The sequence below is a fragment of the Euleptes europaea genome, chromosome 6, assembly GCF_029931775.1.
Source record: "Euleptes europaea isolate rEulEur1 chromosome 6, rEulEur1.hap1, whole genome shotgun sequence".
Lineage (NCBI taxonomy): Eukaryota > Metazoa > Chordata > Lepidosauria > Squamata > Sphaerodactylidae > Euleptes > Euleptes europaea.
This window is the reverse complement of record NC_079317.1, coordinates 43,007,018-43,151,196: the sequence shown is the minus strand read 5'-3', so window position 1 is coordinate 43,151,196 and position 144,179 is coordinate 43,007,018.

The window sequence follows — 144,179 nt, the reverse complement described above, 5'->3', positions numbered from 1 at the left end:
CTTATTCCGCTGGCAAGGCAAACCCAAAGGTCTCTTGGCCCATGACTCCCAACCCTGAATGAGCCTGGCCCTGTGGATCCAGGACCAGCCCAGGAATTGGAGCTTTATTATTTTTTCTTTATTTGTTTGTATAAATTTCATTTTACTGTTTGTTTCTAAGCATCTTTGAGTTCCTGGTAGGCAGAAAAGCACGATAGAATACTAAAATAAATAAACCCTAGATTATGCAAAGTCATAAAGCAAGTAGGTGGAGACAAGACCTGGGTAGCAGGAGAGATGTTGACAGAAACCAAATGATTCCAAGACCAAGGATTAATATAGCTGTAGAGACAAGGAATTGTCCATAGAGGAGCTACAAATACAGGTTCTAGGTATCAACACAGTGTATTACTACATGAGGACTTTGAACCTTCTCATAGTATTTCAACTTTGAATCTTTCATAATTGTTGATGTAGAAGAGAGGTGTTTTTAATATGAATGAGCTTTTTGACCACTGTAGATTTTACCCTGAGATTACAACCAAAGAAAGCAGCACTGTCATGATACAGGGAGCAAAGAAACCAATATCTAGGAGGAAGGGACCTTCTGGCTCTGGTTTCTCATAGGCAAAATGGCACAATTAGTCAATACCATTGGTCTCCCTGGTCCCCAAATAGAATCATAGAGTTGGAAGGGACCACCAGGGTAATCTGCACAATGCACAGAATTCACAACTACCTCCCCCCCACACCTCCAGTGACCCATATTCCATGCCCAGAAGATGGCCAAGATGCCCTCCCTCTCATGATCTACTTAAGGTCATAGAATCAGCATTGCTGACAAATGGCCATCTAACCTCTTCTTAAAAACCTCCAGGAAAGGATAGCTTACCACCTCCCGAGGAAGCCTGTTCCACTGAGGAACTGCTCTGTTAGAAAATTCTTCCTAATGTCTAGATGGAGAATATCTAGACATAGACATAGCTGACAGGCTTCTCATTCATTTTAATAGCCAGATTGGCCTCCCTATGTTGTTCATGTATGGTTGTAGATAGCTTTCAGTGAGGTCTACTGAGACTAGAGTTGCCAACCTCAAGGTACTATCTGGAGATTTCCTGCTATTGCAACTGATCTCCAGCCAATAGAGATCAGTTCACCTGGAAAAATGGGTACTTTGGACTCTATGGCAATTGGACTCTATGGCATTGAAGTCCCTCTCCTCCCCAAACCCTGCCCTCCCCAGGCTCCACCCCAAAAATCTCCAGGTATTTCCCAACCCAGAGCTGGCAACCCTAACTGAGACCTACTGAGGTCTATTCAGTGGGGCTAACTCCCGGGGAAGTATTCCTATGATTGCACTTTCTGTCTTACTTGCTCCTTCCAGCCAGTGTGGTGTAGTGGTTAAGAGGGGTGGTTTGGACTGGTGGACTCTAATCTGGAGAACTGGGTTTGATTCCCCACTCCTCCACATGAAGCCAGCTGCGTGACCTTGGGCTAGTCATAGCTCTCTTAGAGCTCTCTCAGCCTCACCTACCTCACAAGATGTCTGTTGTGGGGAGGGGAAGGGAAGGTGATTGTAAGCTGGATTGATTCTTCCTTAAGTGGTAGAGAAAGTTGGCATATAAAAACCAACTCTTATTATTCTTCCCAGTCTTCCCTTCTCAGTCTGCCAGCTTTAATATATGCCTTCATGCCATCCTGACAGATGATCCCCACATCTTTGTTTCTGGCTACTTTCAATCAGATTGATAAAACCAGACCATGGCCTGCAGTTGACTCTGCCTCTGCACTGACACCACAGTAGTTCTGTTGCAGCACTCCACCCACCCATCCTTGGGCCTAAAACCCACCAGGTGTCTCCATATGTTCTGCTGCCTAATGCTCTGTACTGAAACAATACTAAGGCTCAGTCCTGGCTATACTCTCTGTCTCTCGGTATGATACCCAAACTGCCAGGTGGTCCTTTACCATGTAGGAAAAACATACTGTGAGGAAAAAATGCTTGGAATGAAAAGCCTTCTGACTGTAGCAAACAAAAAAAATGGCACAAAAGATTCAGTTGCCAGTTAATATTTTGTCTGTATGTTGAAGGAACTGGTGACAATTCCTTTAGGGAAACCTTGCTGAAATTTCCTTCCTTCCTTCCTTCCTTCCTTCCTTCCTTCCTTCCTTCCTTCCTTCCTTCCTTCCTTCCTTCCTTCCTTCCTTCCTTCCTTCCTTCCTTCCTTCCCAGCAATTATACTTAGCCATTCTCCAGAAGACTCAAGACAAATATATTATAGTTAGCATGTCCTTTTTAGTGGTTCTTTGCTTTATCAAACATATGCCATCCACAGTACATCCTCTGGTGCTCTAGTTATTGTTGTATTTAGATGATATTTACTGAGAATATTTTCAAAAACCTCTTTTTTCTTCTAAAAAAAACCCTCAGTATTTTATTGAACTTAATGTAAAGGGGCAAAATACCTCAATATGAAACAATAACGCACAATGTTTTCAAGAACACAGAATACATTGCTCCCATTTACCTTTATGTTTTATTAACTCTTCCGCTTTACAATAAATGTTGGTCATTTCCTTTGAAGCCTGTGTGGGCACAGATTATTCCAGAAGCTTGCTTCACATAGATAAAATCCACACACTATTCTTCAACCTGCTCCTATGAATAAAAGAGCAAGGAACCATTGACAGAACAGGATGTGATCCCCCACCCTTTTGGCCTTTTTCCAGTTGTGGTTAGAAAGAAGTAAAACCTTCCTCCATCTTCTTCCTGCCAAACATGTTTAGTAGAAGAAAGCAAATTGGGGAAGGGTGAGATCCATAACCACAGATCTCTAGACTGAGCTATAATTTTTTTATGGATACCATTTGTCACTTTAAACCATGCTTGCACCCCACAAAATTGGTATTTTAAAAAAGACCCAATTTTTTTTGGTAAATCCGAAAAAGCCAAATTCAGTCAAATGCCCCTCCGCAGTGGAACAGGCTTCCTCGGGAGGTGGTAAGCGCTCCTTCCCTGGAGGTTTTTAAGAAGAGGTTAGATTGCCATCTGTCAACAATGCTGTTTCTGTGACCTTAGGCAGATGATGAGAGGGAGGGCATCTTGGCCATCTTCTGGTCACTAGGTGTGGGGGGAGGTAGTTGTGAATTTCCTGCATTGTGCAGGGGGTTGGACTTGATGACCCTGGTGGTCCCTTCCAACTCTATGATTCTATGATTCTATGAATGCACAGGCAGATGATAAAAATACCCAAAATATCATTTTTAGTAAATACTGGTGATTAATTTTGAAAGCACATGGGCAGAGCAATCCACAAGGGGGAGGGAATAGGAGCTGGTGTGATCTTTGCATCGGCATTGGTGCTACTTGCACCGGCTAAACTGGCACTAATGCAGGTGCAAGGCCATTTACACTGGCTCCGGGGATCATCATGGCAGCGCAAGGCTTGGGCGCTGGCACAGCCTCACCGGCAGCATTTCCCCAGTGCAAGGGCTTGCACTGGCACCAAAGGGGCATTCCTGGGGTGTCCCCAGGAACTCCTCTTTTGCAGGCACCAATTTGTGCCTGCAAAATTGCTGGTGCAGCCCCTTGAAACCCAATTGAGCATGGGCTTTTCTACAAAATAGCCTTTTTATCTTGCTGTGCCCAGCAGCAAGCCACTGAGGAGGTGGCGCGGGCATGGCTGCATCATCCTTGGATGCTGCCTAACCAACAACCCCACTCAGGATTGTGCTGTAAGTTTAAAGTTAATTTAACCAAACAGAGTCCTCTATATTCTAGCATGTGCTTAGAGCAGAAATGGAAGTTCAGTCTGTGGGAATAGTACACTTCTGTTTCAGAGTAAAGCTACAAGCCAACAAGTGTGATCCATGTACATGAACAACACAGATTGAAGTAGTGAGATCTTCATGAGTTTTAGTGGTTCTGGAACTATGGATTCAGGTTAGTGGACTGTAGCCAGAATAAACAAACAGAATCCATTCAGCTATACCAAAATGAATTAAAGAAATGCTGCAGTTAGCTTGCTGGTCTCCCAGGAAATGAATGATAATGCTAACTGAATAATTACAAATGGGAATTTGTGAACATTTTTATTAACCTTCGATTAGTTTTAAAATGAGAAAATAAAATAAAGAGAAACTCTTACTCCCTAAGGTTAGTAATGAACAAAACGCACTGTGACCGCAATGAAATGGCTGCTCACTTACTATGCATAGATGACTGTTTTATATTAGTGCAACACATCCTCAGATATTAATGTACAATATCTCACTTTATGTCCCAAAACAATTTGACTAATTCTGATGAGCACAGACTTCCCAAACCGGACTGACTTCCTTACTAGTTTCAATGGGAAGATGCAGTGTCATGGGCAAATGAACAAATGAAGGGAGAATATAGAATTTCCCCATTTGAAATCCATATAGATTTCATATGTAAGGAGAAAACAGGTTTTTTCAGAAGCCTGACTAGGGCTGTTGAAAAAAAAATTCGGTAAAATTCGGATCTGGCAAAATTCGGCCTGTTTTGATTCGGGAAATGCCGAAGCCCGAACTCCCCCGATTCGGATCCGTGGAATTCGGTGCAAAGTTCCGAGTTCGGGGAAAAATTCGGCCGAATAAAGCCATTGAAAACACATTCATGCCTTTCCACGGCTCGGGGGGGGGGGGCATTTTTGGAGGTAGAGGTTCCAAAATTTCAGCGTAGCTTGAGGGGACTGTGTGCAATGATGTAATGAAATGTCACAATGTGATTTTATGTGAAGTTTTAAGTCCTTTTAAAGTTAAGAAGGTCTTTCAGAGGTAAGAAGAGAGTCAACTTAACCGTATTCTTAACAAGAAGAGAATGCTGGGAAAAGTTATATTTAAAGAAATATCATAAAGCCATAAACTGACTGTTTAGTACATGGCCAGGTCAGCAAATGACCTAACAGGTAATCCTTACAAGGTGAGAGCAACAACGCTGCTGCTCCAAGTTACAAAAGTGCTGATGCACTGGAACAATCTCAAAATCAGATCCAACCAAGTACTGTCAATGGTAGGTAGGATAATGATCTTGAAAGGTATATAAGGAGGAACTTCCTAGCTAGGAGTTAGAGTTCCTAACAGGTTGATACCCATTGGCCTGAATGGATCTCTCCATCCCTTACCTGGGATGTAAAAGCTTTGAACCTTGATTCTTGCATGGATTGAGGCTCTCAGACTTTCCATATGGGTTAAGACTTTTTTGCCTAAAGAGGTCTCTCTAAGTATTCAGTCCTTGTGTGGACTGGGTACTTACAGATTTCTCCAACATTTACAAATCTTCCTGTGAGACTGGAGAACTCCCTAAAAGGGGGATTTTTTTCAATATAGCCAGCCCTTGCTAGGACTGGATATCTGAACTGAATGCCTGCAGACTTCTCCATCTTATGAATGAGGTGGAGACTCTTAGAATCCATCAACCTTTGTGTGGAGTCTAAGAGTTTAGATCTTTCCATATTTGAAATGGAAACACTGAGAACTCATTGATTGTAGCAGGGATTGATGAGTTCTCACCAAGATCTATCTAGCCTTGTATAGGCCTCCCAGGTTTGACTGACATGGAGATTGTAAAACCTTATAGCTTCCTTCACACAGGTCTCTTCAACTCTTCAAAGTGTTGAAGACAATAGGAGCTTATTCTCTGAGCACGCGTCAGAGGTTTCTCTAGCTAACAGAGAGAATTCTGAACATTCTCTGAGCATGAGTCAGAGGTTTCTCTAGCTGATGGGGAAACCTCTGCACTCAGTTCTTACACAGAACTCTGACATTCACATGGCTTTAAGCTTTGCATAACTTTCTAGTTCTGACACAGCTAAAGATGGCATGCACATACATATAGATCTCCCTGATCTTAACATAGATCAGAGGCCTTTCATAGGCTAAAAACACTTAGAGATTTCTCCAGGGTTTCATGAACTTAGTCCTGGCATGGACTGAAAATATGCTTTAAGGGCTCATGACTTCATCTCTGACATGACCTCATGGAACCAGAGATTTCTCTAGCCTTTGCATATACCAAAGACATTTTAATACTAAAACAACACATAGAGAACCCATAAAGGTCTATTTATCCTTAACATGAATTAGAAAGTTTTCAGATCTCTCTAGGCCCTGCCGTGCTGGGGAGGTTCACAAATGACATGACTAGGTGAAGTATATCTTATGTTTTATGATGTTCTAGGTACTTTGAATTAAGATGCTTTTAACTAAATCAGATCTTATTCATTGCACTAACCATTTTTTACAAGATTTCTGTAACTGCTTTATTTCCTGAATGAAATATTATTACTGGTTTAAGGTTTGAACTCTCACATAGAGGAATAGAGATTGCTTAAGATTGCTTGCATACATGAACATGTTTAAGACTCATAATGTCTGAACTTATAGCATTTTAGAATTTTGTAACCATTTACATGCATATATATTATGTAAAATAAACTGTATATACATTCACATCCTTTTTATAATTTATTGGAGCATTTCAAGAGAAAACTTACTTTGGTAAGAAGCATTGAGTCCTGCTTAGTAGGTGTCTAACTGAATAAGATAACATACTTCTTCTCAGGAAGGGGTCCATTCTAAGAGCATAGGCACTAAAAAGCATTGACCCACTTCAGTAGAGCTGCACATTGATGAGGGGAGTGGATTCCAAAGTTCAAAATGGACCTTCTGCATTATGAGTTGGAGCCAGTCAACTTTTTTGATGAAAAGGGAAGGGAGGTTACAGTTGACCAAATGGGTGTGTGCCATGAAAAAAAAATGTTATAATTTCAGATCTGGGCTTAGGGTGTGTGTGTACTGTGATTGCTTATTTTCAGGAAGGACATTACCAGTTTGGGATTCAAATTCATGGGAGTCTGAAATTCAGGACCATAATTTTCAATGGAGAATGGATATGAGGATCTGTAGCAGCTGTTTAGAAAGATAATGACACCAAATTTACATGGATCCAATTACAAGGGAGAAATGCCATTGCTTGGGAAATCAGTAAAATCTAAGAAAAACACGAGTACATGCTGTTGCCAGCTAGTAGCACCCAAAGATGAAAAACAACATGGATTGTTTCAGGAGGGGTTTTACGTTACCTAAGAATTTCTGATTTTTTTTACAATTCTGGAAAATCACACTAATGGCCCAAACCAGCAATATCTATGTATACATTTGGTTCGAGAATTTTGTTACGTTCAACCCTAGCTGACCATTCAAAAAAAGCTATGTCACAAACTGCTTGCGATCCTTCTTTGATTAAATTCATTTTTTTGTTGTGGGAGACAAAAAAATAACCCATCTGCTATCTGGTATAGATCTCTATGTAAATATTTCTTTATATGCAATGGCAGCCATTGTAAAGCCTGTGTTATAATGTTAATTTCGAATCAATATAACACAGGGGGAGGTTGATAGTTCAAAGCAGCAGTTTATTGAGCTCAATATACATACCGGAAGAAACTGCCCTAATGCGCAGGACAGTCTTCATACAGAACAAAGGATTGCTACCCCAGTTATAACTTCTGGTTAGGGATGTTCCAATTATGTCGACTTACTAAACATTGGTTGTCTGCCTTTCTTTAATTAACATAGTATATAGAGATTGGTAGAAGCTGTCTCTAAGCAAGCACTTGGTCTTGTGATTCACATTCCTAACAGTGAAGGTAAGACATTGTTTTTCTCTACAGGGGAAAGCCTGTACCAGGCAATGTGTTCTGCTGGCCTCTTATAGTTATGGATGCCAACGTTTCCAAAGTTTCCATGTGTGGGTAGAATATATCTGCCTGATGCTATGCTCTATTCTTGAGCATAGCACCTCATGAACCTATGAATGTTTATACATATGAAAGAATATATGTTTTCCTATAAATGAAGTTTATAGGCACTTCACCATGAAAATTGCAGGGGGGGGATCCATCTCTGGCAATAAATGCCATTTGAAAGTGGCGATATGTTTTTAAATTAAATATGTTTTTAAATTTATGAAATTTGTCCTGTATTGCTTTAATGCTGTTAATTTTTAGTTTTTTTAGCATTTGTTCTTTTGAACTCTGTATTTATTTATTTATTTTGTTTTCTGCCAAGAGTGGTTTGGTTTAAAAGTTAATCTTGAATGCACTATCCATCTTTCACTTTGAAAATAAGCATTTGCTTATGAAACAGAAAGTCACCTTTCATTGGAAATGGCTGTAATCTGCTAATCCCAGGATTTGAGACAAAGATTAAACAAGCAGAGCTTGTTTGCACACAATATTTCTTTTTGCAAAGGATCTGATTATTATTCAATACCATATTTTCTCTCTTTAAAGAATTTTGAATCATTTTTTACCAGACTACCCAAATTGCTCTTCAGCTGCTTCAAGTCTCAGTCAAAACTGCCTGAGACTGTGACAATGTTACATTCTCATCCCAGAATCACTGTTAGGGCATGTCACTATCAGACAACCTGACTTGAATGGAAAGCAATATGCACGGAAAACAGTTCTGAGTAAAGTGGTACCATGTTCTCCAAAGGGTTTCTGTACTAAAAATCATCTGCCCCATGTGGGCTGAAGGAAATGAAGGGGGGAGACTCTCTGGCAGCTGAAAAAAACAGAGAAACTTTGGAATCCAGCTATCTGAGAGAATAAACTATAATGACTTGTAAATGTTTTATTCATTTGTTTGCTTTTTTGTTTACAAAAATTATACTCCACCTTTCTGCCTTAACCAGGGCCACTTAGGTGGCTAACAGATTAAGAATGTACAAAATAAAAACACACCTAAAAACCATTAAAATAAAATAAAAACACATCACTAAATTAATACCAAGGGAAAATTCCCATACAAAAACTTAATAACAATAATTAAAACATACGAGGGATCACTGAGAGAATGCTAGACAAAGCAAAGTCTTCTCCCACCATCAGAAGATAGCAACAGAAAGGGCAGGTGAGTCTCTCTGGGGAGGGAGTTCTGAAATTTTAGTGCTGTAAGGACCTCTCCAGGGTTGCCAACTGCTTAATCTCAGAAGGCAGACAAACCTGAAGCAGGGCCTTCGAAGATGACAATATAGGTTGGGTAGGCTTGTAAAAGATTGTGTGGTCCTTCAGGTATGCCGGTCTCAAGTCATACACAAGTCAGCTCCCAAAGCCCTTTCAGCCTGGAAACACCTCTTTTTGCATGCGCTGAGTTACACCTGCAAAAAGGCAGGTGTAGCCCCGTGGCATTCTGTGGAGAGTTCCATGGGATTTATTTGGGAGGGGGCATTTTTGACTTGCTGCGCTTGGCAGTAAGCCACTCAGGAGGCAGAGTGGCTGCACCGTTCCTGGGCCCAGGATAAGACACACACACACACAGTTAGGATCGCACTCTTAAAGACTAACAAGGTCCTAACTGAGGAGGGAAGCATGAAGCTGGCAGTAGCAGCTATTAAATGTGGGTTGCAAGCAAGGCAGTAACTGGCAACCAGCATTTCAGAAACCCGACCCTGGCTTCAATTTGGCCAGTGTTACTACTGGCCTTGTTTATCCTACCCTGCAAATTAAAGGGAAAGAGGGCTGTAAACTATACTACTGTATAAAGTATTATCTGTGGATGTATGTAATGTCCTAGTATATAATTTCTGAATCATTTAATATGCCATGTTAATACCTATGCTTTTTTCCAGCTTTGCCCCAAATTTTACTTGGTTTTAATTTCCACATCTTAATCCTATTCCTTGGCTCCATCATCAACCAAAAGGGAGACTGCAGCCAAGAAATCAGAAGGAGATTGAAACTGGGAAGGGCAGCCATGAAGGAGCTAGAAAAGATTCTTATGTGTAAGGATGTCTCACTGGCAACCAAGATCAGGTTAATTCATGCCATCGTATTCCTTATTACTATGTATGTATGGGTGTGAGAGCTGGGCATTGAAGAAAGCTGATAGGAAGAAAGTAGATTCTTTTGAAATGTGGTGTTGGAGAAGAGTGTTATGGATACCTCTGCTTGGGCTGCCTCGGCCGGGGAGCTCTTGGCCCGCAGCTGGCCCACCTTGCAGGGGTGTCAGCCTTCAGTGCATGCCCCCACATACACAAAGACACCTTTCCAGCTTTGATTGCAGACTTGACCATCCAGGATGGCTCGAACCGAGCAAAAGGAAACCTCCCTGTTCCTCCTTTCGGTCGTTACTGCTTGCAATGGGTTTGTTTGGGAGAGAGGCTATGGCTCAGTGGTAGAGCCTCTGCTTGGCATGCAGAAGGTCCCAGGTTCAATCCCTGGCATCTCCAGTTAAAGGGACCAGATAAGCAGGTGATGGAAAAGACCTCTGCCTGAGACCCTGGAGAGCTGCTGCCGGTCTGAGTAGACAATACTGACTTTGATGGACCAAGGGTCTGATTCAGTAGAAGGCAGCTTCATGTGTTCATGTGTTCATACCCTGGACCGCCAAAAAAAAAAAACAAATCAGTGGGTTTTAGATCAAATCAAGCCTGAACTGACCCTAGAAGCTAAAATGACTAAACTGAGGCTGTCGTACTTTGGACATATTATGAGAAGACAAGAATCACTGGAAAAGACAATCATGCTAGGAAAAGTTGAAGGCAGCAGGAAAAGAGGAAGACCCAACAAGAGATGGATTCAATCTGTAAAGGAAGCCACGGCCCTCAGTTTGCAAGATCTGAGCAAGGCTGTTAAGGATAGGACACTTTGGAGGACATTGATTCATAGGGTTGCCATGAGTCGGAGACGACTTGATGGAATTTAACACCCACCCACAGAATCCTATTACACTGTTTATTGGATGTCCCATCCTATTAACTATATTGGCTTAAACTGTGTAATCCATCTTGAGTATCAGTGAGAAAGGCATTCTATAAAAAAATTGTTAAATGTGTTTCATCCTCTGTCCTTCTAAATGCCACTCAAATAACTAAGGGGTTAGATGATGTTGCTCAGCACCCAAAGGTGTCTCCTCTACCACAACTCCAGCAAATTATGGACTGTTTTAGGAATGGCCCATCATCTCTAGATGTCCTTAAGGTGAATGCCAGTTAGCCTTCCCAGTTTTCTAGCAACCTGCAGTATTCCTGCCATCCCTGGTTGAGGCTTATTTATTACATCACAACCAAAGAACACCACAAATCAGGCAAAAAAGATCTTCAAGAGGTTATGGAGGAGATGCAAAAAAAAAAATCCTACTCAGCCTCAAATGGCAACTGTCTAATCCCTTAAAAACATAAGAACAATCCTGCTGGATCAGATCAGATCCATCCAGTCCAGCATGCTGTTTCACACAAAAGCCAACCAGCTACTATGGAGGGTAGGGTTGCCAACCTTCAGGTATTAGCTGGAAATCTCCTGCTCTATCTCCAGCCGATAGAGGTCAGTTCACCTGGAGAAAATGGCTGCTTTGGCAATTGGATTCTATGGCATTGAAGTCCCTCCCCTCCCCAAACCCCACCCTCTTCAGGCTCCAGGTATTTCTTGACCCAAAACTGGCAACCCTAATGGAGGGCTATCAACGTGACACAGAGGTCAAGGCCTGATGTTGTCTGATAGTACTGGTATTTGGAGATTTCTTTCTCTGAGTATGAAAGTTCTCTTTAGCCACTATGGGACAGCCACAGTCCAGTTTAACTAATGATGACTCATACTACATTTGACCTAGAAGAGCTGGCATGAAAGCATCTCTGGTTCCAGAAGAGTCATGAATGCATTTGTTTGAAAATGTGAAAAAGATTCATCCCCATCAATGAATGAGCTATAAGTGTTTTGTGGTGATGACACACGAAAGAAAAGTTATAGCAGCTTATTGCAGCAATATCAGTATGCTTTCTGAGAAGCCATACTATGTTCAATGGGACTTACTCCCAAAAAGCGGTGCATAGAATTGTAGCTTGTGTTATATTTGTTTGGAACTGGAATGGCTTATATTATGGTTTATTGGCTTGCTCATCCTTCAGAGTTAGGGTTGCCAGATGCCCTGCTCGCAGAGGAATGTTCCTTCCTTCAAAACATGACATCTCATTAGGAAATAATGGGTATCCATTATTCAGACACCAAAGCTCTGTGGATATACACAGTACTGGCCTGACAACAATGGAAATTTTGATCTGCAATGCTGTGGTGTAGTGTCTTCCAATTTATATACTAATTTTATATTTTAGAATTGTGTGTAAAATACATGCTTCACAAATGCCTCAGTGTCTCAGCCAGCACCCTGATTCTTTTATGCATGACTGCCATTATGAGTTTGGCTCTTCATGTGTTTTAAGTATCCACGTGGCCTCATACAATGCAAAAATATCCATGGCTTTAATTATTATCTCTTTATACTCATAGTAATTATCCACATTTCCCCCCTTATATTCTTCACTTTGTATACCTTGTCCTGAATTGAGTAAGCTTCTCAGAATACTTAGAGCATCCTGCAGCAACTTTGACTTGGTGACAGCCATTCCCTGCTCAATGGGGAATGATGCTTGTTTGTCTGCAAAGAAGAAAAATCCTGCTGTACTTATTACTAGGAATGCTTAAGACCGCAGCTTTTTAGCTCATGTTCTGCTTCCCAGTAGCAAGTAGGGAACTAATATTTGGCTGAGCATTTTGAATGTTTGCCAGAAGCTTGAGCCTGTTCATTGGGTTTGGTATGTCACTCTGAAGTACAGTGCAATGCAATCATCAGTATTTCATGCAAAACTGCTGGGAGTTTGAGCCCCCCCCCCCCACACACACACACACACAGACCTGTCATTGCTATTCACCTCTTGGAAGCCGATTTTATCAATTTAAAAGTGAGCAAATCAGTCACTCAGCCAGTGATTATAAGCACTATATTTTTAAGGCTTACTGTTTGGTGTTAATTTAAGCCTAGCTTTCATAGAATCATAGAGCTGGAAGGGGCCATACAGGCCATCTAGTCTGACCCCCTGCTTAATGCAGGATCAGCCTAGAGCATCCCTAACAAGTGTTTGTCCAGTCTCTGCTTAAAGACCGCCAGTGAGGGGGAGCTCACCACCTCCCTAGGTAGCTGATTCCACTGTCAAACAACTTTTACTATAAAAACGTTTTCCTAATATCCAGCCACTACCTTTCCAACTGCAATTTAAACCCATTATTGTGAGGCCTATCCTCTGCTGCAAACAGGAACAGTTCCCTGCCCCCCCCCTCAGCCTCCTCTTCTCCATACTAAACATTCCCATGTCCCTCAGTCTTTCCTCAAAGGGCTTGGTTTCCAGGCCCCTGATCATCCTTGTCACTCTCCTCTGTACCTGCTCAATTCTGTCCACATGCTTTTTGAAATGAGGCCTCCAGAACTGCACACAATTCTCCAGGTGCAACCTGACCACTGTAGTGTACAGTGGAACAATGTACACGCGTGCCTATTTTTCCACAGTCTTATTGGAATCATACTGTCCCACCCCCACTACCCTGGCACTGCTGCAATACTTATACCTGACCTGGCCATCCATGACCCTGGGGAAGAAGTGATTTCACTTCCTGCAGTTGCAAAAATGGCTTTCAAGGCAGAAGAAAGTGGAACTGATGCACCACAGCCACTGCACAGCTGCAGAGTTATTTGGCAACTGCCTGAACTGTCAATAGTGTAAAAACCAGGCACATCATTGCAAAACTACATGAGGGACACCATTTTATACCATAACTGACTGCTACACATATCTGCATGCTTCTAGCTACCATTCTGATCATTCCAGACATTATATTGTCAATCCCTAAACACTATATTACAACTGCATTTTCTCCAGTTCCTTGGACCTTCAAAGGGATAGTCCAGTGTGAATCTACTGAACTGGGATCCATTGAGTGGTTTCATACTTCCTCCTTCCCTCCCCTAGCTTGAGCAAAGATTTTGAATTCTTATTTGTGTGTTAAATATCTGTCCAAAACCTGGGGCTTCCCATTCATTATAGGTGTTAACTAGCTCAGAATAGTGAGTGGTCTCTGTATTTTTCTTGATTAGAATTCAATTCTACATACTCAGTTTTCACCCTGTACTTTCCATATTTCAGGACCTCTTGACACTGCAGTTTGTTCTTTTATCACAATTCCTAAATGAAATGACTGCACAGTGAGGATCCATTTACTGTGCCTGAAGAAGGATGTGGGACTAAAAAACTGTTCGTGTTTAAGGTGCCACAAGACTCCCGTTTTCTTTATCTGTGCTCAGCCTTCTTGCTGAAAAGTTCTACAATCTAGGGAGGACATTAGAGGCCAAGTGTCTGCAAGGACAATGAAATGTGTAGGAAATACAAATGTCCGGTGATGATTTTCAGGACGTTACAGTTCATGTGATTCCCAGGCAAAAGATGTGGCTTTTCACAGTGCATAAAGCTGGTGCTGAGAAAAACAACAACAGTGAATGCTGGGATAGCCAAACAGAACAGACCCTGACGGGAATACTTATGAAAGTTCTTATTGAAAAACTCTGTTTCTCACCAGCAGCTGTTCAGAATCTCATCATGTATTCTGGGCACAGCATTCCTTCTTGGCCCATCAACCTGCTGCACCTGCTCCCTTCATCTTACTTCACCTGAACAGATCGTGACAGGAGTAACAAAGCAGTGTGTTCAGGAGCCCTGCAGTCAGCTCAGCGTTGCTCTCTCACAATCCACAGCTGCCCCCATACAGATCCGAGCCCTCAGTCAAGAAATACACAATCTCTGTGTAGTATCTCGCCTAGTAGTTACCCTCCTCACTGCCGTCCTTCAGCATACCCATTGACAAGCACCATTTGTCTAGTTTAGTACAGGAGACAATAGTTCCATTGTGTTTGTTTGCCTTCAAAATTGACCTGCTGTTAAAGAATATTCCTTCAACATCCTCATGATTATAATTTAGATTTTATATGAGGTTGACACAGGGGCTTGCTGTCAACGACTGGTGCTTAAGAATCTAACCTTCCATATTTCCTTACTGACAAATTCAAGAGAGAAATTGATGGAGCCTTCAAATATATCAATCCTTTATTTTTAATCTTGCACTTCCTCCTGAGAGCTCAAGGTATCATACATTGGTGTCCCCTACTCACTTATCCTCATAACATCCCTGAGAATTCCATTAGCCTGAGAGATAGTGCCTGTCCCTATAAGTTTCATGTCTGGTCAGGATTGGAACCCAGGTTTCTTCAGTTGTAGTCTGACACTCTGATCACTATAGCACACTTGATTATGCCACAGTAAAGAATTTCACATGACTCTTTTTATTTTTAAACTGTCATACATTTCTATTTTATAAAGTGTACAAGCGGCAAATGGCTGAAAAAGGAGGGGATGAAATAAGAACATAATATGATATCTAGATGAGGGAATAATAGGAAGAGAAACAACAAACTTAGGAAGTTGGACTGAGAAGTATATTCTTTAGTGATTTTTTTCATGGATAGATTATAATGATTCTTTAAATTTTAATTATTTTAAGATCTGGTAAAAATGTGGCATATAGAATAAAATGGAGGGTGGTGGCGGTGGCGGTGGTGATGGCAGTGGCGGTGGCAGCAGCAGCAGTAGAAGAAGAGATGGTTTTTAAATGCCGACTTTCTCTATCACCGGCTTACAATCACTTTCCCTTCCCCTCCCTACAACAGACACCCTGTGAGGTAGGTGGGGCTGAGAGAGCTGTAAGAGAGCTGTGACTAGCCCAACGTTACCCAGCTGGCCTTATGTGGAGGAGTGGGGAAACCAACCTGGTTCACCAGATTAGCCTCCGCAACTCATGTGGAGGAATGGGGAATCAAACCCAGTTCTCCAGATTAGAGTCCACTGCTCCAAACCACCGCTCTTTACCACTACACCACGCTGGGTCTCCAATGGAAGAAACTTTGGGTCCCCACTGGGGAGATACTTGGGGTAGAAATTAAGTAAAATAAATTAAGTAAAATATAATTTTAAAATAAATAGACGTATAAAGAGATAGATAAAGATAGATAAAGGAGTGCAACCCTGTTAATTCTCCCAGCATAGGTTGTTTTTTGTTTTAATTATTTTACATATACATTTTAAAAGCTGTTTTAATATTTTTAATGTTCTAATGCCTTAACTTTCACTGCTTTGGAAACTCTATTTGGATGGAAAGGTGGCATAGAAATGTGTTAAATAAAATAAAATAGATTTAAATAAGCTGACTTCCAAAGAGCAGCAGGATCAGATGTTTTATATAAACAGTTAACCATTGATTAAATATTTTAATTATCACATTTTTGCATATTTTAAATACACATTCTGTCTCCAATGCTGAGTCATACAATGTACCTATTTTAGTGGTGCAATCTAGAAAAAAAATGGATGTGCTTAGGTTGAGATGAAATGAATGGCACATCAAATCCCATTGCCTTCAATGGGCATCAAACAAAACCTCACCCCCCCCCGGATTCTATCCATAATGTGGACCATCCAACTCATTTGGAGATTTTCTGTACTCAGGAGCAATCTGGACTGTAAACAAATGGCATCCATATATTAAGTAAGACTTTGGATCCTAAATAAATGAAAACCCACGTTTAAGAAATCCACAATCTGCTCAAGATAAACTATTCTTTGGGATAGATTTCAGAAAATCCTTGATGAAAAATCTGTGTTTGCTGTGTGGAATTCATAAAACCATTGCTTAATCTATCATAAACATAGATATTTTTCATTAGCACCCGAAGCTTACACTCAAGCCACAAGAAGGGGCGAAAGTGGTGAGAAGGCAGCATGGCTGCATTGTCCCCGGCCATGGTGCAGCTACCCCCCCCCCCGATTGTGCTGTTAGTCATTATATTGACGTATCAATCATAGGCCAAGGTCTGCTCCTCACTGGGAGGGGGGAGTTTTCTAATAAAGGTACTTTTCTTTAGCATTTATTCATTTAAAGAAACAAAAAGGAAATGCTCGTCTAGAAAAAAAATCCTTTATGGTTTAGCTAGGGATAAAGCATTTGTCATCTGATGTGCAGTGTGTTGTGGATTAATGTCTAGGTATAATAGAAGCCAGCTTTCTAGGGAGGCGAAGCTGTGGTATTATTTGACTCCTCAGAATGTCAAAGAACAAGTTACTGTTGTTTTGGAGGAAACACTGAAAATAATAAGGTAATACAATTAATAATGAGCTAAAGAAAAGGAGCTGAAGCTAAGGATTCTGTCTGAAACTTTTAGCAGTTAAGGTCATACCTGCTTTGCCCACGCCCTGCCTCGTTGTTCTATTATTTTAAAAATAATTTTGGAAAGTCCCAAATTATGTTTATGAGAAAGGCATTCTGCCTGATTTACAGAGGAACCTACAGAGTAGAATGAAGAAATGGAGAAGATCATGAAATAGGGAAGTGGAATTTGTAGTTCTTCCCAGAGGGAAATAGCTCCTAGGAAAGGGGTGATCCCTATCAAGAGTTGTAGAAAGAAAATATGAATCTGTGTGTATACTCCTGCCTCCACAGACTTTAGCAATTGTGTGCCAAATAAACTTGTGCCTGTTTATCTAAGGAGTGACAGCCAAGTGATCTCTCTCAACAGTTACAAACACCTGTTGGTAGAACAAAAATGCTACATATTTGCATCAAACTATCTATTGCATTCTTCTATTATACAAAGTTTCTCTCATTCCCTCATTCCTGTTGCCTTTTCACCTGCCAAGTTTAAAACTGAAACCTCCCTGACAGTCTGACATGACCATTTCCCCGTAAGAGTGAAATAAAACAGTTTATGTGTTGAAAATTCATATCAGCTTCTCATGTGCCATATTTGGACATATACCAACAAAAGTGTGTTCAGTTCCTCAGTGTCCTAGACAGGGTCAGAATACATCTATATACATTTTAACATCTGGGGGACAGGCAGAAAACAAAAGAACAAGAAAAAAGGAGCTGCTTGGCAAAGTGAAAAGGGGAGGGGCAAGCATTGCAGGCTGTTACTTCCAACCCATACTAGACTTTTTATACAGGGCTACTGTTTTGCTAAGAATGGTATAAAACATGGTCCCTGATGAGATTATTTACAATAGACATGTAAGTAGGGCTGTCGATTTGGTTCGTCCCGAACCGAAAAACCACCGAATTTGCCCCAATTCGGCGGTTTCCAGTTCAGGATGAACCAAACTCAAAAAAAAGGCGGGAAAAGGACACACCGAATTCGGCGAGTTCGGGGTGATCGCTGAATAAATTCAGCAGGTTCAGCGTTCCCGAACCTGCCTTTTCCCGCCTTTAAAGACCCCCCCACACACGCGCCTTTACGGGGCTTCCCTGAAGGTGCGCTGGGGGCCCTTTAAACAGATCTGCACCTCCCAGCTGGAAGGCGCAGATCTGTTTAAAGAGCCCCCCGCGCGCCTTCATGGAAGCCCCATGAAGGCCTGCGGGGGGGGGGGGCAAATTTCCCCCCGAACTCTGGATCTCACGCCGAATTTCGCGGATCCGAAGAGGGGGAGTTTGGCACGTCCTGAATTTAAAAGGGCCGAATTTTGCCGAAGCCGAACTTTGCCGAATTTTTTTTCAACAGCCCTACATGTAAGATAGGGATAGGGAAGAGGCATCATAGTGGGGAGAAGGGGATAGGAAAGAGTGTGGTTTTGGGAAGAAGATTATATTACTAGAGAGGAACAGTAATGCCTTTGCTAAGGAAATTGTTCTTATGGTGGGACTTGAAGGGAAAAGGGGAGATGAACAGAAAGGTCATCTGTGCATGAATGCACAGCAGTTGGAATAAAAAGAGGAGAAGAAGGAGGCTATCATTATAATGTTGAACACAAAATTAGTGCTTCTCAAAAGCCAGAAAGATCTGTTCATAGGGAACCTAATTAGGTATGTGCTGTTTTATTTCTCATGCATGTTTGACAGCTCAGAAATGGTAACTATCCTTTCACGTGTAAGCATTCACAAAGGAAGGTAATGATGAGCCAGTCCAGTCCCCACCAGGATATCCTTAACTCAAGTCCTTCATCGCTCAGCACAACACGTCAATAAAACCTCTAGGCTGCCATCCATGGCATAAGCTGTACATATCTAAGTCTCATTTTAGTCAATCATCCTTAAGCATGCATTAACTAAGCGCTCATTCAGCCTTAGAATCAGTACAAAGGAAATCATGAGTGGCAAATGTAATGGTTACATTGCATGAAGAGGGCATTTTGCAATATGGTTGTGCTTTTGGAAGGAATGTTTCTTTTGAGTATTTAAAAACCTGAGCAAAACAAAGTATTTTTTCAAACATTTTTTCATCTTAATGCCTCTCTTCTGCATGACCAAACAGATACAGAATTCTCTACTGATTTCCAGATTACTTTATTTTGCAATTTGGGTGGACTTGGAGAAACAGGCTGTAGAATCAGAGGCAGCTGGTTGAAACAGGTGTTACAGAAAATTATAATCCTACTTTGATTAATCCTGTTGCCTTTTTTTTTACAACCATCCTCTAGTTATGCATGACAGGTATCCAAATAATCAAATGTATAGACTTCATAGTGACAATCCAAGCTATTGTCAGGAGAAACATCAGGAATGATTACAACATGTGAGCCAAAATAATTTGCTGGTGATGGAGATGGGCTTTGCTAATGTCTTTTGAAGTGCAAGCAGTTTCTGTGGAGGAAAAAAAAGGTATATTTATAAGTACAATGTGTATAGCAAATATACCAGACATCACCAGACATCTCAGGTTATGCAGTTGGCACCCACAGACGTTTCTGTGCCTGAATCTCAAGATTACATTAAGAGCAAGCATGGTGAAATCAGAAAATAAGTTTTCAAAAACTGTTCCAAGCCAGTGTGATCAAAGCTGTTCCATTTGCAATGCAATTAGTGGCACAAGGAAGAAAGCCAGAGGTTCAGCTCTTGGAAAAACACTTAAAGGTTACAGGGAGTGAGCTGTCCATAGCAGCAAACTGTGTATATATATGTGTGTGTGTGTAAACCTACATTTCAAATAATTAACAATTTTGATGTTTGTCTTTGAGGCTTCTTACATGAAATATTATAAAGGGAAATGTTTCTTTCCACAGAAATCCAAAGGCAGCAAGCTTAGCAATCCCCTTCCCCCATCAAATGTTGTCTTGGCTGCTATGGGAAATCTCTGACAGTGGAAAGGTTTCTGTCAGCAAACTGGAACTTCCTCACCTCCACTTTACTCCAAATGCACCCTGAAATCCTGCTTTTGGGGCACAACATGCTGGAGAGTCAGTGGTAGGAGGGGGAATCAGCACCCAAAAAATTGCTCCATCTGTTAGTGGCAATGTTGAAGTGCATGGACATTTTGCAAGAAAAAAAACTTTGAGAAAACAAGCAAGTAGTATGGAAATAAAAAATCTCAGGTTTCATTTGCACAAACCTGCAGTAAAATTCAAACAAGCAGTAGGGATGGCATTTTAACATCACTGTTTTTACATATCATATTCACATTTCAGCATTTATTCTCAATTTGTTTGGTTATAAGATCCATTCATACACCTCTTTCTGTAACTTAACCAAAAGACTCCATCTCCCTTTTTTCTTGCTCTAGGAAAAAGATCCCAGTGGGAACAGCATTAGCCACTGATGTTTGGAAAGGTTTTCTGTGTGGTTCAGGAGTTCCATACAAACAACTTTGTTTGGGTAATGCACATGAAAGGTTTGGACAGTGGTCACTTCTGCCTGATTCTAAAAGCACCCAAAGTAAATCCACAGACCTAAAACCCCATAAAGGGTCGCCATAAGTCTGCTGTGACTTGACGGCACTTTACACACACACACAGTGTCAATGAAATCTTATGTTGGGTAGAAGTATCAGTAAAAGAGCTTAACTCCCCCCCCCCCAATATTTAAAAGTAAGCATGGCAGACTCTACCGATTATAAATAGCTAAAGCCTCAAAAACACGGACTTATTCTTCAGTGTCTGGTGGTTTGGCTTTTTGGTCTGCAAGCAGAAATATTAAATATTATTTCATTGTACAGAAAGTAAAGGAATGCAAATGCTCCCAGTTCAACAAACACTCCTTACTGCTAGACTGCTGGAGAGCCAGCATGGTGTAGTGGTTAAGAGTGGTGGTTTGGAGTGGCGGACTCTGATCTGGAGAACCAGGTTTGATTCCCCACTCCTCCACTTCAGCAGCAGAGACTAATCTAGTGAACTGGATTTGTTTCCCCACTCTTACACATGAAGCCAGCTGGGTGACCTTGGGCTAGTCACACTCTCTCATCCTTGTCTACCTCACAGGGTGTCTGTTGTGGGGAGGGGAAGGGAAGGTGATTGTAAGCTGGTTTGATTCTTCCTTAAGGGGTAGAGAAAGTCACCATATCAAAACCAACTCTTCTTCTTCTTCACTGGCCACTAGAGTTTGGGGAAAGTAAAAGTGTCTCAAGACAGGCCAATTTACAATCACAGTACTTCACCTTAAAGACAAAGTTACTTCTTCATGACTATGAGTTTAGGCTGTCTTTTTGCCACAGAAAAGCTTTAACAACAACAAAAAATCCTCCTGAAGATTTTTGCTGCATAAAAACCAAAGGTCATTATGTTTTCTCTAAAACCCCATTATTATTGCATTGCCTCCATGTAAAAAAAAATGCAGCTTAAGGACATGAAGAAATCTTATTTGATTTTTTTAAAGCCTCAAGACTAATTTTCCCACATTCTGTCAGGTCCCAAGTAAGCCCTGGGAATCTGATCCCACAAGGCCATTGTCCCTGTGCCTCTATGGCCCTTTAAAAAAAAAATGCCTGGTATCTGCTGTTTGGCTGGGAAAGGGAGGACAGAGCCTAATCTCCTTCCTGTTTCCCAAAGCCAACAATATTTTTGATTTAAAAAAACCCTCCATGCATCCTGCCTCAGGATTCTTAGATGGGGGGGGGGTGAATCACATGCACAGAACAACCCATAGGGTTGCCAGCTCCAGATTGGGAAATACCTGGAGATTTTTGGGGTGGAGCCTGAGGTGGTTTGGGGAGGGGAGGGACTTCAATGCCATAGAGTCCAATTACCAAGGCAGCCATTTTCTCCAGGTGAACTGATCTCTATTGGCTGGAATTCAGTTGTAATAGCAGATCTCCAGCTAGTACCTGGTGGCTGGCAACCCTCCCATTAAAAAACATGATTCATTGAGTTAAGGACACATGCACAGAAGCTTAATCTGTATGTATATAAAGACAAATCATATGAGGCTACGATACTTGGATCAGAAATATCTCCATTTTGGTGCAATTTCTTGTGTGCTTTTTAAAACCGTAACTTTCCCTTCAACTCACAGTCTGTTGTATTGCACCCTAGTTACACATTTAAATCTCTGCTCCACTAGACTCCAGGATGGATGTTGAACAAAAATCTGCTTCAGTGCTCCTTGAGAGCACCCACTCTTGCCAATTTTGCATTAATTGCATTAATTTATTTGCTTTAAAATGGTGCAGCATAGGAATTTGGACAGTATCTCCAGCTATTATCCAGATGGGCATCCATTATGAAGTTAAGTAAATCATGGAAAATAAGCTTTGTATTGTCCATGGGAAGTTTCAACCTCTCTGAGCACTAAATATAACCTCAATCATTGTCCACGCTTTACATGTTCTTTCAAAAATGTAGATTACAATTGTCCTGAACACACATATATGTAAGTAAAACAAGAGTGTTTCACCCTATACTTATTCAGAAAATAGGCAACTCGAAGGATGTTTTTTGTACTTGATGAACAAACACAAATATACTATAAAATGTTTAGAAAGCCTAGAGCTCCATCTTCTTGCTATTACCCATGCTCCAGCTTTCCTACAAATCAAACCATGGGTTGCTACAATGATTTTCAACTAGATTTTCATTCTGCTTTTAGCAGAAGTTTCCATACTGACTGGTATAAAGGAGAGCTTCTATTTATACTCCAGACCCCCTATGAGATGTATTGCAAAGGACATATTCTAGGGTGTGGAGTCCGTGTGCGGAATTTTGGGGGCTCACCATTTCCCACTGGAGAAAATGTGTGCCCAGCAACACACCCATCATTCACCTATGGCTGTGCATTGCTATGGAAGATCATTAGAGGTGGTGATTCCATGGGGATGCTGACTTGTCCTTCATTATTCTTCTCACATCGATATACTTCCAAAAATGGTCCAGGTTCCCCATAAGAATGTCTAACAACTATTCGTATTCCACATTCAATAGTACGGAACAGTTAGTGTGCAACAGCATTTAATGTTTGCATCATTTTCACAGTTAACAAATAATAATATGTTTATATGTGAGATATAACATACACTAGTGTTTTGTTAGTGGCAGCAGTTAATAGATAAAAGCAATTGCGATTACTATTTGACATTCAACAATTGAAAGTTTATGAACTGGGAACTTTGATCTTAGCCAACTGAAGAAGCCCTTAGCTGAATAAATGTTCTTCCATTTTGGCAGGTAACTAAAAGCCTGGGTTTGTCCAAAGGCACAAACCCTTGGCCCTTGGCTCTTAGCATGTGGCTTGAGGTCCTGAGTTAGCCATTCTGGCAGAACCAGCACCCACCTAGGATTTACATGAAGCTCATTATCTGTCTTACATTTGACTCAGAGCAAGTTAGGTTGTTTATTTTTTGTTTAAATTTTATTGTTTGTGCATTTTATTGTGGAAGCTGTTTTGAGTCCCCAGAAGCAGAGAAGCAGGCTAAAAAACAGTGACATAAAGAAGAATGTGATTTAAAAATTGAATTTTGAAGGAAACATTTCATGTTGAAGATAGTGGATGGGATCCAGACAGAATTTTCCAATGGCAGAATGGAAATTTCTTGCCTCCCTCCTCTCACCCCAGACCGCTTATCTCCAGGAAATGCTTTTCTTCTGAAATAGGGTACCATGAGGAACTACATGAGGGGGCATCAATTAAAACTGCCAATTTAGTGGGGATCCAATGTATTGCTCAGAATTTGAAGAAATACTAGTAACTTTGGTGGTTCTAATGGGGATGTATTCACAGTACAGCCATTTATGTATGAATGAAATATGAGGCAGCAGCTGGAGATGGCAACCAACAGCTGGCTTCCATGAAGCCTCTCCAGGTTCCTTCCATGCTGGGGAAAGCTGCAGGCTCATTCCTTTTCAGCTCTTTAGTTTCTGCTGAGGTTTCATTCCTTAGTCAAGCAGGCATTTTATATTTGGAAGGTAGCTGTCCCACCTGTGGTAGTGCCACATCACTTTCTATATTTAGAAATACAGTACATATGGATATATCCATATATATATATATATATATATATATATATATATATATATATATATATATATATATATATATATATATATCTCCAAATATGGATATATTTACTTCCAGCTGGACCAATTATGCTGTGGAGCCTCCATCCAGCCCCTCCTTTACATTTTCTTTTTAAAAAATTTCACCCACATGAAAATGATTTACAGGAAACAACTTTGTTGGGGGTATGACTGTACCCGTCTTTGCTCCATGACTTTGCTGCCAACTTCAAGTCAATTTACTTGGATTTACTTTTGTCAGTTTTATCTAAATGTCTTACTACTTATTGGGAATCACAAAGGCCATGAGAAACTCTATTCGGATTGTTAAATGTTCCAAATGAATGAAATCTACTTTGCTTTACGTGGTCTCTCAAATGGCCAGTAACTGGGAACTGAAGACCACATGAAGTTATGTTGGTTATTTGAGAAGCTGGGTGGAGCTGAGACAACTTGCTGAAGCTTCTAGCTGATGGATGGATCCAGAGACTATTTCAACTGTTCCCTTATCAATATTTGGTCTTTAAGATTTTGTTCTACCTTGGTTTTCTGTTCCAAAATAACATAAGGAGAGCCATACTAGATCAGACCAAAGGCCCATCAAGTCCAGCGTTTTGTTCACATTGTAGCCAACCAGTTGAGTCTATGAAGCCCGCAAGCAGTATAACTGCAACGGCATTCTCCTGCTTGTGCTCTCCAGCAACTGATACAAAGAGGCAATTATGTCTCTGGTACTGGAGGGAGTAGATAACCATCATGACTAGTAGCCATTGATAGACCCATCTTCCATGAATTTGTCCACTCCCCTTTTAAAGACTTCCAAGTTGGAGGCCATTACCTCATCCTGTAGCAGCAAGTTCCACAATTAAATATGTGCTGTGTGGAGAACTTCCTTTTGTCTGACCTGAATCTCCTACCCATCAGCTTCAGTGGATGACCATAGGTAATAGTATTATGGGAGATTATCCCTGTCTACTCTCTCCATACCATGCATGATTTTATAGACCTATTGTATCTCCCCTTAGTCATCTTTTTTCTAAGCTGAACAGCCTTAAACATTTTAGCCGTTCTCCACAGGGTAGCCACTCTAGCCCACTGATTATTTTAGTTGTTCTTTTCTGTATCTGTTCAAGCTCTACAATATCCTTGTTCAGGTGTGGTGACCACCTGCAGTTCCTAGTTATAAAGAGGGTAATAAAAGCCAGAGTGGCATAGTTGATGCAGTGTTGGAATCCCCATCCAACCATGAATGCTACAGAGGAAAAAGGAGGCTCCAAGGAAAAGGCAATGAATGAACAAATCATATTCATTCATTCCTTGCTTTTCATTTTCATTCCCCAAATGAATGAAATGAAACATATTGTTGGAATGTCTGTATTCATATGGTATTTATTATTTTAATTGCAATTTTATGCTGTAGCCACCCTAAACCCAGCTTTAGTTGGGAAGGGTGGGATAAAAATATAATAATTTAAATAAATAAATAAATAAATGAGCACAGCTGCACTTGTAGAATGAAACTGCAACTTCCTGCGGTCCTTGAAATCCTGCCTCATTGGGATTCAGCAAGGTGGGGATGTGCAATGGGAGAGGGGAGTCAACTAAAACCTTAATGTGGGCAGAAGTGCTGCTTGCACAAATGGCATAAGGCATTAGACCCAATCCAGAGTTTTTGATCTAGTTGCCTTCATTTGTTAGCTCTGAGTCTGAGAGACCTGGGTGCTAATGCTCCCTTTGTACCCTAGACAGGCAGGCTTCCACTTTCTCAGTTCAATAAGTTGAGTAGGAATAATACCAGCTAACCTCATATGATTGCTGTGAAGATAAATACAATAGGCTGTACCATATGGATACAACTTATGGAAGAGATAGGATGGGTGATCTTCACTGTACTCTTCTGAGTCACATGTGGGATTTTTGTTCCCCCAACCCACCCACCCCCACAAATACCTTTTTACAGGTCACGGAGGCTACTGTGGAAAGGGGAAATTCAGGAAAGATTCACCTGCAGAATTTCAGTGGGACGAAAAATTGTAAAGAACATTACAAATGAAAGATAACAAACATATCTGTCCTCATGCCAGAACTTATGCTATGTAATATAAATGACCTGTTCAGCTGCCTGTATTCAACAGAATTATTACAAAGAAATCCATTTTGTAATAATGACATACCAGCCACCCAGCTGAAAGGAGAGAACTTTAAATTACACAGGGTAATTTACCTGTTATCAATTCCCAAGTATAGAAAATAATTCTGTTCATCGTTTTAGCAGTGTACAGTTCATGCATTTAATATATGTGCAGCAAAGCAGGGGCTATAAAATAACAGATTCATTTGTGCTTGATTCCATTTGCAAAGTTAAATTAAGATTTTTTTTTGTTATGTTAGACTTAATATATAGTAAAATCATTTTCAATGTCAAGGGAATTGAGTAAAGATATTACAGTCTTACTGGAGACCACAGTTAAGAAATCCTCGACATTCACTTGTACCATAAGTTCTTGAAAAAGAGAGTCGATTCACTAAATGGATTGATCTGTTCCAACTTGATTATCCCAAACTAGTTAATACACTACATATGGCAATGTCATCCATGCAAACATTATTCCTGTTTATATCAGTCTTTTGTCTGGAAGACCGTGGAATCACCAGAAACTCTATAGTTTTACTACAGCATTTCCAGTGCTTTCTAAAGAGGCATAATGTCATTTTTGGGATTTCCCTAGAAGTAATGTAACATTTTCACCCAGTAGTGCCCCACCATGTCCCTGCCCCTCCTGCACGCTTGCCAGTTGCTCGCTGGCAACCCTACTTTCACATGTGTGTAAAGTGCCATCATGTCACAGCTGACTTATGGCAACCCAGTAGAATTTTCAAGGCAAGGGTTTTCAGGCTAGATTACTGTAGCACTCTCTACATAGGGCTGCTCTTGAGACTGGCCCAGAAATTCCAGCTGGTTCAAAATGCTGTAGCATGGGACCTTACAGGACCCTGCTGCAAGCACATATTCAGACAGTGTTTTGACAACTGCACTGGCTCCAGGTGGAATACCAGATCAGGCTCAAGGTGCTGGTTTTGACCTTTAAAGCCTTACACGGTCTGGGACCAGCATATCTATGGGATTGCCTCTCCTGGTATGCCCCCAAGCGAGCATTACACTCTACAAGTAACAACCTACTGGTGGTCCCTGGACCGAAGAGCGTCTGGCTGTCCTTAAACAGGGCCAGGGCTTTTTCAGCCCTGGCCCCAGCCTGGTGGAACTCTCTGTCCAATGAGACCAGGGCCCTGTGGGAACTAATGCAGTTCCGCAGGGCCTGTAAGACAGAGATGCCTATGGTTGAGGTCAGCAACGATATATATTATATCATAGCTGGCCTCCCTGCTTACCTTCTCTGTGTTTACTTCATTCCATTGATTTTTGGTGGAGCCTGATTGCTACCCCCTTCCAGCTCACTATAGCCTCAGTGTGCTATTAATACGTGCCAGTTGTTTCAATGGCTTTTATTGGTTTATTGTTAAATGTATTGGCTTTTTACTGCGTTATTGAAATTTTATGTATTGATGTTGATTTGACCAAGGATTGTTAACTGCTCTGAGCCCTGTCTCAGCTGGGAAGAGAGCAGGTTATAAATCTAAAAAAAAACAATGACAATAACAATAATAGATGTTCAGAGGTGGTTTGCCATTGCCCTTCTCTGCACAACAACCCTGGTATTCCTCAGTGGTCTGCCATCAAAGTACTAACCAGGCCTGATACTGCTTAACTTCTGAGATCTGACAAGATCAGGCTAGCCTGGGCCATCTAGGTCATGGCCTGCTTTCATAGTACTTAACAACACTGACAAATGAGTTTTGTCTTCGAGGCATACAGATCGACCAATTATACTTTACAAGTCATAATTTGTTGCCCATGCTTGAAGTCTGCCATCACCCTGAGCAGAGTACCTATTCCAACCCCAAAGGCTAGGCCTTTCAAAAGTTCAAAGAACATAACCAATACTTATTATGGTTCTGGACCAGAGACAACACTGCCTTCTTATTCATCCATGTAACCTACGGTTTGTTTCCTTTTCTAGCAACTGAATCTGAAACCGAATTCTATTTTCAAACTTGCCTGCAATACTGAAAGCTTGAAAAGAGATGTTAATATCTGAAAGAAAAAAACCAGCACAGATAGAAATCTGGTTTGCTTGGCTTCCCCCCCCCCCCCCAGACTGGTATTTGCATGCTCAATAATGAAATGAGCATCAGTTTCAAAAATAAAATTGAACTTTCCCCAGACTATTAAAGTTGCTATTATTTCATCCAATGCCTTGTGAATCAAAACTTTCTTAATACCCTTTTAAAATTGATCACCCTCCAAAAAACTGCAAAGGCTCAGCTAAAAGAGATGCTACGGTCCACTGACCACATTAAATCCAAGCGTGAAGCTCTTAAATGGATTTTAAATGTATCATCCATATAATGTTTATTACAGTTCACACTAAATCCCTCCGATACTTCAATGCATTTTACTGAACAAGAATAGAGTGTGCTGTGAATCTCTGCTATAGTTTATATATTTGATACCAAATCCTATTACAAATGGTCTTTCAAAATATGACATTCAACAAAATGATCCTCCATAGCATGTGAGAGAATACTCTTCCATAAAATTCTCATATTCTTGATCAAGCATTACCACCTTTTATGATGTCATTTTAGTCCAATCTATCAGTTGCAATGAGAGAAACATAATATATAATTTCCAAAATTCATTTCAAAAAGCAGTTGATAAAATCAAAATGAGCTTTTCCTTCTCCTCCTAACTTTCCCAACACTTTTCAGTATCATTACATTTTTCTGTGTCCTGCTTGACTCCCAGATACTCTGAACCTAGGATAAACCTAATGGTATATATAAGCTTTCAGAATTAATTCCAGATCCAAAGTACCTTGCATTTGAGGTTACAACAGGACAGAACTGGCAAGCACATTTAAATTAAATATATATTACTACAGACAGTAGCCCTGTTGTTGTCATATGTGCTGCCTGATCTCCTGCCCTGGTCATGGCAACCACACCAGAGACTCGCTGAACTGTTTAAAGTGCCAACAGCCCGCCGCTCTGGGCTAGTGCTCTGATGCATCACCAGGCTGTCTGAGACAGCCTGCAGAACCAGCAAAAGGGAAGTCATGTTCCTGATTGCCTCTTGAATCAAAGGGTATCTATAACGCCTAAGCGAGAGCATCACGTTGCTCTCTCTCTTGCAGTCCCCCCCTCTCTGGTATCCTGTAAGAAAAACATTTGCCGCAATCTGCATTCTGCCGCATCCCTGGAGTGTAAAGATTTACACCTTCCTGACATGAGAAGACTGAGCTGAGCCATCCCGAGGATGTGCAAATCATTGGTGCCAGCTTAGTTTACAAATTGTCACTTTGCCCGATCTATGGATCCAAAGTCTTTGATCCCTATTGTTTTAGATAGGAACCATCTGGGGAGTCTCAACCTCCCCCCCCCTCCCAGAGAAGGGTATTTTTTGCCCTTCCCGACAGAGCAGTTAACCTTTTTTACTTCTTGTCCTTCTTTGCTAAATCTTGTGCAGTGTGTGTTGAGTTTTGCGAAGCTCCACACACCCCCTCCTTTATGGTGACTTGGCTGGCTCAAGGCTCCGATACATCCCTCGCCTAGCCCCTGCTATATTTCATTTTTGCATCTTTATGCCATGGATTTTGGACATCTCCACTTCTAGATAGGTAACATATCACCCAATCAACAGCATCCTCTCTTTGAGAACGTCTCTAATCCTACCTACCTTTTATTCTTAGTTTCTTGTATGTATTTGCAACACTGAATGAATGAATATACATAAACAATTTTAATCTGGAAATCCTTGGTCTGTTGTTATTCTAAGAGTCACTGAAAACAACCCTGGTATACATTGGGTGATTCCGCTATATAAATATTAGTGCAGCTGCTCATGCTAATTTCCCCAATCTAAGAGCAGTTTTGGTAACACTGTACAGATGACCCATCCACATGTTGGCTGACCACACAGGGAGGAAGAGTGCAAATGGGAGTGCTGACCCCTCTCCTGCCTCCGCACAATTTACATGGTACAAATGTATGGAGGAAGTGTCTACATGTAAACTCTCTCTCCATTATCAGCAACGTTCAGATAATATTGTTGCTGATCACAGGTTGAGAGTATATGAGCAGACAGTTCATAGAATCATAGAGTTGGAAGGATACACCTACCTGCATACAAAAGTTTATGCCACAATAAAAGTTACAGTCAGTTCAGATTATTGATTTTATTTTTGGTTTCTTCTTGTTTCAATGAGAAACATATTTCTGGCTGTAATTATTTTTCTATTTCCTGTCCAATTGAGATGAAAATCACAGGACTCCACCCCCTACCCAAAGATTCCCCCTGTTAAATAACAGATAAAATATAAGCTCCATTCTATTGGTAATTTAAAATTTTCACTTGCAGTAAGGGAACAGGTAGTTATGAATTGGCATATCAATGAGATTTTCATCCCTTTCCCAGAATGCTAAAGTGGGGTTTATTTTTAAACAAAATAGGAAAGAGATGCTAAACACTGTCTTGTGTCTTACCTTGCTAAACTCAGTTGATTTCAGCATTTTTTCTTCAGCCTAGCTGTTTCTGGTAACAGAGCTAGGCAGGAAGAAAAATGTCAAAGCACTAGAGTATGATATTGGAGAGGTAAGGTTTAACTCACCTTGCCCATGCATTTCCAGTTTGTTTTAAAAGAGTTCCCAGCCCACTTTCTTTAAAAGTGAATGAAAGCCTCTTTCCTCCCATAAAGTCTAATGGCAGCTGGGCCATTTATCAAAGGAAAAGATGTTTCATAGGCAAAAAAATAAATCTTGGAAATGTTGATCCACACTGATTTCTCACATAGTTCAGCTTTCTTCATTTGCCTTGGCCTTGTCTTTCAGTGTCTGGGATGAAACATTTGTCTTGGTTCCCTCTTCAATGCCCTGTAGAAGCCTGCCTCCCCAGCCTATATTTCATAGGATGAAAACGCATGGTCGCTTTAGCCTCCTTTATTCCCTGTTTCAGCCAGGATTCAGCCAGGATCAAACGCAAATTCGGCAAAAATGCATGCGTTCGATCCTGGCTGAATCCTGGCTGAAACAGGGAATAAAGGAGGCTAAAGAGACCATGTGTTTTCGCTCATAGTGTACAGCAAAACATTTGCATCCCTCCCTTATTGCTGCCATTGCAGCTGGTTGTTTCCCAAATAGTATAAGGTCGAGGGGTATGCATAGGGTTGCCAGGTCCCTCTTTGCCACCAGCAGGAGGATTTGGGGGCAGAGCCTGAGGAAGGCGGGGTTTGGGGAGGGGAGGGACTTCAATGCCATAGAGTCCAATTGCCAGTGAGGCCATTTTCTCCAGGTGAACTGATCTCTGTTGGCTGGAGATCAGTAGTAATAGTGGGAGATATCCAGCTGTTACCTGGAGGTTGGCAACCCTAGGTATGCACCCAATTTTTTAATATATTTTTCAGATTCGGGTATATTAGACTCACATTTTTAGGTTTTGGCTTTTTTAAAGAAAAATCCCCATACCAGTATGAGTTTTTTGTATTTTTTTGGAATGTCCTGAATTTTTCTGGGGCTCTGGGTGGGAGTTCTTTTTTAAGTTAGAGGTAGCAATGCTACGCCCTGACCTGGATGGCCCAGACTAGCCTGATCTCGTCAGATCTCAGAAGCTAAGCAGGGTCAGCCCTGGTTAGTATTTGGATGGGCGACCACCAAGGAATACCAGGGTTGCTGTGCAGAGGAAGGCACTGGCAAACCAACTCTGGTAGTCTCTTGCCATGAAAACCCCAAAAGGGGTCTCCATAAGTCAGTTGCGACTTGACGGCACTTTACAAACAAACATGCAGTGGTACAAATTTGGTGTCTCAACCTTAAAAAATCACCTCCCCCCACCCCCGAAGCCCTGGAAATATCCCCTAGACTATAATGGAGCAGGGGGATTTAAAGGCTCCAGTTGAAGCCTATGGGTAATCCCAAAAAGCCGGGGAAAGCTGATTTTTGTTACTTTTTCAGATTCCACTTTTTCAGGTTCGGCAAATCTGAATGCACACCCCTAGTATAAACAAACCCCCAATCCACTGCAGGCAATTAGGATTACCAACTCCAGCTTGGAACATTCCTGGAGATTTGGGTCTAGTGCCTGTGGATTGTGGAGATGGGGAGGAGAAGGAGCTCTGCTGTTATCACTTTCTCCATTTATTCCTTTCCCACTTGCTCTCCCTTGCTTTGTAAAGCAGAGAGCAAGCTCCCAAAATCAGCCACTTCTGGTGCTGGCCAGAGGTTTCTGCATGCCATTGAATTTAGTGATTCTTTTGGTTGGATTAAAAACATTAAAGATGGAGGGAGTTCAGTTCAGATTCCAATATTCAAATGTGCATGTTTAAACTAATGGATGGTAACTCTATAAGCAGCCCCTTTGGATTTGCAATCTTTAAATGATACATTTATTCTAGTTTGCTTAGTAGAAATGGTTCTCAGGCTTGTACTTGCAAGGCAGTTCTTATAATCACTTGTTGCTACCATGATAATTATGACCAACTGTGCAGGTGCAAACATGTGCCATATTCAATGTGGGTCATATCCCTGATCATATCCCTGAGGGATATATCATTTCCTCTCCAGTAATATTTAGTTCACCACCTGAACGGGGCTGCAAGCCACAATATATAAAGTATAATTCTAGCTTGGGCTGATTGTGACCTTGTAGCATAAGCTACTGCTGTGGAAATATAAAACGGCTTGACACTGTGTTTGATCTGAACATTGAACAGCAACATTCAGATGTCTATTGAGGGGCTCAGCAGACATGCAAATGAGCAGTTCAGTCAACGTAAGTTTCTCTAGAGAAGAAGAAGAGTTGGTTTTTATATGTCAACTTTCTCTACCAATATGCTGACTTTCTCTACTAAGGACGAATTAAACCGACTTATAATCACCTTCTTTCCCCCTCCCCACAACAGACACCCTGTGAGGTAGGTGGGACTGAAAAAGCTCTAAGAGAGCTGTGACTAGTCCAAGGTCACACAGCTGGCTTCATGTGAAGGAGTGGGGAAACCAATCTGGTTCACCAGATTAGCTTCTGCCACTCATGTGGAGGAGTGGGGAATCAAACCCAGTTCTCCAGATTAGAGTCCACCGGTCCAACCACCGCTCTTAACCACTACACCACGCTGGTTCATGATGAATGGTGCAGTTCTCAGCATCCGTGATATATGACAAAGGGAGCTTTGACTTTTGAAAGCTTATATTCTAAAAAGCTTTTTGATCTTTAAGTCACTACTGGACTGGATTCTAACAATAGTTTGTGACAGTAAATTCTACAACTAGTGTTTGTTGGGCATGTTATACCTTGGTCTTGCTTGACTTAAGAAACCCTGTCATTACTAAGGAAAGGCATCTCGTAGTTGAATTACTTTTTCAGATTCCCATGGTATTATTCAAGCTATTATTCAACCATTCAGCTCAGCATCTAGAGGACTGAAGACAGCAAATAGGATCCCACTCCTTCCTCCTTTTTATGCAGTTATGCTTGTGCTGAGCTACCATCTAAGAACTACAGAAGGAACTCTGAGCAAATTTTAGATCAGTCTAGTCTAGTAGCTAAGAATGTTGGATTAGGATCTGGGGGACCACGATTCAAATCCCCACTCTACCATGGAAGCTTGCTAGGTGTGACCTTAGGCCTGTCACACTCTTCACCTAAACGACTTCACATGGTTATTGAGACGATAAAATGGAGGAGAGAAGAATGATGTAAGCCTAATTAGGTCTCCACTGGGGAGAAAGGTGGACTATAAATGAATAGATGAATAAATAAATAAAATGAACTGAGAATATCTGTATACTGCATCATCATAATGGTGCTCTCTGAGTCTACCTTATTTCTTTTCTTGTCTTTTTGTCTGGAAGGCTTTTCTTTTTTCTTCAACTTTACATACATAATGCATGATAATAGTCTTGGTGAAAGCGAGAAGCTTTAAGTCTCTGAGATTCATTACAAAGTAAATTAGCGAACTTGCTGGTACACAGGCAAAAGTAGCTATACAAAAAGTTAGTCAAATTTTTTTTTTAGCTTACTGATGTTTTGGTTTTTTTTTAAATTAAACCTGAAACTGCAAAGACTATATATGGATGGACATGTTGTAGCAGCTTTTGATTGACACCTTAACATTTTAACCCTATTTAACCTAGGTTTACTACTCATGTTGGCTCACTTTACCAATTTAAACCTCTTTTATTCATTCCTTAATCTCTGTGAATTGGAGCTCATTTCTTTTTCCCCCTTTCTAAGCCTAAAGAACTGAAAGTATGTTGTCATGCAAACTTCTGAGGAACATAGACATTCTTATTGGTAAATGATTTCTGGAAATATTTGACCAGAGCCAGCAACACTCAGATTGAATATATCAATAACCAGGCTGGCAAGAACCAGGCTTGCTTAGCCTTTTCTCTTCTTACTCTGATGACTACCCTATGCTGGGCCACTCAGTTCTTTTCATTCCCCCTTTTCTGACATTGTTGCAGTTGACTTATGTTTACCGCATAGAGTTTTCAAGGCAAGAGATGTTCAGAGGTGGTTTGTCATTGCTTGCCTCTGCATCATGACCCTGCTATTCCTTGGTGGTCTTCCATCCAAATACTAGCCAGGGTGAAGCCTGCCTAGCTTCCAAGATCTGACAAGATTGGGCTATCCTGGGCTATCCAAATAAGGGCAAAAATCACTTTCTGGGCTATTTTGGCCCAAAGCAGACCTGAATTCAGATGTGAACTGACTGACTAGGTAGCCTCAGGGTCTGCTCATCCTCCAAACCACCCAAGTATCCTTTCAAAGTGCCATCTCTACCTCCCGCCAACCTCCCTACCTGTGCAGCAACACAAATCTCCTCTAAATTCAATCTTCAGTAGGCCATGCCTGCCTCAGTAATTGAACTACTAAAGACTGTACTCCAGAGGAGGTACATGGAGGACCCAGACTGGGGCTATTTATTCATGGGAGGTTTCGCCTTGGATTTGCCGTTCTCTAGATGCACATTTTCCCCATCCAAATTCTCAAAACTCAAAAATTAGCCCCCATGCAGAGTTTTGAGAATTCAGATGGGGAAAATGTGCATCTTGAGAGCAGCAAACCCAAGGCAAAGCCTCCCATGTATAAATAGCCCCTGGGTGTGTTTGTCTTTAATCTGTCCCTTTAAAAATAATGCTAAATCAGTCAAAATCCCCATAAGAAAATCATACTAAGCCCTGAAGGTGTGGCCAAGTTAAAGTGGGGAGAATTTTTATCTTTCTGACAGAAGATATAATGCCTATTATATTAGATGCTTTGGAACATAGGCAGGATAGTGCTGCTGCAGTTGTCTTGTTTGTGGGCTTCCTAGAGGCACCTGGTTGGCCACTGAGTGAACAGACTGCTGGACTTGATGGACCTTGGTTTTGATCCAGCATGCCTTTTCTTATGTTCTTATGATTCTGTCTATCTATCATTATCCTGCTTTTCCTCTAAGAGCTCAGAGTGATATACATGGTCTTTCACTGTCCCATTTTATCTTCATAACAGACCTGTGAGATTGGTTAGGCTGCATGGGGTACTGAACCCAGGAGCACACTAACCATTGCAACAGTATAGGTGGTCTTCGGTTCCATTCCTTCTGTAGCCATTCAGTGATAACAGCTTGAAAGGCCAGCTTGGAAAGTCAACTACCATACTCTTTTTCTGCATCAGCTCCTGACTTTAATTAGGGAAGTAGAAGAAATATAGAATTCCATCTATGACTACTGCATTTCTATATCTGATCAGTTGAAACTGGAGAGGTATTCTAAACAGGTTTTAAATGGCATCATATTTCTCTAACATCTCTGAATGGGATTTGTTTTATAATTAGGGAGATGACGTTTGATAAAATCTTCCAGTCTGTTGCCTACCTTTAGCCAGTCTAAAATCTTTGGGAGTTGTGTAGAATGAATGTTTTTTTATTGTGTCCCTGATCGCTCCTTATAGAGAATAATAATGAGATGCTGCAAACTTGCCTAAAAGCCGTGTAGTATTTTTGCCACTAAGACCAGAATCCTATACAAAGTTACTTGGGAGAAAATCCTGCTGTACTTGGTGGGCCTTCTTTTGAATAAACAATGTTTTTAAAAGGGATGGGCTATATCTTGTTATTCCTGGACCAGATACAGGTTGAATCTTTACAAAGGTCTATAAATTGGTTCATCAACAGGTATACACAGTGTATATGAAAAGAGTTATTTGGAGAACTTGTTTAATCTTAAAGGAGTCATTTTTCTACAAGCCACCAAGTAGACAACCAAATAACAGTGGCACATATTCTTCAAGATTATATTGATTGGTGTGTGGGGACCATGTAATTCTTTCACTTTATGGTGATCATAATCTGATTAGGGCTCTTCTGGTTCAGGTTTAATAAACCCGGAAATTTTCAAAAAGCTGAAAAAGCTGAATATAAGCAATTTGGCTTTGTTGAAAAATCAAGAATTTTCAGATTTAGTAAACCTGAATCTACAAAATACACCAGGCAGAGCTGAACGCTGGACTCTGCAGAGTGGTTAGTTCTGTGCTGACTGCCCTCTCTGGTGGTGGTGATCTGAGTGAGATCGCTGAACTTCAAAGAGGCCAGGAGCCCAAGTTCTGAGTCACACAACAGGTAAGTAAGAGGGGAGAGAAGAGGGGAGGGAAAAAATGCCAGTGTGGCCAAAACAGCCCTGAATAATGCTGAAAAATTCAGCATTATTCGAGATTCACTTTTTTGGTTCCCTTTTATTTACACCATTTTTACCAGGGTTTTTTCCCCTAGTTAGGCTTTAGCCAAATGTACGCTTTTAAACATGACAGACCCATAACTTGGAAGGGAATCAACCAGCTGATTAATTCTCATATCACTGTGCTTTAGGTTAGATAAATATCAGATACTCCAGTAAACTTATGACACCTCTTAGACAAGCACTTCAATTGACTTTGCAATCAGTGTCACATTCACAGAAAATCCTCACAAAAGGTTTTAATAATTCTGACTTTTTTGGATTAGAAAAATAAACCAGATTTAAATGTACCAAACTAAATACTAGAATGTTTGGAAAGAAAACCTGAATTTATGTATTTGTCAAAGCAAATGCTACTCCTTTGAGTTGCAAATTTGAAAAAACAACAACCTCTAATTCTTTCCACCCACACTCCTTAATTTAGGATTTTGCATTGATGCTTTTTATCAGATCCCTGCTTTTTAAGACCTTTAAGGGAAATGTTGCGAAAAATAAACCCTACTAACTTGTAATTGGATTCAGATACTTGATTTCCTACTAAAAAAAACCCAACCTCTGAACTTGCTATCAAAATGACTGCTGCAATGCAGCCACCCAGATCACAAGATGCAAAACTGAGGAATGCATAAATACACAGGGTTGCCAGGTCCCTCTTCACCACCGGCGGGAGGTTTTTGGGGCAGAGTCTGAGGAGGGCAGGGTTTGGGGAGGGACTTTAATGCTGTAGAGTTCAATGGTCAAAGCGGCTATTTTCTCCAGGTGAACTGGATCTCTATTGGCTGGAGATCAGTTGTAATAGCAGGAGATCTCCAGCTAGTACCTGGAGGTTGGCAACCCTATAAATACACAATATATCATATTAGCAAGGCAAAGGTACTTCTGAACCTAAGATGATCAATGGTAGAAAACAATGTTAGATTTATGATAGGAGAATCAGCAAAGTTTTGTCCTTAACTGTGTTTACCGTCCCCCTTTGCAAGAAGGTTTGCTCACATTCATATGCATCACTTGATTTTCTATCACTTACCTGTACTGCAAGTGATCATTTTAATTGTCTATAAGACTGGGACATTTTTTTCTATCTTTTTGAAAGTTGGCAGGAATGTTCAGGGTAAAAACCCTGAGAATTTCATCCTCATTGAAAGAAGAGAGGAGATAGCCAAAATTTCATTTCCTATTGCAACAAATGGAAATGAAAAATGAATTAAATAATCGCTTTAATAACAAATTTAATGAAATGGAATAGAATTTTCTTTAAAAGAAAATGAACTGAAACAAACATTTATAATGAGCAAATACCTACTCTTGAGTTTATACTGAGATGAGAGTTCAGCTGTGGATTTCCTGGGTGTCAGCTCAATTCTTAACCTTAATGCTTTTTTGCACATTTATGTTGTTTTTTTTAAATATCACTTATACAGGCTATTCTGACTTACCACTGTTAAATCTGTGAGACAGTGCAGAATCCTTCATGAACATTTTTTAAAACAGTTGTAAATATAATATAAAGCAAAATAGGGAACTGGGTTGCAAAAGAAATTGTTTACATAAAACATGGACTAAACTGAGGAAGAATAAGTAAAACAAATTTGAATTGGTTCTAGAAATGATACTACTAGTGTTATCAACATAAAGATAAAGGCAGATCAATACAAACACAAAATATGGGTGATTATTTAGGAAGAATGTTTGCTGAAACTCAAATGAAAAACACTTAACTTTATCACATAATCATATAGGATATAAGGAAGTACAGCAAGCCATGTAATCAACCCAAAATATACGGAATCATTACTAATGCTATAAGGTAGCCAACACTTTCTAGGTACAGAAATCACTGTAGAATCTATATTTTGTTTACTGGCAAAGATTCTCTTCAAGGGCAAATCATTTACCATCTTACACAATAAGGCACTGCTGACTTTTGCTAATTAAGTGACATTCAATAGGCAACTGATACAATAATTTCCCCTTGCAGCTTTAATGAGTTATTATCCAGCCATATAAAATGAGAAACGATTTGAAGTCTCACGTTTTCTACTGGAATGAGATGACTAAAAGTACTTTGTTTCTTTTAACAAAAAAAGGATCCCTAAAATTTGTCTCAGTCTTAAAACTAATTAATGTTCAGATTCATACTTTAAAAACAAGTTACTTAAGAAATTTACAAAAATGCATAGTAGAAAGTAGCAATAGTTGGACTTGGTTCCATAAACTTTCCTGATGATCAGGAGCATGTCTAATAACTCCTGTGTATGTTGTGGTGAAATTACTGTATGTTGTGGTAATATTACTGGTGGCCTAACCCTTGTTTGGGAGGTAAAAGCTAAGTGCTAGAGCATCTGCTTTGCATGCAGAAGGTTCCAGGTTCAGTCTTCGGCATCTCCAATGAGGGGCATTTTTGGAGGTAGAGTCCCCTAATTTTCAGCATAACTTGAAGGGACTCTCCTTGCACAACCCCCCAAAGTTTGGTGAAAATTGGATAAGGGGATCTGATTTTATGGGGTCTGGAAGGGGTCACCCCCACCATAGAGAAGCATTGCCCCCGCCCCCCAGCCGAACTGGAAAACCTGAATAATAATTTCAGGGGAATCGCCTATTCGGCTTGGCTGATTCCCGTGTGTTTTTTTTCCCAGTAAACCTGAGCTGAAAATATGCCGAAATGGCAATTTTCAGCGTTATTTTCGGCTCGGGTTTACCAATATGCACAAGCCTACTGAGTTGAGATCTGAATTATCATCATCATGACAACAACAGCAGCAAAATAAAAATAACAGCTTTTATATAGTGCTTTCTAAGGTGATCACACATTTCATATATATTACCTGTATATGGAAAATTAGTGTGGTGCATTGCTTAGTGTGTTGGACTACAATCTGGAACTAGGCGACACATTAAAATCCTCATTCTTCCATGAAATTTGCTGGCTGATCTTTGGCCAGTAGCAGTCTCTCAGTTTAATGTATCTCACAGGGTCTTATCTTAGGCTCTTTGGAGGAAAATAAAACAAAGGTTCAGTGGCACCTTAAAAACTAATGGCATTTATTTGAGTGTGAGCTTCCATGAGTCAGAGCTCCTTCAGATAGGTGAAGAGGAAACTCTGATGCATAAAATATTGAAATAAAAGTTAGTTGTCTTTAAGGTGCCGATGGACTCTTGTTTTACTTTGCTATAACAGACTAATATGGATAACACTCTGCAATTATTTTGGAGGAAGACTAGGATACAAGTGTACCAGGTACATTGGGGGACTCTACCTCCAAAAATGCCTCCCCATGAGAATTTTAAAAGTACTTACATTTTAGACTTGTCAGTAATGGTTGCCCATCTGCTTCCTTCCTCAAGGTTGATTGCAAGGTTGCAGTCAATCATGGGAAATTGAGTTTTCTCATGACTCTTAAGGGAGGAAGGAAGTGGCCATTACAAGCATGGGAAAACTCAATTTCCCATGATAGACTGCAACCTTGCAATCGACCATGAAGAAGGAAGCACAGGGGCAGCCATTACTTACAAGTCTAAAATGTAAGTACATTTAAAATTCTCGGGGGGGGGGGCATTTTTTTGATGTGGATCCCCCAAATTCACAATTGTTCTCTATGGAGGGAGGTGACCCCTTCCAGACTCTATAAAATTGGATCCCTTTACCCAATCTTCACCAAACCTCGGGGGTCATGCAAGGAGAGTCCCTTCAAGCTACACTGTGAATTTGGGGGCTCTGCCTTGAAAAATGTTCCCCAGGAGATTCCAAAAACTCCCCATAAATAGGCCTGAATGTTTCCGGTAAACCTGGAAGTAAGCCGAATACTGATATTTACCAGTATGGGTATTCAGCTTATTTCGGGTTTACTGAAAAAAATTGGGCCAAATAAACCCAAACCCGAAATTTACCGGATTTTTTTTGCACAACTCTACTACTCAGTCATGACTGCTATAGGCAGGAAGTCCTCCTTTATAAACATGGTAGTAAACATGGTAGTATTGGAGCACTTGGTTTATTAAAAAAAAAAAGTGTTAAGATGGCCACTAGTTTTATGAGAATTTTGTGAGAAATTAGAGTTCACATTCTTCTTTCCCTTCTTGTACCTGAGGATAATCAGATGTTCTCTATTAGTTTTGTTATTAGTGTCCAAGACTGTCTCTCTACCTTTTCCCTCCTCTCCCACAACAATTTGCTGCGGCAGGTAAGAGACATAATGCTAGAAAACTGTGGTCAAACCAGTTAAATTGCTGGAAGATCCATGATGAAACCAGCAGAATTTTTTTTTCATTAAGCAGACTTCAGAGGCCCCAATATGAACAGGAACCATGACATGGGGGAAGGGGGGTGTAACTTACCCCACCACATTGCTTTTCTTACACCAAATAGCCTCCAAAGCTGCTGGTTGTCCCATTGGAGGAAACTAGGGCTGTGCAAAAAAAAAAAGAAAAAAAGGCTTATTGGACTCTATTTTTGGGAGGAAACCTGAAATAAGCCAAATACCCATACCGGTAAATGGGTATTCTGGCTTTTTTTAGGTTCCCCCCCCCCCAAAAAAAAAATTGGGTCCTTTTTTGCCTATGGGATTCTTTTGAAGCTCCTGTGGGGGCATTTTCAGACATAGAGTTACCAAATTTTCAGGGTAGCTGCAAGGGACTCTCCTTGCATGGATCCCAAAATCTAGTAAAGTTTGGGCAGGGGTCTGATTTTGTGGGCCTTCAAAGTGGTCACCTCCTTCTCCATAGAAAAGCATTGTGAAGTTTACAATGGAGAAGGGGGAGACCCCTTCAGGGACCCATAAAAATACCTATTCTGCTGATTTGGCAATCAGCTATCTGGCTTAGGCTTTATTCTCTATTTCAATATTTGGCCCCAAATAAACCCAGAAAAAGCCAAAATGTCTTTTTCAGATTTATTTTCAGGTTGGTAAACCCGATATGCACAGCCCTAGAAGAAACATATCACTTGCTTCATGCTGCCTGCCACTAATGTTTCTTTGTCATAGGAGGCAATCACTATAAGGAAGGCTTCAGTGCTTCACTGGCATCAGCAGTCTTTACAATACCTTTGTCTGTGCTCTGTTTGGATGCAGCTGCAGCATGTTCAGTACTGAAAAATCAAAGGTTGCCTAGCAATCTGTTAATGCTGCATCATACCAACACATGCTGAACAGATCTGGAAACAAAGGCTCGAAAATGAATACAAACCCAGGGGCAAGAAACAACCAGCACACAGAACTTAGTAAAACTGCAGGATTATGTGTGTGCACGCCATCAAGTCACAGCTGACTTATGTCAACTCCGTAGGGTTTTCAAGGCAAGAGACATTCAGAGGTGGTTTGCCACTGCCTGCCTCTGCATGGGATGAGGGAGTTCTGAGAGAACTTTGACTTGCCCAATTTCACCCAGCAGGCTTCATGTAGAGGAGTGGGGAATCAAACCCGGTTCTCCCTGTTAGAGTCCGCTGCTCTTAACAACTACACCATGCTGGCTCTCATATACCATCCAACATTTTAAAGGAGAAAGTTGGGACACACTTGTGTACTTGTAACATAACTGTTCTTAAATCAGAGGTCACACCAACAATGACTGGGAAGGAGGGTTATACTTGAAGAATAGGCAATAAATGTAAAACAAAACAAAACAACCCCAACTCCCCCAAAACCCTCCCCAAAGACAAAGCAGAGATTTTACATGGCTTGTGCCAAAAATTGTGACTCTATCTGATAGGGTTCAAATAGATATATGGGATTCTGAAAACAGGGACATATTGTCCAGGAACAGTGCAGGAGGGGACATTTATGGAAGAATAGGATTGTAGTCCACTTAGGGTTACAGGTCCCTCTTTGCCACTGGTGGGAGGTTTTTGGGGCAGAGCCTGAGGAGAGTGGGATTTGGGGAGGGGAGGGATTTCAATGCCATAAAGTCCAATTGCCAAAGCGGCCATTTTCTCCAGGTGAACTGATCACTATTGGCTGGAGATCAGTTGTAACAGCAGGAGATCTCGAGCTACTACCTGGAGGTTGGCAACCCTAAGTCCACTGCAATTATCATTGTAGGTATCACGTGCTTCGTCAGAACTCAGACGCTAAGCAGGCTCAGCCCTGGTTAGTATTTGGATGGGAGACCATCAAGGAATACCAGGGTTGCTGTGCAGAGGAAGGCACTGGCAAACCACCTCTGCTAGTCTCTTGCCATGAAAACCCCAAAAAGGGGTCGCCATAAGTCGGCTGGGACTTGAAGGCACTTCACACACACACACACACACACACACACACACACACACACATTATACCTGGTAATCCACTTTCTGCATTGTTTCTAGTGTACCTTGCCTTAGTTTGTTGTTCATGTTGTCCTCTAATTCCATATTCCTACCTCTAGGGCTGTCGATTTGGTTTCATCCGATATGAAAAACAGCCGAATTTTCCCTGATTCGGCGGTTTCTACTTTGGATAGAACCAAAGTCAAAAAAGGCAGGAAAATGACGAGCCGAACTCGGTGAGTTTGGGCGGACTCCGGATAAATTCATACAAATTTGGTGCCTCCGAATCAGCATTCTCCCTCAGCCAATGGTGGCCAAGCTGGGTCTTCTTCTGGCCAATCAGTCATGGATGAGTTCATGAGCCCGGCGACTCTGCGGCCCGGGGACAGAAAGAGAGAGTGTCTCTGTGTGAGAGAGATCCCCGTGGGTGGGGTGCATGTGCACATTTGCGGCTTTCTGCAGCTCCGGGGGGGCATGTTTGGAGGTAGAGGTCCCAAACCTTCAGGGTAGCTTGGAGGGACCCTACTTGCAAGAACCCCCAGGTTTTGTGAAGATTGGGTCAGGGAGTCCCGAGTTATGGGGTCTGGAAGGGGTCCCCCCATCGGCTCATTGGAATAAAGCCATTTAAAGCACATTTGCAGCTTTCTGCGGCTCCAGGGGGGCATTTTTGGAGGCAGAGGTCCCAAACCTTCAGGGTAGCTTGGAGGGATCCTACTTGCAAGAACCCCCAAGTTTTGTTAAGATTGGGTCAGGGGGTCCCGAGTTATGGGGTCCCCCCATCCGCCCATTGGAATGAATGGGAGCAGGCAATCCTTAATGTGCATCTAGAGAGCGGCAAATCCCACCCTTGGCTTCCCCCCCCCACACACACACACAGTAGAAGCCAGTCCGTGGCTTCTAAGAGCCAAAGTAACTATGCCGAAAGTGCATCCAACAACGCTCAAAGTGTAAGTAAACAGCGTAACTAGCATGGGTAACGTATCTTTTCATTTCAACACAGCCAAAGTGCATCTCATAAGGTTCCTAGCGTAAGTGCAACCTGCACAAATTATGTATCTTCAGTATTGATAGATTTCATGCTGCTGGATTCAAATCTTCCACAGCAACAATCACACTCGCAAAGACGAGATCAAGCCCCCCCCAGGACATGTAACCCCCCAGAATAACACTCCACAGAGGCAATCAAGCCCCCCAGCAGCAGAACAGCCCCCCCGAACCAGAAGACGCAAATTCCTAATGAAGGAGAAAAACGGGCCAGACAGAGAGAGACTCACTGACATGGGATGTACTAAAACGAATGACAGGCTAGCCCATTAGAAACAACAGGACCGGCTGCACAGCCCATTGGAAACAATAGGAGCCAGCCAGAGAGAGACTCACTGACCCCCAGTTAACTCCAGATGAAGTTGGCAACCGGTAAAAACAGCAGAAAGGACAGTCCCACACAGAGGCAATCAAGCCCACCCACCAGCAGAACAGGTAAACCCACCCCTCTTTGGCTTCCCACACACACACACAGAATCTCCCCCCCCCCCCACATACACACACACAGGAAAAAATTATAGAGAAAAGCCCCAAAATGGGTCAAACTGTGGATGTCCTTCAGGAGCAGGGACTGGGAGTCAGGACTCAGGAGTAATCCAATACAATTCTAGCAGCAGGTCAGCTCAGCTCAGGATCTCTCACAATCAGCACAGGAGCAGCACAGGAGCGGCAGCAATGGAAGGAATACAGACTCACACATACAAAGACTCTCTGGCCATTTATGCACAGGAGGTTTTGCCTTGGATTTTCCACTCTCTAGATGCACATTAAGGATCGCCTGCTCCCATTCATTCCAATGGGCAGATGGGGGGACCCCATAACTCGGGACCCCCTGACCCAATCTTAACAAAACTTGGGGGTTCTTGCAAGTAGGGTGCCTCCAAGCTACCCTGAAGGTTTGGGTCCTCTACCTCCAAAAATGCCCCCCGGAGCTGCGGAAAGCAGCGAATATGCTTTAAATGGCTTTATTCCAATGGGAGGATGGGGGGACCCCTTCCAGACCCCATAACTCGGGACCCCCTGACCCAAACTTAACAAAACCTGGGGGTTCTTGCAAGTAGGATCCCTCTAAGCTACTCTGAAGGTTTGGGACCTCTATCTCCAAAAATACCCCCCCAGAGCCACGGAAAGCAACGAATGTGCTTTAAATGGCTTTATTCCAATGGGCAGATGGGGGGACCCCATAACTCGGGACCCCCTGACCCAATCTTAACAAAACTTGGGGGTTCTTGCAAGTAGGGTGCCTCCAAGCTACCCTGAAGGTTTGGGTCCTCTACCTCCAAAAATGCCCCCCGGAGCTGCGGAAAGCAGCGAATATGCTTTAAATGGCTTTATTCCAATGGGAGGATGGGGGGACCCCTTCCAGACCCCATAACGTGGGACCCTCTGACCCAATCTTTACAAAACTTGGGGGTTCTTGCAAGAAGGGTCCTCTCAAGCTACACTGAATGTGTGGGACCTCTACCTCTAAACATGTCCCCCTGGAGCCACGAAAGGAGCGAATGTGTTTTTAATGGCTTTAAATGGCCGAATTTATTCACAAACTCCGAATTTCATGCCGAATTCCACAGATCCGAACTGGGGGAGTTCGGACTTTGGCATTTCCTGAATAAAAACGGGCTGAATTTTGCCAGATCTGAATTTTACCGAATTTTTTTTTCAACAGCCCTACCTAGCTCTATTGCATTGTTCATTGGTTGTCTCATGCTGTCTGATTGCAATGTTTTATATCCTGCAATCCACCTTAAATCTCAGTGAGCAAATAAGTTAATTAAATAAATAAGGAGAAACAAAATACAAAAAACAAATTCTGCTTATTATGGAAGGACTCATGCATAGGTCATGCTTCCATAAACATTCCCACCCTGTTTGATGGGCATCTCACTATTATGGCTACACAGAAAAGCCAGCAGACTAAAGCAATGGGAGCAATGAAAGAAGAAATAACTGGGAGGTGGGGTAAATGACCCCTAGATGAAGCAAATATCCAAAAGGTAGAGGAAAATCCAGTTCAGAAAGATAAGACTAGTATCACTTCTGCCCCCTTCCGCACACAGAGCTACAGTTTTTTATGGCCGTTTTCTATACTGTGTCAGACTCCCTGGTGGGAATTTTTGGAACCTTAATAAAATAAAACATATCTGTTATAATTAATTGTGTCTAGTAGATATGAGTGGGCCAGGCCAGGCCAGCCCACACAACCTGCTCCAGAATTATCTCACATGAATCCTACCATAGATACCCTGTGGATTACCTACAAAGTTATCCAAACACTCTGCATCTATGTCTTCTGTATGGTATATGAGAAGAGAACAGCTTGATGAAATGGGCCACATATGAATGTGATTATCCAATAAACATTCAGACATAGATGTTTCATTAAGCACAAGGATCCGGGGAAGAGGCAGTAATTTTCATAATATTTTTAATTAGAATTTTCAACAAATGGCATTTAAACTACCAATCCATTTCAACATGTGAGACATGAATAAGGTTTTGACCCTGCTGTTCCAACTGGAAGGATTTTTAGAATAGCAGAAAATTTTAATTATTAAAAGGTTACATAGGTGGTTCCGCTCTGTTTGCCCATAACGGTCTCAATATGTTGTGTTTGTCTCTGTACTCCAACACCCAGCAGCAGCAAACTGTGCCTCTAACACACTGAACCCGAGTGTTTTCAGGCAGCCAGCTAATTGGAAAATTGTAATAAAGTGTAAACCATCTTCCATGGTATGAGCCAAGAATATGCCAGCATTTCCCTCACTGATTCCTGATTTGTTATGCTTTAGCCATTATAGACATTGGAATAAAGCAGTTATGCCAAACATGCATACTTTTGTAGTTGTGAAAAGTTGTCTTTGTGCAACTAACATGGTATTTTTTACAGTAATGTGCTCCTCCTTATGGATTTTATGGCTAATGTACTTCTGGTGATTGCAGGATATGCAGTCAAAATTATATAGGGATGAAAACATCATGTATAATTATTAACAAATATACCACTTGTAAGGATGTGTAAAATTTGATTGCAGGATAGCTATTACCTTAACTGCCCATCCAATAGCTTTTTCTTGCAAACTGTTCTAACAGTGAGAAGGACCTTGGACCGAACAATGCAATTACCTAAAAAACACAGGTTAGTATATATGTGGGCCGTTACCTCCAAGCTGAGGAACCTGAAGTATTTTTATTAAAACAGAAAAAGAGCCCAGTCCTGTGGGATAAAGTACTTTACAGATTACAGTTCAGAGTGCCTTTCATTAGTATTCTAGCACTGCAGCAGGAAAACAGCTTGAACCAGTCATCATACTTGATCATGGCTTCAGTTTGTCAGTAGTATGTAGTCACTCTAGTCTATCAGGACTGTCTCCCTAGTGCATTGCCTTGTCTAGGACTTTTCCAGTTTTGAGAGTGTGTACTTAATATTGGGCATGGGATTTGGTTTGTATTGCCCATCCTGCTGCATGTGTAACAAGTAACCAGGCTATGACTCCTTGTTATATAAACAAACTGCAGTGATCAAATCACATAGATGAATATTTATACATCTTACAAGAACCACCACAGGAGAAAATAATAGCAGCTCCATAAGAAAATGTAAATCCAGCTTGAAGGACATTGGGGCTTTGTGAAAATCATTGCCACCTGCTTCTGTCTAGCTTCCCAAGCGTAGAATTGATAGGATCTGGGTTTTTCTTATTGATTTAGCACTAAATTGGCCTAAGCAGGGATGATTCAATGTTCACAAAACAGGTATCTGAAAATCAAATGTCCCTCATTCACAATTCCTGTTTGCACCTCCTGTGATCACTTTAGAGATTTAATCTTAATTCAAAATGAACATAATCTCAAGTAGCTTTGTGTCTGAGCTGCAGCAGTACTGCTGCATGCACGGACCATACTGCCTCACTTGGATTATGTATGTCACAGGAATATCATTGAGCAGGTAATGCACCATTTATAATATTAAGGTATGTTTTGCTACATGTATGCTGTTTTGCTTCTGCATAGTTAGTGTAATTTACATCAGCATTCATAGCACTGGCATGTGTTCAGAGCTTGCTGAACTGAACTACATTTCCCAGTCAGCAGTGCAAGTATACCAAATGTTAGTCTGTGAGTTCTGTTCAGACTTCAGAAATATAGCACCAGGTCATTGTTTTGCATTTCATAAGGAACATCTAACCACAAGTAGTTGTGAGCACTTGGAAAGCACCTCTTAACATCGAGAGAAAACAGTTGTTCAGAGAGTCAGCTTGTCCAACTTGATTTTTACAAACAAAAGACCCCTCCCTCCAAATGACCCCACCAATGTTTGGCCCTGCATGATATTATGGAGTGAGACGAAGCATGGATTGCTGAACTTGTCACCTTATTTTGAATGTTCCAAAGGCTTCAGGGGCTAGGTGGATTTAGCTGAAAGAGCCCAGGAGGCTGGTAGGTCAACTCAAATATACTGCATCAACTGTGCCAACTGCATTAAGACAAGAAGATGCTGAGATGACAAGAGGTGTCTGTAAATTACTGACATACCAAAATCCATCATGACAGGCAGCCAGATTACTCAAGAATGGGCCCCATACATAAAGGAGACCCCTCAAAACTGTTAAACAGGGGTACCCTTTCTTGGACCCCAGCCTAAGAATCCTCATTTGAGGTCCTGCACTGCTGGTTGCTAAGAAAGCAAAAAGTCTCCAAAACATGAATCCAGCTCTGACAAACAATAACAGTCTTATGACTGATACTTTGCTTGGCATATCATTTTGGGAATACTGGAAGATATTATTGAGCATGGACACTTTTGTTCCCTGACTGCCAAGGTAAACAATACATAACGAAACAAATTAAGTCCACACCTTTGTCCACATCTGTATGGAGTAGGTAGATTTTTTTATTTTTTTATTTTACTTCATTTATACCCCACCTTTCTCCACAATGGGGAGTTTACATTATTCTTCTCTCCTCCACTCTTTCATCATAAACAACTTCTGCATAGTTAGCCCAATCTTATCAGATCACGGAAGCTAAGGAGGATCGGTACTTGGATGGGTGACCACCAAACAAGGCTCTGCAGAGTAAGGCAATGGCTTCATAAATCTGCTTAATAACTTCCCTTGAAAGTCCTATGGGATCACCATAAGTCGGTTGCAACTTGATACACACTTGTGCATACACACACTTTATTTTCTGTGGTCATACACATGTTTCTGGTGTTTCTATATCCATGCCCTTTACCATTCATTCACATAGCTCAGATTTCAGCTCTAAGAAACAAGCTTTTTGATTATTTAGGCTCAGATGAAGAAACAAGAGCCTGCTAGATGGCTAGCAGCAGCTGAATAAAAGGTGGCTGAGATTTTCTCCCCCTCTGCCTCTCATGGATATTTAAGGCCTAGGAATGCCTATAGGTATGAGCCCTTGGCCATGAGCTAAAAGGGCAACAGCCACAGGATCTATCCTTTGGTGCTTACCTGAGGGATGTATCCTACAGTTGGGTGGAGGTTCTGGTGGAGAAAGAGGAAGACTTGCTCTTCACTAGGGAACACTTCCTGCAGTCTTCTCTTTCTATTGCATTTCTTTCTTTGTATTGTAAGCTGCTTTGGGTACCCATTGGGGAGAAAAGTGAGATATGAATGATTAAACAATGAACAAATGAACAGATCAGTTTTCTTACCCACCTCTAATATTATGGATCACTGCCTTTGGAGGACAATAGGCTTGTGAGAGATTTAAACTGCATTCAGATGATATGATTCAACACAGTTTATGAAAAAGAAGAAGAGTTGGTTTTATATGCTGACTTTCTCTGCCACTTAAGGGAGAATCAAACCGGCTTACAATCACCTTCCCTTCCCCTCCCCACAACAGACACCCTGTGAGGTAGGTGAGGCTGAGAGAGCATGACTTGCCCAAGGTCACCCAGCTGGCTTCATGTGTAGGAGTTGGGAAACAAATCCAGTTCACCAGATTATGTGGAGGAGTGGGGAATCAAACCTGGTTCTCCAGATCAGACTCCACCGCTCCAAACCACCGTTCTTAACCACTACACCACGCTGGATCTCTGAACCATATGAACCATAGTTTATGAACCATAGTTTTATTAACCTCTGATTTAGTGCAATGTCTGAAAGCAGGCTGCCCAACAAACTGGTGTGTTGGTAGTTTCTAAAACTGGATTCTAAACCGTTGCTTGTTAACTATGGTTTTCACTAATTTTTGTGTTTGATGTACGAATGCAGAAATCTTACTTAGTTCTGTAGCATCACCTCTCTTTCCTTTCTGCATATAGAGATAGAAGCACAAACCATTTCAAAAACTTAGGGCTCCAGCTACATTCAGTTATTCATTGTGCTTTCTTCCTGCCTCATTTACTCTGCCTTCCCTCCTCTCTGTTCTATTGAATATTCACCAGGAATGTGCTTGAAACTTCAGCCTCTTCTTAAGGAGGACATTTAAAAGGCAGCAAAACAGCGGAAGAGATAAGAGGTGCTATAAAATATTTATTTTGCTTCACAGTATGGTTTAAATGATGCATTGAAGTGGGTGGACAGAAAGGAAAGGGAGAGTGGCTGGTGGTGAGTAAACGAGAATGGAATTGAGGATCTAACAGAACATACTGTATCTCAGAGCTTCAAAGTTTGAGAACTCAGTGAGGCTGGGATGGGAAGGGGAGGGGACTTATTAGCCATGAGAGTGGAGGCTTGGGAGGAGGAGAAGACTTCTCTTCTTCTCCTCCCACATATGTTTCTACTAGGCAAGAGCAAATGGGCCTGCAAGGCATTACCAGCAGTCTGGCAATGCAAGGAACTCGAATTGTGTGTGGGTAAAGTGCAGCCATGTCACAGCTGACTTATGGCAACCCCATAGGGTTTTCAAGGCAAGAGGTGTTCAGAGGTGGTTTGTCATTGCCTGCCTCCACTTGGGCTGAGAGAGTTCGGAGAGAACTGTGACTGACCCAAGGTCACCCAGCAGGCTTAATGTGGAGGAGTGGGGAATCGAACCTGTTTCTGCAGAGTCTGCTGCCCTTAACCACTACACCATGCTGGTTCTCACCAACTTGAATTGGGATCTGGGAATGTTGTTTGGAAACAAGAAAGAAGACAAGCAACAAATGACATTGGCTCTATGAACCCACCATGATGTATATCTGCTACACTAACCAGGATTTTAGCAGCAAATTATGGTTTACATACTGGACATACTGGACATCTAGCCCAGTATAATCTGTCCTGGCCAGCAGCAGTTCTCCGGTGTCTCTCCAGGGCAGAGACTTTTGTATCACCTGCTGATCTTTTTTTTTTTTTTAATTTCTCTCATGGATTCAACCTGCAGCCTTTTACATGCTAAAGAAGCAGATACTCTACCACAGTGCTATGGCCCCTCCCTGGTTTCATTAAAAAACAAAACTTTTTTAACCAACTCCAGAGAGGCAGATTACTTACAAAATCCCTCTAAAAATTTCTGTGGCTGGTCTAACTCTTTTTCTTCTCAAGTTCAGAGCTTTGCCATTTTAAAATATCAGGGCCAACCATCTTTGAACTACTTATAGATTATCTCCGAGAGCAGCTTCCCCACCTTTGTTCCCATCCTTATCAAATTTAACCGGCCTTGAAAGCTGAGGCATGTCGATCAGTTTAATCAAGAATTGGCAAATATTATAAATGACGAGGACCCTGAACGTATTTAATCTATCCCATTGACATCTTATTCACCTTGCTATGAGGAGGAGCACTGGAGCTTGAAAACAACCCCAGAGAAATTGCACAAACAATGGAGAGCTTTTGTTACTACTTCTCATTTTTGTTGAATCATGTACAGGCCAATAATTTAGACCTGCCTACTGAGACTAGAAACAAAACCCCTTTTAATTCTACTTGCTGCTTGGATGCATGAAAATTTGACAATGAATTTGAATGGTTCTTCAAGATTGAACTCATGAAACTGCCTTATACTGAGTCTAGGGTTGCCAGTCTCCAGGTGGTGGCTGGAGATCTCCCACTATTACAACTGATCTCCAGGCAACAGAGATCAGTTCCCCTGAAGAAAATAGCCACTTTGGCAATTGGACTCTATGGCATTGAAGTCCCTCCACTCTCCAAACCCCACCCTCTTCAGGCTCCACCCCCAAAATCTCCAGCTATTTCCCAACCTGGAACAGCAACCCTAACTGAGTCAGACCACTGGTCTATCAAGATCAATATTGTTTCCACTGAGTGGCAGCAGCACTCCATGGTCCCAGGTAGAGGACTTTCATATCACCTGCTACCTGATCCTTTTAATAGGGATAAAACCTGGGATGTTCTGCATAAAAATTAGATGCTCTACCACTGAGCTGTAGTCCCTCCCTAAATCTCCTCCAGATATTCAGTAAATCAGACAATGGTGAACCTTAGCAACTATACCAAAGGCTGAAAGGGTATCATTTCATGGGACCACATCGATTAAGAAAAGGAGCTGGTTTTTATACCCCACTTTTCTCTACCTTAAGGAGTCTCAAAGCTGCTTCCAATCACAATACCTTCTACTCCCCACTGAGAGAGTTCTGAGAGAACTGTGACTGGCCCAAGGCCACCCAGCAGGCTTCATGTGGAGGAGTGGGGAATCAAATCGAGTTCTCCATATTAGGTTCTGCTGCTCTTAACCACTATGCAATGCTGAATTTCAAAATGAATGAAAAAAGAAATGGAACAGCCCTGTTCATAGAACAAAACTGAGTGAAAACCAGAATGAATGAACTAAATCCACTTGTTTTCATTATTTTCCATCTGTTTTCAGCAGGAAATACATTCCTGACTGCAACTTTGTTTTCTATCCAGTTTGGATGAAATGCTCAAGAATTGGGCCAGTTGCCCAAGTGACCATTCCAGCCAAATTCCAGAGAAAGGGAAGAAGATTTTTAGTCCATTTTAGCCAAGATATTTAGCCAATTTAAATAGGCTTATTAATCTGCAAAAATGAGCACTGTGGTTTCTAGAAAGCTACTGACCCAAATGTTATGAAATATGGGGAAGCATTTGAAACCCCAAGAGGATTCATGCATAAACAGGAAGCAATCACACAGTAATTTCATTTAAAAAGAACATTCAGCCATCAAAATAATACAGGGTACTGGGTAGAATTGGTATCAGATTGCATCCTTGGCCATCTGACAGGGGAAGATTAAAGTAGGATACAATTAATAATTTTGATGAAATTATAAAAGACCATTATCCGTGTGTTTTTTTCCTCAAAAGGAAAAGGGACTCCTCTTGTAGGAAACAAAAGTGACCAGAAAATATGAAACGTAGCTGATAACAGGTAATATGAAAAACTGGTATATTCCAGTAAATAAATAGAATCACTTGGTAGAGCATCTTTTGAGGCATGCTTCTCCATTGGGGAAAACCCATATACTTTTTTTGTAAGAAGCTGTGATTTCACTGTTCCATTCTCCAGTGTTGCTAACTATCAATTTTAAATAAGTGGTGGTGATCAGACTTCCTATGCATCACTTATTTTCGGGCCAACTCCATCCTGGCTTTGTTCAAAAGACAATCTTTTCACCCTGTGACTCATCACATCCCACTCATTCCAAGTTTTTTGTGGGAGGCTTGGTTGATCCAGTCTCTAAAATAATCACCTTCAGATAGGTGAGACAACCAGGCCTAAAGGCTCTAGTCCCAGTTCTTCTAAAGCCCAAAAGCCCTCCAAAATTGGTCTCCTCTTTTAAGTATTATAAAGAGAAGGCTACACAGAAATTGAACCATTGTAATCAGTAAAAGTGGCCCTGATCTGGATGTAGGGTTGCCAGCCTCCAGCTGGTGGCAGGAGATCTCCCGCTATTACAACTGATCTCCAGGTGAAAGAAATCAGTTCACCTGAAGAAAATGGCCACTTTGGAAGGTGGAATCTATGGCATTGTACCCCATTGAAGTGTCTCCCCTTCCCAAACCCCACCCTCCCCAGGTTCCACCCACAAAATCTTCAGGTATTTCCCAACCCATTGCTGGCAACTCTGCCTGGATGGTCCAGGCTAGCCTGATCTCAAAAGCTAAAAAGGGTCAGCCCTGATTAGTACTTGTATGGGAAGTCCAGAGTTACTGTTCAGCAACAGGCAATGGCAAACCACCTCTGTTTGTCTCTTGTGGGATCACAATAAGTCAGCTGTAACTTAATGGCATTTTCTACCACCACCAAAAGTTAAAGTGAACTGGAACTGTAAAGTGAAACTGCTCTTGCTAAGAGGCTAAATTCCAGCACTTCCTATATGGCTAGCAGGGAAAGCCAATACACTACATAGAGGTATCACTATTACCCTTCAAGCAATCATTGGTGGTTCTCACCAAGATAATTTACCATTTTTACAGCCCCCAAACCATCTAGAGCATGCCAATTTTGACCTATTTCACCATGAAACTCATACATAATCATAAGCAAACCTCATGCAAGATAGTCCTCCAGTCTAGCAATATAGAACAGGGGGAAAAAGACCTTCCCCAGCCAGTTTGTGTCACAGGGGAAAATTACTTCTTGATCTCTAAAGAGGCAACAATATAGTTCTATACTACTGTGACGGGGAACATGTATTGGCACCACAGCAGTTATCGGGTGAAATGGGTGAAAGGTCAGGATAGAGTGGCATAGAAATCTAATAAATAAATCTTTCTTGTCTCTCATTGGGTGGTCCACAGCAGGCAGGGACAGCTGAAGAGTCAGAGTCCCATATCTTCTTCTCTCCCATTCCATCTGTCCACCAAGCTGCCCTTCCCATCCATTTCCAAAATGTGACAAGGAACGTGAATGTGACATCTACCTGTAGGCCTGCAAAATCTCATTGGCTAGCTGTTTGAGGTTGTTGTGAGCACCAATAATCTCTTTTGGAAAGCACTACATCAGAAGACATATTTAAATTTGAACTCTGTGTTTTGCTGGCTTGCTGGATTTGATGGGTCAATGATACTAAACACAGAAAAATCCAAATGACATGTTCTTTCATTAAAACAATACTTCACTCCATCCTTTAATATCTCAGTTTAAATGAACAGTTAGAATCTCGCCTTTTCACATCTCATTAGATTTCAGCGAGGAGATAGTGTTTATCTTAATGACTTGTACTTTTTGTTCACATTACAGTCCAGAAATAATGCCAAAACTTTTTTACAACTGTGTGACAGGCCCTGCCATCAAGCTTCATTAACTGGGAAAATATACAGCATACTGGATTAATTGTTGGGCAGTTACTATGGGAAAGAATTGAGCTTTCTTTTCTGCAGTGCTCCTGCTCTGGCAGAGCTAAACCCTCGGCTATTCAAATATTCCCCATTGTTCAAAAATAAAGCTTGTCATAACGAGTGTCGTCTTTTAAGAAGATTATTTCCATCAGACCACATTTTTATTCAAGTAACAAATGCTAATTCCAGCACAGTAAAGCCTGATTAATCAAAATAGATTAATAGGGGATCTCTTTGTTTTCCTTTTTCCCCATACCCACAACAGAAACTAGCTACTGCTACCTCTTTAGCACTCTTCTCCCAATGCCTGCTGCCAGAGGTAAATTAACTATAGGAATTAGAGCGGCTGCTAAGGCACGTGTAGGATGGCTGCCTATATTCTCCCAGTGCAGCAGTAGGCTGCCAGTAGATGTGGCATTTGTTGCCAGTAGATGTAGTGATGGCTATTAGCATAGAAGGCTTTCAGAGCAGATTTCCATATTCATGGAAGATAGTTGCATCAATGACCAATATGTAGGGTCTCCAGGTCCCTCTTTGCCACCAGCAGGAGGTTTTGGGAGCGGAGTCTGAGGAGGGCGGGGTTTGGAGAGGGAAGGGACTTCAGTGCCATAGAGTCCAATTGCCAAAGCCGCCATTTTCTCCAGGGGAACTGATCTCAATCGGCTAGAGATCAGTTTTAATAGCAGGAGATCTCCAGCTAGTACCTGGAGGTTAAACCAAAAAATGCACAGGTATTAAGTAGATAAACTGTATAGAAAAATAATACCAAGCTCAAGGATTTTCTATGAAAACTATATTCTTAGCAGTGAATAAGTGCAAAAGTGCTAGACAACAATAAAGTGACAAAATGAAACTTAAAGCTATATACAACGAAATACTACAAGTCAAGAAGACACGCGATAGCTGTACAAGACGCTACAATATTCTATGAGGCAGCAATGCTTGCAAGGTAGGTGAAAGATACATAATTGTCCTGAATAATGTCCATAATTTTTGCTTTCCTTTCACTTCAGGTTGAAGCAGGGTATGGGAACGAAGAAAGGAACGGAACGTGGTCCGGATGTCCCAAACGTTTTCACTGCCTACCAGGGCAGCTTCATCAGCTATTCGTTCTCAAAAAGAGACAATGCTCCTACAAACGACAATAAACATTCTATTTTCTAACAAGTGTGTCTCTTTGAGAACATTACACATTCAATAATATAATATTATTAAGCTATGAAAAAAGACAGGATAACATACCTAAAAGTGGAAAAATCATTCATTAGAATTCCATCTTACTCTGCGCAGACAAGGCTGTTCCACTGTCAGATGCTTGGATCAATGTTACCAGGTGTAAGTAATTTAAGTGATTTGGTTGCCAGGTTAGGCTGGTGTGGCTGATTAATAGTCAACAGCTGTTTGATTCTTAAAGAGCAAATACTAAAGAGTAGTGAAAGAATTATAAAAAAACAGGATAAATCTATTTCATTATTTAAACTAAAAGGAAAATAGGATTTGAATAGATAGATAAAGCACATTTCTTGCCTGAGTAGGATTTTTTGGTTGTTATCAAGATCAAAAGGATTGCCCTTGTACACCCAGATTACAAAAAAACGTAAATCATTTCCGCTATGTTTATTGTTAATAAAATGAGAAGTTAAAGGGGCATCAAGGACTTTTGCCCTAATCCTTGACTTATGTTCCCCATGCGCAGTTTCACTGGTCTCAGAGTGCTACCAACATAAAGTTTCGAGCATTTACAAGTGATTCCGTAAACGACTTGGCTTGTGGAGCAATTAGAAAAATGATTCAACTTAAATGTAAAATTAGACGTGAGAGAGATGAGAAAGGCAGCCAGCCAGATGAGCCACAGCAACAGCAAAGTAGCTGGTGGCTGCCTGTACTTCCATCCCCTACCTCCTTGGTTGGTTGTGTGGGGAAGGCTGCTGACTGGGCAAGCTGCAGTGGAAGCTGAGGATAGGGTTGCCAGGCCAAGCCTGGGTGTGATGATGTCATTTCTGGCCAAGCCTGCCAACTGGTGGGAAGGTTGAGGGTGGGGACATGGGGTGTTGTCATGAGTGTAATGATGTCACTGCCAAGAAAATCCTGGAAACAGCAGTGGTAGTTCTAGGAATTGCCAGAAACTCTACGGTAAAACCATAGTTTCTGGTGATCCCTAGAGGTACCGCCACTTCTGGATTTTTCCCAGAAATGACATAATCACACCCACAACACTGGTGAGTTTTTGTTATGTTTCCCTTGCCACCACTTGGAGTGGTGGCAGGCAACAGGGACTTGGGCTGGGGGATGGACTACCTCAACCAGGCTTGGCAGTCCATCCCCCATTTTCCAGAACATTCCAGAGTAATATAATCTCTAGTCAATCCTCTGATACCTCCTCTGATGGAATAAAGGGCACAAATGCCTCTGTCTTTATGACGGCAATAATAGGGAAATGGAGAATCCTCACCAAGTGGACGTAGCCCAAATTGGATAGATTTTTTAAAGCAGAAAATACGTATGCCGTGGTTTTTGATGGTAAACAGCTAATGCAGCAACAAAATGAAATAGAAAAGAAAATGAAACAAAGTAAATCAAAATTATAAGCCTCTAATATTTGGCACCCCCTGCTAGATCAAGGCTATGCACACACTGGTCGAATACGTTGCTGCTCTTTATGCCCACACAGACCACTGGTCTGGATGGTGGACTTCTGAATCCGGGCACTCCTTCTTCCCCTCGCCTCAACAGATGATCACAGCTGTCAAAGCTGACGGCACCAAGTAACTGTTTCATGCTCAGCACAGTAGATGCAGTCCATGTCCATGCATTAGGAACGGCAGATCAGGCCCTATTGCTTACATTCACAATGCTGAATGTAATACTAGGCACAGCCCCGTGCGGTTATTCTCATTTTAATGCATGTGTTCCGGTGTGCAAGGATAAGCCGAAGAAGCATCCATTCATTAGTGGCGTACATAGGGTTGCCAACCTCCAGGTACTAGCTGGAGATATCCTGCTATTACTACTGACCTCCAGCCAACAGAGATCAGTTCAGCTGGAGAAAATGGCTGCTTCAGCAATTGGATTCCATGGCATGACTCACCCAAACCCTGCTCTCCTCAGGCTCCGTCCCCAAAATCTCCAGGTATTTCCCAACCTGGAGCTGGCAACCCTAAACATGCATCTGCATTATCTTTTCTACATTGTTTATAAGCATGTGATGTACAAGATCTGGGTACATTTTGTTTGAATATACGCAATTGTGATGACATTAAATATTATTTTTCTATTGTGTCTTTCTGCCACAGCAGGAGAGTGGCAGACCAATGCAGTCTTAATATTTCTAAGCATCTAGCAATCTCTGTAAGACTTTGTTTACTGTAAAAGCTTAGAATAAAATGCAGAAAACACATTTAGATACCTTCTTATTGCAATAACAAAGTATATTTTTATTATAACTACTTTTGGTTTTAATGAAGCTGAAGGCACCCTCCCTTAAAATGTTCTTGAAGTCTATAGCATCAATCATAGGCATCTCATTCCATATCTGCCCATTTTATCATAAAAATAGAAAAATATTAGGCTGTAAAAGTTAAAGGTATCCACATATAAAGCCTGGCAATAAATATATCAATGTTAATTACAAAAAGGAAAAGAGCATTCATTTAAAAATAAAAGCAGTAGAAGCTATTCTGCAGAGACTGCTCTGCTTAATATTTAGCAAACGGTACAGTTTATCGACGAGTTTCAAACTGTCTGCATTTTTATTGCTGTCTCTAAACCATTCCTAACTGTTCCGGGGAAGTATCATCTGAATAAAGGAATTATAGAAGAGCCAAACTACTAGAAGAATGTTTCAGTCTATTTACACTTTTAGATCAGATGGAGGGCTATGGCGCAGTGGTAGAGCACGTGCTTTCTATGCAAAAGGTCCCAGGATCAGGGTTGGAATGTATAAGTGTACTCTTTTTCATTCCCTCTTGTTTTAGTACACTGTCACTGTGAGCGTTTTCATTGGGCCTGTTTTTGTTGCTGGCATGCCATGTCCACTGGTTTCTTTTATACCATATGCATTCTTTGGTTCTTGTAGGTTATCCGGGCTGTGTGACCATGGTCTTGGTATTTTCTTTCCTGACGTTTCGCCAGCAGCTGTGGCAGGCACCTTCAGAGGAGTAACACTGAAGGACAGTGTCTCTCAGTGTCAAGTGTGTAGGAAGAGTAATATATAATCAGAAAGGGGTTGGGTTGAGCTGAATCATTGTCCTGCAAAAAGTATCAAAGGTAATGTGCTAATCATTGTCCTGTAAGTATCAAGATAATGTGCTAATGAGGGTGTGGTATGTTAATATGGAACCATTGTATCCTGAAGTGATCTGTTACTGTGTGAAATCCAAAGCTAATCTGCATGGCTATTGTGGACTGTAGTCTTTGTTAGTCTGGAGGTTTTTAGGACAGGAAGCCAAGCCTTATTCATTCTTAAACTCTCTTCTTTTCTGTTAAAGTTGTGCTGATGTTTATGAATTTCAATGGCTTCTCTGTGCAATCTGACAAAATAGTTGGTAGAATTGTCCAGTCTTTCAGTGTCTTGGAATAAGACCCTGTGTCCTGTTTGTGTCAGTCCATGTTCAGCCACTGCTGATTTCTCAGGATGGCCAAGTCTGCAGTATCTTTCGTGTTCTTTTATCCTTGTTTGTATGCTGCATTTTGTTGTCCCGATGTAAACTTGTCCACAGTTGCAAGGTACACGATATACTCCTGCAGAGGTGAGGGGGTCTCTTTTGTCTTTTGCTGATCATAGCATCTGTTGTATTTTCTTGGTGGGTTTAAACACTGTTTGTAGGTTATGTTTTTTCAAAAGTTTCTCCATCCTATCAGTGACTCCTTTAATAAATGGCAAGAATAACTTTCCTATGGGAGACTGTTTTTCCTTAGTTTTCTGATTTTTGTTTGGTTTAATGGCCCTTCTGATTTCATTTCTGGAATAGCTGTTTGCTAGTAGTGCGTGATTTAGATGATTAGTTTCTTCCTTGAGAAACTGTGGTTCACAGATCTGTCTTGCACTGTCCATTAATGTTCTGATTATTCCTCTTTTCTGTCGGGGGTGGTGGTTTGAGTTTTTGTGTAAGTAGCGATCTGTGTGAGTTGGTTTCCAGTAGACCTTGTGACCTAACTGAAAGTTTGTTTTACGGATGACACGGGTATCAAGAAATGGGAGTTTACCCTCAATTTCCTTTTCCATGGTAAACTGAATATTTGGATGGATATTATTAAGATAGTTTAGAAAGTCCATTAATTTTTCTTCACCATGGCTCCAAATAGTAAATGTATCATCTACGAACCTGAACCAGACTGTAGGTTTGTAAGGGGCCGATTCTAATGCTGTCTTTTCAAAATATTCCATGTAAAACTTTGCTATTACTGGACTGAGTGGTCTTCCCATAGCTACTCCATCAATCTGTTCATAAAATTCTTTATCCCATAGGAAATAACTTGTTGTCAAACAATGGTGAAATAAGGCTGTTATATCTTCTGGAAAAATCTGGTTAATCAATGAGATTGTGTCTTTTACTGGAACCTTGGTAAAGAGGGATACAACATCAAAACTGATTAATATATCCTGTGGATTGAGCCTCAACGGACTGATTTTGTTGATGAAATGAGTTGAATCTTTGATGTAAGAAGTGGTTTTTCCAATGTGGTCCTGTAGGAGGGTGGTCAAATATCTAGCTAATTCATATGTTGGGGAACCAATGGCGCTCACGATGGGTCGGAGTGGGACGGAATCCTTATGAATTTTAGGTAGTCCATATAATCGTGGTGGTTGTGCTTCTGTCTTGCATAGTTTTTCGTGTGTGTCCGGATGAAGAGTGGAATTCTTGATCAGTATGCTAGTTTTCCTGTAATTTTGCAAGTTGGATCTCGTTTTAGTTTTTTGTATGTGGCAGGGTCCAGAAGTTCCTCAATCTTCTTTTTGTATTCTTCTGTTTTCATGATCACTGTTGCATTGCCTTTGTCAGCTGGTAGAATAATTTCTGGATCTGCATTGAGGGTCTTGATGGTGCATTGAGGGTCTTGATGGTGTTTCTCTCCTTGCATGTTATATTGCTAGCGGGGGGCTTTGTTTTTCATAGAATTCTTGCTGTCTTTCCTCAGCATCTTCTTCAGGTAGATTACGAATGGCAGCTTCTACATTTGCAATGATGTCTTCCACCGGAATTTGTGTGGGAGTGACTGCAAAGTTTCCTCCCTTGGCTAAAATGGAAGTTTCTTCAGGTGAGAGTTGTTGGTCTGTCAGATTGAAGATAATCCGTTCATTGTCAAGTTTTGGACTGGTCTGTCTTCTTTCCTGTAATTTGTTAAACTTTTACAATGGTTCCATTTTAACATACCACACCCTCATTAGCACATTATCTTGATACTTACAGGACAATGATTAGCACATTACCTTTGATACTTTTTGCAGGACAATGATTCAGCTCAACCCAACCCCTTTCTGACTATATATTACTCTTCCTACACACTTGACACTGAGAGACACTGTTCTTCAGTGTTACTCCTCTGAAGATGCCTGCCACAGCTGCTGGCGAAACGTCAGGAAAGAAAAATACCAAGACCACGGTTACACAGCTCGGATAACCTACAAGAACCAATGAACTCTGACCGTGAAAGCCTTTGACAATACATATGCATTCTACTTATATGTACCAAATAACAGTGGGAAATGCACACATTTTCCTGGGGAAAATTAACCATGTGAAAACAGAAAATGGCACAAAAATAAAGATTCAGGAGTGTAATTCTCGTAAGACCAAGCTAAATCAAACCAGGAATTCTCTAATATAGCCAGTCGGAATAAAAATAATAATAATAGAATCTGTAATTCAGTCATTGATATTTCCAGCTAAAGAATCTTGTGTTTGGGTGCTGGGAATGGTCTTTCTCTTCCTAAAACTCTGGAGAGGCACTGCCAATCAGAGTAGTCAGAGTAGACAGCTAGATGGACCAATGGTTTGACTTGATGTAAGGAACGTTCATAGGTACAGTTTTTTTCCTTCAGCAATGACTCGTGAAGCACAATTTAATGCCACAGTGACTGAAATCCAGAAAATGGTATCAAATTCCAATTGTCCCTTCCTTTAAAACAAAACATAACACGTTTTTCAAGCAGCTGAGGATCCCTTGATCCCTTGCCTATCAGAGCAGAGCCAAATGATCCATGCTATTCCCATGGTGTAGAAAATGAAAACACACATTTAGATATTCAAATGATAAGCCTGATTTTAAGCAAGGCTTACTGAAAGCAGAGGATATAATCTCAATTTTCCATTTTTACATAATCATATTCGAGATTTGCAGCTTGTGCAAACATCGCTGTAATTACTCTTTATACTCGATTGTTTACGGTCTTCTCTCCCCACCCCCAAGTTATTGATGTTGTTTGTTTGCGATGGGTGCTGTGTGTACAAACATTATTCTGCAGCACATAAAAACAGAAGCCCTAGTTCATAATTAGCTATACAGCTGTATACACAGAAGCCTCCAGCCTAATGTGTTGCAAAGCTCTTTTACTCAACTGGAGATAAACATTTTCTGAGAGTAATTCTCCCCCCACCTAAAATAAGACTCAATGCTACATGGATCAGAAGAACAAGAAAAGCAAAATCATAGTAGGGTCTTCTTTGCGTCTCACAAGCACGGCCCAGGCAGGGGCCCAACAGCAGCCAAGCAAGTTCCTCTACTGATCATGTAGAGGATATTGACAAGTATAAATTGGCAATCCTTTCTCCACAATGTGAAAAATCTTCACATGGAAATTTTTAAATTAGGCTCTAAAAGAGGGAGTACACAGCTGTTCCTGTGGTTGTTCTGGCATCTGCCACTATGATGACCTTGTTGGTTGCAGAACACCTCCATGTTCAACTATGACATTTCTTCATGTTATGCCATGTGTCTCTGTGTAAAGTTCTGTCAAGTCACAGCGGACTTACGGTGACCCTGTATGGATTCAAGGCAAGAGACTAACAGAGGTGGTTTGTCATTGCCTTCCTCTGCATAGTGACCCTGGAATTCCTTGGTGATCTCCCATCCAAATACTAACCAGGGTCAAACCTGCTTAGCTTCTGAGATCTGACAAGATTGGGCTAGCCTGGGCCTGGATGGCAATACCATATACAGAGAGGTTAACAAATGGCGGGCAACCTATTCTTAACTTTTCAGCAGCCAGGGATGGTGTGGCCAAAGCACCATGGCGGCACCACGGCAGCTTTAAAAAGCCTTTCGCTGGCTTTTAAAATTTTAAATGGGGCATTTTGCCCCATAGAGAACAGCAAGACTGCACCTGCCAAAAAGCTGGCACTGCAATGCAATTCTCCCCGCCAGCGTGTTAGACCAAAAGGGGACAGGAAGCTGCCTACTGGCAGCTCTGCCCCCAGCACACCCTTGGGGATGCTGGCACTGGCCTTTGCACCGGTGGGATGCCGGTGGAAGGCCCACCTGGTGTCCCTGGATGGTGCTGCCATGGCAAGGTGTCCAGGCCTCCCTGCCGGCATTGGGGTCACTCTGTGCCATGTAAGTAGCCCAGGCTTCTATATCAGTGAGCCCCGTGCTGTGTGTTTTTTCTTGTTCTGATGTAAGTAGCCCAGGCATCAGTGTGTGGGGGGGGGCAATACCAGTGTAGCCCCTTTTTGTCCTCCTAAGGACTTTTGTCAGGAATGGGCTGTTAGTGTATATGTGCGCTCAATATCCTATTGACCTATTGAAACTCAGCTGAATGTGTGAACTGCCTTCACTGAAAAGTCCTGAGATATGAGGAGATATTGTGGTACTGTCTGTAATGTTTGACTGATGGCTGTTTCACATTCACACATGCAAACTTAAACAGAGCCATTGTATTTTAACCAGACTAGAAACAGAGACACTGGGTTCCAAATGTTCACTGTTCTGTGAATATCACTCGCTGACCTTAGCCCAGTCTGTCTCATCCTAAACTACCTTGCATGCTTGCTGTGACAGTATAATGCATTGAGGGAGAGTAATGTATACCACTCTGAACTCTTTGGAAGATGATTTTTTTTTAAAAAAATGAACAATAATAATGTAAATATGTGTGAACTCACAAAATCCTACAGAGTTTTGAGAATCTAAATGTTCATCAAGTTCAACCAGCCAACAATGTCCCTTCACAAGTCTGTGACCACACATATTTAATCTATACATTCCAGACCACTGCATACCATGTGCTGCAAGAGAGATAATATTCCCCCCTCAAAAGTATTATTAGCCTATTTGTGTGAATAAAAAAAGGTATTGTGTGTTGGACCTTAGCTTCTTTCTTCCACACAGTGAAATAATACAAAACCATTACTGACCTCTCAAGAGAGCACCAAAATTGGTCAAATGGTTGTGAGCTACACAATCAGTACAATAATGTGGTGCAACTCTTGATAACCCCACTGCAGACAGAAAACTAGCTTTACAAGAAGAAGGGTTCTAATTAAGAGCTTTTCCACGTGTTTTTTCTTCTTCTTTTTTCTTTTTGTCGGTTTTTGCCCCATACTACTTTGGTTTACCCCCTGATTTAGTTTTCACTTCATTTTTGTTCCCCCTCCCTGGGGGAAGAACCTAGCCCAAACTGATTCCAATACTTGTGCATCGACTCCCAAGAATATCAGGAGTGTAAGGAAAAGTTATATGATCCCTGATCACTGCTACTGATTTTTAAAGAGCATATTTAGGATCTTTAAAGATTAACTTCAGCATCTAATCTAAAATCAGACACCAACAATGTACCACAGATCTCAAACCTCTCTCTTTAAAGTACCATTCCTAGAACACCACTCATATAGGTGTGAGATTCTTTCAGGTGACTGGCTTACAGCCCATTCCTGACCTCCAAGGACGAAAGTCCTTAGCAGGCCAAAAAGGGGCTGCGCCAGCAGTGCACCAGTGCCCGGGCTACTTATGCCACACAGAGTGGCCCCAATGCTGGCAGGGAGGCCAGGACACTGGTCTCCCAGTACTGCTGCAGCAATGCCACCCAGGGACATCAGCTGGGCCTTCCACTGGTTTCCCACAGTGCAAAGCCCCATGCTGGCATCCTGAGGAGCATTCCCGGGGCATGCCGGGGGGTGGAGCTGCCAGTAGGCAACTTCCTGTCCCCTTTCAGCCCAGCACACCGGTGGGGAGAACAGCATTGCTGAGCTGCCTCACTGTTCTCAATGGGGCGAAATGCCCCATTTTAAATTTTAAAAGCTGGCAAAAGGCTTTTTAAAGCCTTTTGGTGGCTGGGAAACAGCTTTGGAAGTGACATGCCGGTGCCGGCTTGGCTAACCATCCCCGGCAGCCGAAAGGTCAGGAATGGGCTATTAGTGCTGAACCCTAAACAATTCTTCACTGTCTTTCTAGTCTGATATTTGTTTGTTGGTAATCATGTTGAACTAACTCTTGTAGTTACTCTATTTCAAAGTATGTAATTAACAAGATGTATGGTAGATTTTTCTGGTTGATTTTGTTAGATTGACTTTGAAGACTTCTACAGCACATTGGCTTTTCAGTATATCATCTACATTAATTGGGTTTTATTCCCCTTTATAAAACACCAGTGCTCCTTGAGATATTTGTTCAATAACTGAATTTAATAAATTCATTTGATTTTGTAAAGACATTATCTTCATATTTTAACATAGCCCCAGTCATTCAAGAGCTCTTGTTCTATAATACATCAAATATAATATATTCTTTTTTTCTGATCTATCCAGCCATTTACTTCATATGTTATACTTATCAATGGTTTTGACTGAAGTCTTGTTTCTTAACAGCAAAAAATGCTAATGGTGAAAATATCATTTAGAATGTCAAACATGATTATAAAAAGATTTGCAAAGAGGTTACAATTAATTTTACATTTAATTACTACTGATCAGAATCTGGATGCATTTCCCATTTAGAAGAATCTATTCTTTTCCTTCGTGGGATAATATAGTTTTTCAATCTTCTTGTTCCACAGTTTCTTATGAATTTTTATTATGTTTTTATTGTCTCCATATAGTAGTTAGAATATATGATATTATTCAGTTGGACATGATTAATATAACTTTCAGTGTGCATAAAACAGAGACTTAGTAATTCCTTTCTATGTTCTGCTAAGGCATTGTGCATGTACCTGATTTCTGTGCATGTTCAATCAATTATGAATTCTGATGTTTAGGGACTGTGGACTATAATACGGTGTATAGTACAAACTGTTGCTCTAAGTATGATTCTACTAGGTAATTTCTGCATTGTTCAACATATCATATTAGTGATTAAAGCTGGTTTCATCTTTGTTTCTGTTCTATTTTCAGATTTCTACTTGTTCTCCAATTCCTACAATTCAAACTTTATTGATTTGTTCATTGGATGCACCATCCTGTCTATTGTGTTTGACTTACTCTGTGTAATCTGCATTGAGGCAGACTGTAAATAACATTAATAATAATAACCAAAGTTCTGCCCATAAAATATGTGGGATGGAGGCCTGGGGGTATTGATTAAAGTGAAACAAAGTGTGACAACTTTATGGACAGTTTTAAGAGTAGGCCTGCTGCCCTGCTTTTTGAGTGTTCTAGCAGAAGCAGACAATGGAAAACCACCTCTGTTGCCTGGAAAACCCTAGAGGGTAGCCATAAATTGGCTGTAAATTGACAGCAAAACAAAAATGGAGATAACTTAGATATTCAAATAACTTAGCAAGTTTATTTTCTTTGAGGGAACTGGAGATCAACTTAAAAAAAGTTATTCATTTACTTCCGTTATACCTGGACCTCCTCCCCAATGGGGACCTAAAGTGGATTATATTGGTCTTCTCTCCTCCATTTTATCTTTATAACACTATGAGGTAGTTAGGCTAAGAGTGTATGACTAGCTCAAGGCCACCCAGCAAGCTTCCATGGCAGAGTGGGGATTTGAACCTAGTCCAGCACTCTAACCACTGCATTACTAGGGTTACAGGTCCTCCCTCTCCACCGGCAGGAAGTTTTTTGGGGAGGGGTTGGGCGGTTGCACACGACATGCTTATGTCACGGCCAGGTTTATGCCCGGAAGTGCATATTCCTTTACTTCTTTATTTATTCCTTTACTTCTTTATTTTGATCTTCCGTTTGGGGTGAAGCAACCCATTTTTTTCTTTGGACTCACCATAGTGGGATGACCCTATCCCCTTTTCATTTGGACTTATTATAGTGAGGTAAAGTACCCACTATTCTTCGGACTTACCACCTTAGACTTGGGTGATATTACCCTGTTGGGAACTTGTTTATAAATATTTCTGTAATTAATTATGATTTCTGTTATAATTCATTGTGGTTAATTCAGTCAGTAAATTTAATGTGATATATAGAGTGAGCCTCATGCTGTTATTGTTAGTTGCAGTACCTGGAGGTTGACAACCCTACTCCAGGTAGAGTCGGGAATTCTCCTGTAATAACAACTGATTACCAGACTACAGAGGATCAGTTCTCTGGAAGAAAATGGCAGCTTCAGAAGAGAGATTCTATGCAATTGCATTCTCGCTGAGCTACCTCTTCTCCCCAAACTCCACTCTCCCCATGCATCACCCCCAAATCCCCAGGAACTTCCAAAGCCCAGCACAGGACCAACACAAAGAAATGGGTAATTAATAGGCCACCTTTATTAGCATTCATTAACAGTTTGTTTGACAGAAACTCATCTATAACTTACACAACCAGACTGCTATTGGGCTGTGCAAATCAGCATCCATCCCCAGTTGACCCGGAAGGATACACTGAAGTGGATGCATTGCCAATGACCTGGATCCTTCTCTCTTTGTTCAGGGCACTGCTGGGCCCCTGTCCAAGCATCAGGCCTGTACTGATGCTTTGCAACATTTCCCTTGAACTTGGGTCACTCATTTTGCTGGCAAGAAGTTCCTACTCCTATGAAAATGCTTTTCTCTCAACAAGTCCAGAATAGTGAGTCTCTCTAAGGGTAGGTTTTCAAAAGAAAATGACATTAAGGTCCTGCCCTTAGTTAATGATCTCGGTGAAAAGCTGACTGTTTTGTATTCAGGGAGAAAAAAGGTAATTCAGCTACTGCCTTGGCTAGTTAAAATGTTTTCGTGAAATTACCTCCTCTACATCCTTAATAGACTTGATTTCACCAGAGGCTAGCATTTACAACTTAGCAGGGTTGGAAACTGTTATTACCCAGTGTAAAAGTCTAACTCCACAAGACGCACCTAAATGGATCGATACACTTGAATTTTAGCCGATCAATGAGATTGGTTTCATCACATTAAAACTAGTGAGAAATTGCGGCACTTAAAAGACTTCTAAGATTATCTCCAGTTATTCGCAAGTCCCCCTGTTGCCTCAAAAAGTAAAATATCAAAATCGGGGAAAGTACTGGCAAGTGAAAATAAAATATGCACAAGCCACATGCCCAACCTTGCTGTCCTATATTTGTGCCCATACCAAACCCAAAAATGCCTATGATGCTGAGAAAAGCCTAACCTTGTTCCACTCACACAAATGGCACTTCCACTATCACAGAATAATTTCCACTGATTCCCCCACATTGCACCCCATGCTGTTCCTAAGAAACCACTCATCTCCAGTTGCTGCACTTCGAGAAGGAAAGCAGACCATAGCAGTAAGGGGAAGATGGATAAGAGTATAGGACTCACTTCATTATCCCAAGGATGATATTTGGTCGTTTCCCCAAGTTTAAACAGGTGCATCAGAATATTTTTAACATGAGGGTGAATTCATATGTATGCTTTTTCTTGGACATCTGTTCTTTATCCTGTGTGGTGAAAACTACTGAGAAGGTTTCCTGTATTATTGGTATTTCCTTGTAGAGTTTTTATTAAAACTGAAGTATAACATCATGCTCCATATATTTGGCCCATGAGTGTGATGCAAGGTGGGGAAGGTGGGGCCAAAGTTAAGTGACTATCATGCCCAGGTTACCTATGCAAAGATTACATGGACATAGTGGTGATACTTTGGGCTATGTTGCTAAATGTCTGGTGATTCTATCAATTGTCAGAGCTGGGAAACTAATCAGGGTTGGCCATGTTTACTACTTGGATGGGAGACCATCAAGCAGGACTGGTGTTGCTAGGCAGGGGAAGGCAATGGCAAAACACCTTTGGTCATCTCTTGCCTTGAACACCCCATGGATGGGGTCTCCATGAGTCAGTTTCAATTCGATGGCACAACATTCATTCATTCATTCATTTATCCATCCATCCATCCATCCACCCACCCACCCATCCATCCATCCATCCATCCATCCATCCATCCATCCATCCATCCATCCATTCATATTTACCTGCAAGGCCTGTTTTCTCTTGAGTTGAGCCTCTAATATAATCACAATATAATTTGTTCACAGTTCAAAATGTCAATTGAACTCTATGGCATTGAAGTCCCTCCCCTCCCCAAACCCTGCCCTCCTCAGACTCCGTCCCCAAAATCTCCCACCGGTGGCAAAGAGGGACCTGGCAACCCTAAATGAGGTATTGTGTATACTGAAAAATTTGATCCTGGCTGAAACGGGGAATAAAGGAGGTTAAAGCGACCATGCATAAATGACTAATACTGATCTTGATGGACCAAGGGTCTGATTCAATATAAGGCAGCTTTTCTTCTGTTGATGGTTAGGCAGATGAGGGAAGAAGACAGAACAACCATAGAAAAGCAATAGAAAAATATGCAAACAGGCAATACAACTGAGAATCGTTTTAGTGCTCAACAACAACAACAAAACTTCTTTGAGTGGTTGAGGGTGCTGTTCACAAGTTAGGATTGAATTGTTATTCAAGAAAGAGTATTTACTCATCACTGCTTGGAATGCTTTTGTTTTGTTGCAATTTTTAATTTTTTTTAAGTATGTATCATGATTTTTAGATTTGTGAGTAATTTCATGGATCCCAGACAATACTTTTTGTAAAAGAACAAAAACAACATAAGGATTGCTTTGCTGGGTCAGACCAAGTGTGGTCCTGGTTTCTCACTATAGCCTCTGGAAGCTCATAAGCAGAGCTTGAAGGTAATGGCCATCTCCTGTTGCTTGTTCCATGTATCCTGAGCTGAGAGCCATACTGCCTTTAAACATACTGTTGCCAGTCACTTGATGGAAAATGCCCAGTGTGCAAATAAGAGACCCATTAAGTGGGTGGGGAGAATATAGTATGGCAATTCCATGTTCAACAATATGTGGCCTATGTCACACGATGCCCTATTCCTGCACTTGGGACAGTCCTTGAAAGGTATTTTGTTGAAAGATGTGATTGTATTGTGATGTCTGAAGTGATCTATCTTATTTATTCTTGTGGTTTTCCACCTCATTATTTAGGTGCTGAATTGCAGTTTCAGAATATTTTACACTGAATTCCAGAATGACCTAGTACTTATTGATAATGTCCACATTTTCCTCTTGGTGTGCAATAATCAAGGAGCAACATTGCTAGAACAAATATTTGACAGAATTAAGTCACCATAATGCTAGAAGGACATTTACTTTCTATTAGGGTTGCCAACCTCCAGGAAATAGCTGAAGATCTCCTGCTATTACAACTGATCTCCAGCCGATAGAGATCAGTTCCTGGCAACCCTACCACCTATAGAGAATTGCAGCTGATCTCTAAACTGCAAAGATCCATTCCTGGGCTTGCCAGGTCCCTCATCGCCACCAGTGGAAGTTTTTGGGGTGGAACCTGAGGAGGACGGGGTTTGGGGAGGGGAAGGAATTCAATGCCATAGAGCCCAATTGCCAAAGCAGCCATTTTCTCCAGGTGAACTGATCTTTATCGGTTGGAGATCAGTTGTAATAGAGGGAGATCTCCTGCTAGTACCTGGAGGTTGGCAGCCCTATCCATTCCCCTGGAGGAAATAACTGCTTTGGAGGGTAGGATCTATGTCAATTTACCCTGTTGATCTCCTCACCTCCCCAACCTCCACCCTGCCCAGGTTCTACCCCCAAATCTCCAGGAATTTCCCAATCCAGAGTTTGCAACTCTATCTGGTGCTGTAGGCCTCAGTGAGATGAGGTTGATGGGCATGTGAAAGGGAGCCTTTTCAGCAGCGGCCCCAGGCACTGAAAGTTCCAGCCAATATTATCTATCACCTTCCTCATCATCAGCCTTTCAGAGTAAGGTGAAGACAGTTCTCTTCCAAAGGCCCTGTGAGCAGGGGCAAAACCCAGTTTTGTTGACCTGGGGTTTTGTTCATTTGCTTGTTTATTCTCCTGCTTTTTCCTGAGCCTCATTGTTGATTTTTAAATAGTTTCACTGGTGATCTGAACATTTTATCTGCTTAACTTTATTCCTGTTTCTGTTGATTTTTATATGGGTTAATAGTTTGCACAGTATTTAGACTGCTGCTAAGTGTTTTTTGGGGTAAAGCCCCGTCTCATCGGATCTCAGAAGCTAAGCGGGGTAAGTACTTGGAAGAGAGACCTCCAAGGAAAACTCTGCAGAGGAAGGAAATGGCAAACCACCTCTGGTTCTCACTTGCCTTGAAAGCCCCTTCCTGGGGTTGTCATAAATTGGCTGCAACTTGACAGCACTGTACACACACAAGTGTTTTGCAATGTGTTATTTGTTTTTAATTCTGTATTTTAATTTTACAGAAAGAGAAAAGAAAATTAATATTTTTATCCTGAGAAGGAGGAACAGCAAGCATACCTATTTACAGGGAGGAACTTAATTTTTTAAAACTTGAAAAAGACATATGGGATTGTGGCCTTGATGTGATCAGGTAAATCTCTGAACATTTCTTTAAAAAAACAAAACACCCTTTTCTAATCGACCGCAGCATAGCACAGTCATTGGTTGTTGTGAGCTGATTTTATGCAGAAATGTTAATTACAGATGATCCTATGCTCTGAATTTAATTACATTCCATTGACTTCCTGTAAAGAGGGGAAAAAAAGCTCAACAAGCTGTAAGTCTGTAAGAGCCGTGACATTTGCAGGCTTCAAGACTCTGTTATCTGTGCTGGTTGTGTTGCATTTCTCATTCTAGTACACTCCACCTGCCCTTACATCATCTTAAAGACATGAGGGCTTGGTAGGGTTGCCAACCTCCAGGTACTAGCTGGAGATCTCCTGCTATTACAACTGATCTCCAGCTGACAGAGATCAGTTCACCTGGAGAAAATGGCCGCTTTGGCAATTGGACTCTATGATATTGAAGTCCCTCCCCAAACCCCACCTTTTTCAGGTTCTGCCCCAAAAACCTCCCACTAGTGGTGAAGAGGGACCTGACAACCCAAGGGCTTGGATCAAAGACCATGTGAGATGTAGATCCCTGCAGGCTGTTCCTGCCCTCATGACCAGCAGAGTCCCTTGTAGCTGACAATATGCTACACCTGAAAGACAAGCAACCATCCATAGCAGCATGATATGGGGATTGCAGCCAGGAGAGGGGAATAGACAGAAAACAGTGACTTGCTCATATGCCCTTTGTGTTACCGAAACTGCTCTCTGATTAGGGAAATTAGCATGAGCAGCGGCACTAATTTATTTATATAGCGGAATCACCCAATGTATACCAGGGTTGTTTTCAGTGAATCTCAGAATAACGACAGACCAAGGAATTCCAGATTAAAAATGTTTATATATATTCATTCATTCAGTGTTGCAAATACATACATACAAGAAACTAAGAATAAAAAGGAGGTAGGATTAGGGACATTTCTCAAGGGAGAGGATGTTGTTGATTGGGTAATACGTTACCGATCTAGAAGTGGAGATGTCCAAAATCCGTGGCATATTCGTACAAAATGAAATATAGCGGGGGATGGGAGAGCGATGTATCGGAGCCTTGAGCCAGCCAAGTCACCGAAAAGGAGGGGGTGTGGAGCTCTGCAAAACTCAACACACATGGTAAATGGAGAGATAGGTAGGGCAGAACCTTCTTGCTTTGTTGGGGAGGGCAAAATATACCCTTCTCTGGGGTGGGGGGGTTGAGATTCCCCATATGGCTCCTATCTAAAACAATAGGGATCAAAGACTTCGGCTGCAGGGATCGGGCAGAGTGACAATTTGTAAACTAAGCTGGCACCAATGATTTGCATATCTCCAGGGTGGCTTGACTCGATCTTCTCATGTTCGACAATACCTCAGGAAGGTGTGAACCTTTACACTCCAGGGATGCGGCAGAGGAGTTCTTCCTAGTTGTTAATGTAGATTGTGGCAGATGTTTTTCTCACAGGATACTGGGGGGGGGGGACTGCAGGAGAGAGCGACGTGATGACCTTGCTTCGGTGTTATGGCTTTTCTTTGGATCAGGAGACAATCAGGATCATGGCTTCCCTTTGGCTGGTTCTGCAGGGGTGACCCGGTCTCTTTTCCTGGACAGCCTGTTAATGCAGCAGAGCATTAGCCCAGAGCAGCAGGCTATTAACGCTTAGACAGTACAGTGAGTCTCTGAGATAGTTGCCAAGACCAGGGCGGGAGGTCAGGCAGTGCATGTAACAACATTTGCAACAATAAAAATAACTTTTGCTTGAGCATGCGGCTCTTTAGATACAAATATGCCCCAAGCTACAAGTAGGAGTGCCTACTCTGGCTTGGGAAATTCCTGGATATCTGGGAGGGGAGCACCTGGGGAAGGTGAAGTTTTGGGAGGGGAGGGAGCTCTGCAGGGATATGAAGCCATAGAATCTTCTCTCCAAAGCTGCCATTTCCTCCAGGGGAACTGATCTTTGTGGTCTGGAGATCAGTTGTCAACCCCAGCTTCTTCAGGTTACACTTTTTCCAGGTCTGACCTGGGTTCTGTCTAACCAGATGTGTTCTGGCAGTTCTGTATTCAGAGCTCCCAGTCATTTTTGAAAGTTAATTCTTATCATGTGGGAGCCTGATTCAGATCAGGGCCATGACATACAAAGAGATAAGGCTTTTGGTTCCCGTTGCCACTGTATGATTAGGTTCTTTTATTGATGTGGCAGCTTTTATTGATTAGAGAAATAGCCCCAGCATCTCACACACACACAAACACACACTCACCCAATGGCTGGCCAAGCCAGGTCTTGATGCAGACTTTTCAGGAAAAATCTGTCAAAGGACATCTTTGATAAAATCCAAAAGGACTAGCCAAACCTGGTCGTGATGCTGATGGGTCAGGAGAAAAGATCTTCAAGGAATGTTCTTTCATTCATCCCAAATGTCTCTAAATTTATAATCCATTCTTCCTTCTCTCTGCCTTAACTTCCTGTCAAGGGACCCTTGCCATATATGGTCATGTTAGCACCCATCATTTCCGGACCCATGTTTTTGTGGTGGTGGTCTCGACTTTCAGCCTGAAGACCTAGGAGGGGATGATCTTGACTCACAAACTTTCTGGAACTTTTCACTGACACACATCTTTGCTCAGGGCTCAGTCACTTCTTTTTTCTCTCTGATAGGAAGACGACGATAGCACTTTCCATTCACCTGGGCATTGCTCGTCTAGGGACTTCCCAGCTGGTGGTTTGTCCACTGCTGTCATCTCAGGTCCTCTTCTGGCCTTGATGTTCAGCACACACCCATACTGTCATTCCCTCTTCTCTTTTGCTCATATCTGTTTCAGTGGGGCAGCAGAACTTCTCTTCTTCATGCCCACGCTGGCGCGCCCCATCTCCTTGCTTATACCCTGAAAATCTTGTTGGTCACTAAAGTGCTACTAGACTTTAATCTTGTTCTGTTGCAGACCAACATGGCTACCCTCTTCAAAATTGTTAGCTAGAGCCTGTTAGAACAATGGTCTCTAAATTTCATAACTGACATGGGTGGGGGAGGGTGAGCTGCTGAGCCAGGCAGACAGTAGTGGTGGTTCAGCTGGGCAAGCTTCCTGGCCTATTGCCAGCTGAGGGAGAGCAATGATGGGCATGGGTGGGTAGAGTGGCAGCTGCACTAGTGAGCAGACTGTCCAAGTGCCAGGCAAATGGCTAGCCTGGAGGAGCAAGGGGAGTTAAGATACCCTCCATGAGTTTTGAAGGTCCCCACTTGTTATCAATATATCTAATTATCAACATGGCCAAATATGTGGATTCTTAAATCCAGAGATTAGAGTTGTAATCAGACTAGAAAGATCTTTTTTACAAACCTGAAAAAGCCCCAGGTTTGTAGAAAAATTAGAAATCTAAAAACAAACATGATTTCATGATTTAAAAAAAATAGAAGCAGTGTCTGTAGCTTTAAGAAACAAATACCCTCTTAGTGGCCATTGTGGGGGATGGGTGTTCAACAGTATTGTCAACCTTCAAGCCTTGATTTCTGTACTTAATGGTGCCAAATCTGGCAGTAACCACCAGGCAACTTGATAAGAAATGATGAGTATTTTTCACCCAGAAATGGCTGTATGGGCAGGGCTGGGTGGAGGGATTGGTGCGTGCTCCCAATGTTACTTCCGGTTTCCTAGCCCCACTGTGTGTGCATTCTGTGGAGTCAGAGCATGCACACAGCAGGGCTAGGAGGAAGGTTCTCACCTCCTTCTCCAAGCTGCAAGCCAGCTCAGGACCAATCTGGCATGCAGTTTGGAAAGGGAGGCTGTTCTTGGGAGTGCATGTGGGGAGGTTGCTCCCCCCTTTCTGCTTCCCCCCACTGACCATCAGCTGGTCAGTGGGAAGCCCAGTTGATTGGGCAGTTGGGAACCCTTGTGAACTTGGGCCAATTCAATATTCTCTACCTATCCTAACTCACAGAGTTGTTGTGACGATAAAACGAAGCAAGGGGAACAATGTATGCTGTTGTGGCTCCCCATTATAAAGAAAGGTGGAGTTTAAATGAAGTAAATAATATAGCTGGAGACAGAGGGGTGATAAAAGGTAGTTTGGTGGGTGGGAAGGAGAGAAGGAAGCAGGGAAAGTTGAGATATGGGGGCTGCTGGGAAAAGAAAAGAGGAAATAGTATGAAGAGGGGGGTACAGGAGAAGGTGAGGTGCCCCTGCAAATCCTTGCAGGTTCCCCACCAACCAACCTGGCCATAGTTTTCCCAGGTAGAGGCTGCTAGAGGAGGGAAGGAAGGAAGGAAAACTGAAGACAAGGAGGCCGTTAAAGGTAGTTTGGCTGGTAAATGGGAAGGAGAAAAGAAAGCAGGAAAAAGGGAAAGGCTATGGGAGTTTTTGGGGAACAAAAATAGGGAAACAGCAGGGAGGGGGGAAATGAGATGCCACCAACAAGTCCTTGCAGGTCCCTCACTTTTTCATTTCTAATTTTCAACCTGTGTTCATTGCCCAAGAAATATGACATTATGCTCAGAACTACCAGAAGAAGAAGAGTTGGTTTTTATATGCCAACTTTCTCTACCACTTAAAGGAGACTCAGAATAAATGCTATAAAACATCATTTCCCCTTTGAACAGCACACTGCAACTGGTTTTGATTAAGTGTTAAAGGATTATATCTCCCATTTCTTCCTGGTGCAGCCCCAATTTAAACTTTGAAAGTTTTGCATTAAATGGGGACTTGATCTGCATACAGCAGAATGAGGTGATAGTGTCCTGGGGTGGCAAAATGGGTTGAATCACTTGAGCCTGTTGTTGAATGTCCCTGATTTTTTTAAACCACTAAGTAGAAAACTAGAACAGCAAGGAGAGACCTAAACTGTACTATTTCTTCTTCTTTGTTTGCTAGTTTTCTACTTGTAGTGATCTGCTAGGTGGAGAAACATTAAACATGTCCCCTCCACCTGTGCTCTAAAGTGGTACAGTCCACTCTATAGGGGTTATACTTGGGACTTTACCACTTCATTCTGCTTCATCCATAGATCTAGCTTTGGGCACATAACAATACTGGGCTCAAGAGACAACAGACTGAATAATGTCTGTTCTTCTCCAATCACTTTAATAGTCTTTCTGATTTATTTTGTTTTGCCAACAACTGTAGTACTAAGGGCTTGTTTTTAGTATCATAGATGCAGTGACTAAAAGTACTCACATCACTAATTTATCTTGCTTGTTTTTCTCTAGGCTTTCCCTTTCATCTTCCTCCTACTGCCTGGGGAAAAAATGTACTGGAAGACAAAAGTTTTCATACTCTCACCAACAAATGCTAGTTTTAAAAAGTTTTCGTTAACAAACATGATTCTCAGGGCCACTCTAGGGAAGGTGGTATTCAACCTTTCCAGACCTTTAACACTAGGTGGCAGCAATGACCTACTGAGCTTTAAGCAAATGAAGTCATGTGACAGGAAGAGGTTGAACCAAAATATATGATCCTGCCTGTACTAAAAAGCGGTTCTCTTCACTGATTACTGAATTTGGGTCATTGTCCCTCCCAGTTTGCTTGCAAAGAGAACTAGGGGTGTAGTATTTTTGATGTGTGGGGGATGAGGATAATAAGCTTATCTATCAGATAAGCACTTCACTCTTGCTGAATAACCATCACACAGGAGATTCTGGTAGCTTCAATAGCAGGTTTTATTGCTTCCAACAGATGGAGAACACTAAGACACTCACCAGAAGACTGCAACCAACACACACAGAACAAAAACTCTCTCAGCCCCACCTACTTCACAAGGTGCCTGTTGTGAGGAAAGGAAGGGAATGTTGATTGTAAGCTGCTTAGAGATTCCTTAAGGTAGACAAAAGCATAGTATAAAAACCTACTCTTCTTACAATTGCCTTCCCTCCCTCGCCTCTCACAACAGGCACCTTGTGAGGTTGGTGGGACTGAGAGGGTTCTGAGAGAACTGAGACTAGCCCAAGGTCATCCAGCAAGCTTCATGTGGAGGAGTGGGGAATTAAACCCGGTTCTCCAGATTAGAGTCTGCCGCTCATGTGGAGGAGCGGGGAATCAAACCTGGTTCTCCAGATTAGAGTCCACCGCTCTTAACCACTACACCATGCTGGAGCAGTTTGTCTGTACTAGACTGGTAAAAGTCCAGACTTGTGTTTTTGTTTTCACTAATGCACGTTATCCCGCCTATTATGTATGTGAAGGTTACACATGAAGCCGGAGACAGAGTTCCAACAGCAACCGCTTTATTCAGTTAACAGGGAAGAGAGAACTAACTTAACTGCAAAACACCCCAATTTATATATAGTTCCCAACCACTTGGAGCTACCCTCCCCAGTCCGTGGTTGGACAGCCAAAATCCACTGTCCAATAGAAGAAACAGACGATGGAGTCTGGAGCAGAGCTTCAAGCTCAACACAGTTCAGCACAGCTGAGTTCAACAGTTCAGCAGTTCAATAGTTCAATAGTTCAGCATAATCCTTGCACCAACTAAATACATTACACTGCCTTTCCCCAATGAGCCCAGGGAAGGATACATAGTTCTCCCTTCCCCATTTTATTCTCATAAGGACCCTGTGAGGACAATGAAGCTGAGAGACTAGCAGAAACTTCATAGAAAGGGGACCTGAACCCATGTTTCCCAGATCCGAGTGTAACACTTAACCACTGAAGCATGCTGACTCTTGTGTACATGTGTTGACTGAAATGCTACTATAGCAGAATCCTTTGTGGCTAAACACATCTTGTTTAATCACTTGAGAGGTGTCCAATTCACCAGATACTTGCCCGAAGCCAGCTTATCTCTCGCTGAAATGTTGCTTTCCTCAATAAGGTAAAAAGATCAGCCTAGATCTCACTTGATGTTCCTTTTTTTGCAGAAATGGTCTGAAATTCTGTTTCTTGGTCCCAAGTGTGCCTCACAGTGGAGCTGGTAACATCCTCAAGATATAGGTGGAGCCTCCGAGGCGACAAAAAGGGAGGAACTCCTTGGAGGAAAGGTTGGATAGTAATGTCTAAAAGCAAGACTAAAGCCCAAGTAGTGAGACTTCCAGGTAATGGTATGGTTTGCTCAGTTACTAAGCAGCACTTTTTGAAGAATAGGAAGGAAGCTTGAGGAAACAGCTATTTGAAAATGTTCGTGTTTTGTCATTTTAAATATGTTGCAGATGTGATATCTAAATTTAAAGTAACACAATTTAGACCAGACTACCAGAAGAGGAGTCCTCAGAGGTCACTAAAGCTTTGATTTTCCAGTTAGCTTATTTTATAGCTAGTGCTTTAGAAGACATCAAGCCCATAATGAGACAGATCAATCAGTTTGTTTTTATTAGTCTACTGTGTACAATGTAGTAGACAACGGTATTCATTGAATCTTATTGTTAGGGAATTTGCATTATATTCCATGTTACGTTTCACCTTGAAACTTCCACACTAGAAGCTGTGCTTTTATATTTATAGTTGAATTATATATTTGTATTAGAAACTGAAATTTTAAGTAGGAGTTTGAATTTTTTAGCCCTTGGGTGCAGTTACAGCTGCTGGGATTATTTTAAAGTGTTTGCTGCTGTCCGTGAATATTTCTGAAAACTTCATATTTTATTAAAAGAACTTGGCATGCTGTGACAAAAGCTTAAATCTTAGAGCAGTGAAAGAGCCATTCTATTCTGGCTGCTGAACAGTATGGATAGCTTTTTTATTATTTATTTATTTATTTATTACTTATATCATTCATCTGATGTTTGAAATAGAGTAAGTTGATTCCCTAAGTTCAAAACACCACAATGTGGGTGTTCATGGCCTCTGCAGAGCAAATATAGGGCATGTTTTAGCCCTTACTGATGCAAATGGCTGATAGGAACCACAGTTGATTTATTTATTTATTATTCTGCATATTTGTAGTTTGTCCTCCCCAGCAAGCTGGCTCAGGGCAGATAACATCATTTTATAACAACTGTATTATAATAATAATACAACTATCAATAAAATCAAGAATTAAAACCAGACATTAAAACACTAATCATGGATGGCGTATCAATCCCACACTTCTGTCAGAGCCCACTCAGGCGGCTGCCCTTTGACCAGACCATTTCAGATACATGAAGGGGGAGTGGTAGTGAGGCCAGTATTGATGGTATTCATGGCTGCCCTCAATTGAGAGAGCCAGCATGGTGTAGTGGTTTGTAGCAGGGGAACCAGGTTTGATTCCCCACTAATCTGGGGAACCAGGTTTGATTCCCCACTCCTCCACATGAGCGGAGGACGCTAATCTGGTGAAATGGATTTGTTTCTCCACTCCTACACATGAAGCCAGCTGGGTGACCTTGGGCCAGTCACACTCTCTCAGCCTCACCTACCTCAGAGGGTGTCTGTTGTGGGGAGGGGAAGGGAAGGTGATCGTAAGCCGATTTGATTCTCCCTTAAGTGGTAGAGAAAGTTGGCATATAAAAACCAACTCTTCTTCTCTCTTCTTCTTGTAGGCCTGGTGGAAAATCTCTGTCTTACAGGCCTTGCAGAACTCCCTTAGGTCCCTCAGGGCCCTGATGTTCCTTGGCAGAGCATTCCACCAGGCCAGAGCCAGGGTCAAAAAAGTCACACACTCTTAGGGCCACCAGCAAGTTCTCATCAGATGATCTTAATGTCCTTGGGGGGTATACCAGGTAGGGCTGTCGATTCAGTTCAGCCCGAACTGAAAAACAGCCGAATTTCCCCTGATTCGGCGGTTTTTAGTTCGGGATGAACCGAACTCAAAAATGGCTGGAAAATGGGGGATCCGAATTCAGAGAGTTCGGGAGTTCACGAATAAATTCAGCAAATTTGGGACGCAGCAGCATAACCGTCAGTAAGCAGCATTCTCCCCCGACCAATCGGTGGCCAAGCTGGGTCTTCTTCTGGCCAATCAGTCAGGATTGAGTACTGGAGGAATCAGCTGCTGCACGGCCCGGCCGGGGAGAGAAAGAGAGAGAAATTCTCATGGGGGGGGGTGAGTGTGCACATTAGCTCCCTTCCATGGCTGCAGGGGGTGCATTTTTGGGGGTAGAGACCCCAAACTTTCAGCGGAGCTTCAGATGAGCCTTCTTAAGAGACCCCCTAAGTTTTGTAAACATTGGGTCAGGGGGTTCCGAGATATGGGCTCCACCCCTTTTCCCTCCCCCCTTTTCCATTTCCGTGGCTGCAGGGGGCACATTTTTGGGGGTGCAGCCCCCAAAGTTTCAGCATAGCTTCAGACGAGCCCTCTTAAGAGACCCCCCAAGTTTTGTAAAGATGGGTTCAGTGGGGGCAGAAATATGGGCTCCCCCCTTTTCTCTTTCGGTGGCTGCAGGGGGTGCATTTTTGGGGTGCAGCCCCCAAACATTCAGCATAGCTTCAGACGAGCCTTCTTAAGAGACCCCCCAAGTTTTGTAAACATTGGGTCAGGGGGTTCCGAGATATGGGCTTTCCCCTTTTCCCTATTGGGATGAATGGATCACCTGATCCTGTATGCATCTCCAGAGCGGCAAAACCTCCCGTGCTTAAATAGAATCATATTGGATTACCCAGTCCTCCCAGCCCCTCCTGATGGAACAGAAGACAGCAACAGTAAGACCCCTTTGGGGGCTTTAATCTATAATTTTTCTCCTGTGTGTGTGTGTGGGGGGGGGAAGCAGAGTCTGTGTGTGTGTGAGGAGGGAGCAGTTTCTGTGGGGGGGGGAGCCAAAGGGGGCTTTCGCCCATTCTGCCTGGGGTGTGTGTGCCCGCTCGAGTCTCTCTCTCCCTGGTTTTCCCTCATTCATAAGATCGGTTAGGTCTATTTTGATGCTTGCTCAAAACTGGTTTTCAAATGGTGACTTAAAGAATGCATTTGCCTGGTCCCGGGTCCGATGCAAAAGGGGAAATTCCACCCCCTCCTACTCATTATGCATAGCTAGCTGCCTCTGTCCCTTTCCATGGGTTGCAAACTCCCAGGTGTCAGGTGTTGCTTTGCATGGTTGCAAACGTGTTGCTTTGCATGGTTGTGTTGCTTTGCAGTTGTGTTGCTTTGCAGTTGTGTTGCTTTGCAAACTTCTTCGCACCTGCCCCGCCCATTATGCATAACTAGCTGCCTCTGTCCCTTTCCATGGTTTGCAGACTCCCAGGTGTCAGGTGTTGCTTTGCATGGTTGCAAACATGTTGCTTTGCATGATTGTGTTGCTTTGCAGTTGTGTTGCTTTGCAAACTTCTTCGCACCTGCTCTTGCTCCCCGCAGCTCAGCTGTTTGTTGGGGCTGGGAGCTTTGTGCCTGGGTGGCAAGCTCTGCTCAGAGATGCACATTAAGGGTGGGGGGACCCCTTTCAGGGCCCATATCTCAGCCCCCCCTGACCCAATCTTTACAAAAATTGGGGGGTCTTGCAAGAAGGGTCCTTTGAAGCGCCGCTGAAAGTTTGGGACCTCTACCCCCAAAAATGCCCCCCCTGGAGCCGCGGAAAGGCATGGTTGTGTTTTTAATGGCTTTATTCGGCTGATTTTTTCCCCGAAATTTGGATTCGCTCCGAATTGCATGGACCCATAGCGAGGGAGTTTGGACTTCGGCATATCCCGAATCCAGATGGGCCGAATTCGGCCGAATCCAAACTATACCGAATTTTTTTTCCAACAGCCCTAATACCAGGAGAGGCGGTCTCAAAGATACAAGAGTCCCAGACCATGTAAGGCTTTAAAAGTCAAAACCAGCACCTTGAACCTGATCCGATACTCCAGTTGGAGCCAGTGCAATTGGTAAAGCACTGGACTTATATGGTCCCAGTGTGAGGCCCCAGTAAGGAACCTTGCCACTGCATTCTGTACCAGATGGAGCCGTTGGGTCAGTCTCAAGGGCAGCCCTATGTAGAGCAAGTTACAGTAGTCTAGCCTAGAGGTGACCATCACATGGATCACTGTGGCTAGATCAGGGCGGGAGAGGTAAGGCATCAGCTTGATGGCAGGTGCAAATGATAATTTTATGCCATCAAGTGTCAGGAGCTGGGAATATATGTAGGATTCCCAAGTAGTCTACCATCCAAGCATTAACTAGTCCCAGACCTGCTTAGTATCAGTGAGCTCACTATTCAGGGGAGCCAGGTCTGGGCCCCCATTCCTCCTGGCCTGTTTCCTGCCACCATTCAATAGAATGGTGGGGGAAATGGGTGGGAGGTGATTTGGCATCATGCCACGGCAGGATATCACTTTCAGGATGAAATATCAGTGCGATAGTCTAGGATTTACCCAAACCTCTTTTGGGTGAATCCTAGAGCTTCAACCCAATGTGATGATGTCATTTCTGGTTTTGCACCAGAAGTAAGGTTGTGTACTGGTGTGATGCCAAATAGCTTCCGCCCATCCCTCAAATTTCCCTGCTGGGGTTCCAGCTAGGGCTGGCAGCTGTATCACTTTATCATGTTTTCTTACCATAAGAGAACTGGGTATGTGTTGTGCAGCTCCTTGATCAACATAACCCATGAAAAGCCAGTATGACGTAGTGGTTAGGGTGTTGGACTAGCTTCTGGGAGGCCCAGGTTCAACTCTCCACTCTGCCATGAAACTCGATGGGTGATCTTGAGCCAGTCATTCTCTCTCAGCCTAAGCTACCGCACTGCTGTTACAAGGATAAAACAGGGAAGAAGAAATCATGCTGCTCTGAGCTCCTTGGAGGAATTGTGTGTGTGGGGGGATAAGAAGGTACTACAGACAGGCAAAATAACTACAGCTGCAGATACCCTTCCTTTGCAGAGTTCTCCAGCCAATATCTGTTACTGATGCCAAGAAACAGCAAACAGAGCAAGCGAGATGCACTCCAAATAGAACCATAGCCCTTCATTCACACAAATTCTCTGTAGTCAGGGGTGTATGCTATAGTACAATAAACATGGTTGGTCGTATGAGCTTGATTGGATGATTATATTGATGCCTACCATTAGGTTCCCATTCCTTGGCATGATCATATGCATCCAAGAAATTTCCAGCTGCCATGGAGGTATAAAACGGAATCTCAACCCCATGTGGCTGGGACTAGATGACGTCACATCACATTTAGCAGGCACAATAGAGAAACATTTTTAGAAGTGTTGTGTCTGGCACAGCTCTCCTTGACAGGCCAAGGCATATAGCATGTAAAATCTAAAACCTGCTGGAGTAGAGCTAAAAGCTGTTATCCAAGCTGTCGGGTCTGTATTACAGTGTGTAAAGATATTTCCTGACAAGAAAATTGCAAACGCTTTCTGGGTAGTAAAACAATGCCTCTCTCTTTCCCAGTGGCCAATCAACAGATGCATTTATAGCCTACTCTATCCTCTCACCTTTGGCACAAAGATTTCCTTATCTATACTGTGTGTGAATACACACACAGAGAGACACTAAAGCCTCCCTTTCCAATATATCTTAAATATCCATTAGATTAGGTATAAATGTCCCATTTTTCTTGTTTTAATTGTGTCTTTAATGCTATTGTAACATATTGTTACACAATTATAAACACACTCAAGAGATATAGGAATACATCGCGTTATACTTGAAGGGCTCATTATTTCAAAGGATACTTAACATAAATGTCTTTTAAAATATTCTCAGCAGAACCCATTGTTAGGCTTCCACAAGTCTCAGGTGTGGCTCATTTCTTCTTTCATATTAAGGATGATTTAAGGAGATCAGATAAGGAGGCTTAACTTAGAGCTAAGCCTGAGCTCCTCTGATTAAAAAAATAAATAAAGCATTTCTAATACTCGCAGCTCTGCACTCTGAAGTGTGAAAGCAATCATCTAGCCTCCCATGGTCAAAACCAGATGTTGCTGTCTGCAATGAGAATCAGAATATGTAAATGATCACAGATCTGGTATGTTGATGCATATATTCTCTGGAGTCCATCTCTCTTTTTTTAAAACAGGAAAGTTATGTTGATGCAAACAGAGTTGGTGAATAATTCATCACAGAAGAGAGAGAGAGAGAGAGAGAACCAGCCAGCCAGCCGAGAAGTTTACTGAAGAAGGATAGGGGATAGTTCCTTTCTTGCCCTTTTTCATTTAAGTACTTGTGTGTTTTTCTTAATGTAATCAGCTCCTCCGAGATTGTTGATAACACCTAAATCCTCTTACTTTATTGATTACAGACAACCATTTAACCAAATGGAAACCAATCATTCTTGTTAAGTGTGACTATCCGATAAACCAGTCATCTATTATGCCTTGCTAGGTGATGAAAAGCATATTGTTATACATCTAGACCTGATTAGAAATCAGAGAAAGTAGTGGAATGGTGAAATTCTCTTATCCATTTGATAAGATGTTCTGAATGAACAATTTAGTAAATGTTTACATGCGCACCAAGGAAACTCGCCACCTGGGGAAACCATTGTCAAGTTCTAAAGCAAGATGAAAAGTGGTAGAAATTTCATCACAGGGGCCTAACACACTCAGTATATACTACGTTTAAAAAAACGTGTTATCCAGGTTAGATCGCACCTCAGACCTCCCATTTTGGCTTGGAAATGTTTTGGAAGCGCCAGACATCTGTTTTTCCCCCCAAAACGACTATACCATGATGTATTTCGTTATGTCGTTTCAAAACCGGCAATCCAAGGGGTGTGTTCAGTTACATACACTATTCAGTTCTTCTCCCCTCTTTTTGCAACACCCAATGAAAAGCCTTTCTCCTCCCATCCCACATTCTCCCTCCCCATTCGTTTGCATCCACCAATCATTATTGTTACTTAATCCCCCCCCCCCATAAGTGCTTGTGGTCTTACAAGGGAACACGGGAACGCTGGAACGGTTCGTGGGCTTGAGGGGGAAGGAATGCAGAGGAGGGCGAGGGCTGGAAAAGTAGCAAAATTGCTTGCAGGGGCAGATGGGGGAGGGGGAAGCAGCAGGAGGAGGAAGGGAGAGAGCACACACACACACACAAGTCAGGGCTCTCCTGCCGGCACAAAGTTTCTCCCCGCCTGTTCCTCCCTTTCTCCCTCTGCCAGGGTGCCTCCCTGCTCTCAAAAAAAAATTAATGTGCTCGTCCCAACAAAAAACTGCAAGATCGTTGGACCAACGCCCGAAAAGGCGGCTGCTCTGTGATTAGCACTGTGCAAGGAATGGCTCTTTTTGGGGGTTTTTTTGGGGGGGGGAATGCCTGCATAGGTTGTGATTAGGGTTTCCCTGCCATGCAAATGAGTCAATTCTTAATGGCGTACAGTGCTCCTTCAGATCAATGATATTGTGCATGCATGAAAAGAAAAGGGGAGGGGAGGCGGGGAAGCATGAGCGACGTAGACAAGACACGGTGCTTCCCCACGCTCCTCCTTGCGATATGCCGTCTTGGGAGCAGTCTTAACAGGCATGGTGCGATCGGAAATGAAGAATACGCATCCAAAACACACACACCAAGCACAATGATAATATGCTGTAAATTGTTGGTGAGATAAGCCTCACAGTTTGACAGTCTTACTACACACTGCCAGAGCTGAAATCAGAGCCCTAATTTATATAAGAACATCACAAATGTTCTGATCAGACCAAAGGTCCATCATCTAGTTTCCAACCATAGCCAACCAGATGGACCGCAAGGACTGCCAACCATCATTATTTCTATCATGCTAAAATTCATATTCAAACAACTTACCTCTATTCTCGTTCATGATAAAACACTGAAAGTGAATAGCAATCAGATGAGAAACGAAATGAACACTTGTCAACATTTTCACTGCTATAGTTCTGCTATTTTAAATAGTTGCATTAGAAGCAAGAAATTGTCAGCTGATGAAATGTTCTCATCATTGCATGCAGCACCCTTTCCTTGTTGTCAGTTATTTGAATAATAACATAAGAGCCCTGCTAGATCTAACTAAAAGTTCATCTAAATTGGCATATGATTTAATACTGTGGTCAACCAAATGCTTCTGGGAAATCACATGAACAGGGCATGAAACCTTCTGTTGTTGCTATGATAACTCACAGTTATCATGGCTATTGATCCACCATAAGTCTTTCTAGTTTCCTTTTAAAACCATTTAAGGTTACTTCTAAATGGTACATTTGCTGCACCCCGTCCCTTCCATGGGAGTGGGATTTTTGGGATTATCCACGCCACATTTTTCTCTATCCATGGAGGTCTTGTTAATGTCCAAGGCTGCCTCATTGCTCACCCCAGATGCCTGACTCAGGTCATCTATGAATGTCAAATAGCACTGGTTCCAGGACAGATGTTTGGGCAATTCCCCTGCCTGTTCCCACCATTATGGAAAATTATTCCAAAGCTCTGCTTCCTGTTCTTCAACCAGTTACTTATATGTCCTATTATCCCATTATTTCTAAGTTTACTTGGCAGCATGAAAATATTTTGTAAATTAAACCACATACAGTGCAGACCTAAGCCGATTTACACATTGAAGCACTTGGAAGGGTACAACTCTGCTTATAATTGCAGTGATAATCAGTATTGGATCATTCCTATGTACATGTCTGTTGATACCCTCAAAGAATTCAAAAATTTTGATGAGGTTGGTAGAAGCCAAGCTGATTCTTCCCCAGTAAGGCTTATTCTTCTATACATTCATACATTATTTTTTTTAGCCTGGGACAGACACTGAGGTCATTAACTCATGGCCATAATTAAATTTGTTTGTCCCTGGCCAATCTCACGTTTTATGTCCCCACATTCAAAGAATTGAACGCGCGGGGACATAATCCAAAGGCAAACAAATTCGGCTGCTTTCCCCGCCGGGTAAAAGGCACTGCCGGGCCCCGGCAAGGAAAGCAGAGGTGGTGGCATCTTTTCCTCCCCCCACCCCACCCATGCCTCTCTCTCCCCCTCTCCCCATGCCCTCCGCCCCCCCAACTGGCATTTGAAGCTCACCTCCGAGCAGCCTGCTGCCTGGATCCCCGCTGTCAGAGGTGAAGCAGCGGCAGTGGCCCCTTCCAGCGCAGGTCCACGCACTTCCAGCTGCCACAAACCTCCACCTGGGAACCTTTTGCTGGGTGGCTGGAAGGGGTCGATGCCGATGCTGCTTTGCCTCTGACAGCGGGGATGCAGGCAGCATGCTGCTTGGAGGTGAGCTTCAAATGCCGGCTGGGGTGGGGAGAAGGTGCAGCCTCTGCCGCTGCTGCTCTACCCGCTGGGGCCAGGCGGTGCCTTCTACCCTGCGGGGAAAGGAGCCGCCGCCGCTGTGCTGCCAGGGTCCAGAAGTCTCCCGGCAGGGGATTGATCCGGGCACCCTGCACGCATGGGCGAACTCCTTCCTTAGGCATAAATGGCCTAAATCTGTGTTGGTGAACCTATGGCACGCGTGCTGCAAGCGGCACGCTGAGCCCTCTCTGTGGGCACACGCGGAGCCCTCGCGTCTGCCTAGGGTTGTGCCATGTTGCCGTGGTGCAGTGCTCCTTCTCCCCAAGCCCATGCTCCCCAAGCCTGCGCTAGCGCCCTCCTTCTCCTTGCACCGGGGCAAGCCCCTCTTTCTCTCTCAGCTGAGCTGCCGCCACAGCTCAGCTGTTTGTCGGGCCCTGCCTGTCTTCAGTTTGGACGGGGAGGCTGTGGCCAAGCACCTTGCCACGCCTCCTCCTCTCAGCTGAGCTGCGGGGCAGCTCAGCAGTTTGTCGGGCCCCGCCTGTCTTCAGTTTGGACTGGGATCTCAGCTGTTTGTCAGGGCCCCCACCCATCTTCAGTTTGGGGGCTCCGCCTGTCTTCAGTTTCTTCCATTCTGCTTTCCTATGTAGGTATTACCACATTGATTGCTCTGCCTTTTTTATTTTTATCCCTGCTTTCTCTGTCAGCTTCTCATCATCCCTTACCATTTAACTGACTCTCTTCACCCCATTCCAACTGCCTTTTCAAACATCAACATTGTTTTTTTTTCCCTTACAGAATGTTAAGCGCTGTGCTGACTCACCTATATATCTAATTCTGAACTTGGTCCCAAAATGCAGCTGTTTTAAAAAGGCCCTTTACAGAGACAACAAGGTACTAACTTCTCAGCTGAACCCTCCCCTCCACACCAGGTACAATTATCTCCTAGCAAGGAAAGAAGACAGAAAAAGATTTGTCTACCAGGAATAATAGCCACCCAGTTGGGGAGGACATTTTTAATTGGGAAAATGAAGAAAGTTAATATCCTCCCAGCCCAGTGTGGTCTGTCCCTATGGCTGCATTTTAGGGTGAAAAAACCATGTGGAGATCTAGTAATGGATCTTCAACCTAATGTGTGGTTTGGCCTTTAGTCCTCTTGGTTTCAGTCTGAGAGCTAAATAGAAGAAAATACTTTTCTCCCCTTGAAATCTATGGAATTCAGAAGTACTTGAGGAGCTGGGGGTGGGGGACATGGTTCAAAGGTAGAACACCTGCTTTGCAGTGAGTAGACAGTACTGACCTTGATAGACAAAGATCCATGAAGCTTCAGGTGTCCCATGTGGCTGGTACTACAGTGGCTTTGTTCTCAGACGTGGGCCATATCTTTGACCCTCCTGTCATGCCAGGATGTATCTCTGTCTGTCTACCTAGCTTCCCCCAAGCCTAATTTCTAGAAGAAATTTCCAACTCTATGATTCTATGATCATAGAGGAGTCTTCCTTGCCCTTAGCCAGCCCAGCTTTAAGCCTCTTATTTATGCAAATTCCCCAAGAAGGGAATATCAATCAAAATATGTGAATGTATGAGTTGTTTTTTCTAGACTAAAACCTCAGTATTCAGGTTAAATCGCTGTATTGGCACTTGGCGATAAATAAGTGGGTTTTGGGTTGCAGTTTGGGAACTCGGTCTCTAAAAGGTTCGCCATCACTGGCCTAAGTGAATAAGTATGCAGTTTTTTGGATCCACTTACCCACTCCCCACCACCCATCACCTATCAAAATATGAGGAATGAACCCAGTCTCCTGACCCAGAATGCACTATGATAAAGTGGGGCTGAGCTCCAGAAATCCATGCTGTAGTCCAGTTGACTTGAGTTCAGGAAATATAAATCCACGACTGTCTGGATATTCCTCAGGTAAATTCTCAAACAAGATTAGAGAAAAATCCTAAATGGTACTCATGTCATTTAACATGTTCATTATGGACTTAAGGTGCACTTTGTATAATCCACTGTGGTGCTGCAATAACACCAGTCATCTGTCGAGAAGATGATTTTCACATCAGCCATTCACAATCACATTCAACCAGAGTGCATAAGAGCCGAGGAAACTGAAAACAAACAGTGAAGGAGAGATGGTGTTGCAGAATCCATGCAGACAGCTTATTTTGAAACTCCATTGAAACTCAGGCTCATCTTTGCAGTTTCCTGTCATATTTTTGAAGGAGATTCAATGATAGCAGGAGAAAATATAAGACATTTTTTCTCAAGAGATGTGAACTATATATACCATTTTTTTAAATGTATGGGACTGCTCTGGCAGCTCTGAGAAATGGTGTACCTTACTAGATGGGAATTATAGTTTGTACATTAGCAAGGGTTTAGAGCTCCTTCTTGGTAGTATGGGAGGACTGGTCATTGGCTTACCATCAGCCATAGTTGTTTGGCTAGCAGCTGGTGTGCCTGCTTTTCTGTCTAGGCTCCTCCATTGCTTTAGGGAGGAAGAGAAGGAGTGGCCAAGTTTCTGGAGCTGGTCTCTAGCCTCTGGTCATGAAAATGGGAAAAGTTGTTGGTTGCTCTTCTGGCCTATTAATCTATGCAGTGAGGAAAGTTGAGGATGAAGATCACTTGTTGGCATGGGCACCAGTCATGAGTCAGCTTTCATGTTGCTCTCTCTCTCATGCCATCACCCTTTATGCTGGCAGTTGCTGGCTTTTAAAGAGCTCTGGCACGTGGGTAGGATGCCAGCTTGCAGTCATTTCTGGTGCTGCCGGTTTCTGGACCATGAGCCTCTGATTGCATGGGCTTCTTGCTACTTGTGGGGCTCCCTGCTGGGGTTGCTGTGGGGGCCTCTCACAGAGGTACAGCAAATAAACCAAGGAAATGAAAGAACAAATCCAGTCCAATCCTAGTCCTCCTAGTAAATCCCTTCCAACAAGTCGAGGGTTTATTCTCAAAAGTCTACTAGTCCCTGAAAGAATGCAAGCAGCTTGTAAGATATATCTCTTTGGAGAAGGGCATTCCACAATGTCAGAGGAACTACTGAGAAGATTCTGCTTCAGGGCCAGCCCTAGACCATTTGGTTTATTGCATCTACATCCCATTTTATGATCTTACAGTAATTAAATGTTTTATTAATGTGTATTAGATACCTTCTAGTCTCATGATAACAGATTAGTGGAATGGTATCACTGGGACATGAACATTATTTGTTGAATGCACACTGATGCAAACGTTCCTGCATGGCTTTATATGTGTGTGTGTGTGGGTGTGGGTGTTCACATGAGGGGGTGTAGACATTAACTATTGAAATGAACTGGAACCATCCTGTTCTTTATTATTAGAATAATGAATTCAATTTGAAAAATTAACAGCAATGTTCAGAAAAGGTTGCAAATCCTGTTTCCTTTCCTGGCTTACAATGTGACTCATACCTCTACCAGCATCTTCTAGGCCACATTGTAGATGAGTGGCTATGTGGGAGAACAGCAGCAGGTGATGTCAGCAGGCAGGGGTGACAGATGATAGTAGCAGCATGACCAAGGTGGTGATCAATGGGAAGTTTGTGAGTATCTATTACCTTGTCAGCATCCTTCACTTGGCAGGGTGAGATATTCCAGGTCTGGAAAGAAGGGGTCGCCTATATGATCTGATCAAGGTAGTTAGGAAGGTCACAGGGTACTTCAATCACAGCATGAGGGGCAGTCAGTTGCTGCAGGGGAACGAGGCAGGACAGAACACCCTGATGTGAAAGATCAGCATAAGGTGAGACTCTACCTATCTCATGCTGGAGAAGCTGGTAGAACATCGTAGGGATGGTCATGAATACAGGACAGCAGGTAACATTAGTGTGCAGGCATCATTCAACACAAATAGTGACAAGTCAAGGCACAGGTGGTAGATGCCACTTACAAAGGCCCTCAGGGCTGACAGTGCCACTGTGAGCCTGAGCTCAGTTAGGATTAGCTTACAACTTAATTACAATAAGCATCTACAGCCAACCACATACATCCCATTAAGCTCTTTTAAAATGCTTTTCTTCTGCATAGAATGGGGGAAATTATACAGGGCTTGTGATAAACAGCTGCCCTCAAGGAACCAAACTTTCCAATAAATAGCAAATGTGTGTGTAGGGGGGTTGGGGGGAGTATAATGCTATATATGCTTAGGATAATGCTATAGGTAATCTAGGGAGGCTGAGTCATATCCCATTATCTACTGAAACTTTTCAGTAAGATTTCAGTGCCAAGGAGGAAAACTAAACCTGAGAACAGTAAGCTACTGGCAAAAGATGTTCAATCCAAGATAGCAAAGTTACTGCTAGAATTTCCCTCCATAGCAAATATTACACTGCAACAGAAGATACATGCAAATGTATGCCAGAGGTGGGATTCACCTTCATAAACATAATAAAATACAGCAAAGAGGTTGTACTGGCTAGAAAAAAAAAAGTGATGTTGTTATGAGAGCCTAACTCTTATGCAGAGAGGCCAAGTCAATCCATCATGTCTATATTAGCCAATTGCATTTTGTAGTGTTGTTTCCAACAAGTATGAGAATAAATTGCATCGCAAGCATCTTGCAGATGTTTTGTATGAAACAGTACATGGCAAAAAACAGTGGATAATTGGACTCCACATCCTGGGTCTTAAATGCTCCTTTCCCGATCAAACATCTTTCCGCACACTTTGAAGCTTCTCTGCTGTCTGTTTAACCACAGAGGCTGGAAACACCACAATTTTTTTGCCGACATTTCTCATGCCAGGTTTCTTTTTATAGTTCTTAAACCTTGCAGAGCTCCATATGTCTCATTAGCCTAATTGTAGACTTAGAAAAAAATATAGCTGCTTCCCAGTCTACTCATTTCACTACAGATTCCCACTGTTTTTAGATTACATTAGTTGACCTCAAGAGCCTTTCCCCCTGGTTTATGTACAGTGCTATAGCTACTGTCATCAATCACCAAACAGCATAAAAATCTAGCATTCACTAGAGAGGGAATACATGATTTCTTCAACCTGGTAGGAGCAAACTTTAGAATCGATTTCATGATAATTGAGTTTTAAAAGCGCGATGTAATTTAACTGGAATTTTTTAAAAAGCTGCCTTTACTGGAATACTTTATTTGTCAGGTCTAGGGTTAGAAAGTTGACTAATAGACACTGATGATGATAAATCAGTGTAGCACAGTTAATTTTCACCAAGTTATATTGAATTTAGCTTCTAAGCTCCCAGCCAATGCGATTGTAAGAACTAAATCCCTCTGCAATTCAGAGAATTTAGAATGAAGGAACTGAGTGGCTTTTGAGGGTTGTTTCTTTAAAAACACAACCTGCAAGAAGTAGAATCACATGAAAGAATTCACAATTAACTTGGCAAGATGGAAGTTAGTTGCACAATTAGCAGGAACTTCCTGAGAATCGTGCTGCCATTGGCATAAGATAAATGAGAGTGAGTAGCTTCCCCTCTCTCAGTAGTTTCAGGGTGGTCCTACCAGTGCAGATGATGTACATTTTGCCACTGTACCAGGCGGGCACAAGCATGTCCTTTATCTTGGGCCATGGTTTTTGGCCCATGATGAAGACATCTCTTTAAGTCATAAATTATGAGAAATGAGTTCCACTTGCTGGCAAGTGTCAGCACCAGCTGCAAAAGCTTGTCCTTAGTGGTGGACTTCAGAGTTGATGGGACCCATTTAACTTACTTTTCTAGTGGTCCACAAAATTTTGGACTTGGCTCCAATGCTTTAATTTTGAATTGTTACCTTATACATATATATATATATATATATATATATATATATATATATATATATATATATATATATATATATATATATATATATATATATATATATGTGTGTGTGTGTGTGTGTGTGTGTGTGTTTATTACAATTGCACATTAAGTAGTAATTTTTTTATTAAAAAAAGCAGCCTTATTATGGTACAATTACAGCCCATTCCGGCCCCATCAGCAGCTGGGGACGGAGTGGCAGAGGCGCCTCCGCTGCACCTCCAAAGCTGTTTCCTGGCCACCGAAAGGCTTTAAAAAGCCTTTGGGAGGCTTTATATTTTTTAAATGGGGCATTTTGCCCCATTGAGAACAGCAAGGCTGCACTAGCAAAAAAGCTGGCACAGCAGCACTGTTCTCCCCATCGGCTGAAAGAAGACAGGAAGACTCCACCTCCTGGCATGCCCCAGGAAGGCCCCCTGAGACACCGGCGTGGGGCTTTCTGCTAGTGGGATGCCAATCAAGCATCCCTGGGCAGCGCTGCCATGGCAGCACTGGGAGACAGGCGTCCAGGTCCCCCCGCCAGCATCTGAGCCCACCTGGAGAGCGTCAGTGGGATGACGGTGGCCATCCCACTTACACCAGTTCAGCTCCTTTTGGGCCTCCAAAGGACTTTTTCCCTTTGAGGTCAGGAATGGGCTGTTAGTGCCCCAGTCTTCCATAATACATCTATTAGCCTTTAATGTTTTGCAAGACTCCTTTTTATTTTTAAACATGACTACCCTCTGTAATATGACACAGTGAATTTTAAAAAATTGTGTTCATTTAAATATGAACCAACCGCTCATCTGGATGGGGAGACAATTAGCTAGAGCTCAGATGTAAGTGGGGGATCAGAACACAGGCAACGAGGCAGGAAACCAGAGCCAATGGGTTCAGGAGTGAAGCCAGCAACTGCAGTAGGGCAAAGGGTGAGGCAGGGCCATAGGGGAGAACTATAGAAGCAACCACCTGGGTGTCAGCAGGCTGGACTTGAGGCAGCTAGGGTTGAGTCAGCTGCACAAACAGATGGAACCAGAGGAAGACCCCAAGTCATCCAGTGGCTATCAGGGTTATCAGGGACAGAGCAGGCGAGCCTGTAGAGGCTGGCCAATGAAGCCAGATATTTAAACGTCAGAGAGGCAAAAGTGACAGTAGCAGGAGAAGGAAGAAACGGAGGCAAGATAGGGAATGTAGGCAGAGGTGGAAGCAGAAGAGGAGCAGAGAAGAAGGACAGAAAAGAAGACAAGAGACAGCTGTGTACCGAGGAGGAAGAGAGGATTTAGGAAAGAGCAGGGGGGTGAAAGTGGATGGCCAAATTTGGTCTTTGGCAGGAAAAGGTCTCCAGAGTCCAGTGGTGTAGCCAGCATGGTGTAGTGCAGTGGTGGCAAACCTATGGCACACGTGCCAGAGGTGGCACTCAGAGCCCTCTCTGTGGGCACGCGAGCCATCGCCCCAGCACAGAGTTAGCCTGAGTTCGTTCCCCCGGCTGAGGAGGCTGGGGACCAGCGGTGCCTGAAGCGCCAGGCTCCTTCCCAGTGCCTTCTCCGCAGTCGCCAGCTGCGCGCTCCAGAAGGGAAGACAACTACGAGCCTTCTGCTGAGGACTGGAAGAGGCGGAGCCGGGATGGAGCTGGACCGGGAGTGGGACGCCTGAGCAGCCGTCTGCGGCAGGCTGGTTGGTGACTGCAGCGCAGGGGGTTGGCGGTGAGGGCCGAACAGGGGCCTGCCTGCCATTTGTGCTGGAGCCAAGCCCTTCGCTTAGCTCGGGTTTCCACTCTGCTCGTTCATGCAACCGAAGGTGCCTCTGAGCACATGCAGACGGCTGTCCCCACCATCAGCCCCCCTGCGTAACAGTCTTTTTTAATTCATATGAAGATAACAGTTGGAAAAAGAACCAAACTGAAGGGGTGGGGGCTATGCTCCAGCTGCTTTCCTTCCCCCGCTTGGCCGCCCATGCAGGGTTGCCAACCTCCAGGTAGTAGCAGGAGATCTGCTATTTCAGTTCACCTGGAGAAAATGGCCGCTTTGGCAATTGGACTCTATGGCATTGAAGTCCCTCCCCAAACCCCACCATCCTCAGGCTCCACCCCAAAAACCTCCCACAGGTGGCAAAGAGGGACCTGGCAACCTCTAGCTCCATGTGGACCTCTAGCTGTGTTGGCACTTTGCGATAAATAAGTGGGTTTGGGGTTGCAGTTTGGGCACTCGGTCTCTAAAAGGTTCGCCATCACTGGTGTAGTGGTTAAGAGCATTGGACTCTAATCTGGAGAATCAGGTCTGATTCCCCACTCCTTCACATGAGCAGCAGACTCTAATCTGGTGAACCAGGTTTGTTTCCCCACTCCTACACATGAAGCCTGCTGGATGACCTTGGGCTAGTCACAGTTCTCTCTGAACTCTCTCACCCCACCTATCTCACAAGGTGTCTGTTGTGGGGAGAGGAAGGGAAGGCTATTCTAAGCCGGTTTGAGACTCCTTAAAGGTAGAGAAAATCAGGGTATAAAAAGCAACTCTTCTTCTTCATGGGGGCTGCGGAAGGTCACTGCCCTGAATGGAGAGGGGGCACAATGACAGGCAGAAGCACAGGTGGAACTCTTGGGCTTCCCAATGAAAAATTGAATGGATTGCTATGCTAATAAGAGTGCCATCTGTTCTAGCAGATCAAGGGAAGAATAGAGCATGCCCTTTCCCTGTAAACACCCCCTTCATTAATGTAAATTATTTTAATAGAACCAATGGCGCTAATGGGGAGAGTAAGAGTTTTCATTACAGCAAATCATAACACTATCATGAAGATGTGTAACACATCATGTGAAGATGTGTAGGTAGCATTAGGGAAAAATGGGTATGGGTAGCATTAGTATCCATTTGCATTTTTATCATTGATTTTATTACTCTTTTTTACTACTTCTCTTCATAGGCTTGCTTATATTGTGTATATATTGCCTATGGTTTTTATATGCAGTTTACATGATATTTATATGTACAGTGTGCATCCTTTCAATATACACATACAAGCAAAGGATCCATGAGGACTCACAGGGAAGGTCTTATGGAGAGCCAGCATTGTGTAGTGGTTAAGAGTGGTGCTTTGGAGCAGTGGACTCTAATCTGGAGAACTGGGTTTGATTCCCCATTCCTCCACATGAGCGGTGGAGGCTAATCTGGTGAACTGGGCTGGTTTCCCCACTCTTACACAGGAAGCCAGCTGGGTGACCTTGGGCTAGTCACAACTAACTTAGAGCTCTCTCAGCCCCACCTACCTCAGAGGGTGTCTGTTGTGGGGAGGGGAAGGGAAGGTGATTGTAATCCGGTTTGATTCTTCCTTAAGTGGTAGAGAAAGTCGGCATATAAAAACCAACTGTTTTTCTTCTTATCCATCCCTGGTGGTCCTCCTCCCTATGCTATTTTTGTGTTCCCTCCTTTTCTCCCCTTTGCAGTCCCTGCAGCATCTTCCTTTTCCTATCTTGCTCCTTTCTACCTACTTTTGTTAATTTCTCCTCTACCACTTTCTCTTCAGCATTTGCTTTCCCTGCCCCTTACAGCTTTGTTACTTTCTCTGCTTCCTTCTGTCCAACCTTCATTTCCCCCTTTTATTCATTTTTCCTTCCTCCTTCCATTTTGGTTTTGTCCCCCCCCCCCCCTGTCTTCTCTGCCTGCCCATTTCTCTCTCCTCCACAACTCAAATTTCCAAACAGGCTACTGAAATGTCATGAGGTAAACTTATATGAGTTTGACATTTTAAAAATGTTTATCACCTTCTTTTTAAAAAATTAAGATTTTTCTGAAAACCTGAAGGGTTTTCAGGTTTGAGTCCCCCATATCCACATATGGCCCAATTACACAGATTTTTAATCTGCATTTTTGGGCCATGCTTAGAATGAGATGTATAATGCATAATTATGCTTTACTGACATCGTTTTAAAGCATATATTTTACATGAAAAATTTGATGTAAAGAAACAAAATAAGTGCATGAAGATAATCACTTATCTGATTCACAGAAGTAGGAAGCAAAATCAGAACAGGGACTTTAAAACTGAAACAGCAAGGGTTAGAAATTTGAAATCATCCCTAGTCTATATTTCCTTAACCCTGTTCCTCTGTGCACCAAGAAAATACAAGGTAAAACCTTTGGAACAATTTATACCACTCTTATTGTGAGCTTGAAACAGCACTCTTTTACTTTTGACAGGTAGGGAGCATAGCTGACTACTTTACCTCCCCCACTTTTACACTGCCTCCAGTCATAATTTAATTACCATTTCTTTCTCTTCTTCTTTTTCTGGGTCCTAATCTAAAACAGCAGGCTTGGCAATCAATGATCAGTGCATTAAAGTAAGACATCATCCTCCATTAGGGAAAATTCTTAGAAGTCCACCAGGGTTAACTTTCTATCCAGGACTAATTTGCGAGAGAGAATCTCAACAGATACAGGAAATGAATATGCCTTTAGCATTGCATTAAATAACATGAAGCCCCAAACATCATATTTCACCTAGCTGTCTGTGCATAACTTGAATAAGCAGAAGCACTTCGCTGACACATCACTGGGACATCTCATTGTGCATGTCCAGAATAATTTACTAAAAGACAAATATTAATAATAAACACACATCATGTTAGAGCTGCCATGTCACCTGTCCAAATTGGTTTCACAATTCAACAACCTTTGCCAGTTTACATTTGTATATCCAGAAGAATTTAAATTCATACACATCAGACAAGTGTTTTGCACGTATTTTACAAATGATTGTTCCCTTAAAATATGCAGTTGAAGTTGGGGCGGGGGGTTTCCAACCTACATGGAATGTATCTAAGGTTGCACATTATTTTGAATATAAATCAGTGTTGCTTTTTCATGCTCAAAGGGTGAGGAGAATACATTTCTTGCAAGCCCCCCCCCCACAGTTCTTTCCAAAGCATATGATTGTTTCTATCTGGAATGGAATAGATTTATTGGAATTCAAAACAGAAGAAACCATAAAAAAACAGTTTCATAACCTTATCTAAGATCTAATCTGAACCTTAGATCAGGTATATGAGTCTTCCTGCACATGGGGAAAAGCCTTTGGTTTGTGCTTCAGCTCACAATTTGAAGCAGAAGATACAATGAATTGGTGGGGGGAGGATCAGTGGGATATAAGGCTAATCCATATCACCATTGTGCCATGTTCACACTACAGTTCAGGTAGGGAAACAAAGCAAAATTTAATCCCATGCTGCTCATTTCCAAGGCAGCAACTCAGACGGGGTGGTAGCAGCCATACTGCCTGGGTCAGCCTCTGGAGCTTCCTGCCCTTTCCCCTGCTAGTGGTGACACTGTTAAAAAGAAGTGTGATGGACAGGAGGCTGTCTTGCTCCCTGAAGGTGAAAACAGACACTCAGCTGAGCCTATGGGAGTGTGGCTCCAGCATCCAGTCACCTTTCAGAGTGGGAATGGAATGATGGAGAGAAACACAGGAGGAGCCCAGATCTGTCTCTTGGAGACTGCAGTGATTGTTTTAGGGTCTGCCTCAGAAAAAGAGCAGACAGAAGGTTAGCTCTGCCTGGTAGCATTGCAGAATGGTTTAACTCTACCTCCGGGAGAAAATAGAGTGGCCGATTGTTAGGCTGGTGCCTGGTAATGAGCAGACTTTTACCATTTAGTCTTGGAAAGGGGCAGGCTGGTATGGATGGAATCCTGTGTGTGAGAGAGGATCTGGGCTAGTGGCTATTCAGTAAAATACCTGCATTGAATTCAGTTTGTACCTGAAAGCATTAAATAAAATTCAAACCACACTCTGAAGCCATAACTAGCCTAAATGTGTGTGCCTCGGCCAGGTTTGACTACATTTGACTACCTAGAGACCTGTGCTGCAGATCTGTTCTTTGAAATCAACCTGTAAATAAATAAATAAATCTTCTTTGTGATTTAAATACAACTCCTGCCTCAGTGATCTCCATGGTCTACTTGTTCACCACTAAAATTACTTCATAGCAGCAAACCCAAAGCCTTTTCCATTTGCTACTAAGGTTGCCAGCCTCCAGGTAGTAGCTGGAGATCTTTTGCTATTACAACTGATCTCCAGCCGATAAAGATCAGTTCCCCTGGCGAAAATTGCCGCTTTGGCAATTGGACTCTATGGTGGGGCTGTTGAAAATAAAAAAATTCGGTATAGTTCGGATTCGGCCGAATTCGGCCCGTCTGGATTCGGTACACGCCGAAGTCCGAACTCCTCCGATTCTGATCCGTTAAATTAAAGTTCGGCAAAATATTCGACCGAATATTGCCATTTAAATTTTAAACAATCACTCTTGGCCTCCCGCGGCTGCGGGGGGGGGGGGGGTTAGAGCTGGACGTTCAAAACTTTCATCATTGCTTCTTGTGACCCTTATTGAAAGGACCGCCAGGCAAGGGTGGCAAAGGCAGTAACAGGGACTAGGCCCCCTTCGCCCTTCTCAAGCCAACCTGGGGGGGAGGGCTAGCCAGGACCGTGGAACCCCAAGCAAAGCAACCACCCGCACAACTCAAAGACCACAAGACAACCAAAAGCCAAAAGCGCTGGATGAACTCAAGTGGCACCCAAGCACCGGGGGGTGGGGGGTGGGATGGGAACACGGGAGTCCCGGCGGCGAGAGGGTCCTCCTCGCACCTCTGCACGGAGACCGCTCGGCCTTCTCAAGCCAACCTGGGGGGGGAGGCTAGGCCGGACCGTGGAACCCCAAGCAAAGCAACCACCCGCACAACACAAACACCACAGAACACCCTCAAACCAGCTCCAACTGATGAACTCGGGTGGATCTCTCAACCGCACCAATTCTGCTGGCTGGATCTCTCGCCACCAAAATGGAAGACAGTGGGGAAGGGAGGGATGGGCGGGCGTTTTAAACTTTCTCTTGGCCAGTTCAAAACTTCAAATCAATGCTCTGATTGGCCATGAAAAGAATCTGCTGGGCTACCATTGGCCGCGGGAGAAAGCAGATTGCCAACGGGCGGATCAGCTCCTGCGCATGCGTCTCCGCCGAACCACCGAATTCACCGAATTTACTTGCCGAACTTGCCGAACATGAAGAGTTCGGCCTCCCGGATTTCTCCCATTTTGGAGTTCAGATCCGTCCGAACAGAAAAGTGCCGAATCGAGGAAAATTCGGTTGATTTTCAGTTTGGGCCGAACCGAATCGACAGCCCTACTCTATGGCATTGAAGTCCCTCCCCTCCCCAAACCCTGCCCTCCTCAGGCTCCACCCCAAAAAACCTCCCACCGGTGATAAAGGGTGACCTGGTAACCCTACTTGCTACCTTAAGAACATCTGATAACTGAGGGGAAGGTTTACAGTTTAAAACAAACCTGGTTCCCCAAAATCATAAGAGGCTGTGTGGGTCCCCTCCGTTGGTAGAAAAGGCCAGTCACACATGGCAGAGGTGCGCACACTCCAAAACCTTTGCCCATGCTGCCCAGGTCCAAAGTGGCAAGCTCCAAAGATACTGTCTATAGGGTTTGCTGACTTATTCCCTGCTGACAGTGACACTATTGAAGTACCTCCCAAACTTGTGTTGGCCAGGTATAAAGTGGTAGCACAGCTTTTGATTTCAAGGTGACAAACTCTAGATATCTTAATATAGCACTATATTAGGCATAAAATCCTACCACATAGGAAAGATTTATAGAAGTTCTACTTCTTGACCTAAGTATTTTAGGTCATGCATTTTTAATGACTTTACATCTTAATTAGTTACTTCCTGTATCCAAGTTCCCCACCCTGAAGAACTTAAAGCATTGATACTTAATAATTCATTCATGAATTCTGTGACTGCCTGGCCAGAGAAAACAAGAGGTAATTATTTAAACTGGAAGAAGATGGAAGGTGGGGGGGGATAAAAGGGCAGTAGCTCCGAGAAACCTTAATAATGCTTTGAAGTCCATAGTGAACCACCTGGAACTTCAGTTGTATTTTATGTCTTTAAAAAAAAAACTCAATTCTGGAAAAGGTGGGAGGACAACAGGGGGAAATGCTGAAATCCAACCATTGCCAACAACATCCATTTAAACTGAGTAACTGACTAATGGCAACTCCAGACTAATTCAAATTGGCGTTGAAGCAACCTTAATAAGGAGCTGTGTTTTCTGGTGGCATATCCCAAAGAGAGAAAAAAATATTTCCTCAAGACTCCTTCTCAACTAAAAGTCAGGAGATGTAGTAGCCAGTGTTTTATAACACATTATTAAGAAGGGCAGCAGCTATGAATCTGCTTTTTAGCATCTAACTCATTATCACACTATCATTTATCTACTCTGTTTTTAAAGTCAGCAAAGCTTGTCTTTGTGGACTGTGTTAAGAATCTATGTAAAAAATGATTATTGAATCTAATGTCCCCTTTAAAAACTGACACGCTAATCTAGGGGAAATAAATATGGTTATCTCAGCATCTAAAGCATTACTTTTTTGCCTCCTTTACAATTTTCAGGATATACATTAAATATTCATCTGACCTGGTTACATTATCGTAAACCTAGTAAACATAATTTTCTGAAGACATATAAAATCTTCCAGATGATAATAGCCTGATCCACATAAAACTGTTAAAGCAGACTGCACTGAAGCACAATCCCATGCCTGTTCACTTGAAGTAAGTCCCACTGAGGTCAATGGGATTTAGTTCCAGGTCAGCATGTTTAGGATTGCAGCCTTTTGTCCCTTTGAAGGCAATGAGATGATATTGCTTAATTCAAGCATTAAGAAAAAATAAACACTGTGGTATCCCTATGCGCTAGAATCTGCAGAAATAATGGGCTGATAGGTTTAGAGCCTTAAAAGGCCAACAAACACTGGACTGTTTAAGCAGCTTAGCAAAACTAGGGAAATTATGGTCTTACCAATTACTGCGACTGTGGATGTCTCTGTATGTATCTCGATTACATTTGAATTGTACATAATTATGTCGCATCCTATCATTCTCTGCATTTCATGGCCTTTTTAGAGTGAGGTTTTTCCCATCAATAACCTCACACCTAGTGAAGATCCGTTACATGCACCTGATGAAGTGGGCTCATGCTAGAATAAAATGTTGTTCATCTCTAAGATGCCATGAGAGTCCTATTTATTTTTGCTGCAACAGACTAACATGACTACCCCAGTTTTTAGAGTGTCGGTTCACAAAAAAATAAATATTCCCAATTTGTTTTTCCAGGGTATTCAGTTCTACTAGTCCAGTTAAAGACCTGAAACAAACAGCCATGAATGGGTTGATGAGTAAACAAACCTCCATAGGAAAATCAGTTCCCTGTTTGTGACTAGCAAACAGAATATGAGCCTAACTGTTCAAGCTTCCCTAATAACAACTGGCCTCAAAATGGGAGCAGCCCCTAGATCTCAGTTCTCTGCTGATATTTCTCTAAACTGCTTCCTTCCATTCATCCACCCACTGAACACTCTGGTGCTATTTACACAGCCCAAATAATGCACTTTCAATCCACTTTCACTGCACCTTAATGATCATTTGCAAGTGGATTTTGCCAGTTCACACAGTAAAATCCACCTTCAAAGTGCATTGAAAGTGGATTGAAAGTGCAATATTTGGGCTGTTTAAATAGCATCTCTGGCTTCTTTTCAATTGACCATGGGGATGTGGAATGGTATAGTATAGCTATAGTATAGCTACGCAGGATCAGTACCTGGATGGGAGACCACCAAGGAAGACTTTGAAGAGGAAGGCAATGACAAACCACCTCTGCATAATCATTTGCCTTGAAAATGCTATGGGGTCACCATAAGTCAGCTATGACTTGATGGCACTTTACACATACTAGGCCACAGGTAGGGTTGCCAACCTCTTTGTACTAGCTGGAGATCTCCTGCTATTGCAACTGATCTCCAGCCGATAGAGATCAGTTCACCTGGAGAAAATGGCCGCTTTGGCAATTGGACTCTATGGCATTGAAGTCCCTCCTCTCTCCAAACCATGCCCTCCTCAGGCTCCTCCCCAAAAATCTCCAGGTGTTTCCAACCTGGTGCTGGCAATCCTAGCCATAGGACAGTGATTCAAAGCCAGTGTTTTCTGAGTCTTGTGGGGCCCTATAGTTTCCTCAGACTTGTGCTATTGTAATAACATGAAGTTGAGTTAACTGCTAACTTGGAAAGCTTTAAGAGGGGAGTGGACATGTTCATGGAGGAGAGGAGTATTATGGCTACTAGTAAAAATGGATACTAGTCATGATGTATTATCTCCAGGATCGGAGGAGCATGCCTAATATATTAGGTGCTGTGGAACACAGGCAGGATAATGCTGCTGCAGTATGTGGGCTTCCTAGTGGCACCTGGTTGGCCACTTTGTGAACAGACTGCTGGACTTGATGGGTCTGATCCAGCATGGTTTTTCTTATGCTCTTATGAATGATAATGGCCTGTTTAATTTTTGCTTGTTCCCCAAAAAACCCTACATAATAGTATCATCCTAGTCAGAATCTCCTGGCTAGGATGAAGAAGTTATAAATATTAGTAATAGTTAAAAGACTTTTTTTCTGAATTAAGTCTAAAACAATTCAAAAAATGGTTTTTATGAAACTTGTGGTTTAAAGGCAACCTTCAGAAATGGGAGAAGGTTTTAGGTTTTCATAAGAACATTTCCTTTGCTGAAGATCCATGAACATTTACATTTTCTCTTTTTAAGACTTATTTTTACTTGCAGATTGAACATGGGGCTTGTGAATCTCAGCAGAAGTATACCCCCCCCTTGTTCAGAATAACTAGTACTCAGCTGATGGCATAAGATGTAAATTAGCCACATACTTCCATCCTGGTTTTTCACCTATGTTTATGCAGGTTTAAGAACAATGACAAAAAAGCAGCATATACATGCACTGATTTCTGGGCATTGTTATGGAAAGGGGGTGATCACCATGTCTATAACTGAAGCTCAATAGTTCTGCACATACTAGTTTTGTATAGAAATAACACTCTAATGACATGGTTAAAATAAATAGCAAAGGTACAAGATTGGCACTGAATGTCCTCAACTGCAATAAGTGGACTAGGTCTTTGCAATGGAAACTAATACTTGGACCATCTTCTGTGTGCAATGAGACACAAAACCTGTGCTTGACTTTGCTGAAGCAACATCTGGGGTGGAGTACACTGGAGAACACCATACAGTTCAATACTGAAGCATTTTTCTACTGAAATCAAGGGGACCCAGCTTTGAAACTACATGAATTTGTAGCTTCGTTTCTTCTAGGACATGATGGCATGCTGTTAAAGCACTGCAGTGGAACAGAAACCACGCACAATAGCTCCACACGTTGGAGATTTTCAGAGCTTCAATGGCAAAACCAAAAGTAAAGTGAGATATTCATTTGACTGCAGTTCCTTGGTCTCTTATTCCTTCCTGTGCATGCTTTCAGTTCACATAGGTGGTTGCCCCTAACCATAGTGTTTCTCCCTGGTCAATTTCATTCGGTGTGTGTGTGTTTTTGTTGAGGGTAGATTTTGCCCCCTCATTATCTTCTTAGACAAGTCTGAGTGCAAGACACTGTTTATAAATGTGAGAATATTTAAGAGTTAACATAAGTAAAACATCTCTGTGCTACCAAGCAAAGTCGAAAATCATTTTCTTTACAAGGCAATAAGCCACATCTATCAAAAACAATATTTGTAACAAGCCTCTTCCATAGATCACTGATTACTTCACATGTTTCAACAGACAAAGTTCTACAAGGAGTGATTCATCTTGTATTGAAAGGGGATTCTGTTATATTCTTTTCCCAAATGGATTTGTAAGCCTCTGCAGGGCACTGGTGTTACACCAAGCACAGGGGTCTCCATTTATTGGGGGAAATTAGCTGGAGACTAGATAGAGCTATGCAAGAGGCTGGCATGAGGATCTTTTAACCAGTTCGTTCCAGGTGAGCAAATCAAATGGAGAGCAACCCAATAACAAGGAGGCTATTATAAATTTTAAGGATTTTATTAAAAGTGTAATCAAATAGGTTCAAAACACACACAAACAATTCACAACATACACAGAGCTAAGAAAGTAAAGGTTGGAGAGTCCCGAGAGGGTTTATAGTTACCTTCCAGAAGAGTGCGAGGTCCAGAATGGCAGTGGAAAAGGAAGCTAGTACTGGCCAGCAATACTTAGCAAGGAAAAAGATATACTCAAGTACCGTGGTTCACACTTTTGCTCCAGGAAGTGGTAGCAACTTGACAGTGGCCAATGGGGCTATACTTATACTCCTCAAGGTAGCTAGAAGCTATGACTGGCAATGTACATTGTTAGTGACAAAAGGCTTGATTAAAATGGGGTCCGAAAGGTGCGTCATAGAGGGGCTTGGCCAGATATGAAGGGATATGGCTGGGTGTGTACAGCTTGCTGCAGGAAGGGTATAGGAATGTAAACGGCTTATCTTGGTCTTCTTTTGTCTTCATGGAGATGCTGCAACATTCCTTTCCGGGGAGGGTATGGCCCACCTTTAGATGTTCCAGCCCTGTCATTTCGCTTCAACCTTGCACAACCAAGATGGGTGCCAGGAGATTCATGTAATCTCTGGCTACATGGCACTGTGCCATCCTTGCGCACCAGCATGTAGGGGTATTCCAGGATTGCCCAGGGTCTAGTCTGGCACCATAACACTGGTTTCCTGCTGGGGCATCAGAACATGTGTTCATTGATTGTAATACCTCTGTCCTTCAGTGATGCCAGATTATCAAATTAGAGTCCTCATCCCAAAGCTTCAAAATTCTTGGGTTTTGCTCAAAAAATTATATCAAAATCTAGTGACTTATGGCAACCCTATGACTTTATGACCTCCAAAACATCCTATCATTAATAGCCTTGCTCAGGTCCTGCAGATTGAGAGGCCATGGTTTCCTTTCTGAATCAATCCATCTCATATCAGATCTTTCTCTTTTTATGCTGCCTTCAGCTTTTCCTAGCATTATTGTCTTTTCTATTGAGTCTTGTCATAATGTGACCAAAGTACAATAGCATCAGTTTAGTCATTTTAGCTTCTAGGGAGAGTTCAGGCTTGATTTGATCTAGAACCCCCTTATTTGTCTTTTTGGCAACCTCTGCCCAGGAAAATTATGGCCCTGTAGGGTGGTGCCAGCCACCAAGCTGGGGCCAGTTGAGAGATAAGGAATCCACAAGGACTTGCAAAGTACACCTCACTTTTCCCTGTATTCTCCTCACCATGCTATTTCCTCTTTCTCTCCTCCTGGCAGCCCTCATATCCTCCCCTTTCTCTGTTTCCTACCTTTTAATCCCTTTTATCAGCCCTCCATCTTCAGCTTTATTTATTTATTTATTTCATTTATACCAAGCCTTTTTCCACAATGGTGACCCAAAGCAACTTACACAATTCTCCTCTATTTCATTTTATCCTCACAATAACCCTGCAAGGTAAATAAGGCTGAGAATATGTAACTGGCTTAAGGTCAATCAGCGTACTTCCATGGCAGAGTGGTTATTTGAATCTGGGTTTCCCAGATCCTAATCTGATATCATAGAATCATAGAATTGGAAGGGACCACTGGGGTCATCTAGTCCAACCCCCTGAACAATGCAGGAAATTCACAACTACCTTCCCCCCGCTCATGATTTAATGATCCTGTTTTTTGTGTAAGCCGGGTGGGAACCACGTACTTCATATTTATTTTATCACAGAAATTAACAAACCCAAGCTGAACACAATGGGATATCAAGGAAAAGGCCATGGTAAATAAGCCCAAATACCGTATATACTCGAGTATAAGTCGAGTTTTTTTGCCATGATTTTTGTCTTAAAAAACTCACCTCGGCTTATACTCAGGTCAATACGGTAATTCGCCTGCCGGGCCCTCTCCCAGCACGCTCCCGCCGGCCAGCTGATGGGTGGGCTGTTCCGCCTTCTGCCCCCCCACCCCACCTGATCGCGCCTTCTGCGCGGCAGCAGTGGCAGCTTCTTCCCACCCCACCCCCCACCCCACCCCACCCAATCGTGCCTTCTGCGCGGCGGCGGCGGTTTCTTCCCACCCCACCAAACCCCACCCCACCTCACCCAATAGCGCCTTTTGTGTGATCGCGATCGCGCCTTTTGCGCGATCGTTCTGCCTTTTGCGCAATGGCTCCTTCTGCGCAGTGGCGGCAGTTTCTTCACCCCCCACCTCACCTGGGCCGGTCCTCCTGCTTGCCAGCTGACCCTGCGGGGCCTCCTGCGCGTAGGGAGGGGGCCGCCGCCATCGCCTGCTTACGCGCCTGGAGCCCGGTCAGGTAAGCCTGCGGGGGGGGCGAGGGGGTGCATTTCCCCCCTCGGCTTATATGTGGGTGCCTAATTTCCCCCCATTTTTGAGGTGAAATTAGGCACCTCGGCTTATACTCGGGTCGGCTTATACCCGAGTATATACGGTACATCGTTTATCTATGGCATTCGTATCTCACTTTTTCATAATGGAAAAAGCAAAATTCACAATAGATAAGGAAGGGGAACCACAGTCTACTAGTCTACACATCCTTCTTTTGTCCGTATACAGCTCTTTCCTAGAACCTTTGTTTATTCTGAAATCAAGTACCTTTGATATTTCAAATGGAAGTATCTATTTCTGTGACCATTCGCAATTCTCAGTTTGAGCATCAGATGTCGTTTTGGGACAAGATCATAAAAGGAGATAAACATCTTGCAGTAGGTTTTTTTCCTGAACCCAGTGTATTTTTTGTAACCAATAAACATTGGTAATTAATGTCTCCCATTGCAGCTGTATTGTAACGATTAGGAGATCTCACAATTTAATTGTATTTTAATGTACCAAGTCAAGCATATTGTCAGCTTCCTAAATAGTCTACCAAAGTAAACAAGTATTTTGCACCATATGCAAAGTGTGGGAAATGAATTCTACTATTTTCTGGCACTACATTGCAGAAGGTCACCTTCTATTATGTGTTATGATCCATTTGTATTTTCCCCTTCAAATCTCCAACTTCTGTTTCTTGTAGATACTTTTCTTTTGTTCCAAAGGATGATGAATAACAGGAATCTTGGATAAAAAAATAAAATTGTTATTAAAGGCTATTGCTATTAGGCAGCTGTGCAGCCATGGAATGTTCTAGTGTAGGCCAAGGGTATATTCTAACACTCATTGAGAAGACACAAACTGCTTCTATAATACTGGAATTTACTAAATGGTGCAGGGAAAGAGAGAAGAGGATGTCTGGAAGCAGTTATTGCCAAACAAATCATCACAAATGATAGCACTAACAATTATTTTTACAGTACAAATGAATCTCTGATTACTTCACCTAGATGTAAACCTTGTTCTCCTAAAGCAGTGATCAAGATTTTAGGAATCCCCTTGTCCCCATGTGCATTGGCTTAAGAACATAAGAAGAGCCATGTTAGATCAGACCAAGGCCCATCAAGTCCACCAGTCTATTAACACAGTGGCCAACCAGGTGCCTCTAGGAAGTCACAAAGAAGACGACTGTAGCATCCTGCCTATGTTCCATGGCACCTAGGGTTGCTAGCTCCCAGTTGAGGAATACCTGGAGATTTGGGGGATGGAGCCCAAGGAGGGTGGGGTTTGGAGAGGGAAGGGACTTCAATATAGAGCTGCCAGGTCCCTCTTTGCCACTGGCAGAAAATGGGGTGGAGCCATTTTCTCCAGTGGAATTGATCTCTGTCACCTGGAGATCAGTGGTAATAGCAGGAGATCTGCAGCCACCATCTGGACATTGGAAACCCTAACAGCACCTACTGTCATAGGCATGCTCCTCTGATACTGGAGAGAATAGGTATGCATCATGACTAGTATTCATTTTGACTAGTAGCCATGGATGGCCCTATCCTCCATGAACATGTCCACTCCCTTCTTAAAGCTTTCCAAGTTGGCAGCCATCATCACATCCTGGGGCAGGGAGTTCCACAATTATGTGTTGTGTGAAGAAGTTGGCTTCTCTAAAGTACTTTTTTATGTCCTTTTTTGTGGCATGGGTTGCATTTAATTATAATGTTACATACTTGGCATCTTGTAGTAGATTATGAACTGCCCTAGAGCAGTTGTGTGACAGCACAGGAAACCATGTTTAGAAAAGCAGCACCACATGGCATCATTATGGGGGGGGAGGCTTTCTATAAATATGTAGAGATAAACAAATAAAAATGGAGGAATAAATAAATAAAATAAGCCCCACAATTATGGAACAATCACTTCAGGGAGGTGTGCCTGACTCCCTCATTTTTGATTTTTAGGAGGCAGTTGAAGACAATTTTATTAAGGATTGTATTTGGTTAAGTTTATTAGCAGTCCTCAATAGTGATTTTAAATCTTGGGTTTTTAAATGTTTAAATGTATTTTATTTTATGTGTCTTATCTATGCTGTAAGCCTCCTTGAGCTCCATAATAAAGAAAGGCAGCTAATAAATGTTTTAAATAAATAAATAATCACAGATGAGAGAAAATTAGAAATGACCTATCATGGGACTTTTAGATTTTAGATATTGAAACCGCATTCTACTTTCATTCCACAGTAATATGTTATCCTTAAGAACGAAAAAAGATGAGATACAAATGCTCATGATTTGAAATCAAAAACTGTTGAACTCTTAAACCTGGGACTTCAGATGTTCTGTGAAGCCACATTTACTAGACATTTGAAGGATGAGTCTATTGGTAGAAGGAGTGTTCGTTGTTTTAATTTGCATGCCATGTAATGGGACCTGAGGCAACCTATTTTGTGGCCATCCCTTCTTGGAGTTTGAGCAAGCAGCTCATGGTAAATTAATAAAGGATGTCTTGGGGGAGACAAGACAGTAGGTGTATATTTACCCTTCTCTACTCCCACCTAGCAAGTTCTACTAAATGTCTTTGAAGGAAGTGTGGTGGATGAATAAACTGAACACTTACGTTGGCCAGTTTGAAGGAGAAGTGAAATTAACCACACACACAAAAAATCCCTGCAGGAAGCTTTTTCAGATAGCTTAAAAATAAAACATGTATGAAGTGAAAACTATCATTCCAGGAGATATTATACTGCAACCTTTTAATAATACAGACTTGAGCATCAGAAAATCTTTTGCAGGCAGTACTTATTAATTAAAATGGATTTGTTCCAGTTTTATATATAGGGACTTACATCACTGTTAGAGTTGGAACACATTCAAGGGAGGGTGGATTCTGCATACTTCTAAAAGTTAATGAAATTCATTGCCTTCCACATGAAAGCCAGACAATGGCCACTCCAATCTGCGTGATCACTGCAGCCCACTTTAAGAGTCAACTGTACACATATCATCAGCTGTGCGTACAATGCCTACACCGGTTCAAGGTCTCCCAATTATACAAATAGTAGCTTCATGGAATGCCAGCCACAGACTAGCCAACAGCCTCCAGTTGGCATTTATATTTGGGCTGTTGTTTGTATGATGTGGGCCAAAGATTGCTATAGACAGTCAGTGACTATGGGTTTTTCCCCACCAGTCCTTCAAAATTATTTACCTCAGAAGCAGGTTCATGAAGCTGAGAAAAGTGTTACGTTTCATTCATTCGTATGTTTCTTTGTTGGTCTGAAATTGTAGGTTGTATCCCTTTGCTTGTGGTAGGACTAGTAATGCTAATGAAACAAATCACATACATATGTAGCTTCAAAACAGAAACCTTAATCTCTTGGCTTCAATTTACCTCCCTAACAAAGGGAATAAAATATTCTTTCTTTTACTCTTTGTTGCGTTCAATGGGATTAGCGGTTTTAAACAGGGGCAGACTCTATCATTCTGTATCCCTCCTCACACAATGGAACCATTATCTCTGCCACGGCCTCTCAGACATCACCTTTACAGAAGCATTAACAACACCAGTCTCTCCCTCATGTACGCCACTACTATTGCATGGTATTGGGCAGAAAAGTTTGGTTCCTTGTGCCTTGTGATATTTTATTCCAAAACCTTTTTTTTCTTTACAAGCCATACATCCCATGAGGATATTCACATTCCTCTTCTCTTATAGCCAACCAGAGACAAGACACACTCTGTATGCTTTATGCCATAAATTGGCATGCTGAATGAATGTGAATGTGCCATTCAGTTATCTACATGTTCTTAAATTAAACTGGACTTGCAACGATGCCATTTCCCTGATATTTCCATTTTCATCCTTTCAGAGTCAGCACTGCTAGCCAAATCGCCCATCTGCTCTTCTATCTCATCCTTATTTTAAAAGAATGATATAAACAAAAGTGTATTTCAAAAATCCCAAATGATTAGTTTTACTGTTGATGGAAGAGCCGGACATCAGTATCATTTTTGGAAAGGTAGTTGTCATAAAAAGGCCTCTTAACTTTCTCTGATATCTGCTCTACATTCAGCTAGCCCCACTGACTGACTGCTTGTGCTAATAGCAAGGGAGGAGTGCTCCATCCGGTTAGAATAAAATGGAAGCTTTTAAAAAATCATAAGCAGAAGTTTTCAAAGCAGCACAGGAGATTTAACCACATGCCTTCCATTAAAATGAATGGACTTATTGTGTGTGAGGGAGAAAAGAGATACAGCGACAGACAAAATGCTCCCTTCAATTTTTTCCTTTGCGCTCTGCCTGCTATAAAAGATAATGACTGCCGAATATGTTTGACAGAATGGTGAACATCTCCATGAGCACAGCCAAATCTAGCTTGAAGGGACTCACTTTACCTCATGACTAGAGAATACATTTACATTATGTCATGTGAAATTACTGAGCAGCTGTTGTGGGGGAATTAAACGAGTGCCACCTTGCAGAGGGACTTGCCACAGATGAGTCATCACCTCCATGGGGCAAAATAGCATTGAGCAAAGGTGATAAGGAATTCACGAAAGACAGAATGGAGACTTGTTGCCTTTGCATTCAACATGAGTGTTAAATTAACCTCTCCATCCCAGGGATTTTTTCTTAAGGTGAAAGAAAAGAACAAGTCCATCTAGCAACTCGCGTTCTTGTATGGTTTGCCTAGAATATTACATCAATTGGGGTAGCCTTGGACCTCATCAACAATTTGCCAGAAACCGGAGGGTTCAATTTAACTCCTGTGTGCATGTGGAGCACAACGTGCTGAGCTTTAGATCCCAGCTGTAACTGGCGTGGCCTATACCAATTAGGCAGAAGGGTTTAATCCTCTGCAGGGACATAGCTTGGATAAATTCAAATCGCCTTGGGGCAGAGAAGGGATTCACAATCCAGCAGACATTAGGTGGTCTTGGTTATGACACATACACTTGCTTTTAGCATTAGAACGTTCCTCCTGACTTCTAGAAGACTTCTATGAACCAATTTACAACATAGTTGATACAAGTAAGGAGAACTAACTGAGAACACTCATCTCCAAGATCCTAATGGCTATTGAAGCAAGAGGGAGGAGGCAACAGCCAGGTTCCTGAACTTCTTTGAAACTCCGTTGCAGGTCTGCTTTCCTTCTTTACTCCTTGCTTTGCAGCATCTTGGAACAACATTTCTTTTCAAAATAGGAAGGCATTTGGGAGTGGGTAAAGGTTCTATCTGTGTTCCTTCTATTCTTGATTGTTTTCTAGCTTGATTGTGATAATTTTACTGTCAGGTTTTAAGATGCTTTTGTGTTCATTTTTCATTATGTTCATTTCCTTGAGTGCTATGCAGCAGAAAAGAAGAACATAAAAACTCCAAATAAAGATATAAACCATCAAGCAATGCAGGGTTGTATTTATATTTTATCTGGACACATAGGACTGGTAGACACATGCATGGTTGTAATTTGCAACTAAGGATGAACAAATGCTCTCTATTTTCAGGGGCAGACTGTGAAATCAAAACACCAGTGGAGCCTGACCAGCCCACTTCACATAACCAGTATTCCTTGTACGACATGCCACCTTTGGCCCAGTTTTGTAATTCTGCTCCGCTATAGTAAGCAGGCATTGAGACAGTGGCTGCAAAGTTGAGGAGATAGTATCATCAAATCATAGAATCATAGAGTTGGAAGGGGCCATACAGGCTATCTAGTCCAACCCACTGTTTAATGCAGGATCATCCTGGAGCATCACTGACAAGTGTTTGTCAAGCCTCTGCTTAAAGACTGCCAGTGAGGGGGAGCTCACTACCTCCCTAGGTAGCTAATTCCACACCTCTATACCCTCTTCATAGCTACCACCTTCCTTCTCTGTGAAAAGGGTAGTCCAGTTGTGAGAACAGTGACTATCTCCTTTTCAGCAGCCCTGCCTCATGAAGCAACAAAGAGGCAGCAATAGCCACAGTGCTTGTGCTTTGATTGCCCTCCTCACAAGGAACAAACAGCAACTCCCAAATGACTCCTCACCATCAGCAGAAATCACTAGCCCCTCTTCTGCAAAGGGGAATGCCATTCTGTCAGAGTAACTGTATGGTTTGGATCCATGCCACTGGATTTATACATACAGCAAACATCATTTGTATATGTGTACATATTATTGAGAAATGTGCACATTCTATGTGAAAAATTCAGTACAAGAAAACAGAAAACAGTGCAAAAATAAAGAACCATAGTTCAAGTCACGCAAACAGATGGCAGAATCAAAATAGAGATTGGGGAGCTAAAATAATAGGGTTAAGAAATTCAAAGTCATCCACACTTGCAACATCACAGCTTCAGTTCTCAGGTAAAACTTCCATATCTCCTCAGACGTTGAGGGACTAGGAATGCCACTCTCAGCTGTCTCCTTATTGGAGGGATAGCTGGCAGATATGTGTCCTCAGGAAGGGACTGCTATTCTCACAGTCTTGGTCAGAGGGATATACAATAATGGGATGCAGAGTGGCTGTTCCAGGGGAAGGAGGCCTGGCCACTAGTTGGCCACTCTTCCTTCAAGTCTGCCTCCCAACCAACAGAGGCCTGGTTGTGGCAAGTCTGAGCCCTGTGGCCTTAAGATGCTGCTGCTGAATGCCACTTCAGTAAATGGAAAAAACAACTGCCACTCTGGATTTAATCCTGGAGGGGCAAGCTGCCCTGGCATATATTGTGGAGACCTGGTTGGATGAGGCTGGGGGTGTAAATCTGACCCAGCTCTGCTTTTCAGGTTTCTCGGTACAGCAGCAGGCCAGGCCAGGAGGTAGGGTCACACTGGTCTATTGGAATTCCATTTGTCTATCAAGGTTCCTCATCTAACACTCTACCAGTTTTGATTGTGTGATTGTGAAGGTGGGTGACCAGGAGAGGGCAGGGATTCTGCTCGTATACCATCCACCCCATTGCCCAACCATCTCTCTTCCTGAGCTGACTGAACTGGTCTTGGGTATGCTGGTGGAGACCCCAAGACTGGAAGTTCTGAATGACTTCAACATCCATGCCAAGACCAAGCTGCCAGGAGTAGCTCAGCTTTTCGTAGCCTCCATGATGACCATAGTCCTGTACCAAGTAATTACTGGCCCCATATATTTAGCAGGGGACACATTGGATATGATCTACTGTACTGATAGGGAGGGAGATCTGGAGGTCAGGGAACATACTTCCTTGTCATGAACCCAATAGAGTTTAGACTCACTGCTTCCTCTTCCCTCCACAGTGGTGGTGGAACAATTTAGATGGCTGGATCCCAATGGCTTCTTGACTGTGTTTGGGGATTTACCTATGTCAACTGCTGACTAATTCTGTAGAGACTAAGGCTGTTGAAAAATTATTTGGTAAAATTTGTATTTGGCAAAATTCGGTCTGTTTTGATTCAGGAAATGCCAAAGTCCGAACTCCCTTGATTCGGATCCGTGGAATTCGGCAAGAGATTAGGAGTTCGGGGAAAAAATTGGCCAAATAAAGTCATTTAAAGCACATTTGCGCCTTTCCGCGGCTCCGGGGAGGGCATTTTTGAAGGTAGAAGTCCCAAACTTTCAGGGTAGCTTGGAGGGACCATACTTGCAAGAACCCCAAAGTTTGGTGAAAATTAGGTCAGGGGATCCCGAGTTATGGGGTCTGGAAGGTGTCCCCCCATCCACCCATTGGAATGAATGGGAGCAGGCAATCCTTACTGAAAATCTACAGAACGACAAATCCAAGGCAAAACCTCCCATTGTTTCTCGTTGGCTATTTGTGTATGGGAGGTTTTGCTTTGGATTTGCTGCTCTCTAGATGCACATTTTCCCCAGCCGAATTCTCAAAACTCTGCAGGGGGACTTATTGTTGAGATTTGAGAATTTGGATGGGGAAAATGTGCATCTAGAGAGTGGCAAATCCAAGGCAAAACCTCCCATTGTTGCAGACTGATAAAAGGTGGTGGTGTTTACAATTCACTCCGCTTTACCTTGGGAGCAAAGCCCCACCGCGGCTCTTATTTCCAAGTAAGCAGGCCGGAGGATTAGGAGGACTGCCCTCCCTTTCCTCTACATTTCGCTTCCTCCTGTCACCACTTCCTCAGCCCCGGGGGCACCCAAAAACAATGAAGACCGGGGGGGGGGAGTTGAGGGAGGAAACAACGTGGCTGAGCTGTCACTGTCAGGGGAAAGGAGAAATCCTGAGCAGGGACACCCGCGGAGGGCCGGGGAGGGGGGAATAAATAGGATGCTGCATTGTACAGCACACAACACCACTGGCACATACACACATGCACACCCACAACACGCCATTCCCTCCCCCCATTGCGCAAAAGAAGGCAAAAGCTCGGATTCTATGGACACAGCCCACAGAGACAATCAAGCCCCCCAAGCAGAACAGCCCCCCCATGTGACAAGAAGATGCAAATTCCAAACGAACGAGAACAACGGGGCAGCCAGAGAGAGAGACTCACCAACCCATACTGACCTCCAGGCAAAGGTGGCAACCAGTGAAAACAGCAAAAAAAAATTGGCACTGAGGCAATCAACCCCCCCAGCAGAACAGCCCCCCCTTTGGCTTCCTCCCACACACACAGAATCCCCCCCCCCACATACACACACACAGGAAAAAAAATGGGTCAAACTGATTGGCCAGAAGAAGACCCAGCTTGGCCACCTATTGGGAGTGGGAAAATGCTGATTCGGGGTCGCCAAATTTGTACAAATTTATCCGGAATCCGCCCCAACTCACTGAGTTCGGCTCGTCATTTCCCCGCCTTTTTTGACTTCAGTTCTACCCGAAGTACAAACTGCCGAATCTGGGGAAATTCAGCTGTTTTTCAGTTCGGATGGAACCGAATCGACAGTCCTAGTGGCAAAGCCGAATTTTCAAAATCCGAAAAAGCCAGAGCCATGCTTTCCATGGCTCTTGGGGGGCATTTTTTAAGGTAGATCCCCCAAATTTTCAGCGTGGCTCCAATGGACTCTCCTTGCAAGAACCCCCAGGTTTGGTAAAGATTGGGTCAGGGGGTCCAGAGTTATGGGGTCTGGAATGTGTCACTCTCATCCTCCTCCATAGAAAAGAAATAGAAAGTGGCTGTATTCAGATCTTTAGTGGGATCTTTGCTATGTATCTCAATGGAAGAGCCAGGCTTTAAACCATGGGAAAGTTCACCTTGCTCCTCCATAGAGATACAATGTATCTGGATGGGCTGAGTCTAGGAAGAGACCTAGTTTCTGTGCAAAATGAAGTTAAAAGAAAGCTTTTTGTGACACTCCGCCAATCTATTTTTCAAACCAAATATCTGGGTTCAACAAAAGACTCAAACAAAAGACTTTCCCAGGCTTTAAACCATGGGAAAGTTCACCCCCCTCCTCCATAGAGATACAATGTATCCGGATGGGCTGGGTCTAGGAAGAGACCTAGTTTCTGTGCAAAATGAAGTAAAATAAAAAGCTTTTTTTGACACTCCGCCAATCTAGTTTTCAAACCAAACATCTGGGTTCAACAAAAGACTCAAACTCGTGACTGAATCTGACAAGGAAAGAGTGTGGCTTGGGTAAATCAACCCAGCATATCAACCTTTCATACCAGCATCACTCCTGTCTTCTCTGGATTCAGCACACTTGATTCAGCAGGCACAGATAGGCCTAGATGGCCAGTTCTGGGGCTTATTCAAAGAGATATATAACTGGGTGGTCATTAGGATTTTGAAAATCTGTTTGTGTGTGTTTGGCAGGTTGTTTCAATGTATTTCTTACTAACCATGCAGTAGAGAGCTATTGGCTTTTCATGCATGCACGCTCTCTCACAGCCCGACTGAGTTCTACTACTCCTGCCATCCTTGCTGTGTAACTGCTCCACTCAGCAGTGTGTGTTTTTTATTTTTTATTGATTTTTATAATTAAACAAAAAGTACAAATAAAAAACTAAAAATAAAATCATAATACAAAGAAAAGAAGAAAACATAAAAATACAAAATCACAAAAAGAGCATTTTTACAACCAATAAATTTACATTGTATAATATAATTTGTAAAATATATAGTGCCCTAATATCCACCACCCACCTTAACTGTGTACCCACCACCCTTGGACTTCCGGAGAAGTGTTTTGACAGTGTTTAAGAATCTATTATTATTTCTAATTTAAAAAGAAACATTAATCTATAATTCATTAACTATACTTGTAAAATTCATTTTCGCCAATTTATCCCAATATGCAGCGGCCTACTCAGCAGTGTGTTTAAGGAGACAATTAGATCATTCACTAATCATTTAAAGCAGTCATCAATAAATGCTGCATTTCAAAAAAATCCTACCCTTTGGTGTTCGTCTAAGTAGTTTGTAGTGACGCTAATGGACACTGATCACTGGAATAGAATCATAGAATAGAATCATAGAATCATAGAGTTGGAAGGGACCATCAGGGCCATCATGTCCAACCCCCTGCACAATGCAGGAAATTCACAACTACCTCACCCCTCCACACCCCTAGTGACCAGAAGATGACCAAGATGCCTTCCCTCTCATCATCTGCTAAGGTCACAGAATCAGATGGCCATCTAACCTCTTCTTAAAAACCTCCAGGGAAGGAGAGCTTACCACCTCCCGAGGAAGCCTGTTCCACTGAGGAACCGCTCTAACTGTTAGAAAATTCTTCCTAATGTCTAGACGGAAACTCTTTTGATTTAATTTCAACCTGTTGGTTCTGGTCCGACCTTCTTGAGCAACAGAAAACAACTCAGCACCCTCCTCTATATGACAGCCCTTCAAGTACTTGAAGATGGTTATCATATCCCCTCTCAATCTTCTCCTCTTCAGGCTAAACATACCTAGCTCCTTCAACCTTTCCTCATAGGACTTGGTCTCCAGACCCCTCACCATCTTTGTTGCCTTTCTCTGGACATGTTCCAGCTTGTCTACATCTTTCTTAAATTGTGGTGCCCTAAACTGAACACAATACTCTAGCTGAGGTCTAACCAGAGCAGAGAAAAGCGATACCATCACTTCGCGTGATCTGGACACTATACTTCTGTTGATGCAGCCCAAGACTGCATTTGCCTTTTTAGTTACAGCATCACACTGCTGACTCATGTTCAGTGTTTGGTCTACTAAGACCCCAAGATCCTTTTCACACACACTACTGCTCAAACAAGTCTCCCCCATCCTATAATTATGCATTTGATTTTTCCTACCTAAATGCATAACTTTACATTTGTCTTTGTTGAAGTGCATTTTATTAGTTCTAGTCCATTTCTCCAGCCTGTCAAGATCATCCTGCATCTTGGCTCTGTCCTCTACCATATTTGCTACCCCTCCCAATTTAGTATCATCTGCAAATTTAATAAGCATCCCCTCTATTCCTTCATCTTTGTACATGTGCAGTTTGGGGGGAAATGAACGCAAACCCATCCCGCAGGTGTCCATGGCTAGTCAGGATGAAATGAACTGACCGAGTGATTGATTAATATCTGATCATCACTTTCAAAGATGATACGTTTGACATCTTCCCATTACTTCAGTGCTGTGGGCACCCTTTTGTTCCCATGGTTGCTGCTACTTCTCAGAGGTATTTTTCTCCCTTGACTTTATTCTGGGTCTTGTTGACATTTCACCTGATTGACCAGGGTGACTCATGGCGCTTGGTTCATGATACCTCAGTGTTATGTCTGATGTGATGCTGTCACAGATATACATAAACAAAAGCACATGAATTGTTATTGCCTATCAAAGAAGAAGAAGAGTTGGTTGTTGTATGCTGATTTTCTCTATCTTCTGAGAAGAATCAAACCAGCTTACAATCTCCTTCCTTTCCTCTCCCCACAACAGACACCTTGTGAGGTAGGTGAGGATGAGAGAGCTCTAAGATAATTTTTATTTTATTTATTTAATTATATTTAATTTAATTATATTTTATTTATTTAATTATATTTTATTTAATTATATAACACAGGCAGGATGGTGCTGCTGCACTCGTCTTGTTAATGGCTTCCTAGAGGCACCTGGTTGGCCACTGTGTGAACAGACTGCTGGACTTGATGGGCCTTGGTCTGATCCAGCAGGGCCTTTCTTATGATCTTATGTTCTTATGTTCTTATATTTCTAGCCCACTCTCCCTGGCCAAAGGCAGGCTCAGAACTGTGACTAGCCCAAGTTTACCCAGATGGCTTCATGTGTAGGAGTAGGGAAACCAACCTGGTCCATCAGATTAGAGTCCACTGCTCATGTGGAGGAGTGAGAAATCAAACTCGGTTCTCCAGATCAGAGTCCACCGCTCTTAGCCACTATACCATGCTGGCTCTTATTAAAAGCCTATAAGGGCAAATGAGGGTACAAAAAATGACAGCATAGATGGCAATGACACAAAGATGCAACAGCCAATGGAATAAAAGAACACCAAAGAGCTTTGATACAATGTGAGTGCTCAGTAGGGCATGTTTTGGAAATTTGTTTGGTTCCATCAGGCAGGCTAATTCTGAAGCAAAGAACACAAATAATGAACATGCAGAGCAGCGAAAACAATGTATACCACAAGCTATGTCATATGTCACCATTAGCAATACTTTTTTTTCACTAGCAATACTTTTGTCACATCAAGGAACACAGCTGATGTGCCTGTGAATATATATACATGCCTATGAAATGAATCATGTGGTGTGAGTGTGTTGGGGGGGGGGGCAATACTAACAACAGGAGTTTCTACCAGAAGCAATGTTCATTTTGACATAAATACCGTCTGGCCAAATAAACATTTCATCGCCTGATATTTCTGCCATATGGCAAGGGCCTGACAACTTGTGAGCAGGCAAGGTGCCATTCCAGCAGACGGATTGCACGTAGCAAGCCAAATATACTTTGTCTACATGGGCAGCAGATGTGTATGCTTATTGACAGCATCATTCCCAACCTGTGAAAGCTGAAACAGCTGTCTACATTGACCCTCTATTCCTAGAGTTGAGGAATTGTTGTGCTTGTCTGAATTATTTTTTAAAAATATCATTTCTCAGTTCACTTACTGTATCATGACATGGAATGAAAAGAACTGTAATTAATTGGTGTCCAATGAATTATCTTGATTTGATCTCATAGGGGCCATACCAACCGTTCCACAACTATCTTTTAGAGACAGAAAAAAGAGCCACAGAGAGAAAGAAAAGACTGATCAGGACACATCTAAATAGAAAGGTTCAAAAGTTAAAATGTATGTAAGATATCCACAAAATGGGGCTGAATACTAATCAAATTTATATAGTGTCTTAGAGAGTTTTAGTTCCCTTTAGAGTATTAAGAGTGCTTCATGTACATTATCTCAGTAATCGTTCTTAAATAAATCAGCATTTTCCACATTGTAGATGGAGATTGAGACTGGTAAAAATGGATTGTCTCACACCACCTAGAAATTACCTTCCTGGGCTCAGATTAGAAGGGCAAGGGCCAATCAACCCTTTAACTTTCAAGGAAAGTTCCTGCTGGGCTAGAAGAAAGCTAAGCCAAGAGGGCCCTGTGGAACTGGTAGTGTCAGAAGGTTCTAACTCTGGAAAACTTGAAGGCTCAGGTTTGTGGCTTTAATGATTATACTTCAGAATCTGTCAAGCCAACAGCATGGAACTAATAACCAGCATGTAAAGCTCTAGACATCCAGTGATGCTTCTGAACTCCCCTTTCTAATCTCAGCCTACCACCTGCACTGTCAAGCTACAGTCTTATTGGAACCCAACCTATAAGAATGGATTCATGATATAGCCAGTGCATAATTAGTATATTTTTATTTATGCATTCCTTGAGTGGATTGGTTTAAACTCCCAAATAAATCTATGCTGAACTGATTCTCCACCCACTCCTATATTGTCATTTAAAGATGACACAGAATATGCTATGTGCTATCCATATTTTTAAAAGACCCATTGGATGCTAAGAAAGGGGACAGGAAGAGTTCTTTGAACCTACCCAGCTGAATCAAGAGCCAGCGTGGCATAGTGGTTAAGAGCTGCAGACTCTAATCTGGAGAGTTGGGTTTGATTCCCCGTTCTGCCACATGAAGCCTGCTGGGTGTCCTTTGGCCAGTCACAGTACTCTCTCAACCCAGCTCATGCAGAGGCAGGCAATGGCAAACTACCTCCAAATGTCTCTTTCCCTGAAAACTCTATGGGGTTGCCATAAGTCAGTTGTGACTTGATGGCACGCACACAGAGAGAGAGCAGAATGATAAATCTTTTCCCTGACATAGTTCCCAAGCAAAGATCTGGATCTTACTACTAGTGTTAGGTGACAAGTTTGCTGATGCCATACTAGATCTATCATGCCAAATTCTATGAGCTGGTGATGAAAGGGTATTTTGTGATTATAGGTCCAGTTGTCTCCTTGGGGGTCTGCATCTCTGGAATGATATTAGACACATCAGAAACAGGCATTGTATCTATGCAAAACTGAAAGCCCACACTGAAATCCTCTGCTATCCCAATCTCCTCAGCAATCTTAATTCTGCTTGGATGCTGTATTCCCATGCCAATGTAACCTTAGGTAAATAGCTCTCCCATTTTTATGAGCAGTTAGCAGAATGTTTTGGATATCCTCAGGGCAATTTGCTAAATAACGTTGTGCGGCAATTTGTCTTGTGGTAATGACAGGAAAGAAAATACAGTATAAATAAGAAACAAGGATGAAGAAGCATTTAGGATAGTATGATGGGGCGTGATTGCTTGTGGGAGTGACAGGCTGACATTCTGAAAGAGAAAAATCAAAGTAAATATATGGAGATTCTGCTTCTGAGATGGATCTGATTTATAACATTATCTCTGGAGGGAAGCGATAGAATTGCTTTTCTGTGGTGCATTTCCAAGTGGACTGGAAAAAGCAGCCCTTTCCCCCCACCCTTCATCAAATTTCTATGCAAGCCGTTTGGCGGCTTTCCCATTGTTTAAGTGTAACTTTGTCTGGCTCTTAAAGCTTTGCACCCACAAAGCGTGACTCTCGTTCACACAGGAGTGCCTCCTAGCTATTCGCACTAATTAGCCAAGGTCATTTAAATACATTTTGCATGAAGCACCTTAAGCTCAGTGTGTCATTTGGTATATTTATCAAATGACTAATCAATATGCTATACCACCGTTTCTTGGGGGCCTTGAGCTATGTGCAGCATGCACCATGAATTCCAATCCGTGCGGGCAGCCCCCTGCATAAAAAAGAAGAAAAGAAATTAAAGCGAACACTGTAATCATTTTCCGTATACAAAAGCAATGGAAAGGGGGACTTAGCACTGTATGTACAACAATCTCTATTTTAAGTAAATCTTAACTGTGTAGCCGCATACCCCAACCCCGTGCCTTTAACAAACAGGTATTAAGCTCGCTTCGATTTCACTTTCTTTCTTCCAACATATTACCTCTACTCTATTGGTAAAGTAATTTATTCCATCCTCTGTGGAGAGTCTGGATCTCATTTGCCAGCATATTTATCTTTCCTGCCACTGCACTGTCATTCATCTGCAATCTCCACAGAATACTGGACCTGTGCAGAATTTCAATTAGGATTGATTCAGCTAAATCCAGGCCAAAGAATTGACACTGACAGGGTGACCCCAATAGAATTTAATGTTTTGTTTTTTAAAAAATGAAACAACAACTACTACTACTAAACTGTAACACCCTAATTCATGAAGTCTTCTATATACTGGTTTTAATCTGGCTCACAAAAGGCCCTTTTCAGGCTCTCTATTGTGTGCATAAACAGATTTCAAGCTGTTTTGATAACCTGCAGAAACGACATTACTATAAAAATCTCTCCTCTCTTCCTTTGAGGTCTAATCAACTTAAACTCAGACAGTTGGTAATGAACAGAAGAATGATTTCCACCGAGGCTGAGCTGCCTTAAGCTTTCCTTTCTGTACCTGTATACATTTTAAAATCAATACAGTGTAGGGTAATAGAGATAAAATTGCTCTAGTCCTGGCCCTTGATTTGACAGACTTTCAGCAATTTTCATCATAATCATTGACAGACTTCATCTGCTTGTCAGTTAAATGGCCTAATAGAATTTCCTAAGTAAGCCCCAGTTTATTAGGATGGCTCCCGTGTTTTAAAGGGCACAAGCTTCAAAACACAGACAGCAACACAGTTTCCCCTTATCCATTTATTGGTTAATTTCAGAAAGAAAGAAAGAAAGAAAGAAAGAAAGAAAGAAAGAAAGAAAGAAAGAAAGAAAGAAAGAAAGAAAGAAAGAAAGGAAGGAAGGAAGGAAGGAAGGAAGGAAGGAAGGAAGGAAGGAAGGAAGGAAGGAAGGAAGGAAGGAAGGAAGGAAGGAAGGAAGGAAGGAAGGAAAGAAAGAAAGAAAGAAAGAAAGAAAGAAAGAAAGAAAGAAAGAAAGAAAGAAAGAAAGAAAGAAAGAAAGAAAAAGATCAGCAAAGGAGCTCCAACCAGCTTGGAAGAAACATGAGACAAGAACCTTTCCTTCTAAACTCTGCAGTTTAGAGATGGAAGCAAGGAAAATACTGAGCCCAATCAGATGACCAAACTGCTTCAGCATGAGCTTTCTCATTTTTAGTCATCTGTATTGTGTTGCTAAGTAAGTAAGTAAGGAGAATGTGATCATGCACCAGAGGTAGATGTGTAATAAAATGATGTTTATATTCTGTGTATTTTCAAGGCTCTGATGATCTATCTATCATCTATTTATCTAGCTAGCTAGCTAGAAGCTAGCTTGGAAGAAGGACAGGATAAAAATTAGATAGCTAGTTAGCTATATAACTAGATAGCTGACCTTCCAAGAAGGTCAGTGCAGTGTATAATGTTTTACTTCTTTCTTTCTATCCTCACAACAACCTTGTGAGGTAAATTAGAATGAGACACTGGCCCAAGATTACCCTCTGAGATCCATGGCAGATTGAGGATTTAAACCATCCCCATCTTAGTCTGACACTCTAACCATTAACCAAACTATTACTGATTTACATATCCCAAGACTGAGGTGAAACATTGAAATCAGGCCCTGGGGCTCAGGGTCTTTCATTCTCCTATTTCATATGATGTGCTAAACCTACAAATGCCATTTTATGCTAAAAGCTACACATAATGAATAAAACAGAGAATAGGAAGGAATATGAATACATATCTTTAAGAAAGAGAATAGGAAGGAATATTAAGAATTCCATATCCAATGGGATTTCTTCTTTTTTCTCATAACTGAAGTCACAGGGTTTGTTTGAGTGTATTTTTCCTGGAGAACGAATCTTGACTACCCAGGAGGGATAGAGTTACAAAGAATAATAACCTGATTCAGTGTAAGTCAGAAAATGAGAGCACAGCAGCAAAGAAAATTCAACCAGCAGAAAATTCAACAGTAGAAAAGGGGTGGACTGAAAGGAAGATGAATTTGATATTCCATTGCCAGAGTGAAAATGATCAACATATAATACAGAGCACAGCGCAATAACAAAGAAAACAGAATTAGATCAGCCAGTTTCTTGTTCATTCAGCATCAGGGGTAGGAATAGTAAGTCAGTCAAGTTGACTGTAATTTGAACTAAATTTTAGTTTAATACTATAGGGAGGGGATTCAAAGAAGGGACATGTACAAATGAGGGGAACCATGAAAGTGGGCCGCCACATGCTTCCTGGCTTGGCTGCATCATTCTCCGCTGCTAAGAGACAGGCTGCCATTCAGCTTAAAAGTCAGCTGGATTCTTCAGTGATGAACTGTTAATGCCACAATGTGCATGGTTCTCCTCTACTCGTAATTGTCACTTCTTTAGATTACAGTTGTAATTTCATTTAACTTGTGCCTGCATTGTGATGAGAACTGTACAGAACATAAAAGCCGTAAAATGCCTTCTGCAATCGCTTAAAATTTACCTAGAAAAGATGTGGGAGATCCATGATCGGAAAATCTGATTTCATTGAAATAGGGCCATGATGCTGGGGCAGGGAATTGTCTTTTTCCCTCCAGTGCCATTTCCTGGATTAAAATCTTCCCAGTCCCATAGCTGTGGTTGGTACTGAAAGGGAATACGTGGGTTAACAATCTCTTGCTGTGTGTGCATGATTCATATTTTAAAATGGTGTAGAGATAAGGATAAACTTCAACACCATTCCCCTCATTCATATCCCCCTGTGGCTTTTACATGAATTAATATGTCATGCATTCCAGTTGTAGATTTCACTCATCTCTAGGGTTGCCAGGTCCCTCTTAGCCATTGATGGGAGGTTTTTAGGGTGGAGCCTGAAGAGGGTGGGGTTTTGAGAGGGGAGGGACTTCAATGCAATAGAGTCCAATTGCCAAAGTGGCCATTTTCTCCAGGTAAATTGATCTCTATTGGCTGGAGAACAGTTGTACTAGCAGGAGATCTCCAGCTAGTACTTGGAGGTTGGCAACCCTATAAATCTCATCTATTTAAACTTGACATGCAAAAGGAAAAGTACGAATTATGAGGGGATTAAAACTGGGTTGTAAAGATGGCATGGAAAGTGACAAGTGATACTGGAGAGACTGGAATGATAAGACCATAGTAGTAAGGGATAGGTTTTGTTGGAGAAATGGGTCATCACAAAATATTTTTAGCTTTACTTGAAAATGTTGTGATTGTTTTAAAGCTAAACAAGCAGGAGACACATACTATATAGACCTTCGTACAATTGGAAGTTTTCAGTTGCTGTGATTGTCAGCAAGAAGGTGAACAGTAACCTACAATTAAAGGATTGTACAGCAGTTGTGTTCAGTGCCTACAGAAAGATAAGTTTATTTCTGGCCCTCCCAAGAACGGCTGGTGTTCTGTATATATAGAGACAGCTTATTATAGATTTAACAACAGTGGAGTGTTTAACAATAGCATTGTTGCTCAGCTTGAGGTTTTAGAAATAGGATTTGCCTATATGCTTATTATTGTGCTGTTTATTCAATAGCATAGTCTGGCATCCTGTTGCCCTATCACCAGCCTGAATGGACAAATAAAAAGGGTTAAGGGTTAAGGGTTAAGGAGCTCATAATGACCAGCAAGATCCAGTAATAATTATGTGAGTATGGCTTTACTCAAGGGTAGACCACCCATTCATCTATAAGTACGTACCGGTAGTTCTTGATGTCAGTGAATAATCCTCCACTGAACATGCGGAAAGGTGACTTCTGGATTGCTTTCAGTTAATCTCTCCATTGTCAAATGTATCGTTGTTATATTGTATTTAAAAAAAAATAGATGTAAAATAAAAGCAAATTCAGTCACTGAGTATATGAATGGGACCATGAGTGTTGATGGTCTCACAGATGTAGCCGTTGGTAGAAGTTACTTCATTTTGGTCTCAGATCCCCAGAAATTGTTGACCTAGTATGATATCTGGCTTGAAATCATGCATCTTCCCAAGAAAACTGGATTTCAATATATGCAGTGCTTCCTTTCCTCTGCCCTATTCTAAGGCTCTGGCTGGAGTTAATATGCCATGTAAAAGGAAATCATTAGAATTTAATAAAAACAAAAATATTCTTTTTTTATATGATGACCTGATTAAAGTGAGAAATGAAAAGATAAAGCCCAAGGCAGCCTCCACAGTCTTATCATCAGTAACTAACTGAAACTGCCTTGCTCTAGATTCCATATCCTAAGCACAGGGAACTGGTATAAAGGCCAAGAGCCAAATTCACACTTGGTGTAAGTAGACAACAATCTGGTACCTTGAGTGTTCAATCCACTTTCATTAAGCTTCAAATTCTGCCCAGAACACTTTAGGATTTTTTTTAAAAGATCCTACTAAAGACTTGGAAAAGAAAATGCACAGGTCCTGGGGAGTCAAAGATGACAAAAACATATTGTGCCAAGCTTAAAGTTTGACACAAAATGTGTTTTCCTCCTTTGACTGATTGGATAGCTTCCACATGGATGAAATACATGCTGAATTATTTAAAGATAATTACACTGCTGCGCTGTTACTAAAATATTAAGACACGGTTGTCCCATAGGAGGAATTGTGACAGGCATTGGCACATCAAGTAATGAATAGCTGAGGGGTAATGGAGAAAAGAGCTACCACAAGAGCCTGAAATTAAGAAACAGAATGTTTATAAGGGATTCACATTCAAAGAGAGGGAAATGGCCACTTTTATCTTAACTGTTGTTTTTTTATACAATTAGACTCAAAATCATATTTTTTATCAAAATGACGTTAGAACTAACCTTTTAGAAATTCCCCTTTCAGTTTAGTTGTACTAAAAACAATTGCTGCTAAAATGTATGAGATTGAGATGCACAATGTACACTTCAAGTATGGTTTATGCCGTTTTAAAAAGGCATTTGTGAATAGTACAGTTTCCATGATACACTTTCCAATGGTATTAATTACCATCATTATATGGTTTTGGATATGCACAGCCCCAACCCTTGCCACCCTTGGCATGCAATTACCACGCCTGGATACTTTTACTATGATGACCTTAGCATACAATTAAACACGGAGAGACAGTAGTTGGAATGGAAATAGCTACAACTTTATTGGTTAAAGTATTAAGCATTGGCGTTGCATAGGGGCTTGATCCAAGGCATCGGTCCAACCCACCTGCCGACCGATGCATCCTACTCCCAGCCTGCCTTCTGGGATTAGCCTGAGATGGCAGTACATGGGACCCACTTGAGTGGAAGCCTACTGTGTGGTCCCTTGCCACTTGGCGGGAGGCTACCACCCTGACACCCCCCGACTGGGCATGTACCTATTCCAGGCCCCCCAAATTCCTTCTTGGGATCCACAGGATGGAGGAAAGGGGGCATGCAGGCCAACTTTCCCTCCAAACTGGACCAGGTCCCATGCCAAAACCGCCAAAGGTTGTGACAAATTAACACGAAATTAACATAACTAAACAGTCCAAGTATAGGAAGGAAGGGAGGGAGAGAGGGAGGGAGAAGTCAGAAAGCAGAATCAGGTGGATGCAGGGAGAGGGCTTCTTAAATACCTGCCTGGTGGAGCTGAGTGCAAAAGCTCAGGTCTGTAGACTGCCAGCAGGGTCAGCCCCTATTGAGCCAGGGCCTGATTGGCCCATTTGAAATATATGGCAGGCTGGGAAGGTATGCAGCAGGGCAGGGGAAAGTGCCTCTGGAGTTAGAAATGCCATGGCTTCTTCCCCAGCTTCCCCATCACCTCCATTTCGTGGCTGTGTGCTGGCTGCCCAGCTGAGCCCCTGGCACTCCCCCTGACCCATGTCTCAGCAGACAAGCCTGTGAATCTTGTGCCAGCTCCCAACCCTCCTCAGCGCAGCCCAGAAAACTAGGCTTGTAGGTTAGTCTGAGCCTGTGCTCGTTACAGCACTACAGCTTGCCATTTTTAAAAAGCCTGCAAAAAGCCCTTTACAGCCCATTCCTGAGATGCGCCGGTGGGCGCACCCAAAGCCCTTTAGGGGGCTGCCGCCTGGAAGGTGCACACTGCCCGGAAGGTGCACACCAGTGTGAGTGGCCCCAGCACTGGCGTGCAGGCCCAGCCGCTGGTCCCCAGCCACCGCCGTGGCAGCACTGGGCCTGGACGCCGCAGCAGATTCCTGCCGGCCGCCGGCCGCCGGCACAGGCTACAGCGGTGAGCCGGGAGGCGTTCTGGCACCCCGGGAGGTGTTCCCGGGGCCTTCCAGTGCCGGTTGGGGGGGGCACATTAGTCGGCCTCCTGAGCCGTTTTTTTGAAGAGATACGCCCCCTTTTTTGAAGAGATACGCCAGCTTTTTGCTGGTGTATCTCCTGTGCAACCCTATGAGGGTTGCATTTTTTTGCGCTGGGCAGAGGTAATGCCACTGGGTTGCCTCCTAAGCCTGGGACAGGCATTCCTCTCAGGAATGCATTGTTAGTTGCCTAGCAGGAAATAAATATTGGGTAAATGGCACCCATAAGGCACTGATGGTGGTAGGAAGATGTGGGTTCTTTGCAGCAAGACAACACACACCACTCCTTCCACATAATGTGCTAAATGCTTGGACTGCATTCTTTCCAAAAAAAGACTGTGGTGTATTGAGGGACAGGGAGGACCTGGAAAGAGGGTGAACAGAGCACAATGTCGGGTGGATGCTCCAGAAAAAGTATGTTTGGAAGCCAATTTGGAGAAAACCCTCCATGTGGAAGCAACCATGATATTCAGAGAGAGTATACTTTTGAATATCTCTCATGGCCTCACACTGGAAAATTATTGTATAAGACCATTTTAGATTTGATGTGCAAAGTTGCTGAATCCTTTGGTCTGAAGCATATTTCATGGAAGCACAGAAGCATGGGGGCAAAGAGAAGGAGATTCCATGCATATGTGCAGAATATGCTTAGAATCAAGGTGAAAGGATCTTTCCAAATAACAATTTAATTCATGTTATAATCAATTTTCTTCTGAAAGCCATAAGAGCCAATGCATATAAGCAGTGATAGTGTTGCTCAGCCTGATAAGAAGACAGGTATGACCTGGATCACACATTGCTTGGGCGTGAACAAGTGGATTTCTTTTTGTGATAATGTTGTTGCTCAGTCCCTTTTCTGCAGAATTCCCACAATATATTTGCATAGGAATCGAACCATGAGGAAAAAAATAGTGTGTGAACAGCTGTTAGAGCCCAACAGGCTGTTGGTTCATGTAGCTTTCATCTCCTTGCATATTCAAGTATTGCTTCATTGCATTTTGTCCCAAATGACTTGTTGCTTTGAACTTAATTATCTGATACTTGCTCTTGTCTCTTGGTACAATCTAATATGACCTGATGAAATGTGACATTCTTGTCAGTTTTTGTTAGAAGTGAGTAGGAATGGACAAATATCCATGTAGGCCAGAATATATTATTCATTATTGATGTCTAGCAGTATTCAAAATACTGGCCTACCCCAACTGAGCAACCAAAAAATCCTTTATTTATTTGTTTTTCATACTTCTTTTCTGTTTGAGAGACATCCAGAGTAATGATAACATGGAGTTACAATAAAATATTGATGTAAACAAAGGCATACTTAAAGCCATGGGATCATGAAGTAAAATCAGCACACAATGACGTAGTTTAAAAGCATACAGAGTGAGTAAGGTGGGATCAGCTATCAAAAAGAGGAGAGAATTCTCCCAGTGCCTAAAAATGACCAAGATGTTGCTAGATGAACATCATGACAGAGTTCTACAAATGAGACAAAAGGACACCCGGCTTACCCCAGATGGCAGTGGAATGCTGAGATGAATCTGCCTTACACTGAGGTCGTTTATGCATGGGTACTTACACTTATGTTCATCTCCGGTCTGTCTTGGTTGTTCCTTGGAGTTATGCATGAGTATTCCCTCCATTAGAGAAGACCTCACTGCCAGCCCTCACAAATCTCTGGACTTCTCGTTCCTCTGTTAACCTGATTCTTCCTTCTCCCCTGAGCTCAGCCCGGGTGAAATCCCCATGCATAAGGCAAAGCATGGGACACAGAAGCTTGATTTCTCTCACAGACAGAACTACAGCCAATGACAAAGCAGCATGTCAAGAGGCGGGGATTCAAATGCTGCCTGCTTCCTCGGAGTTCTTTCTGAGCAGAAGAAAGGCTTTTAAAAACTAGGCTTGGGTTTCTCCCCCCCCCCCCATTCCTTTCAGATAGCTCCTTTTTTTCTTAAGATGTTTTTTATGCAGCAATTGGGTTTCGAGGGGGGGTACTTTCCTCTCACTACAGCCAATTACAAAACAGCATATCAAGGGACGGGGACTCCAATACTTTTTGATTTGAGCTTGGAGAGTGCTGGTGCATAGCTTACCAACAGGAAAGTGTAGGTCCAGCGAGCAACAAACCTCAGGTAAAGATACCATGCATAAACGACCTGAGTCAGACCATTAGTTTACCAAGGTCAGTCCACTCTACTTTTACTGGCTGCAACTCTCTAGTGTCTGAGGCAGAAGATTTTTATATCAACTATTCCCTGATTCTTTTAGCTAAAGATACTAGGGGCTGAATCTGGGATCTTCTGTACATAAAGCAAATGTTCTACCACTGAGCCATAGCTCCTCCGGGACTAGTGCATTGTATAATGGTCTTGGTTGCCAAGAAAGTTTGTATGGGAGAAACAAGGTTGTAAAACCTTTCTCCTTCCCCTCCTCTCCCTGCTTCCATCTTTGAAGTAATAGTAATCACATAATTATTTCCAGGCCAAATTACAAATGGCATTGTGTGGCTGCTTTGCTTTTTGACTTTGACATCCTCCACACCAGACTCTTGACATACTTATGCAAATGCTGGGGGGAAAGGGCATCATTTTCTTTTTAAAAGGGACAGATTTCTGAGACTTTGTTTTGCCAAATATTGTGCAGTGTGGTCCTAAGCAGAGTCACACCCTTCTAAACCTATTGACTTAGGAACTTAGAGCCTAGTATAGCTCTGCTTAGGATGGCACTTTTTGTTCTCTAAGAAACAAACTACCCCGCTCCCTTTTGTATGTTATGTACACTCTGGTGTAACTGGCATGTTATCAGCCGACCTTGAAGCCTTCTGATTTCTGCTGGTTTTTACTACAGCAGAAGCAGATCCTTTCCTAAGTGGAGGTTTGCTTGAAAACATCATATTGACAGAAGCTACAGCTTAGATAACTAGGTCGGTATTAATTTCAGAGCTTGGTCTACTGCCAGACTTCTCCACTTTCAGCAGTATTAACCTTTGCTATGAGCTGTTTGAGCTTTGGTTCTGAATATTTGCATCAAGTAATGGCTTCAATGGCTGAGATTAACAATGCTTGATAAAATGTCCACCCGTGATAGGATTCAGTTCTTGCTGGATGTGGGACCATACGGAGATATAATCAACATGAACAAATATTGCGAGCACAATTTGGATAAGTAAGAACACTAGGAAATGTATTAAGATTGCATGACTGCACATGTAGAAGTGATGGGGTGCCCTCCCTGGAGATTTTCAAGAGGCACTACAAGGATTGCCTGTTTGCTAGGGCTTTTAGGGGGCGTTAAATGGCAGGCATGTTTCAAGGGGGGGATTTGGTACTTGCTGTTTTATCTTTGGTTTTAGCTGGGGATATGTTAACTGTTATTGTAAGCCAACTTGAACCAAGAGGAAAAGCTGGCTATAAATGTTTTAATTAATTAATAAAATAAAATATCTTCAATGACTAAGTACCAGGTGCTGTTTACATTAGATACTGACCATAGAAAATGGAAATTCCTAACACATTTAGCATGGAGATGGATAATCATATCATCCTTGCCCGTTTACGCACTAGCAACTTACCTCGTAATTGCAACGTGTCCAGTACACAAGAATCCAACTCGATTTTAAATTTCTGTTCGCACTGCTCTGCCTTTCTTCGCTGCATGTGATAAGCTGGGAGCAACGGGCTCCCACACATGCCCAGTCGGCTCTGGAAGCAAGAGGACGGCAATTGGTCCAGCTTCCCTTAGGGAGGCGGGAGGAGTGGGGTGGTTGGCTGGCAGCAGGAAGTGGGCTGGCAGCAGGAAGTGGATTCAACACTGATTGCATGTTCCCACTGTAAGGCTCCCAGTGAGGAAGACGCTTTATTTTTTTACTTCGCCTTATAAGCGGATCCTCTTACTGCGGAGAAAGTGCGCTCTGATGATGCTTCAGAGATCCTTCGAACAGAGTAAGTGCGAACATGCAAGGAAAGCCCACGGAAGCCGGCGCCACAAATGGTAAGTGCGGACACGGCCCTTGTCTCTCATCCACTATCTGAAGGAAAGACAAGCAGCAGGAAAAGAGAAATAGGAAGTATGGCGTCATCATAACTAAAGGTTGACTCAGCCTTCCATCCTTCTGAGGGCGGTAAAATGAGTTCCCAGCTTGCTGAGGGTAAAGTGTAGATGACTGGGGAAGGCAACGACAAACCACCCCATAAGCATAGTCTGCCTAGTAAACGTCATGATGTGACATCACCTCATGGGTCAGTAATAACCTGGTGCTTTCACAGGGGACTACATTTACCTTTAGATTTTTATACAGGTTCAGATTTGGTTCATTTTGTTTGTTAATAATTTTGTTCTGATGCTTTAATATTTTAATGTTCAGATTAATCAATGCATTCAATAGTAATTCCCATTGATTTCAATAGGAAATAGTTGTGTCAGTAACTCCTGTTACCCACTAAATTGGGATAATATTCCTGAGGACGGTGTCCACCCATGATATTCTTCCTCCCAGAAATTAGACTGATAATACAGGTACTCTTAAGCAAGAAAAGATACAGGCTTTACCTCATTTCGCCTGCATGCTTCATTATATATATGTGTGTGTATGTGTCACGCATGCACAGCCACATGCACTTTACATAAGGATGAGCAGAAATGTATTAAAAAGGTTGCAAAGGACTAGCCATGTTAATCTGTCAAAGCAAAATAAGACAAAAGTTGAATGGCACCGTAAAGATTAAAAAGGTAAAAGTCCCCTATGCAAGCACCGGGTCATTCCTGACCCATGGGGTGACATCACATCCCGATGTTTCCTAGGCAGACTTTGTTTACGGGGTGGTTTGCCAGTGCCTTCCTCAGTCATCTTCCCTTTAGCCCCAGCAAGCTGAGTACTCATTTTACAGACCTGGGAAGGATGGAAGGCTGAGTCAATCTTGAGCCGGCGACCTGAAACCAACTTCCGTCGGGATCGAGCTCAGGTCATGAGCAGAGCTTGGACTACAGTACTGCAGCTTACCACTCTGCACCACGGGCCTCTGGTGAGGAGAGCCTAATTCAATTAAAGGCCCAACCAGCAGATGGCGGGGCCGGCAATCAGCCCAGGCAGAGCAGACCCTCCCCAATCAAGGATAATCACCTTCTGCACTCAGCTTCCTCAATTAGGCACACTCAGCAGTCCAGCAGTACTTTCCCAGTCCTGCTCAGAGCCCAGCTAACTGAGGTCTGGCATATGAAATGGTGTGCATATTAGGGACACAACTGCTGATATCCTCCCTTTCCTTTCGCTCTCTCACTCACACTGGATGCAGCCTGACCCCGGCCAAATGGAAACAATGTCAAATGGAACCACCAGAACACTGAGGATTTGCAAACAGTTTCCATTTTGAAGACGACAAGACGTCACCATAGTGCTTAGCTTGACCTTGTAATATGACAATCAGATTGACTCATTTCTCCCTACAACCAGTCTTGTAAGAAAGTTTGCTTTTGCAATAAGTGGAAGGATCTCAGTCTTAGGAGAACTAAGCAGAATCCCAAGCAGCAAACCAATAATGCTTCTTGGTTTGTTGTCTAGTCTATAATGTAAGTATTCACAGAGGAAGGACTAAACAAATGGTGCGGTATTACCAGTCTACACCCAAATCTCATTGTTTTGGTGTGTTTTTTTTTAATCCTATATGAAAATATTCTTCAGGAGTATGCCTTTAATTTTGAAGTGGGAACTTCGTACAATTGTTCTTGAATAATTTCCCTCGCATGACATAAAAGGAAATATGACAGAGTACCTATGATTAACATTTCTACTTATCATCATTTAAATATCTATTCCTATTATTTTGTATATTCTTTAAAAGAAGTTTGAAAATAGGATTTATGTTGTAATTTTGCCTCCTAAAATGTGACTGTGTTTTAAATGGTAAAAAGAGAACATGTTCACTTCTGTCAATTTCATTGCAACAAATGTAGAGACTTTGTAAAACATACCTTCATTTAACATGTAGTCAACAAAGGCTTTGTTAAAATATGCAAGGCAGGGGCATAATCAGAATTCATTTCAAGTGGATACTAGAATTCTAGGCTGAGATTTTCTTGTTAGTGTCAGAGATAAAAAGGATTAATTAATGAAGCCTGTGCTACAAAGATAAAGGAAAGTTGGATTTTGATAATTTTCTTGGAATAAGAGGAGCAAAGCATCATATAATCAGGATTTATGTGCTTCTGTATTCCTATTTGGAACTGCAAACAAGAGAAGCATGTTATCTGGAACAAAGAGAGTCTCTTGGTGGTCATTTTCATGAAACCAGTCAAAATTAAGAAATGGAAGTTATGAACCTAAGCATGCTTATTTTGAAAGAAGTTTAAAAATAAATGGCATTTATGTGTAAGAATTTGGTTACAACATCAGTTTATTTAAAAATTCAGATGGGAAACAAGTTTAGGATGAGTGTGAGCTCCAAGAGAGATTTATGTGAACCTTTGTGAGGTGTTGCCTAGCAACAGGGGAGTGAGAGGCCTGGCTGGTTCAATTTTTTGGAATGGATGAACAGAAAAGGCATGTGAGAAAGATACCCTAACAATGTTCTGGAGAAAGAGCTGAGTTGCTGTGTCCAAAGAGGTTGCCACATTTTGATTTGAGGCCCTCTCCCTTCTGATTTGGAGCCTTCCCCCCTTTACTGAAATACTATGACTTAGAGGAACGTTTGGTCAACATAATGAGAAACCTACGTGTGAATGCCATGTTAAACAATGACTCTACTGGAACTTGACCCTGGAAACAGAGAACATCAGGACACTTTCTTTCCTTTCCTTTCCTTTTATCCCTTAGAAGCTCCTTGATCAATTGATCTTGAACAGCATATATCTAGTGTTGGGGGGATATAAGGACTGAAACAAATCTTGCCACTGACAATGTAGCCTTGGGGTCCCTATCGCTTAGTAAAAAAGGCATTATGTCAGTCACAGAGGCATTGGATTTGTATATTAAAAGGGGGAAATGTAGTGCGATAGAAAGTTCCTCGTAAAAGCGGCATTCCAAAAGGGCATGGGCTAATGAGTCAATAGAGCCAGAAGAGCAAGGGCAGATCCTGTCTGAGTATGGTATATTCAGAATTCTGCCCTGCGTTACCATAGAAGGGTTAGCATTCAATCTAGCCAAGCAAAAAGCTCTACAGAGAAGAGGAGTTGTTAGATAATATGTATAGGGCTCCTTCCGGGTTGGACGGCCCCCCCGCCACAAGCGCAGAGCTCCGCGCTCTTGCTGCCTCGCTGCCGCGGGGCGATTATCTCACCCCTTAAAGATCCGGCAAGCGGCTCCCCTTGGAGTAAGAGGGGAAGCAGAATCAGGTGCCGGCGGCGGACCTGTCAGTGGAGCGAGAGCCGCCACGAAATCGGCGGCGGTCGCCCAGATGGGATTCTGCTGTATAGCCGGCGCCATCTTAAGGGCACAGCAAGAAGAAAGCGAGGTGGGATCCGATTTACATTAAATTTGGAATGAAGAACTTTTTTCTTTAATTAAAATAGCAACTTGGGGTGTGTGGCAGTATTGTTTATAAAAGACTCAATTTAGAACCATCTATAGTTTCGCTACGCTTTGTTTTGTGACTTTTGGCTTTTTGCCAGCTGTGTGACGCACAACAAAAAGTTTCTTACCAAGCAAGAACTCGGAAATAAAAGAAAGGAGTTGGAGAACAATCAAGTGACATGGAATAAGAACATTTAAGATGTCATAGTGATTGCTTTCTCTGAACTGGATTCTTACATCTTACATTCTTACATAACTTTTGTGTAATGATTTAAAAGAAAAGCTCTGCCCCCCCCCCCACCTCCCTATTTCTCTCCTCTGGATTATAAATACTAGCTGCTCTGACTTCAGCTTTTACAGCTTGCAAATGGGAGAAAAAGAGAAACATACCAAGGATATTCTTAAAGACACAAAGCTGGTGGTACCACTTCCTCAGAGAAGGCCCTCTGTGTCTCAAATTGTTACTAAACAGACAATTTCTCCAGGTGCACCTACATCTGTTGCTACCAAGATGACTCCAAAAGCAAAGCCTGAAGTAACACTGACCTATGTATTTGAACTTTTAACTAAGACTCACCAAGATGTTACTGAAATGAAACAGAAGTTATCCCAGAATACAGCTACTACATCCCAAAACTCAGCTGCAATAGCTACTTTGCAAGACACAATCTCATCTCTGACTATCAGGCAAGATAGGGTTGAAACCAAGTTAAAGAAAAATTCACAGGAAGTTAAAGAAATCAAGAAGAAGGTGGACACCCTTGAGATGGCTATTGCATCCTCATCTGACAGAAGCGAGAGACAACAAGATCAGATGGCGATGATAGAGCTTAAGATAAAAGAATCTTCGTTACGTATACGTGGTTTGAAAGAAAAAGTTGAAAATTGGGATTTACGTGGATATTTGGCAGCTCTACTGGCAGATTTTTTACAAGAATCCGAAGAAGTTACTACAGGGATGATTGTGACAGCTTATAGAATGAATTCTGCATATGCAACCAGAAACAAAGTACCTAGAGATTGCCTGCTTCAATTATTTTCGAGGAGTCACCGGGACTTGATACTTAATACTCATTATAAGACACCGTTAAAAGTAGAAGGTGAGCCTCTGAGACTGATGAAGGAAATACCGGCAAGATTGCTGAGGAAAAGGAAAGATTTTATGGAGATTGTTCAATGTTTAAGGCTCAATGGAATCCAATATCGTTGGGAATACCCTCAGGGCATCTCCTTCACCTTTAAAACAAAAAGGTTCAAGTACACAGAAGTGGACAAGGCCGAGCAGTTCTTAAGAAGATATGATGCAGAATTGGTAAAACCTACTAAACCAATTAAGCAAGTTCCAATCAGAGAATCTACGGAAGAAGAAAAGGCATCTGAAGCATCTGGAGGGGGAGATTTGCCAACAGACTCTCCAGAGGACTCTCCAATTGATGAAGCTGAAGACTAAAGAATGGGGGGAAGGGGGGCAATAAGAAAAATGCTTGTTTATGTTGTGTATGGAAGAGTATCGGATCTAACTGATTTTTGATATGTTACAGGTCTTATCTTGGAACATCAATGGATTGAACTCTCCTAATAAAAGGAGGAAAATATTTTACCAGCTACAAAAAAGTGATGCTAATATTATTTGTTTACAAGAAACTCATATACTCCCAAAGGATATTTTTAGGTTGGAGCATTCAAGGTTGGGTACACTTTTCACGGCATGTAATAATAGCAGAAAAATTAATGGAATAGCTATGTATATACCTATTTCAATGGAACCAAAAGTAGTTTTCCAAGATACAGAGGGAAGAGTTTTGTTAGTTGAAATAACATGTGGCTTTCAGAAGTTAATGCTTGTGGGTATATACGCGCCTAATATAAATCAAAAAGTTTTTTATGATAAACTCGCAATATTATTAGCTGAATATGCCATAGAAAAAATGATATGGATGGGGGATTTTAATGGTGTTAACGTACCTAAGATAGACAGATCTGGAAAAAAGAAGAAAGCAACTAATGAAGGAAAATTGCCAGGGTTTTTTGATGTTCTTACTGATCAATGGAATATGTTTGATGTCTGGAGATTGGCACACGGCAATAAGAAAGGTTATACCTTTTTTTCCCAAAGACACCTTACATATTCCAGGATAGACATGTTGTGGTTATCGAAGGGCTTAATAGAGAAATCAGAAGACTCAGAGATTTTACCTAGGGTTTTGTCTGATCATAATGCGGTTTCAGTTAAAATTCAAATGGGAGATAGGGGATATAAACCCTGGAGAATTAATGATTTTCTTTTTAAAAATACTAAAATAGTCATTAAATTGAAGATGGATATACAGAATTATTTTAAAGAAAATATGGATAAGGGTACCCGTGAAGATATAGTCTGGGATGCTGGTGAGGCAGTATTTAGAGGACTGTTAATCCAACAAAATACAAGGTGGCACAGGGAAAGGGAGAAAAAGAGAAAACATATACTAGATGAAATAAGACAAGGTGAAAGATATCTAAGTAGGTTGCAAGATAAAGCAGCTAAACAGGAACAGCAGGTTAAGATTAGAAATTGGCAACAACAATATGAATTTTTAATTGCAGAAGAAATTGAAAGTAAACTTATGTATAATAAACAAAGATTTTTTGAACACGCAAATAAGCCGGGTAAAATGTTAGCTTGGCAACTTAAGCAGAAGGAAAAGAAAATACCAATTACTCAAATTAAAAAGAATGGCAAGATTACAAGAAAAAAAGAGGAGATTTTAGAAACATTTGTAGAATTTTACACAAATTTGTATAGGAAAAATGCTGTCTCAGAGGCAGAAATGGATAAGTATCTTGTTAAAGGGGACTGGGGAAAAATAACACAGGAAAACAAAGATTTTTTGGATTCTTTAATAACTAAAGAGGAGTTGGAAGATGCAATAAAAAAAGTAAATTAAACAAATCTCCTGGCCCAGATGGATTTAATGTATTTTATTATAAAACATTCAAAGATCAGTTAACTCCTTATTTACTGGAAGTAATGAACTTAGCATTGAAAGAAGGAATTATTCCTCAAACCTCGAAACAAGCAAATATAACATTAATACCAAAGGCAAATTCTGATATATTGGAAGTTAAAAATTTTAGGCCTATTTCATTGTTAAATGCTGATTATAAATTATTTGTAGCAATATTAGCCACTAGATTAAAAAGAGTATTAAATCAAGTAATACATGAAGATCAAGCTGGCTTTCTACCTGGAAGGTTAATGAGTCAGAATGTGAGGGTGGTAATTGATCTTTTAGAATATGTAGAACAAGATACAACACCAATAGCTTTGATATTTTTGGATGCTGAAAAAGCTTTTGATAATGTCAACTGGCAGTTTATGTTTAAGATATTAGATTTTATGGATTTTGGTGCGAATTTTAAAACAGCAATAAAAGGAATATATACACAACAAACTGCCAATTTGATTATAAATGGGACACTATCACCAAACATTGAAATACAAAGGGGAATGAGACAGGGATATCCTCTTTCCCCTCTACTGTTTATTTTAGTATTAGAATTTTTACTGTATAATTTTAGAATAAATGATGATGTAGTTGGTGTACGTATAGGTAAAAATCATTATAAACTTAAAGCATATGCGGATGATTTAGTTTGTTTTTTGACTGATCCGATTGATCAAATTGACAGATGGAATAAAATTTTGGAGGTTTATGGAAAGCTTTCAGGTTTTAAAATTAATAAAATTAAAACTAAGATTTTAACTAAGAATATGACTCTTTCACAACAACAAATATTAATAAAAAAGACGGGGTTTAATATTGAAAACAAAGTTAAATATTTAGGTATATGGATATCAAATAATAATCTTAATTTATTTCAAGATAATTATGTGAATCAATGGCAACAGATAAAAAAGGACCTGACAAGTTGGGGAAAATTGCCATTATCATTGTGGGGAAGAATTTCGGTAGTTAAAATGATGATATTACCTAAAATGCTTTTTTTTTTTGTTTCAAAACCTCCCAATAGTTAAGGGTGTACAGATATTTGATGTTTGGAAAAAAGATATTTTGAGATTTCTCTGGGGTAAAGAAAGACACAGGATTGCATATAATAATCTAATTGAACTGAAGGAAACGGGAGGATTTGGACTACCAGATTTGAAATTGTACTATCAAGCAGCATGTTTCACCTGGATCAAACTGGATTCTCTTAGAGAACCAGAAATTATTAGAATTAGAAGGATTTAAATTGAGATTTAGGTGGCATGCTTACTTGTGGTATGAAAAAGAGAAAGTAAATAAAGAATTTAACTCTCATATTATTAGGAAAAATCTATTAAAAATATGGAATAAATATAAGGATGTTTTTGAGAGCAAAACTCCCGGCTGGATTAATCCTGTAGAAGCATTTTTGAGAAGGGGTATACATTTAAATTTGGATGGTAATAATTATAGAGAAATGATAGAATATAAAGATGGTATATGGGTATTGAAATTAAAAGAAGAACTTCAGATTAAAGATTGGTTCATGTATTATAAATTAAGAGATGTTTTTAATAAAGATAATAAGTTGGGTTTTAATCAAACTAAATCGGAATTTGAGATTATACTTTCAAAGGGTAATAAAGGATTGATAGGGAGGATATATAAATTACTAATAGAAATAAATTTAGAACAGGAAAGGATTAAGCCGGTGATGTTGAAATGGATGAGAGATTTAGGCTATAATATAGATCTGGAAATATGGGAGAATTTATGGGAAAAGGAATTTAAGTTCACCATTTCAAATGAAATAAGAGAGAACTTGTATAAAATGTTTTATAGATGGCATATAACCCCAGTATTGTTAAGTAAAATGAAGAAAGAAGATGAAGCTTTATGTTGGAAATGTGGTAGGCAAACAGGTACATTTATGCATGTTTGGTGGTTCTGTAAAAAAATAAGGAGGTTTTGGAGATTAGTTTTGAATGAAACTAATAATTTGATTAAATCAGTAATTAAGAGAGATCCCGCCTTTTGCTTATTGGGTATGTCAAAAAAAGATTTAGATAAAGGTGACAGAGTCATATGTCAATATAGCTTTGCAGCAGCAAGAATTATAATTGCAAAAAAATGGAAGCAAACAAATAAACCTTCAATTAAAGAGTGGAGAGAAAAATTATGGATGTATATGCGGATGGCCAAAATTACAGCTTCTTTACATGGTAAAGATATGGAGGAATTTAAATCTACATGGTTAAAGGCTACCGCATATTGGGATAAAGTGGCAAAAACGGATTTTAAAAGTATAGTTAACGAACTATAGTACAATAAGATTTTAAATAAGAGATAATTACAGATATTTTATTTGTTAATGTCATAACACTCCATCGGAAGTCCAATGGTGATGGGCACTGTGGTGGGGGGGTGGGATTTGGATTCAGGGCACGATGGAATTTAGAGAACTGAATATTGTATTAGTATATTGTTTTAGTATACTGAACATGTATTGTGCACTGAACATGTATTTTTTTGTTTCTGTTTTTTTATTAATGTATTATTATTTTTCCTTTTTTTTGTTTATGTTTTATTATAAAAATAATAAAAAATTATATAAAAAAAGATAATATGTATAGGCAGGCAGACCACATGGAGGGGGTATTCCGAAGAACTGGGATGAACAGATGCGACAAGCACGAAATGTAGTGCTGTTATAATCGAGCTCTTTAATGCGCTTTTTAATTTTGGTAAAAGCTTCAGTTTTCCCAAGATCTAATAACATATCCTGCGAGAAGCCCAACAATGCCAGTTTCTCATCTAAGATTTTTTGTCAAGAGGATTTAAAAGGGTCATGCTTCAGAGAAGCTAGGAACCCCTCAGTGCTAAAGCACAGTTTAAGGTGTAGTTTAAAGGCGGCCAACCATGCCCTAGCTTCAAGTGACATTTGGCCAAACTCGGAACGAAGAGTAATGCCAGCAACACATCAAGGGGCATTTAGGAGTTTTCGTAAGAACTGAAGCAGTGGACGATCTATAGATTCATTTATGATTGTAATCCAGATGGCAACACCAAAGAGGATAATTGGGGTAATTTTCAGATTAAAAACCTGAATAGCCCCTGGAATATATTTGCCACCTTTGGTGTGAAAAAAATTGACAATAGCACCAACCCCAGGTTTAATTTTGTTGGACACTGCTTTTTGATGGGCATTCCAATTTAGGTTATGGGAAAACAGAATGCCAAGGTAAACAAACTCCTTGACTTGGTCAACCTCAAAGCCATCTAATACCCAGCGAAAAAGAGGCATTTTTCTCCTCTTAAGGACACTTTATGGAGTTGTCAGCTGGCTCCAGAGTAGGGTTGCAAACCTCCAGGGTGGGGTTTGAGGAGGGGAGGGACTTCAATGCCATAGAATCCAATTGCCAAAGCGGCCATTTTCTCCAGGTGAACTGATTTCTATCAGAGGGAGATCAGTTGAAATAGCAGATGTCCAGCTAGTAGGGTTCTGCATATCGATAAACCCGAACTGAAAATAAACCCGAAATTAGATGTTTGGGTAATTTTTGGGATTTGGGTTTACCAAACAGAAAAACCTGGGGATAAAGCCGAAGCCAAATAGGCAATTCCTGAAAAAGCTGAATAAATATTCGGCTTTTTGGAGTCGCCTATTCACCTTTGCTCAGAGGCACGGCCCTGTGTTTTCTTCCCTTTGTCTTTCTCTTTTTGACTGGTTTTGTTAGGGCCCCATAGTTGGGGCCCTTTTGAGGTAGGGGGCATGTCATCAGAGCCAACTTGGTCAGACCAACTAACAGCAGTGAGCTGACCTGATCTGCACTTTAAAAGATGAGGCTCACCCAGTCCAGAGAATGTTAGTTTCTGTCAGCTGCTCATGGCCCTTCTGAAGA